The following is a 139,722-nucleotide window of genomic DNA, read 5'->3' on the forward strand; positions in this document are numbered from 1 at the left end:
GCCCCCTTCAGCGTTGGCTCCTCCACGCGCCTCCGAGCTCGGAGTGGGGTCCCTCCCGCGCGGCGGGCGCTTGTTTGCACCGGGGTGATGGGGGCTGTAGGATCCGTGGCCCACACTCCCGAGGAGATGTACGCCCGAAGGGCGACCCGGGGTAGCACCCCGGGCGCACGTGGAGCCGGAGCTGCGCCGGCCGCCCGAGCCCCCAGGGGGCGGGGCTTCCCCGGGCGCGCCCACGGGGCGGGGCCGGCCCGGGGACCAATGGGGCGCGTGCGCTGGGGAGGCAGGCTCCGGGCCTGGCATCCCGGTAGCCGCAGCTGTCTTTCCGGCAGCCGTGCCCCCTCCGGCTCTCGGGGATCACCCCCGAGCGGCTGCGTCCTCCGGGTGAGTAGGGGAGCGCCCCGCCGCCCCCGGGCTGTGGGGGTGTGCCTGGCCGGGGAGAAGCGGATCTCGGCCCCCTCCCACCCGCCCTGGGAGAAAGTGGGCAGCAACCGGGTGGGGGCAGGAGGACCCGGCTTGTGTGGCCGGCCTGTGTTTTTGTTTTGGTAGTCGAGGGGTGTGTTGGGGCTGGTAGAGTCTGAGGGGCGCCTCGTGTGGGTGGAAGGAATCTGGTGAGGCTGAGGAGAGAGGAGGAGCAGATTTGAGATGGGTTGAGGGAGAGGGTTGACGGAGGTGGGGCTTTGGAAGATTTGCAAGTTTCTTGTTGTCCTGGGTGAGGTGATTGCAAGGGGCCGCTTAGGGGGGCGGCTTAGGACTCTGGAGGTGGGGGTGAGGAAGGCTTCCTGCCCATAACTCACTTCCCTTTCAGGAGATTTGCTTCCTCTTGCACTGCCAGTTAAGAAAAGAGAGGATCTTTGCCCCTTCTGAGGACCACTGCCATCCTTAGTCTCAGGGATGTGGGGGAAGGGGTGGCCCCTAGGAGCTGGGAGGGGCCTTGGTACCCAAATGCTGAGGGGCTTCGAGCCTGCTGTTGTCCAGGCAGCGGCCAGGACCAGACTTCCCCCCACTAACTCTGAGTTGCAGGTGTGTGTGTGTGTGTGTGTGTGTGTGTGTGTGTGTGTGTGTTTCCCTGTTGGGGAGGCTTCTGGGTGTTTGGTTAGAGGTGTTTTGGGGGGGCTCTGTGGAGCTGCTTTCCCTTCAGCATCCTGTCTTTTGCAGGCCTCATAACTCACTGGTGGCTTTGTCTGCCTGCTCTCGGCCATGGCCAGTGAGAACTCTCCTCTGCTGGCTTACCGGCTCCTGGGGGAGGAAGGGGTTGCCTTCCCTGCGAATGGGGCTGGGGCTCCTGGAGGAGCATCTGCCCGGAAGCTCTCCACCTTCCTGGGTGTGGTGGTGCCCACGGTCCTGTCCATGTTCAGTATAGTTGTCTTCCTGAGGATTGGTGAGTGGGATGGTGGGGCTTACTTGGGGCCCAGTGGCGAGGAGAAGTGGGACTGGGACAATGTTGGGGAAAGGCCCTGGGAGAGGTGGGTGGATGAAGGGCTTAGGGAGAGGGCTCCTTGTGGCCATGTGTTTAGCTCCAGTGTGAAGGTAACTGACAACCAGTGGGGTGGGGATTGGGGGTTGGGGTGTGTGGGCCACCCTCTGACCTGCTTTGCTACTCTTTCCCAGGGTTCGTGGTGGGCCATGCTGGGCTCCTGCAGGCTTTGGCCATGCTCCTGGTTGCCTACTTCATCCTGGCACTCACCGTCCTCTCTGTCTGTGCCATTGCCACCAATGGAGCTGTCCGGGGGGGTGGAGCCTACTGTATCCTCCAACATTGATGGCCTGGGGCCTGGGCTCTTCTGTCTTGTGGGGAGGGGGAGGGACCCCTTCTTCCATCTCCTGTGGGGCAGGGCAAGAGGGAGGCAAGTTCTAATGAATGTCCGGTGGGTAGGCTGGTATGGGGAAGGTGACCAACATGGCCTTACATGTTACTGCCACTTTCCAGTCCACTGGCTGTCTTCTCAGCTGTCATTTTGGTTCTCTTGTCTTGTCAATTAGGTAGTATTCATTCTACAGATGAGGAAACTGGAGCTCAGGAGCATTAGTGGCTTGGGCAAAACCATGTGGCTTGAGAGTGGCTGCACTGGGACACATTGACACATGGCCAAGGGAACAGTCCCGGTGTGTGCAGGGAGATGAGGCCTGCACAACCAGCTGCAGAGTGCTCTGTGCCAGGGCCCTCCCTCAGCCTCCATTTCAGTTTCTTTTCCCTTAACGCTCGCCCCTGCTTCCACTTTTAGTCATGATCAGCCGGACCCTGGGGCCTGAGGTCGGGGGCAGCATTGGCCTCATGTTCTACCTGGCTAACGTCTGTGGCTGTGCCGTCTCCCTGCTGGGGCTGGTGGAAGCTGTGCTCGATACCTTCGGGGCTGGTCCGTGCTCCCCACCCTGGTCCAGGCAGCTCTTCGGGTTTGCAGGGTCTCGGATTCTGGGATCACGAGGGAGAGAAGCCCTTTCCAGGAGAAGGGCCAAGTGGCCCATTAGCTTGGTGTTCTCAAGCTCCTCCTGTGTGCCTGGCCCTGTTAAGATGTCTGAGAGATTGTCCTGGCCCACAGGGAGCTTACCATCTAGTTGGGGAGGCGAGGCTAATTACCCTTAAAATTGACAGAGCAAGATTCGTGGTGCCCCCCAGGGAGGGCTAGGATGCTGGGGTACAGTTGAGTGGGGGAGTGGGAAAGGCAGCCTCTCTGAGGACAGGTGGGCCAAAGAGGGGCTATTTTCTAGCTTTGAGTCATGGTTGGGGTCCCTCCTGGTGGCCCTGGCCTTCTAACTCTGTTCCTTTCTCTACAGATGCCATGGGGTCCGGGGGGCTCCGGGTCCTGCCCCAGGGCTACGGCTGGAGCCTGCTCTACGGCTCCCTGCTGCTGGGCCTCGTGGGTGGGGTCTGCACACTAGGGGCTGGCCTCTACGCCCGCGCCTCCTTCCTCACATTCCTGCTGGTCTCGGGTTCTCTGGCCTCGGTGCTGGTCAGCTTTGTGGCTGTGGGGCCCAGGAACATCCCCTTGACCCCTCGGCCTGGTCCCAATGGCTCCTCCCTGCCGCCCCAGTTCGGCCACTTCACCGGCTTCAACAGCAGCACTCTCAAGGCCAATCTGGGTGGTGAGCTGGGTACAGGGGTGCTGGGGTTCTCAGGGCGAGGGGTGGGCACTCGTGGGGGCCAGGCCGTTGGAATCCCCGGATGAGAACAGATGTCAGAGAGCATCAGGGGCAGGAGGTCTGGCCCTGGAGCATACAGGGGAATCTGTCAGGCGTGTGTTGGCCACTGTGTGTGTGGCCTGGTGGGCATGAGAGTGACCAGAAGACAATCCCTGCCTTAGAGGAACTTGTTTGGTTGGAGAGATAAGATGTACATTCAGGAAACAATTAAACAGTGCAGTCAGACAGAGTGTGGGTCAAGTAGACAAGAGTCAAGAGAGGAGAGGAGGGAGATCTGAGCACGGCCGGGGAGGGCGGGAGCAGGTGGAGCTGGGCATGGCCCAGATGGGTTGGGGAATTCAGATGGAGCCGGAGGGAAGGCGTCGTGGGGACAGAGCATGGCTGGAGGCCTGGAGAGAGGAAGAGAGCAGTTTAGGGGGAGAAAGAGGTGAGGAGGTCAGCTGAGCCAGGGCCAGAGACAAGTCAGGGCTGGGGTCTTGGTGAGGGTGCTGGGGGAGGCACGGGGGTTGTGGAATGTGAGGAGAAGTTGGCAGGGCCAGGATGCCTGGATTCCTAGGAGGGAGGCTGAGACCCTCTCCTCCCTGGGAACACTCCTTCCTCAGCTGGCTACGCCAAGGACTACACCACGGGGGCCATGATGACCTTCGCCAGCGTCTTTGCCGTCCTTTTTAATGGCTGCACGGGCATCATGGCTGGGGCCAACATGTCAGGTGAAAGGGCTTGCCTGCTGTCTCCTAGGGGTGTGGGGCTGCCACCCTGTGTCCCTACTGGGATGCTGAAGGCTCAGGGGTGTAGGGATGATGGAAGGCTGACCTTGCTCCCTCTGTTCCCCCGTTCCAGGGGAGCTGAAGGACCCCAGCCGGGCGATTCCTCTGGGTACCATCATCGCCGTAGCCTATACCTTCTTCATCTACATCTTGCTTTTCTTCCTCTCCAGCTTCACCTGTGACAGGTGCCTGGGGAGGGGGTGAGCCTGGCCCCCGAGGGGGTGGAGTGGGGTGTCGGGACAAGGTTGGTGCACTTGGATCACCAAGGGAAACACAGGCTGGGGGGCAGGTCCCAAGTTGTCGGGGTGTAGGGAAAATGGGACTGTTTCTCACATTGGGAGAGAGAAGGAGCTGCCGCCGCCGCTGGGAAAGGCTGGTGAAGTGGTGAGAGCCAGTCCACAGCCAGCATTTGTCACGTGCCTAGTACTGCTGTAGGCTCTTATTTGGGGGTGGGGTGAGGAATGGCTTTCTAGTCAATTTGTACTTCCAGAAACAGATGGCTTCTTGTGCATATAATGTAGGGAATGTCCACCACGTGATTAAATGCAAAGCAGCGCAACGATAACCAAAGAATGCCAAGTCTTTCCCCCAGCACACTCGATCTGTTCCTTTGGTCCTCGAGATTGAGGCTGGGGTAGTTGAGAATACCTGGATCTTAACTGCACACAGGGTCGTGAGCACCTTCTCACAAGGACCCTACGATGGGTGCGCATTTATTACCCATGTCCTCTTCCTATCCTTCCCGCTAGGACGCTGTTGCAGGAGGACTATGGGTTCTTTCGCGCCATCAGCCTGTGGCCCCCGCTGGTGCTGATAGGTATCTACGCCACCTCACTCTCAGCCTCCATGAGCTCCCTCATCGGCGCCTCCCGCATCCTCCACGCCCTGGCCCAGGATGACCTCTTCGGTGTGTTGTCCCCTGCCTCTGCCCAGCTCTGAGCCCCACTTCCGCGTCTGTCTCCGTCCCTGCTTGGCTCAGGCTGTTGCATCTGCTGCGTTTCTGTTTGCACAGGAGTCATCTTGGCACCGGCCAAGGTCGTGTCCCGAGGGGGGAATCCTTGGGGAGCCGTGCTGTATTCTTGGGCCCTAGTGCAGGTGAGCCTTCCTCTTTAAGCTGCCCTTCCTCTCACCCTAAGCCCCTTGCTATTACGCTTGCGGGACCAGGAGGGGCTTCGCTCGGGCTGGGAGATGTGAATGAAAAGGCAGGATGCCTTGGAATTTGGTGGGGGTTGCTGCATCAATGCCCAGCCTCTTGGTCCTTGTCCAGCTGGTGCTCCTGGCTGGGAAGCTGAACACACTGGCAGCTGTGGTCACCGTCTTCTACTTGGTGGCCTATGCTGCGGTGGACCTGTCCTGCCTGAGCCTGGAGTGGGCCTCGGCCCCCAACTTCCGGTAAGAGAATAAGATGCCTGTGTCGCCAGAGAAAAAGAGAGAGGAATGGGAAGCACGCGGACCAAGGGGGCGAGGTTGGGGATGGAGTGGAGTGGCACGGTGCCCAGGGCAGGCCCTGAGTTTCCATCTTCCTCTCCATCCACTCCCAGCCCCACCTTCAGCCTGTTCTCCTGGCATACCTGCTTGCTGGGGGTGGCCTCCTGCCTCCTCATGATGTTTCTCATCAGCCCTGGAGCGGCCGGTGGCTCTCTGCTTCTCATGGCCCTGCTTTCTGCCCTGCTCACAGCTCGAGGAGGTCCCAGCAGCTGGGGCTATGTCAGCCAGGCGTTGCTTTTCCACCAGGTCAGGGGTACTTGAAAGAGGCGGGGGAGGGGAGAAGGCAGTCTGGGAACGCCCATGCCCCAAGGAGGCCTTCTCTTCCCTTGGCTGGAGTTGGGGTTCCCTGCTGAGAGGTGTTGAGTGGGGGCTGCCCGCTCCAGCCCTTCCTCCCCACCACCTCACTCTTGTCCCCAGGTGCGTAAATACCTGCTCCGGCTGGACGTCCGGAAGGATCACGTGAAGTTCTGGCGGCCCCAGCTGCTGCTCCTGGTGGGGAACCCCCGGGGTGCCCTGCCTCTACTGCGGTTGGCCAACCAGCTCAAAAAGGGGGGACTCTATGTGCTGGGCCATGTCACCCTGGGAGACCTTGGTGAGCTGCCCTCCACTCCTCTTCTCCCTCTCCCTCTCAGATGCTCCTTGGGTTCTTTGTGTCCCTGAGGCTTGTGCTTCTTCCCTGCGAGCCTCAGCCCTGCCCAGACCTTTTTCTTCTGCCCATTTGGGGTTTGGACTCCAAGAGAAAGTAATGAGTTTGGCTCACATTTGCTGCCTTCCTTCTCTGCAGACTGCCTCCCCTCGGACCCTGTGCAGCCCCAGTACGGGGCGTGGCTGAGCCTGGTGGACCGGGCGCAAGTAAAGGCCTTCGTGGACCTCACCCTCTCGCCCTCCGTACGCCAGGGAGCTCAGCATCTGCTGCGGATCTCGGGCCTTGGTGAGCTGCTCCTCCTGGGCCCCCTTGGGCCTCTGTCTGGCCCCTTTCAATCTCTGCTCCCCTCCCCCAGAGTCTAAACCACAGACTGTAAACTCCAAAAGGAACTCACAGTTGAGTGCAGATAGACACAGCCTCAAAGATAACAGACAGTGTGTGATAAGATCTCAAAGGAGGTGCTTAAGGACTCGAGATGGGATGACACTTGTTTTTTTCTGATCCAAAAATTGGGGCATAGGCTCTGAAGAGAATTTTCTATTTCTGGGGACAATTATTTGAGGCTGGGGGCTGCCCCGTCAAATCCAGGACAGAAGGTTTCTAACCACTCTAGTGCAGAGAAAGAAAAACCACTGTGTGCTGATGTGGTCAGCAAAGGTTTTTTGACGAGATGGTATCTCAGCCCGGCCTTGAAAGGGGCAGAGAAGTAGGGAGTGGTGTAACGTGGTCCCCAGAGGCCGCAAAGGACGTGCAGGCTGCATGGGGCTGATGCTTTTGGATGGAGTGGAAGATTCCCATCTTTGTGACTGCGTCTTAGTACCCAGGAGGCCCCCCACCTTGCCCCCCAGCTTCCTCCAGAGCCAGGCTCAGCCGCCTCCTCCTCTCTCAGTCCCTCTCAGAGTGCATGCTGCCTTCTCCATCTAGAATCTGGCTAAAGTTCAAGTGTTGGACATTGCCCTGTTTCGTGTATAGCAGAATCCTGGAGAACGCTCAGGAGGGGGGATAACTAGCTTAATTTGCAAGATCAGCTGCAGTTCACCCCTGCTGAGGTATTTTGGGGTACTTTCAAGCATTAGTAGGCAGACCCTGGAGCATCCGAGGGCCTAGTCTCTCCTTAGCCCCACCTTTTTTGGGGAAACCCGTGCAAACCTGTGCAAACAGACCACTACTTTCATGAAATGTATCCTGTGGAAAATGATTCCAATAAAACGGAAAAGGTTTTCTCTAAATAGTAAATTCTCCTAGCAAGTAAAATTTGATCTGCTGGTAGATTTTAAGCAATCCGTTTGTTTCACGAGAAGGGGTTTCAGAAGAGTTCTCAGCGTCTTCTTGTAAATGCAGCCCTCTTAAAGGGGGGATTATCTGATTCCATACTGGTTGTCCAAAAATTAAAAGCCAGGAGCTGCTGGCAGGGACTGGGGGCATTGTGGTTGGTACACACACCAACTTAGAGGCTCAGAGAGTGGGCTCTGGTGCTGCGTGCATCGTGTTCACCTGCCGGCCCGTATCTATCAGCCATAAGCCTTTGGGCAAGTGACTTCACCGCTCTGTGCCTTATGTGTAAGAGGGGGTGGAGTAAATAGTCCCTACCTCATAGTGTTGCTTCAAGGATCGGATGAGTTAAAACACGAAGTGCTTTCTTTCAACAGGACGGGGCCCCTGGTTAGTGGGTGGATGTTAGCCATCTCTTCTCTGGGGATTATGCTTTGGACCCACCATCATTAGGGCTTTGCAGTCATGGAAACATCATGCAGCCCCAGTCCGAGTTCTCATCCTCCCCCAGCAGGGTCTGGGTGCTCTCTCCCTGGGGATTCAGACCATGAGCTTGACTAATCCGGGGTCTGGTCTACCCAGTGGAGTCAGACTCGTCTCCCATCATGGAAAAGGTATGCTGGGAGTAGCTTGGAGTGGATGCATCCGACTGCCAGGGACCGGAAGTGCTCTTTAGTTAAAAGAATCCCAAGGCGACCTCTGCCTAAGTGGGAGATATTAGTCATGGATAAATTGAATAAATGCTTGTGAAAGTGTTTGGGAAAACTAAAAGTCATTATGCAAACGTGCATAATGTTGCCTTAAGAGCCCAAGCACAGTGTGAATGTCATACCTGATGGCTGACACACGTCAGCATGTAGGAGTGGGCCCACCCGTATTAGCCTGGGGGTCAACTCAGCCTGTGAGTCTGATTCCTGTCCTTCCTTTTCCCCTCCCCATCTCTGCCCTCAGGTGGCATGAAGCCCAACACGTTGGTCCTGGGTTTCTACGATGATGCTGCACCGCAGGACCACTTCCTGACAGACCCGGCTTTCTCTGAGCCTGCAGATGGCACCCAGGAGGGTGGGACCCCAGCCTTGAGCACCCTGTTCCCTCCACCACGGGCTCCTGGGAGCCCCCGGGCTCTCACTCCCCAGGACTATGTGGCCACCGTGGCGGATGCCCTCAAGATGAACAAGAATGTGGTTCTGGCCCGAGCCTGTGGGGCCCTGCCCCCTGAGCGGCTGAGCCGGGGCTCTGGGGGCACCTCTCAGCCACATCACGTGGACGTGTGGCCCCTCAACCTGCTGCGGCCCCGGGGTGGGCCTGGCTATGTGGACGTCTGCGGCCTCTTCCTGCTGCAGATGGCAACCATCTTGGGCATGGTGCCTGCTTGGCACAGTGCCCGGCTCCGGATCTTCTTGTGCCTGGGGCCTCGGGAGGCCCCCGGGGCGGCTGAGGGGCGGCTCCGGGCACTGCTGAGCCAGCTGAGGATCCGGGCCGAGGTGCAGGAGGTGGTGTGGGGTGAGGGGGCTGGGTCCCAGGAGCCTGAGGAGGAGGAGGAAGGGGACTTTGTGAATGGCAGGCGGGGAGACGCTGAGGCAGAGGCCCTGGCATGCAGCGCCAACGCCCTGATTCGGGCCCAGCAGGGGCGTGGCAGAGGAGGAGGGCCAGGTGGGCCTGAGGGTGGGGATGGCGTGGAGGGGCCTGCCACCGCCCTCACCTTCCTGTACCTGCCTCGGCCACCTGCTGATGCTGCCCGATACCCCCGATACCTGGCCCTCCTGGAGATGCTGAGCCGTGATCTGGGCCCCACGCTGCTCATCCATGGCGTCACCCCTGTCACCTGTACTGATCTCTGATGTCCCATTCCTGAAGTAGAGAGTGCCCAGGCCGGGAGGCCCACCTTGATCAGTGGAGGAGGAGGGGAAGGGCCGCCTCCCGCCTGCTTGCAGATGGTACATGGAGCCCGGTGGAGGTATTAGGGGATCCTGGTCTGGGGCATCTCACCATGCCTGGGAGAGGGGCCCCCCTGGTGCACTCAGCAGGGCAGCTGTCCCGCCAGCCGCCAGCCACGTTGGCCTCCCTCCCTTCACCGGTGCCTTGACGGGGACTGGGTCTCCGCTTGTGACTCTAGGCTACCTCAGTCTCCCCCTCACTCAACAAGACTTGATGACCCCTGAGGTTGTGATGTTTTTGTTCTGTTTTATTTTTCTAACTGCTGAACGTGAATAAAAGACCAAAACACTAAGGGCTGGCGGAGCACTGCTGGGGGGTGGGTAGATGGGACAGGAGCGCGGAGACATCCGTATGGGGGGATGTGGCAAAGAGGAGCGCTGGAGCGCCCCAGCGGCGAGGTGGCCACGTGCGGGACTTGGGGCGCGGGGCCTGGGGGACTCCTGGAAATGGAGGCTGCCCGCAGCCCCCAGACGCCGGCTTGGCGGAAAGCCCTCCCCGCTCGGCAGAAGGGGGCCGACTAGGGAGGGACCGCAGTTTAGGGCCTAGGGGGCCACGTGACCCTCCCCCAGGAATGCGGTGACGTCACCGGGGGCGTGGCTGTCCCCAAAATTGGGGAGGAAGGGGGAAAAAAAAGCCAGAAAAAGTTTCTTTCCTGGAGTCCCGAACGCGGTGTGGGACAGAAGAAGGGGTCCAGGCCAGAGGTCCGGGGCTCCGTGGGACCCTGACTGCGGTCGGGAGGCCCCCGTACCAGGCCATGTCGGGGCCCACCTGGCTCCCCCCGAAGCAGCCGGAGCCCGCCAGAGCCCCCCAGGGGAGAGTGCTCCCCCGGGGCGCCCCAGGGCCGCCGCCAGCCCCCGGAGCAGGTAAGGCAGCCCCATTGGGCCGAGGAGGCCACCTCTGCCCGGCGGCTCCTGCCTCCCGCCCAGCCTGCCCGCCGCCCCTTCCCCGAAGCCCGCTGGGACCAGCCGCCCCTGCCGTCTCGCAGCCCTCCCCGCCTTTCGCCCCATTCTCCCCATTCTCGGAGCCCAGGTGCGGGGGGGAAGGGGAGAAGAGGAACCCAAGAGGGCGGCCTCCACAAGTGTCACCCTCGTCTCCTTCCCCATCCCCCCTCCCTCTCTCTCCCCCCACCCCAGCACTCCAGCCCCACCCCAGGGTCAATTTTTGCCCCCTCCCATCTGAGCAGTGTTACCAGGCCCCGGGGGGACCAGAGGATAGGGGGCTGGCCTGGGTGGGGTGCCATGGAGCACCCCAGCGCTCACAGGTGAGAACCGGGATTGGGGGGTGGGGGTGGGGCAGGAGAAGAGCCCGTGGGATTTGCCTTCTCCCTGCTTCTGCTCCATCCCCAGGGGCTCCCCCCAGACCGAGGGGGCTTACGCCCAGGAAGTCTGGATGCTGAGATCGATTCGCTGACCAGCATGCTGGCTGAGCTGGACGGGGGTCGTGGTCATGCCCCACGGCGGCCTGACCGGCAGGTGACTCCCTTGTCCTGCCCCAGTCCCTCCCCTGCTCCTTGTCCCCTGCCCCCCACCCCCAGCCTAGTCCCTTCTCTGGATTCTCAACCTGGTCCACCCCCCACCTCCACCTCGTGGAAGAAGCTGGGCCACCAAAACTTACTAGGTTGTCAGTTACTCGAGGGCGGGCCCTTGATAAAAACCGGCACTTACCTGGGTCCCACACACATGGGTGGGGGGTTTCCACAGGTGTGTGTCCTGGAATGGGCCCAGCTCACTCCTTCTGGTCTCCATTTCTCCCCAGGCTTATGAGGCCCCTCAGCCCCCTGCCTACCGCACGGGCTCCCTGAAGCCGAATGGAGGGGGTGTTCCTTCCCCACCGCTCCCAGCATCCCCTTATGGGGGCCCCACTCCGGCCTCCTACACAACAGCCAGCACCCCTGCTGGCCCTGCCTTCCCTGTGCAAGTGAAGGTGGCACAACCAGTGAGGGGCTGTGGCCCCCCCAGGCGGGGGGCCTCTCAGGCCTCTGGGCCCCTTCCAGGCCCCAACTTTCCTCTCCCAGGCCGAGGTGAAGTCTGGGGGCCTGGCTATAGGAGCCACCGAGAGCCAGGGCCAGGGGGTAAAGAGGAGGTTGCGGGGGTCTCTGGCCACGCAGGCGGAGGAAGAGGAGGCGGGTATGGGCCCCAGGTGAGCCCCGGTGCTGGGATTTGGGGTCCTCACAGACAACAGGATGCTGATTGGGTGGGGCTTGGGTGGTGTTTAATGTCCTGGTCATCAGAGGCCTTGGGTGTTGGAGCTCTGGATCCCCCAGGGGTGTGGGCAGGTCAGGAAATACAGGAGGGAGGGGACTAGAGCTGTACCCTGGCTCCTCAAGGTGTGGCTCTGGACCCTGGGCTGAAATGTTCTCAGAGGAGCTTTCTGGGTAGAAGTGTTTGGTCACCCTCAGTGATTTTCACAGTGTCGGGAGCTAGAAGGAGGGCCGAACCCCTGATTCTCACCTCCCAGGTCCCCCTGAGCCAGCCTCCTGAGGAGGAACTTGAGAGGCTGACCAAGAAGCTGGTGCACGACATGAACCACCCGCCCAGCGGGGAGTACTTCGGTGAGCTGACCCGGAGGGTGGGGTGGGAAGGGGGAGGTGGGGCTGGAGAGTCAGAGGGACAGCCATCCAGCTCCCCAGCCTATGCAGATTGACGGTGTCCCTCCCTGTCCCCAGGCCGGTGTGGTGGCTGCGGAGAAGATGTGGTCGGGGATGGGGCCGGGGTTGTGGCCCTGGACCGCGTCTTCCACGTTGGCTGCTTTGTGTGCTCTACGTGCCGGGCCCAGCTTCGGGGCCAGCATTTCTATGCTGTGGAGAGGAGGGCGTATTGTGAGAGCTGCTATGTGGTGAGTGGTTGGGGCGGGCAGGAGGCAGGGGGCCTCCATCCAAGGTGGGAACTAGATGTCCAAGCCCCAAAGAGGAACTGAGCTTGAAGCTGGGGAACTAAAACTGATATACAAGAAGGGAGGGATTAAGTAAGTAGCTGAATACTGGCTGCTGGAGGGAAGGATAACAGCCCCTTGCAAATGTGAGGCATTTATTTTAGAGTTCAGGGAATGTGTTAAATTCCCACCACACCCCTGTGAGGCACATATTACCACTGAAGGAAACTGAAGCTCAGAGAGGTTAAATAACTTGTCCAGGAAACCACAGTGCCAAGACTTGCCACCTTTCACTCAATCACGTGCGGCGGATCCATGAACAGATGGGTGGGCTGGCAGGATGCTTGTGGGGCTGCCATGGGTCTCCTAGCCCTCAGCCTTCCTGCCTGCCTTCCCAACAGGCCACTCTGGAGAAGTGCTCCACATGCTCCCAACCCATCCTAGACCGGATCCTGCGGGCTATGGGGAAGGCCTACCATCCTGGCTGTTTCACTTGCGTGGTGTGCCACCGTGGCCTCGACGGCATCCCTTTCACGGTGGATGCCACTAGCCAGATCCATTGCATTGAGGACTTCCACAGGTCAGGCTGGGTCCCCCACCTTTGTCTCAGGATGTCTGGCTTTTCCCATCTTCCTCATCGCTCCTTCATGTCTCAGTACCAGCCTCTCCCGTTTCCTACCCCTGGCTATGCCTCATTTTTGTTAACATCAATCTCTTCCCCAAGATCCAAGACCATACCTCTGGCCTCTCCTGTTCCCTTCTTTATGCCACCTTCTCTGGGCTCCACTGTTAGTCCTCTCCAGCCCAGCTTGACAGCCTCTTGGTTCCCCTCCATCCCAGGAAGTTTGCCCCACGATGCTCAGTGTGTGGTGGGGCCATCATGCCTGAACCAGGTCAGGAGGAGACAGTGCGAATTGTTGCTCTGGATCGCAGTTTTCACATTGGCTGTTACAAGTGCGAGGTCAGGGGGCCTGGGCAATGGGAAACGGGGTTCTTGGGGTCTGGGGTGCTGGGTATGGGAGAGAACAAGGGAGAAGGAATCCAGCGGTTTGGGCCTGATGGAAAGCTGTTGCTTCTTTCCCAACAGGAGTGTGGGCTGCTGCTGTCCTCTGAGGGCGAGTGTCAGGGCTGCTACCCACTGGATGGGCATATCTTGTGCAAGGCCTGCAGTGCCTGGCGCATCCAGGAGCTCTCAGCCACTGTCACCACCGACTGCTGAGTCTTCCCAGAAGCACCCTCCGTGTTCTCCGTTCCCACGACCACCCTCCTTGACATCTGCCTTTACAGCCTTGTCACCAAATGCTATCTCCTCTCCCTCCAATCATGAAATAATAATCGCTCAAGAGTTTACAAAACACTTTCAAGTCTGCTGTCTCATCTGATTTTCAGAGCAGCCCAACACAAGCACGATCGTTGCGACTATCTGCATTTTTAGCTGAGAAGTGACTTCCTCAGATTGCATGGTTCCAAAATGGCAGAACCAAGCTCAGAACCTGGGTTTTCTTAGTCCTGGTCCAGTTTTTTGCAACTCTATCATACACTTTTTTGAATGTAGTTTGGTCTAGACACCAAACACTAGACACTGGTCTCCGTGCCGGGAGCAAAGCTGCAGCAGCATGCTCCGGGGAGGCAGCATTCCCTATTCTTAAGCCTTTCCACTCAATTCACTGAGCAGGACGTGGTATTATCTCTGGGGTGGTGGTGCGTTTCATCTGGGGCAAGCCAAATCCTGCCTGTCTCATCAAAGTACTGGTTGGGAATAAGACTGAGATTTGGCCGTTCTGCTTAAAGATGGGGCGCCTTTGTCGGAGAAGAGCAGGAACAATGGGTTTTCCACGGAGCTCACACCGAGTCACCAATAAAGGCTGGTTCTTTGGTGGGAGCACAAAATGGTGGGAGGGATGCTTTAAAATGGTTGCTTCATCATGCTGAGCGAACGCATTCCCCAAGCCCCGGTGCTGCGCGAGGAGAGGGGCGCAACAACCCAGGAGGAGGTTAGAAGGCGCCCGGAGCAAGCGCGGGCCGGACAACGGCTGGATGGGAACTGGAAAAGACCCAAGACCAAGCCAAGGAAACGTGGCCGTCGCCCTCGGCCCGGAGAAGCGCCCCTTCACGCCCAGAGGGCTCTACCGCCCTCTCGAGGCGGCGCTTGGTCCAGCCGGCTTCCCGTAGGTCTTCTCGCTTGCGCAATTCTCGTCCTGGAAAGCGTGCGAGACTTCCGGGTCCCCGCCCCTTCCCGTCATGCCCCGGTGCTCCCCGTCTTTCCCTCTTTGGTTTAGTTCCAGCTCGGGCCGCGCGGGGGCCGCTCTGCTGTTGGAGGCGGTGTGTCGCCGGTGACGCAGGCGCAGCGCGAGCGGCGCGCGCCGACCGCCCATCGTCGCTGGCCCACCTTCTTCTCGTCGCCTCAGCCCCCTAGCTGAGGGCCCCGCGTCTCCCTCTCACCCTCCTCACCGTCCTCGTCGCGCGCCCGAGGCCGGAGGCGGGCCCAGGTCGCCCGGAAAGCAAGCCCGCCCGAGCGCGAGACTAACGGCCGCGGCCGCTCCCAGGTGGGGGAGGGGAGCGCCCGGAGAGCGGGGCCCGGGGCCCGCGGGGTGGCGGGAGACCGGTGGGGACGAGCGCCGCGTCGGAGCCGCCGACCCGCCGGAGAAGAGGGCTTAGGATGGCGGGGACGGCGGCTGGCTGGCCTGTGTGGAGCGGGGCGGGCGCGCTGCTGCGGAGGGGCGAGCCTTCCCTCCCGTCATTGTTCGGTGCCCTGACCGCCCCTGTCCGGGCTCCAGGCCCCCTGCGACCGCGCCATGGGTGACAGTGATGACGAGTACGATCGCAGGCGCAGGGACAAGTTTAGAAGAGAGCGCAGCGACTATGACCGTTCCAGGGAGAGGGATGAAAGACGGCGAGGGGACGATTGGAATGACCGGTGAGACGCTGCTTTTCCTCAGTTTTGTGCCCCTGTCTCGTTCTGCTGTCTTCCATCCTCATGGCGCTGCCCTTGTAATTTTATCAGGGCGGACCAGGTGAGACCGCTCGTTGTTGGCCGTTTCCTGCGGTTCAGCCTATTTGCTGTTAGCCCAAGAGCTCGCTCTGGCTTGGTTTTGAAATGTCCGGGAGATCAAAGCAATAGAGCTAAGAGAGTTTTGAGTATGAAAAAGCAGTGTTTATACGTGTACTTCAAATGTGCGCATTTTAGTGTTTGTAAATTATATCTCGAGAAGGTGGATTGGAAAAAAGTCATACAGAATTGGCTTGACGGGTGAGGTTGTCAGACCAGTTGCCTGGCAGAATATGGTGAAATTTCTTGTAATTGTCCTGGCTAACATCAGAAGGAGTTCTTTGGAGGGTGATGGTTGGGTTAATTGATTAGGTTTGACTCAGCTAGAGATTAGCTTTCTGGGATGTTCTTGAGTTAATTATAGTTAAGGTGTTTCCATTAAGAAATGTCTAACGTGTTTTTAAATAAAGTAATCAAGATGAGAGGAACTGTGGAAGACTTTTTTAATATAAGGGACATCATAAATATCCAATGAGCTGACGGCACTGGCTCCCTTTGGATTACCAGAAAAAAAGAGTTTGAGGTGACTTACTGTGATAACATTTGTTCATTCAGTATTGTTTTGAAAAAGTGACTAAATCAGTCAGTCTGTCCGTCAGTGAATCTCTTCATCGTGGAGGCTCTATGTGGCTCTTTGTTTTCCTTGGTATTTTCTGAGAAGGAAGGAAATCAGAGATGCTCTTCTGAATTCTGAAGATGGATAAGATGTGGTTATTACCCTTGAGGAGTTTACAGTCTGGGGCTTGAAGTCAGGGACAGAATGGCCTTGGGTATATGCTGCGAGTGAGTGTGTATGAGAGATCGTTATGAAGATGGTAAGCGCTGAGGGAACAGATCTTCTCAGGGAGGGGAGAGCTGCAGGAAAGCGACACTTGGCAAGACTTGGAAAGACGAATGGGAATTCCCCAGACACAGGTGGCGTGAACAGCTTGGAGTTGGGGACATAACGCTGTGTGCAGAAAAGAGCACATATTCTAATGTTTTTAGAGTGGTGGTTCTCAGAGTGTGGCCCACAGACTGTTCAGGATCTGTGAGGTTACATCTGTTTTTATGCTAACATTAAGGGTGGTATTGTCGTTTTCACCGTAGTGACATTTACATTCTTGATGCTATAGCATTGGTGAAAGAAACTGCTGGTGCCTCAGCCAATCCACTTTCACTTAATCATCTTCATGAAGCAGTAGAAATTTTTAATTTTATTAAATTGGATTCTTAACTGCCCACCTTCCTCTACTTTATATGTGGGACGCCTGCCACAGCATGGCGTGCCGAGCGGTGCCATGTCCATACCTGGGATCCAAACTGGCGAACCCTGGGCCACCGAAGCAGAACATGCACACTTAACTGTTGCCCCACCGGACCAGCCCCCCCCCCCCTTTTTTTTTTATTTTAAAGATTGGCACCTGAGCTAACATCTGCTGCCAATTTTCTTTTTTTTTCCTTCTTCTTTCCAAAGCCCCCCGGTACATAGTTGTGCATTTTAGTTGTGGGTCCCTCTAGTTGTGGCACGTGGGATGCCACCTCAACATGGCCCGATGAGTGGTGCCATGTCCGCGCCCAGGATCCGAACCAGTGAAACCCTGGACTGCTGAAGTGGAGTGCGCGAACTTAACCACTCGGCCATGGGGCCGGCCCCTGTACATCGTTTTAACACACGTGATGAATGAAAAGTATGCGTAAAGCACTTCTGCATACAGGAGTACAGTGGCTACCTTGAGGAAGAGTATTTGTGGGATTGAGTTGCGAGCTGAACTATTTTTTTTGTGGGATGTCATTTTTACCTGAATGAAAGACTGTCAAATAGTGGTTATTCATATTTGGGTATTTGACAGACATTTTCTTGAAAACAGACTAAGAGAACCTGTTACTTCAAGGAAATTTGTCAGTTTTGTTGCAAGTGGGAAAGTGAAACATTCCAGTGAAAACTGAAATTATGGAAAACTTGTATCTACCAGTGTGAGCTTGACAGTATCCCATTACTTAAAGGCTCTTCTGAGGAGATACGTAGTGATACTAGTGAGCGTGATGTTTTGATATTGTATAAAAAGATGTGTCAAGATCCATTCAAAGAGCCAGGTAGAACAATAGATTTGAATGTAGCAGAGTACAGAATGTTCATTGATTGGGTTTCAGATTCAACATGGCAACTAGCCTTTAAGAAGCTCTTTCGTCAAGTTTTGGGTGGTATGGAAGAATGTCCCCAGTTATCTGAAAAGGCTCTTCAAGTATTCCTTTTTCCAACTACGTATCTGTGAGGCCAGATTTTCTTCATGTTTTTCAAGCAAACAACATATTATAACAGATTGAATGTAGAAGCAAATGTGAGAATCCAACTGTCTCTTAAGCCAGACTTTGGAAAGATTTGTAAATGTAAAACAATCCACTTTTTTCACTGAAGTTTTTTTGGAAATAGGCATTTTTCATAAAAAGATGCAGTTTATGTTAATATTTAACTTCAAAATTAATAGGCATTATTTTTTTTCTGTTCTGATTTTGAGTATAGTATTCAAATGTGAGTGGAATTATGGCTAGATATAACCCACATAAGCAAAAGCTCTTTATTTATTTATTTATTTTTTGAGGAAGATTAGCCCTGTGCTAACATCTGCTGCCAATCCTCATCTTTTTGCTGAGGAAGACTGGCCCTGAGCTAACATCCGTGCCCATCTTCCTCTACTTTATATGTGGGACGCCTACCACAGCATGGCTTGCCAAGTGGTGCCGTGTCAGCACCCGGCGTCCGAACCAGCGAATTCCGGGCCACCAAGAAGCAGAACCTATGGACTTAACCACCGCTGGGCGGGCCCCGCAAAAGCTCTTTAATCTTCAACAATTTTTAAGAGTGTAAAGGGATCCCAAGACCAAAAAGTTTGAAACCCACTGGGTTAGAGCAAGGATTTCCTTTTTCTATTTCGTTAAGATGGGGATGGAGGTGATTTGTGATGGTTAAGACTGGTGGAGAGGCTGGAATGACACCCAGGAACCAAGGTTTTGAACAGTGTTGTGTATTTAAGCAAGGGCATTTAAGCAAGGGCATGGCATCAGCAGATTTGTGTTTGGGAAAGAGCACTTTGACAGTAGAGAAGGGGGAGAGACCAGGGGCTGGTAACCAAAACCAATGCTGCAGTTACAGGAGGAATGACCAGGATCAGGCACATGGGCTAGGGCACAGTGTCTGGGGATGGCAGGGAAGAGGACAGTTTTAATAGGCTTTGAGGCAGAGGATCAACAAGCTTGTAACAAATAAGGGTGACACTCGGTGACTGGATGCGTGGTGATACGTTGATATAACTGAGAGTGGACAAGGAGGATGGAAGCAAGTTTGGGCCCATAGTGGTAGAAATAATAGGCTCAGTTGTGACATGCGGAACGTTAGGTGACAGTGGCCGTCTAGCGGGGGATTGTTGATGTTGGTCCTGAGCTCAGGAAAAAGGCCAGATTGGAGGGAGAGTTGGAGAGCCATCAGTTTGTGGGTAATGGCTAAGTGATGGAAGTAGGCAAGGGTCTTTTTCTGTTTGGAGAGTAGTTTCATGATTTTAGGCTTTTAGTCTGGTGTCTCAGATAGGACACGAAGTCCCTGTCCAGGAGTGTAAACTCAGGTTATCTAGCGGTGCCTTACTTACTGCTGCTCGTCCTGGTCTCCAGAGAGTGGGACCGTGGCCGGGAGCGCCGCAGTCGGGGTGAATATCGCGACTATGACCGGAATCGGCGAGAGCGCTTCTCTCCTCCCCGCCACGAGCTCAGCCCCCCGCAGAAGCGCATGCGTCGAGACTGGTGAGATGGCAACAGTTTCCCTGTCTCCTCTCCTTGCTCTCAGTTCCACCTGGGCCTCCGCTGTCTTCCCTCACTTCTGCTGAGAACTTTATGTGTCCTTTCCTTTTCTCAAACTTGCTATAAACCCACTTTCTTGTCCCTTTAAACCTTTGGGCGAGAGACCATGTTCCATATGCCCTTCCCTGTGTCGCATCCTCCTTCGTGCTCTGGGAGATGATTCCTTCTCTGTCTGACTTTTGTGTCCCCCCACCCTCAGGGATGAGCACAGCTCTGACCCATACCACAGTGGCTATGAGATGCCCTATGCTGGGGGGGGTGGGGGCCCAACTTATGGCCCCCCTCAGCCCTGGGGCCACCCAGACGTCCACATCATGCAGCATCATGTTCTGCCTATCCAGGCCAGGTAAAGACCTGGGGTTCGGGGGTTCCTTGGGAGAAGGGAGTTGGTAGGCTAGGGGGATGGACTTGGGGTTGCTACAGCCTGTGGCTGGAGCCAGGAAGTGGGTTAGGCACACAGAGCAGAGCCTGGGGGGGTGGTAGCAGTTGGTGCCTGGGGTGATGTCCATGGTGGGCAAAGGAAGGGGGCAGCTGGCTACCTTGGCCCCCCCATCCCCCACCCTCTTCCCCTACAACCAAGACTTCCTGACCGGGCCCCCCCCAGGCTGGGCAGCATTGCAGAGATCGACTTGGGTGTGCCACCACCGGTGATGAAGACCTTCAAGGAGTTTCTCCTGTCATTGGATGACTCTGTGGATGAGACCGAGGCAGTTAAGCGCTATAATGACTACAAGCTGGATTTTCGAAGGCAGCAGATGCAGGATTTCTTCCTGGCTCATAAAGATGAGGAGTGGTGAGTGCCCCTACCCTCCTGCTGTCTTTTCCCTGGCATGTTTCCCCTGGCCCCGCCAGTGGAGCCTGCAGCCCTGTCCTCTTCCCATTTTCCCCAATCCAGAACTTCCTGGGGGTGGGGGATGGGAATACAGCAGCACTGGCTGATGGGTTCTCCTCGTCACTTCAGTGTCTGCCACGGCCCCCCATCTCCCTTCCCCACTGTCCTCAGTGAGTGGGACACCTCCAGGCAGCTGGCCAGAGCCACCTGTTCCCTTGGGGCAGCAGACAGACTGCTTCCCACTTGCTGATATTGGGTCATTGTCATCCCTGATCGCCGGGACCCTGTGTGGCTGTGGCGTCCTCCCAAAAGCAACGAGTGAATCCAGACAAGAAAATCAAAGATCTCAGGGTCGTTTGACAGAAAAAGAATTTTAATTTTTTTCCTTTTGTGGATGTTTTAATTTTAATCAACCATCTTTTCCCCCCTTCCTGCTCCTCCTCCTCCTCATCCTCTTTCTGCTCCTCCTCCTTGAAAAGAGCCAGAACTGGGAACTACACCCGCCCATCGACGGAGCTCGGAGCAAACCCACCTCCACCCCCACCATACCCAGCCCATACATGAGCCCCCTGGGCTGACCGCGCTGCCCCGGCCAGGCAGACAGGCAGGGCACTGCTGTGCACAATGCAGCGGTTTAGCTGAATGTGATTGCTCAGGCAGTTAGTCAGTCAGGGCCCCACCGCGGAGTCCCGCCGGGGTGGGGCATCCGGGCCGGGACGCCCCAGCCAGGAGCCAGCCGGTGCCCACCTGCCAGCATGGGCCCTGGGCGCGGCTAGTTAAATCTTGAGCTCTGTTTGACCAAGCGGCCAAGGTAAAGATCCTGGAGGTGACGCCTGCGGCTTTCCTTTGCTCTTATTCTCAACTCGTGGTTCTGTTCTGTCTTTCACTGTCCCCTCTTTCTTCTCTCTCTGTCCCTTTGTCTCAGTCTTTCATGTACCTTTCATTCTTTCTCTGTCCCTGTTCTTGCTCCCTGCCTAACACTTCCTTCCTGATTTACTCTGTTGTTGTTTCTCAGTCTAATCTTTAGTTTTTCCCTTTGTTTTTGATTTCTGGGACTTTTACACTTTCTCTTTCTCCTTTTTCTCATATTCTTTAATTTCTTCTGTTTTTTCCCCCAAGGTCCTCCTACTTTAAATGTTCTCTTTTCATGCTCCCCCTCCCCCCTCCTCTCGCTCTCCCTGTGGGCAGTACCTAAGGTTATAAGGGCACTTTCGTTTCTCCCTTTGGTCTCTCCCTGTCCCTTTACCATCTGCTTGTCTTCCCAAGGGGGGAGAAAGGTATCCTGCCTTTTTGGCTTTTCCTATCTGGTGCATTTCAGGTTTCCCTCTGTCTTCCACCTAGGGATGGAGGGAGTTGGTGGGAGCAGTCCTTTTAATGACTCTAGTTTGGGGTTGGCGAGGAGAGGGAGGTTCTTTGGAGCCTGTATTTCCTAAGCCTTCCTCTCAGAAGCTTTGGGAAACTACACTTTTTAAAGTTAGTGTTTCCCAGAGACTTAAGGCAATCAGTCTGCCTCTCCAGTCCTGGCCTCGCCCTGTAGTCATTGCTTTTCCCAAATCCAGAGCTCTTAGTTCTTGGCTCTCCCCCAAATCTTCTCCGAGCATAACCTGTGCTTCCTTTTGGGGGTATTGGGTGGTTCTAATGCACCGCTCTCCCCAGTCTCTCTGCTTTTAATCTTTTGTGGGTGTGAGAGGATGGGGGCTATGCCCTAACTTTCTTGGGCCCCTCCCCATGTCCTGGCCCTGGCCTCCAGTGACTATTTTGTCTCTTCCCTCCTCCCTTCCTTCCCAGGTTTCGCTCTAAGTACCACCCAGATGAGGTGGGGAAGCGTAGGCAGGAGGCCCGGGGGGCCCTGCAAAACCGCCTGAGGGTATTCCTGTCCCTCATGGAGAGTGGCTGGTTTGATAATCTTCTCCTGGACATAGACAAAGCTGATGCCATTGTCAAGATGCTGGATGCAGGTGTGTGGATTGGGAGAGGTGGGGGTGTCTGGCGACCAAGGTCTTGGTTGGGAAACAGAAGTAGGTTGACACAAAGCCAAAGGCTGAAGGCCAGGGCCCTTGGATTGTGACCTTTGCTCCCTTTGTTGGTAGCTGTGATTAAGATGGAAGGAGGTACAGAGAATGACCTACGCATCCTGGAGCAAGAGGAGGAGGAGGAACAGGCAGGAAAGCCCGGGGAGCCTAGCAAGAAAGAGGAAGGCCGGGCTGGACCAGGCCTGGGGGATGGAGAGCGCAAGGCCAACGACAAGGATGACAAGAAAGAAGATGGCACACAGGTCCGAGTGCTGGGCCTCTGGGTGCTGCCTCTGAGGGCCTGCGAGGAGGGAGCTGCCTGGGTGGTGGTGGGCTCCAGAGAAGCTGGAACTAGGGGGTTGTGTATTGGGTGGAGGAGAGGTGAATTTCTGGGCTCAGTTGTAGAGGATGGGAGGGGCCCTCTGATAGAGGTTGAAGGGAACGTCGACATCCTCAGTGATTGTCTCCACCTGTAGGCTGAAAATGACAGTTCTAGTGATGACAAAACTAAGAAATCCGAGGGTGATGGGGAAAAGGAAGAGAAGAAAGACGACTCTGAGAAAGAAGCCAAAAAGGTAGGGTAGCTGTTGCATGGGGTCACTGGCAGGGCTGGGGCCTCCTGTCTCCTCACCGCCTCTGGCTGTGGCTCTCACAGAGCAGCAAGAAGCGGAACAGGAAGCACAGTGGTGAGGACAGCTTTGACGAGGGCAGTGTGTCGGAGTCCGAGTCGGAGTCCGAGAGCGGCCAAGCAGAGGAGGAGAAGGAGGATGCAGGTGGGTTTTGCTTTCTGTTTCTAGTCCATTCTTTCCTACTGAACAGGTGGGGGGGTGAGAAATTGTTGGGGGTTGGGGGTTTGACAACCTCTATATCGTCCACTGCAAAATCACTGATAAAAATTCATCAACTCCCACCACTTCTGCTTAGAAGAAGCACTCAAAGAAAAGGAGAAGCCCAAGGAAGAAGAAAGGGAGAAGCCTAAGGACACCCCTGGGCTGGAGTGTAAGCCCCGGCCACTGCATAAGACTTGCTCTCTCTTCATGCGCAACATCGCCCCCAACATCTCCCGGGCTGAGATCATTTCTGTGAGTGGCGAAAATGGTGTTGGGGTGGGGCTGACAGCTAGGGCACGGCTGGGACAGGATGATCTGGCACTGCTTCTGACACATATCCCTACTTCTCTAATAGGGAGGCCCTCTTTCCATGGGCCCATGCCCTTCGAGGGCTGACCCTGATGGCACGATTTGCTTTCGAGTGCTGTTATTCTTAAGCCCTTTATTGGTTTTTTCTTGCCCGAGTAAAGTTGTAAAGGCAGTCCCCCAGGGTTCCGAGAACATGGGGAATGGAGGACGAAGTGAATCCCTGAATCACTAAATGGGGTTTCTGTTCCTCTGCTTTTCCAGCTTTGTAAAAGATATCCAGGCTTTATGCGTGTGGCACTGTCGGAGCCTCAGCCCGAGAGGAGGTGAGGGATGGAAAGAAGTGTGACCCTGGATTAGTTGAAGAAAAGGTGCAGGGAAGGTTAATGGCCAACAACATCTGCACCCCAGGATTATGCTGATTTTTCTTTCTTGTATAGGTTTTTCCGGCGTGGCTGGGTGACCTTTGACCGCAGTGTTAACATCAAGGAGATTTGTTGGAACCTGCAGAATATTCGAGTGAGTGCTGGGAGTGGGACTATTTTGAGGAAGAGAAAGTGGGGCGCTCCATGCCGCACACACCTCTGATTCCCTTGTTCGTTGATTGCTTCATTCATTCTGCCCCCTATTTCATCCATTCAGTCTGCTCACATTAACTATATACTTCCATCTCTGGGCCAGGCTCCAGGCCTGTGACCGGGAACAAGACACGCCTGGTCCTTGTCCTCAGGGTGCTCACGGTCTAATCACTCTGCCCTCAGTAGGGCCAGCCTTTGAGTTGCCATTTCTTGGGCAAGTGTTGGTAAGCTCTCTGTTCCCTCCAGCTCCGAGAGTGTGAGCTGAGCCCTGGCGTGAACAGAGACCTGACCCGTCGCGTCCGCAACATCAACGGCATCACCCAACACAAGCAGATAGTGCGCAATGACATCAAGCTGGCCGCCAAGCTGATCCATACGCTGGACGACAGGACTCAGCTCTGGGCCTCTGAGCCCGGGACACCTCCTCTGCCAACAGTCAGTCACTTCCCATGGGGCTTTTTCAAAAGCAGCTGATACCACCTCATGTGTGGGCACCTCTGGCATTGACCCTTATACCCACACGCTTGTTTGCCTCTGTCGGGGAGCACCTCTTGCTTCCAACAGAACAGACTGGCGTTAGTGATGATTTGTATGTTAGGGTGGACCAAATACAAGAATGAAGACAAATAACGAGGCAACGATTATAGTTAGGCCGAGTGGGCCCTGAGCTCCTGCTGCACCTTGCCTCTCATGTGAGGGGGGCTTCCTAGGCTGCCTACCCTGAGGGCTTTTCTCTGCCTCACTTGCCCCATATCTCCCTTCCTCCCAGAGTCTGCCCTCTCAGAACCCAATCTTGAAGAATATCACCGACTATCTGATCGAGGAAGTGAGTGCCGAGGAGGAGGAGCTGCTGGGGAGCAGTGGGGGGGCCCCCCCTGAGGAGCCCCCTAAGGAAGGGAACCCAGCAGAGATCAACGTGGAACGGGATGAGAAGCTTATCAAGGTGCCAGCGAGAGCAGAGTGTGGGGTGTGCGAGAGCCTGGCTCGGGGCAGCAAAGGGGCCAGAGTGTGGTGAACTCACGGCTTCTTGTTTCTCTTAGGTTTTGGACAAACTCCTTCTCTATTTGCGCATTGTGCATTCCCTGGATTATTATAACACGTGCGAGTACCCCAATGAGGATGAAATGCCCAACCGTTGTGGCATCATCCATGTTCGGGGGCCCATGCCACCCAACCGCATCAGTCATGGAGAAGGTGAGCTCCCAGCTCCCCCCGCTCCTGATTCCCCTTTGGTCTCCCTTTCTCCCCAGCTGCCTCTGGTCTTAGTTCTCCTCTGGAGGCAGTGCTCCGCCACCCTCTTCTCTAATCCCATTTGTATTCCTTGCTTCTGGCTCCCTTCTCCAACCTGCTGTCGGTGTCTGTTCCCAAACCACAGTGCTAGAGTGGCAGAAGACATTTGAGGAGAAGCTGACTCCGCTGCTGAGTGTGCGGGAATCTCTTTCAGAGGAAGAGGCTCAGAAGATGGGTCGCAAAGACCCTGAGCAGGAAGTGGAAAAGTTTGTCACCTCTAACACCCAGGAACTGGGCAAGGATAAGTGGCTGTGCCCTCTCAGTGGCAAGAAATTCAAGGTCTGGAATATTAGAGAGTTGTGTGTTAAAATGGTGGGAGGTGGGGGTTGAGCCATGAAGCCGCCTCAAGGCCTGGGGAGGAAATTGCTTAGTGGGATTGGTGAGAGGGGAGGTTGATTACCCTTCCAGATTGGGTCTGGGGTTACGGAAGCCCCATTGCTGCTCTGTTCTGACCCTCTCCTCTTTTCACCCAGGGCCCTGAGTTTGTACGGAAACATATCTTTAACAAGCATGCAGAGAAAATTGAGGAAGTGAAGAAGGAGGTGGCCTTTTTTAACAACTTTCTCACTGATGCCAAGCGCCCAGCTCTGCCTGAGATCAAGCCAGCTCAGCCACCTGGCCCTGCCCAGAGTAAGATACGATCCGTGAGAGTCTGCCACATTCCTCTCCCTGGACCATTGAGACTCCTGGTTCTCCAAATCTGTCTACCCTACCCTCAGGCCACATTCTTAAAAGCCAGTTGTCATTGTCCTGTTGTCTCCGTGTGTGTGTCTGTCCCCCCCCCCCCGCAGTAATTCATGTCCCTGTCCGTGTTGTACTCCCCCCAGGCCTGACTCCGGGACTCCCCTACCCACACCAGACTCCCCAGGGCCTGATGCCCTATGGTCAGCCTCGGCCCCCCATTTTGGGATATGGAGGTAAGCATAAGGGGGAGCTGAAAGAGTGGCTTGGTGGTTGTGAGGGGCTGGTAGAAAGAAAACTTAGCTGGGATGTAGTTGAGGTCATAGTTTTCCAACTCAACACTGATCTTTCTCATAGCTGGTGCTGTGCGCCCTGCAGTCCCCACAGGAGGGCCTCCATACCCGCATGCCCCCTATGGTGCTGGCCGAGGGAACTATGATGCCTTCCGAGGCCAGGGAGGTTATCCTGGAAAACCTCGAAACAGGTGAGAATGAGCCAGGATGCCCAGGCTTTCTTGCCTCTTCAAACTCTTTCAGGGACCCTCAACTCTCATGCCATCTTACCTCTTTCTTATCTCACAGGATGGTCCGTGGAGACCCACGGGCCATTGTGGAATATCGTGACCTGGATGCTCCAGATGATGTGGATTTCTTTTGAGCCGCCTACTTTTCCTTATTCCTGATATCATCTGTACTTCTGACTGCCTTGTCCCATCCAGCTCTGAGAATTTTTTGTACGTTCAGCCCTACTGCCAATAAAAGCACTTCCACAGACTCCTGACTGACTATATATTATGTATTTCCCCAAATCTCCCCCAAATTGGCTGGGGCCATGGTTAGCTGGGTCTTGCCTCTTTATTGACCCCAAAGGGCGCAGGCTCTGCTTGGACTTCCTGTTCCTGGGGGGCCTGACATCAAGCAGCCTCTGCCTCTGAGAGGCGGGTAGGTGAATGTGTATGGGGCCAGAGACCCAGTCTCAGTTCTGGAACCTTAGCCTCAGTCCAGGGCGTGCTGTTGCTTTTTGGCGTTATGGCTGGTCAGACACAGGTTGTAGAACGAGTTGGGGTCAAAGGCTGTGCTTACCTCTCGCCAGCCCACCCACCCAGCAGTCTGCAGTTCAGTGGAGTTTTTCGGAGCACCCCAGCAGTGAGGGTCCAATACCAGGACGTAAGCTTCAGTGTCTGGCCCCAGACAGACTCCCAGCAAGGCCTTGGACTGGGCATCCGCATCGCCCCCAACCATGACAGGCCCTCCGCCCCCTGCGAAGTGGGAGTAAAGCCTCTCCAGCTCCCTCTCAAGCCCGGCTCCACGGGGCACGTGGCATAGGCGCCCCTGGGGCCCTCCGAAATGGTCGAGGCAGAGGCTGGCCTCCACACAGCCGATCCAGCTCCGGGAGCCCCGGAACCCGGGGGGCTTGTCGCCCATGTCCTCCAGGGCCGCCTGCACGGCAGCAACCCCGGGCACGCCCGCGGCCCGGCCCTCTGGCCACGAGCATAGCGTCTGTAGAGTGCGGTAGCCGCAGCCCCAGCCCCGGTCGTCCAGGCCGTCGCAGCCGTAGTGATAGTAGAGGTAGTGGCCCGAGAGGACGGCCAGGCGAGCGGGGTCGCGGCCGGGTGGGGCTAGGCCCACGTGGACGTCCTTCAGTGGCTCCAGGGTGGCGGGCGGGAACGGCGGGGACTCCGGGGAGAACTGCGGGCTCCGGCGCTTCCTCTCGGCCCCTGGTCTCGGGGTGGCGGCGGGCAGGAGAGACCCAGTCAGCAGCGGGGCGACGGCGAGCCGCAAGGCTCCCACAATGCACCGCCGCCCCCGTGCCGCCGTTCTTACTGCGCAGGCGCGAGCTCCACCTCGTGGGGCGGGGCGGCACGCGGCACGCGGCGGCGGCGGGACACGGGTGCCTGCGCCTCCCTGCGGCGAGCCGCACGTCTGCTGGCTCCGGCGCCCACCCCTCCGGTCGCTCGGCCCCGGTGGTTGAGGCATCCTGCCCTGGCCCCCGCTCCCCAGTCGCGCACACTCCAGTGGCTGTAACGGTTTATTGGCGGCCCAGAGGGGCGAAGGCACCGCGGGGGACGGGGCTCGGCCCAAGACATGCAGAGGACGGGGAGCCCCAGGGAAAAGTCGGGGTGGGCAGAGCCTCGGGCTGCTCTGTGTTCCATCCCAGCCCTTAAATAAATAGTATATACAGCTAGGGGGCCGGGCGGGGCGGGCAGGGCGGGGGACGTGGGGGTCCCGCCTGGGTCACAGGTCGGAGCAGCGATCCTGCTTGCTGTAATGGTCAAACTGGTTCTTCCAGTGCACCATGTAGGAGCTCCAGCGGTGGAACTCGGCCTTCCACTGGCGCTCCGCCTCGTCCAGCGTGTCTGCGGCCAGGGCGCCCGGCAAGTGGGTGCGGGGAGGACGGAGGGAAGGTCGGGGAACGGACATGGGGGCGGGGGGCGTGAGTGCAGGGAGGACACGTGGGAAGGTGGAGAGAGGATCAGGAGGATATGCAGCAGACAGGACCGGCGGGAGGATGAGGGTAGAGGCGGGGCCAGAGAAGGACGGCGGGAAGGAGGAGGGAAGGGGAGAAAATGACCGGAAGACAGGAACAGACGGGATCAGAAGGGGGAGGGTCCATGGGTTGGTGGGGAAAAGAGAAGAGACAGAAATGGTTGACGGTTATAGCCTCACTGGGGGGTGCTAATAGCCCCAGGTCCTCCCTGTCCCCCCAACACCAGGCTCAGGTTCCAAAGAATCATTTTATAAAAAAAGAAAATTGGCTTTTTCATTTCCATTTAAATAACAAAGGCGTGTAGGTCCCTGAGACGGGTCATAGGTCACCCCTCTATCCCTGGCCAGTTTGAGTCTCGGTTTGAGGAGGGAGGGGGCTCTGGGTCGGAGATCCCTGAGGGGGGGTCCCTTCCCCACGGTCCGACCACTCCTTAGAGGAGGGGCCCCCTGAGGCCGGAGAGGGAAGAGGCCGTGGTCACAGCCGCGGGAGCCAGGAGAGGAGGAGGAAGAGGAGGAGAAGGAGGGGTAGGGGGAGGCCGGGCCTGGGCCTCGGGGCAGCCTCCCCGTGGGCGGGGCCTGGGCAGGTGCTGGGAGCCTCCGAGGCTGGGGGAAGAAGAGAGGGGTTACACCCGGCCGGCTCCTCCCCTCTCTCTCTCCGCGCCCCTTTTCTCCCCCGTCCTCCCAGCCCCGGCCCGCTGGTCCTTGCGTACCGGTGGCGCTGAGCAATTTGGGGAGGAAGCGGTTCCAGAAGGCGCAGGCCTGGGCGCGCAGCCCCCGCCGCACCTCCAGCGGCCGCAGGTTCAGGCTCACGTACTGCTGCGCTCCCGCCGTGTACGGTGGCCACTGCGGGGCTTTGAGCTCCCGGGGGTCATTGGGGTCCCTGCGGGAGGAAAGAGAAGGCTCAGCCTCAGGCAAGCCTGCCCCGCCCTGGGGGCTGGAGTATAGGAGGAGGCAGACTGCTTCCTGACCCATGCCCTCCTCGGCTCCATGGTGAGCCCTAGCCCCTCCCTCCCGCCACCTCTTTAACCCTTCTTTCTCTTCTCCAGTATCCCCATCATCTGGACTCTGCCCCTTCCTCCTGCCCTCCCTCTTAGTCTCTCCTCTCCCTTTCCCTCAGTTTTTCTGCTCCTTCTTTGTCTGTGCTTCTCCCATTAAAAAAATTGCTACAATTTATTGAGCCCTTACTATGCAACCGTCCTATCTCTACAAACATCACGGGTCCTTTTGACAACACCCATGCGATGTTGGATTTATTGTCCCCTTCTTCAGACAGGTAAACTGGTGTGTGTGCGTGCAGAAACGCGCACAGCTGATACTGGTCTGGTTGATCAGCTGTACAGGTCCAGCTCCTGACTCTCTCCTCGTCTATCTCTTCTCTCGGCCTCCCTCCGTCCTTGGCTCTTCAGGATCTGCCATCTCACCTGCCTTCCTTTCTGGGTCTCCTTTGTTGTGCTCGCTCCCCCTTTGTCTCCTTTCCTTTGTGAACTTACCCTCTCTCTGGCCCTTTCTGTCTGTCTCTGCTGCTTCCTCTCTCTGTTTGTCCCCTCTATGCCCCCTGGCTCCCGGAGGCCCTCCTCCCCTCAGCACTGCTGACCCTGTGCGGGCGAAGTTGGCCCAGTATCTCATCAGTCGCTGGGCAAATGTTCTCTCCTCGATGGTGTAGTTTAGCGAGGGTTCCAGGGGGAGCCCAAAGATGAACTCGATCTCGTAGCCATGGGGCACCCCCATCCAGAGGGGCCAGGAGAGTGTAGACGCACGGTGTTCAAAGATGTAGGCATAGACCCGAGCACCCTGGGCAGCCAGTCGGCCAGCCAGCTGGGCCACAGGGCACACGACGTTGTGGTCGCCCACCACGTCACTCATGGCCTCCCTCAGGCGCGCCGGGTCCTCAGGGTGCAGCCAGTCTGTATAATGCAGGACCACAGCCTCGGCAGCCAGGTCACTCGCCTGGGGGACCCCGACCCGCACCCCAGCCAGGAACTGGGCCCGGCTGATGAGAGACTCGTTGTCTTTGCTGAAGCCTGGGGCCCCGTAAACCAGAAAATAGGAGCCCTCATCCTTCACCACACCCACCAGCACCTGGGGGGACAGGATGGAGGGACGGGGGTGGGCACGGACAGACAGGCAGACAGAAACAGATGAACAGACAAAGAGCCAGAGAGATGAACAGTTATAGACCCAGAACCGTGGAGGCAGAGAGTATGAGATTGGGGAAGGGATGGAGAGAAAGAGAAAATATACCTACAATTCCTCTCCTCTTTCCCACTGACCACCCGGGGATTCAGCCCTCAGGGAGGAGGGGGTGGCCAGGGTCCCAGAAGCCAGGGGCTTTGGGAGCGGGTCTTGAGGAGCCCTCATGCCTGGGTCCCCAGGGGGAGGGGCTGCTGGGAGAACAGGCCTGGAAGAACCAGCTCCACCCGCTCCGGCCACTAGTCACCTGCAGGCTGTGGAAGTCTCCAGCATTGATGAGGGCCTCGGGCGTGTCACTGAGGAAGTCTCCGTCCACCACAGGCACAAAAGAGAAGCGGAACACGCTTTCCTGAGGCAGCACGTGCCACTCGTGGTCCACCAGGTCCTGAGCTGGCCGGGTCCGCAGGCAGGCAACCAGCTCTGTGTCATTGCCACCAGTGCCACCCAGGGGACAGCCTACGAGGCGGGCCAGCAGGGTGGCCCTGCGGCGGGCCTCGCCCACGCCCACCGTGGCCCAGGGCCCATTGGGCGCACCGCTCTGCAGCACAGCCCTGTGGAACAGGCCCCGGCTGGGTGGGGACAGCAGGTGCATGCCCACCGAGGCCGCACCTGCACTTTCCCCAAACAGAGTCACTGACGTTGGGTCCCCCCCGAAGGCGGCCACATTCTCCTGCACCCACTGCAGAGCCAGCCTCTGATCCAGCAGACCCACGTTGCCTGGGGCCTCCCGGCTCCCCGGCAGGGCCAAGAAGCCAAAGGCTCCCACCCGGTAGTTCATGGACACCAGCACAGTCCCCTCGGCCTGGGTCAGGAATCGGCCATCATACACGTCCAGGGAGGAGGCCCCGCTGTAGAAGCCACCCCCGTAGATCCAGATGAGGACAGGGGTGGGGGATGCAGGTCGGGGGTATGGTGTCCACACGTTGAGGTAGAGGCAGTCCTCGCTCAGCTCACGGTTGGGGTTCCACATCTCGGTGCCCTTGAAGCCAGGGTACAAGGTGTCCACGTATTGGTAGCAGACACTTTGGAAGGCTGTGGCGTCCAGCACCCCCGGCCAGGGCCTCTTAGGCTCTGGTGGCAGAAAGCGACGGGGGCCCACAGGTGGCTCTGCGAAGGGGATGCCCAGAAAAGCAGAGACAGGGCCCCCAGGGGCCATAAGGCGGATGCCCCGCAGCCGGCCCTCACGTACTGTCACCAGCAGCTCTGGATCCTCCGGGCCCTCAGCCTCTGCCCCTCCTCCCAGGAGGAAGAGGAGGAGAAGAAGGAGTGGGGAAGCCAGGGAGGGCGAGTGGAGGGGACACCGCGGGGGCCTCATGGCTGCCAGGGCAGGCAGGCGTCTGCTGAGAGAAAGAAAGGCAGAGGGTGAAGGTCTGAGGCTGCTAGGAGGGAGAAGATTAGGTAACTCTCTTGCCCAGGGGTTATCACTGAGCTGCAGAGGAGGTGGGGCAGGTTGGCAGAGAGGAGGAGAGAAATGGAGGGAGGGAGACAGGCAGAGACAAGGACACAGGCAGACAGGGAGAACCAAGAGGGCATAGAGATCAGGCACACACACACCCAGACAGACAAGAGCAGGGACGGTGCTGAGCCCTGCCAAGCAATACCCTCCCCTGTCCCGCAGAGGGCCCACCGCCCTCACCTCCTTCCCAGGGCTGGGTGGACTGGGTTGGGCCCAGTGTGAGCAGTGCGGGCACCAGCACCAGAGGCCGCAGTCCACACACAGGTCCCCTGACAGGGGCGGGGCCCTCACTGATGGGAGGCGCCCATGGGGGACCTTGCGGTGGCATGAAGGCACAGCCTCTCCTGCGTTGGCCAGGGCTGGGGCCCTGGGGGGTGGGTTGGGCATTCAGGGTGTGGAAGCCGCAGGTCCCAATCCTGCCGACTCCACATCCTGCGCCACCCTGCCAGGCCTCATCCACTGTCTGGCACAGCGTGCTGGTGCCAGCGGGTGGCGGTCAGCTGCGCAGCCCCCTCGCCTAGCCTCAGAGAAGAGGCTCGCCAGCCCTGGCCCCCCAGGACTCGAGCCCCCGTCCGTCCGATGCTGCGAGGCACGCTGCCGCCAGCGGGGGGCAGTAGAGACCGAGAAAAGGACGGCGCTCCCCGCCCCGAGTCCAGGAGCCTGCAACTTGGGGTGGGGGTCTGGGGGCTCGCGGGCATCGCAGGAGGGTCTGAAGGGCGAGCCGGGACGCCTGTGTTCTCGGAGCTCCGGAGATCCCCGGCTGCAGGGGCGGGGGCGCTATTTTTGGGCAGCAGCTGCTGCGGTTCCGGCATCTCCAGCCAAGGGATCAAAATTCCCCGGGTCGGAACTCCCCCCTCTGCCGGTGGTCACCCCTCACCCAGCCCACGCCGCCCTGAGCTGGGGTGGTGGTGCTGGAGATTAACTAGGGAACCCGAGTGGGGCTAATTATAACTCGGGGCTTCCGCTGAGCCTCCCCTTCCCAAAAAATAGAGACGGAGTCCCCGCGTAAGGGGGACGCCTGGGCCTCGGAGGGGGCTTCGGCTGGGCGCTGCGCAGGGGCGCTGGGCGCGCGGGATCCGGGGGGGCCCAGCCCGGCGCCAAGAACCTGCGCAGCTCGGGTGCCGCCCTAAGCAGGGCGAGTCTTCCAGTGGCCCCACACTTGGGTGCGAGCGGGGAAGGGGCGCTCGGGGGTCCCGACAGGAATTCGAGAGGAGAGGCGGCGGCCGGCCCTGCGGGGTGCCGGCTCCCGCGCGGGCGACCGTAAGGATGCGGCGGCGAGGGAAGAGTTAAGGATGAGTGTGGGGCGGCGGGGGGCGTCGCTGGGCAGGCCCGGGGCACGGTGGGCGTCCCGTTTGGGGGCCTGGATCTCTCGGGGAGCGCAGCGTCCCTCGGACGCGGAACGGGCCGCGGGCCGGGGGAGGGCCCCGGGCGGGGCGGGAGACTCACCTGAGGCGGCCGAGCCGGGCCGGGCCGGGCCGCGCCGGGAGCTGGAGGCGGCCGATGTTCCCCGGCGCAGGCTGAGCCGACTCTGACAGCCGCCGCCTCCGGCCCCCCGCACACACCCCCTCCGGGCCGCACCGCGCCCCCGCCCGCCCCCGTCCACTGTCTCCGCCCCCGCCCCTCCCCGCCTCCCGGGCCGCCACCTCCCCTCCCTCTCCCTCCCTCGGAGCCCAGACCCAGAGACCCCGGGGCCCAGAAGGACTCCAGTGACAGACGCCGACAGACGGACAGACCCGCGGTGACAGACGAGACCGAGAGACCCGCAGCGGCGGAGCAGACGCCCACAGTGACAGACGGACAGAAGCCCACGGAGACAGACGCACGCAGACGGCCTCATGCAGTGACAGCCACAGACAAACGCAGTGACCGGCTTTCACAGACGGACGGACACACTCAGACACACTGACAGCCTCTGTCGGGGCTGGGTGGGGGGGGGGCCGAATAAATGAGCATCCCTGGCCACGACACAGCAGGGGTGGCATGGGAGGACCCCCTCAGGGGTCCGGGTGGCACTGGTGGAGAAAAGGTGACGTGGGACACTCCTGGGGCCGAGGGCACACCTGTGGGAATGAAGATATGGACATGAGATCACGAGTGGAAATGAAGGGGGCCCTCGTGGAAGGAGACCCCGGGGAAGGGAGAGGTGACTCTGGGACACCCGAGAAGGCAGGCCACCGTGGTGGCACGCGCACCGCTGCGGGGCGAGGCCGCATTCCGCCGCCCGCCGCAATGGAAACTTCCGGAACCCCCGCGGGTGGGTTTGCGCTGGTTCCCTGATGGGTGACCTCGGACTTTCGTCACCCGGGTCCGGTCAGGGCATGACATCACCAGGCCAGGCTCTCATTGGACGCCGCGACCGGCAGGTGGGAGCGGCCTGGCTCTGGCGCCCCCAGCCTGCTCCGAGGGGCCTGGGTGCACGGACCCCCACCTCCCACCCTCCAGGGGGACACCGATGGGGACGATGCGGCCGCAGCGGCGTCTCCACGCCCGAGGGGATGGTGGCAAGTGTGCAGGGCGTGCCCGCGCGCGGGCGCCGCGCCGAACGACCTCCTGCTCCCGGGGCGGCCGGCTCGCCAGCCCGTGGCCCGCTGCTGGGGAGATCGGCCGGGCGGGCGAGCGTCGGGGCATGCGTGCGCGCGTGCGGCCGTGCGGGGCGCTGCGTGGGGCGGGCGCGCGCACGCTCCCTGGCCGCCGTGAGCCCCGCGGCGCCCCCGACCCGCGTTCCCCGCCGAGAGGGCGCGGAGAGTCCGCGGACTCGAGGTCTCGCGGAGGGTCGCGGGGTCGCCGGAATTTGGAGACGTGCCCGGCCCTGGGCCGCGCGTCCGGCTCTCCAAGCTGGGCGTCCCCCATCCCGCCCCGCAGGAACTGGGCCCCGCAGGCCCGGGGACCCCGGTGGGTCCGCGTGCCTCTCACGGGCGGCGGCCGCCAGGTGGCGCCGTAGGCAGCCTCTCCGGCCTCGTGGACTGGGATGGGGCGGGGACGTTGCGGAGACGAGCCCAGCCGTCTATTCCCACCGTTTCCGCCTGCACTCTCCAGGCACCCCAGATCCCCTGCTTGGACGCGGAGGTTCCCTGCATCCGGCCTTCAGCGTCCTGGCCCGACTGGTTGAGAGCGCGCCGCTGATCTGACTACGTCCCCAGCCCCGCTCCCTGAAGAGCAGGCGAAAGGGCTGTGGGCGGGGGTAGGGGATGGAAAACTGGACAGTCTTGTGTTGCTGCGGGAGAAGAGGATCTGAGGCAGGTTTCTCAGCGTGGTAATTATGAATTGTTAGAAAGCTGAAAACAGACTATCAATGAGTGAACAGAGGCCTACCCCAGTCCCAAGGCTGTAGGGACTTTTGACCCGTAAAGGCCCTGGAAGTGATGGGGGCTTGCCTCCCTGTCTCTCTCCAAAAGGGGCTGTACGATGCAGGCACCTCGCGTGACTCCTCTAATCAGGAGTTCCCAGGCTGTACCATGGAGATAGACCGGGCAGGGACAGCTTCTAGCCCAGGATTATCATGAACTAGTAATAGCTTAGAAGGTGATGGGGGCATCCATGGGAGGTGAGGACAAGGTGGGTTGTGGAGCCTTCTGAAGCCAGTCAGAACTTTGCACATGCTTTTCGGGGGTGGGGGGTATGGCTATGGAAGGTCAGCCAGCAGGAGAGGGAGGGGGAGCTCCCAAGATGCTTGAGTGTCTGGGGCAGGAAGAGGATGCAACCATTTATGTCACTACCCTCCTCCCCATTCTCCAGGCATGAGGAGATGGGAGGAAGGGCAGGCAGGACCGTTAGGGGGGTAGATTGGGATCCGAGGAGGGTGTCCCACTCCGGGAGCCCCAGATGTACTTCCCCAGGCCCTGAGTCAGGGAGGGGTCAGTTGGATGTCCCGTCAGATGAATCTGCAAGTCCGCACGGAGTCCTGGGGCATGCAGGCCTGTGTCTGCGAGGTAGGTGCTGCAGAAGGAGGCCAGGGGCTCTGCAGGTGCACGCAGCTCTGGGAGATGTGCTGAGGCGCCACGGTTGTCCTCAGCCTGCAGTTTGTCCCAGGATTGTGAGGATGGACGAGACCATGCAGATTGTGTCTCCAGCTCAGAGAGTTTTTAAATTAGCAGGGGGACCACTCGAGAGAGCCAGGATAAAGGGTACGGGTGCTGGGAGGTCCACAGGGCGTTGGAGTAAGCTCTGGACTGGAAGGTCCTGAGTCCTGCATTCTTGCCCAGTGCGCTGCTGACTGGCAGTGAGACCTCTTGGGAGTCATGCTCCTTGTCTGGGCCTCAGTTTCCCCACTTGTGAAATGGAGGATTGAACTTGGGCGTATGTCAGAGTCACAGGGGCCACTCAGAGGGGCTGATCCATTTGGGGTTGGGGGGTCCGTAAGTCTGTCCTTTTATTGTCATCAGTGCAGTCGCATGAGGGTGGCCTGAGGACCCCATGAAGAAAAATGGTGGACCAGGTACCCCTGAGGTCAGTCCAAACTGACCTCCTGAGGGCCAGCCGGCTGTGTGGGTCAGCAGGAGGTGCTGTGAGCAGTCAGTGGGTACAAGAACTAACGGGGACACCTCTGGCCACAAAGGGAGATGGACAAAGATTTGAACCTGTTCTTAAAAATGGATAGAATTTCCAAGAACGATTCCTCTTTTTACCTTCAGCCTCGCCCAATCCTTTGTCCACACAAGGACTTTGCCTGTCTAGCCATGACACCTTTCCCTACAGGGTCCAACACAGTAACCTCCCAGATGTCCTCTGTGACCCCATTACAGGGATGTCCCTGAGTCTTGCATTTCTTCTTTTGCCACGTCTGTTTATCCAGGAGTACATCTGCCACCAGTCTGCCAGTTCTGCTTCACTTGCATCTCTGTCTCCCGCCTTTGCCAACACAGGGAATGCCTATTTCTATTACAGTCCTTGCCCCGCCTTTGCCAATAAAAAGGATTCTCGTCTCCTCTGTTTATTGGTTGTGATTCAGTTCAGCTCTGTGAGACAGAAAACCAAACAATAATGGCTTGAATGAAATCTTACACTCAAGAAACCCAGAAGTAGGCCATGCAGGGTTGGCAGGGTGCCCTCGATGTCAGGGACCAGCTTCCTTTAGACAGAATTTTTGTTAGTTAACTGTCTTCAGCACGTAGCTCCCACTGCATGGTGTAACATGGTTGCTGGAGCATCAGCCATCGCATCTGCATTCCAGCCAGCAGGAAGGAGGTAGGATTGAAGAAGGGCATCGCTCCTCCTTTGAGGGACATTTCTTGGAAATCACACACACAGCGCTTCGGCTTAGAGCCCACTGGCCAGAACTTAATCCTCAGGTCATCACTAGCTATGCAGGAGGTTCAGAGATGTAGTCTTTGTTCTGGATAACTGTGTACTTACCTAAAATTTGGCTGTCCTAAGACTGAGGAAGAAGAGGGAGCAGATGCTGGGGGCTAGCCCGTTGTCCATCACACCACGTGATGCCTTCCTTTGCCGCTGTCAGCGCAGGGCTGAAACACATTTCTAAAATGTTGCAACTCAGGGATGACGCCTCCTGCTTCCAATTTCTGTGTCTTGTGACCTGGGCTCCCCCCAGCTGCTTCTGCACGGACACGCATTGGTTCTCGGGTCGTGCTGCGGTGGCCGTCCGCTGGAGGGCGCTGGGCGGGAGCCTCGGCGCTGCTGCGGCCGCTGCTGCTGCGGGTGGTGGCGCTGAGCGTCTTCGTCGCGCGCTCGCGGAGGTGGGGCGGCCCAGGCGGAAGCTCGGGAGCGCGGTGATGCGGAGGGTGGCACCGGGGTCCAGGATGCGGCGGCCCTGCCCTGACCGCGCAGCCTGCCTGACATGGGTGCTCCCACCATCCCGGTGCGCAGAGCAGGGCACGGGCAGTGGTTCAGGTCAAGGGTGACCTCGGGGGCTGCCCCCACCTAAGGCTGGAGGGCGCCTGCTGAGGCCACTGCCCCAAATCCCATAAAGCGGGCTCGTTGACCTGCAGCGTTGGGAGCCTGAGCCATGCCCGGGACTTTCCTCTCCGCTCCTTACCCCTTCCTGTGACCCTTTCTGAAGGTTGGCCTAAAATTCCTACTTAATCCAAGTGACACCATTTCACATGATTCCTCCTCAGACTCATTTGTCCATCCTGTTTGCACCTTTTTCTCTTTTGCTAGTTTTGAGCATTTCACAATTTTTACCCTGTCTCTGGATAGTCTCATTCTACCACCCCCCCGCCCCCAATTCTGCTAAATATTGAACCAGTTTACAGTAATCCCCATGCAATTCATCAAATATCCTTTGCTTATTCTCACCCCCTTTCTAGCTGGGGGTAGGGTGGAGGGGGGGTTTCACATCCTTGCACTCTGTTTGATTAAGTGTAGACAACAGTATCCTTCTCTGTTGATTTCCGCCCCTGGACTGTAATGGTTCTGGAGCGAGTGAAATTCGTAATTTAATTCACAGGGATTTATTTAGGCCTTGTTATCATTCATCTGCCGTGGTGTCAGAACCCTGTAGGAACTCAGCATCCTGGAGTATGACTCAGCACCCACCTGACAGGGTCCCTGGCATGCCGACAGGCTGCCTGCTCAGATCCTGGTTTCACACCAGCTTGGCTCCAGCCAACCCCGGTGCTGGTTTTAGTTTAGATGTTAGCAGTGTATCTTGGATGATCTCTTGGGAACAGCTGGCAAGGTCGCACTAGGTACTGTTTATGTTTGACGCCCAGAGAGCTCCTGAAAACGTTCCCAGCTGCCCCGGGCTGCCCTGCAGGTGTCAGCCAGCCCATGAGAACCATTCCAAAGCAGAGTTCCTCCGTTGAACCTGGCTGTGGTTCCATAGTCACCAAGCACGGGACACAGGAGTGGTGCAGAGGCTGGGAGGGCCTGTCTGGGACCCCGCACCTTGCCTGGGACAGTGCAGGCTGGCTGCCAGGTTGGCTGCGTGGCCAGTGGTCCTGTAGACAGCTGAGCCCTGAGGTGAATGTCCGCAATATCGGGGACATCAGGGTGGAGTTGGTGAGATGCCCAGATGCAGAGTTACTTCCACATTGGCATTTCCTGGGGGCCTGTTTGCCAGCCACTGGCCTGAACGCTCTCTCTACGTCATCTCGTTGAATTCTCACGACACTCCAATGGGGTAACGCCCTATTAGCTTGACAACTTTACAGCCTGGAAGCTGACACACCTTTTGCTTACTTTCATCGCCTGGTAACAGTAGAGGCCCTGGACTTTGGAGGAGAACTCCGGCCTGCGATGGGCTTGATGTGCTTCGCAGCCACTCAGCTCTTCTGTAACTTCCAGAAAATTAACTTCTAGAGTCCAGGAAATGAAAAGAGGTGGGTCTCAAGTCACAGGTCAGTGTTATTTGAACAGTTCACGAATTTGTAAAATTCAAAAGCTATAAAGTGTGAAGCCCCAGGCACCCAGTTCTTATCCCTAGAACAAAGGTTCTGTTGGTCGTGTGGCGTTTATTAGCAACAGATACTCTTCTGCCCCCAACTCGCATTTGTCTGTAAATTGTAGCATCCTATACACACTCTCCTTCTGCACTTTGACTTTTTTTTTTAACCTAACAATTATCTTAGGGATAATTCCAAACTGATATACAGACTTCTTCATTTTTTAAATTTTCTTTCTTTTTAATGAAAAGCTGCATACTTTACATTGCATGGATGTAACACAATTTAATTCATCCTCCACTACGGGACATTTAAATTGCTTTCAGTTCCTTGCCGTTACAAACCTTGTACATGAACCATTTTGCAGTGTTGCAAGTATATCCTGTATATACAAATATATTCTTAGACTTGTGTTTCTGGGTCATTATTTCCAGTAATCTATGAAGTTACTGGTTGCCTAGAGTATTGCCAATACAGCCTGTCACAATTTTATTAAAAAGATCGTAGCTTATTTAAGAGGTGAATGGTGTTTCTGTAAAGCTTAATTTGCATTTCTCTTATTATGAGTGAGTTTGAGCATCTTTTCATGTGTTTAACGGCCCCCATTTTTCTGTTTTCCAATTTCTTAAGTTCTGCTTCTATCTTTATTAACTTCTTCCTTCTGCTTTTCTTAGGTTTATTTTAGTGTTTCAGAACTTCTGGAGTTGTATGTTTAATTTATTTTCATTCTTTCTTATTTATTGATATAATTAATGCTATGAATTTTCCTATGAGCATTGTATTTAGCTGTATTCTTTTTATTATTTCTGTTTTCTAGATGTTCTGTAATTTTGGTTTATACCTCCTCTTTGTCTCAAGACTTTTTAAGAAAGAGTTTTTAATTTCCAAGTGATAGGGTTTATTTTTTAATGGATTCGCTACTAATTTCTAGGTTTATTGAATTCTGATGAGAGAATGTTTTTCGCACTGCCATATTTCATTGAATCTAAGATATTATAGTTGTCAGATGTGTCATTATTTTATTTTTAAATTGAGAAAATTTTTAGCTTTTTCTTTTGAAATAGTTTCAGGTTTACAGAAATGTTGCAAAAATAGCAGAGAGAGTTCCTGTATATCTTCGTCCAGCTTCCCTAAGTGTTAACATCTTACATCAACAGAGTACAATAATCAAAACTAGGAAATGAACACTGATACAATACTGTGGAAAAATCTACAGACCTCATTCAACTTTTGCCAGTTGTTTTATTACTGTCCTATTTTTGCTGCAAGAGCCTGTCCAGGACCACATAGTCTATTGAGTTGTCGTGTCTCCTGAAGCTCCTCCAGTTTAGACGGTTCCTCAGTCTTTCTTGGTCTTTCATGACCTGGACACATTTGAAGAACACTGGCCCGTTACTTTGTAGAATGTCCCTCAGTTTATGTTTGTCTGATATTTCCTCATCAGTAAATTAAGGTTACCTACTTTTGGCCAGAATACTGCAGAAGTGACCTTGTGCCCTTCACGGTACATCATTTCAGGAGGTACAGGATGTTGCTATGACTTATTCACTTGGTTAGGGAGGTGTCTGCCAGATTTCTCAACTGTAAAGTTACAATTTTTCCCTTTGCAATGAATAAGTATCACTATATTATTTAAATGCCACTAAGAAAGAAAAAAGGTGTTGCCAATGACAAATGTAAGACACAGTCAATTGTAAGATGGACACACTTTAGAGACATCAACAGGTGAAAAAAACATATACCTTAGAACTAATGAAATACTGTATAATTCTTCTTTTGGGAATGTGTTTTCTCTTCTGGTCTGATGCATGGTAAAGTTTGTGACTGTCCCATTGGACCTGCAAAAGTGATCTATTCTCTGTTTGCAGGATACAGAATTCGCTATATTGATCAATTAGATTGGCCTCACTGTGTTATTTAGGCTTTTTGTGTTCTATGAAACCCTTTCTATATTCATTTCTTTTTTGGCCATTTGATTTATCATGGGCTGAGAGAGATGAATTAAAGTTTTTTATTACTCATCTGTTTCTATCTATTTCTTCTTATATTTTGTATAGGTTTAGATATAAAAATGTTGATGCTTTGCAAATTGGTGCATAGATAGTCATAACTGTCATGTCTTCATTGTGAATTGTACATCCTGTCATTAAAAAGCGTCTTTTGTGATACCCAAACCACAATCCATAGAAGACAAAAATTGATAAATTTGCCTTTGTCAAAATTAAAAACTTTCGCTCAGTGAGAGACACAGTTAAGAGAATGAAATGACAAACTATAAAATGGGAGAAAATATTTACAAATCACATATCTGACAAGGGACTTGTATTCAGAATATATAAAGAACTCTCAAAATTCAACCATAAGAAAACAAACAACCCAATTAAAAAATGAGTAAAAGGTTTGAACAGACACTTCACCAAAGAGGATACAGATGGTAAATAAGAATGTCAAAAGATGTTTGACATCGTCAGTCATTAAGGAAATGCAAACTAAAGCCCCAATGAAATACCGTTACACACCTATGAGAGTGGCTGAAATGGAAAAAGTCCTGACACTTGGTAAAGTGGTGATGGGGATGCAGAGCAAAGAGAACTCCTGTGCCTTGCTGCTGGGAGTGCAAAATGCCACAGCCACTCTGGAGAACAGCTTGGAAGTTTCTTACCAAGTAAACATACACTCACCTTATTACTCAGCAATCACTCTCCTGGGTATTTACACTTACAGATGTGAAAATTTCAGTTCATACAGAAAGGCCACAAATTGGAAATAATCCAAATGTCCATGCAGTGGTGAATGAATAAACAAACTGTGGTACATCCACCCATGGAATAATAGTCAGCAATGAAGAGGAATGAGCTATGGATACACCAGTAACTAGGACGCATCTCAAAGGCAGTATTCTGAATGAGAGCAGCCAATCTCAAAAGACCCATTTAGATGACATCCTCAAAGAGACAGAAGGACAGGGACAGCGGACAGATCAGTAGTTTTCAGAAGTTGGCGTAGGAGGACGGGGCGACGATAATGAGAGAGCATGAGGGAGGCTTTGGGACCGATAGAACTGTTTTGTGTCCTGATTGTGGTGGTGGCTGCATGAATCTATGCACGTGTTAAAATTCATTGCACTGGACAGCAGAAAATCAATTTTACTGTAAGATAATTTAAACAGTAAAATAGAACAAATTTTAATGAGTCAAAACTTAGTTGACTAGAAACCCTTAGAATTTGCCACCTCTCTTTCTGCTAAATATAACAATTAATTAAAATGTTTGGATTTGATACTTTATGCATTTTGTGGCTTACTCTGTGATCTCATTTTGGGTGGGGAAACTTGGCATATTTTAACTGTATGCTTATTTCGGGTTTCATTTAATCTGAGGTGAGCAACAGATGGAAGCATCTTAAAATATAAAATTGTAGGTGCAGGTTAGCAATTTCTACACTTGCACACAAGTTGCACAGGTTACCAGAGCAATGCTAAACAAATGTTCTTCTGTGGGGTTTCTGTTTAATTTTTTTAAAAAATTATTTTATTGAGGTCGTATTGTCTTATAACATTGTGTAAATTTCCAGAGTTGTTTGATTTTTAATTTAGAAATGATTCTAAGGCATGGCAAATAAGATTAAAAATGAAATTGTACAGTATTATGTTACATCTCAATGTAATTTAAATGGGAGAATTGTAACCAGGATATACTTCAGTCCTTGGATTTTTCTGGCAGTCTTTTGCGTTGCAACTATGTGTGTGAATCAACATACTGGATCTTTGCTATTTTCAAAACACTGTGCTCTAATTGCCAGGCACAGAGTGCTGACAGACAGATGGCTAGCATCATTATCCTTGAATGCCTGGCAGGCAGTCCAAAGAAAAATAATCAAAACTGATAGAAAGGAATTGAGGAATAAAAGAATTTTTTTAAAAGAATAAATAAATATTATGACCCTTGCTCTCTTCTTGTTTGCATCTGCCTAGTAAATTTTGGCTCTCGTTTCATTTGGAACCTTTCTGAATCCCTTTGTCTTTGATGTGACTTTTTGTATACAGCAGAGTTGGGTTTCCCTTTGTGTGTCAATGTTGAAGTCTTAAAAAAGTAGGTGAGCTTAGCTCATTTTCTTTTATTTATAAGACAGCTGTGTTGGGTTTTTTTCTCATATTTTTTCCCTGTGCTTTCTGTTTTATAACTTAAAAACGCCTTCGTTGTGTGGACTCTGCTTTCTTTTGTGTATGTTTCTTCTGATAATTCAGGATGTTTAAATTTTCTTACTAGTGGCTACTGTTATAGAATATATAACTAATACTAGATGTGTAATTCTATTTCTTTAGGAACTGATTCCCTGCTAGGAGCAATAATGAGATCAACATACTTTCTTTCTTCTGTCTTCCTCTCCCCCTCCATGATTTGATTTTAATATCTTTCTTATTGACCTTGGTACTGTTAAATATTTTTATAAGTTTATTACTTGATTGATCAGCTTAAATATCTATAAAGCCCCAGCTGTAAAACGTGAGGATATCAGCATACTTGAACATCCTCCTGTCTTCTTCCCCTGCTCCCCTCTCAATTCACGATACGTATTATTTTTAGGTTGTTAGGTTTTATAATGCACACATTGTCTTTCTCGTGTGTGTGTGAGGAAGACTGGCCCTGAGCTAACATCTGTGCCCATCTTCCTCTATTTTGTATGCAGGACGCCGCCTGATACACTCATCAGCGTAGTCTGATGAGCAGAGCTAGGTCCTCCCCCGGGATCCAAACCTGTGAACCCCGGGCCGAGGAAGCAGAGTGTGTGAACTGAACTTAACCACGACGCCACTGGGCCGACCCCCACGTTGTCTTTTAACCACAGTCCTCATATTGTTTGTAATCTTATGTTATCACTTAGAGAGACTCAATGATCAGAGTCAATAGTTTTTCCATTCATCTCTTGGTTGACTGAACTTTTTCTTTTAGTATTTTTTCCTTTCAAAAAGGGCTCATGAGAGCAATATTTTCTAGGTTTTTTTTTACATTTATTGATTGAGATATAGTATAAAATTCACCCTTTTCAAGTGTACAATTGAGTGGCTTTTAGCATATTTACAAAGTCGTGCAGCCATCACAACTATCTTTCTATCTCTATCGATTTGCCTATTCTGGACTTTCCGTACAAATGGAATCACACAATATATGGCCTTCGTGTTTGCCTTCTTTCACTTAGCATATGTTTCCAAGGTTTATCCATGCTGTAGCGTGTATCAGAACTTCGTTTCTTTTTGGCTGAGTAATATTCCATTGTATGGCTATACCACATTTTATTTATCCATTCATCAAATGCTGGACATTTTGACTGGGTTCCACTTTTTGGCTGTTATAAATAATGCTGCTATGAGCGTTCATGTACAAGTGTTTGTGTGGACACATGTTTTAAATTCTCTTGGATATGTGTTTAGGGGTGGAATTGCTAAGTCATGTGGTAACTGTGTATTTAACTCTTTGAGAAACTGCCAAATTCTTTTCTACATCAACTGAACCATTTTACGTTCATGTCAGCAATGGATGACAATTCTAATTTCTCCCTATCCTCGCCAGCACTGGTTATTGTCCATCTCTTTGATTATAGCCATCCTAGTGGGTGTGAAGTAGTATTATGTGATTTCAATTTGCATTTCCCTAATAACTGATGATGTTGAGCATCTTTTCATGTGCTTATTGGCTATTTGTGTATCTCCTTTGAAGAAAGGTCTATTTAAATCCTTTCCCTATTTTAAAATTCAGTGCTTTTTTTTTTTTAAAGATTTTATTTTTTTTCCTTTTTCTCCCCAAAGCCCCCCAATACCTAGTTGTATATTCTTCATTGTGGGTCCTTCTAGTTGTGGCATGTGGGACGCTGCCTCAGCATGGTTTGATGAGCAGTGCATGTCCGCGCCCAGGATTCGAACCAACGAAATACTGGGCCGCCTGTGGTGGAGCGCACAATCTTAACCACTCGGCCACGGGGCCAGCCCCTGCTTTATTTTTTTTATTGTTGAGTTGTAAGTGTTCTTTGTGTATACCAGATACTAGCACTTATCAGATATCTGATGTGCGAATATTTTCTTCCAATTTGTGGATCATCTTTTCACTTTCTTGATAATGTCCTATCAAGATATTGTTGAAAGAAGTATTCTTTCTCTGTCGACTTTTCTTGGTACCCTTGTTGAAAATCAATTGACCATAAATGTAAGGGTTTATTTCTGGACTCTCAGGTCTTTTTTATTGATCTATATATTTATCCTTATGCCAGTACCACACAGTGTTGACTACTACAGCTTTGTAGTAAAGTTTGAAACTGAGAACTATGAGTCCTCCAACTTTGTTATTATTTTTTTTAAGATTGTTTTTGTTATTCTGGGTCCCTTGAATTTCCATATGAATTTTAGTGTTTGTGCTCTTATGCTTATACAAATACACCTTTATATGTTCTATGCTCATCAACATAGATTTATAATTATTACTTTATGCAGTTGTCATTTAAATCATGTAGAAGAAGAAAAGAGTCACAAACAAAATATAAATTTATACTGTCTTTTATATTGACCTATGTAGGTACCTTAACTGGGGCTTTTTATTTCTTCGTGTAATTTGAGTTACTGTCTAGAGTCCTTTCATTTCAGCCTGAAAGACTGCCTGTATTGTTTTTCTGTAGGACAGACCTACTAGCGACAAATTCTCTCAGTTTCTCTTTATCTGGGAATGTCACAATCTTGGTTATCACCATGCTCCAGCCAGCAGTAAAAGAGAAAGAGGAAGTGAACAGAAACAGCTTCCTTTTTGAGGACGTGACCCAGAGGATGCACACATCACTTTCACTGATGTCTTTTTGGCCTGAGTCCATGGCCGCATCTAACTGCAAGAGAGCCTGGGGAATAATCTCCTGGCTGGGTGATCATGTTTCCTACCAAAATTCAGTGAGGAAGGAAGAAGGGAGAAGTTGATAGTGGGGGACAAATTGGAGTCTTGGCTGTGCACATTTTGGCCATCAGGAAAGGAAAAAAAGAAGTAGAATATGCTTAAATCCAAATATTTTCCTTGATCTTCTTTTCTCTCTTGCACTAAGAACATGGGTGTGGTGTGTGGAGGTGGCAAGGAGGATGATCCATTTGTGATTTCATTGTCCTTGTCAGGCCAGCGTCTGGCTTTTGTGGCCACATTTACCAATGTCCGTGCCAGGCCTCCTCAGAGCCCACCCATCATTAGCTCCACACGATGGGATCCCAGAGCGTCTGTCAGCATTGAGATTTCCTGGCCAGCTAGCTCGTTTGATGAGTAAAGATGGGGAACTCAAGATTCCACCCTGTGCAGGGACAAGAGGTGGAGACCCCTCAAGGGGGTCACAGCCATGAGCCTCACTAAGAGGTGCCTTTATGAATCCTTCCATCTATAGAGAAGCACTTAGAAGCTTGCTGGGTGGGGAAGGGGCAGCTATGGGTCCCCTGTGGGCAGTGTGTGTACCTAATCTGTGCCCCAGAGGAGGGAATAGTCATATTGGCCCCCGGGTGAGCATCACAACTTCAGCATTTCTAAGGAGGCTCGTGTCTGTGTGTCTGTGTGTATGTGGAGTGTCAAAAACAGTCAGCCATCTAGTCACTTCCCGTCTTGTCTACCTGTTCTTGCTAGACAAGTGTTGCGTTAATAATCGTCGTTTAAGGTTTGGTGTCCCAATTCCTATGTTCTTTGGCAAAGTCCCAGTTGCCAGGTTCTGGACAAGCCTCTGGAACCTACCACATAGCTTTGGCAAGAATGTGGAGAAATGGCAATTTGAGGTAAACTTGGGAATATTTCTTAAAACTAAAAAAATATTGTTGGCCCCTTTGCCAAGAGATGTAAATAGGAAAGTGTATTGCCTCATTGTTTGTATTAGTGCAACAGAGGAAATGACCCAAACGTCCACTGAGTCGGCCTGCTTCCAGAAGCTGTGAGGTGTCCACATTAGGAACAGTCTGCCACGGCTACAGTGACATACAGAGGTGCCTGAAACATATTCTAAGTGAAAAAAACCCCAAACCCAAACTGCAGGAGAGACGAGGCTTTAGCGCCTGTCCCTCTCAGTGCTTTGGGTGACTCTTGCTGACCCTGCTTCATGCTGGAAACAAGAGAGATGTTGAAAGCAGGAACTTCAACAGATATTTGCACACCCATGTTCATAGCAGCACTACTCACGACAGCCAGGGGTGGAAACAACCCAAATGTCCATCAGCTTATGAAGGAATAAACAAAACCTGGTTAAAGACACAATGGGATATTATTCAGCCTAAAAGGAAGGAAGTTCTGACACATACTAGAACATGGAAGAAACTTGAGGACATTATACTAAGTACAATAAGCCGGTCACAAAAGGACAATAAGTGTATGATTCCACTATCGTGAGGTGGAATTCACAGAGAAAGAGTTGGCACATTCATAGAGATAGAAAGTAGATTAGAGGTTACCAGGGGCTGGCGGGCGGGGGGTGGGGGCCGCACGGCGGGGGATGGAGAGTCAGTGTTTAATGGGTAGAGTTTCCACTTGGGGTGATGAAAAAGTTCTGGAAATGGATGGTGGTGATGGTTGCACCACATTGTGAATGGACTTAATGCCACTGCGTGGTATGGTTAAAATGCAGGTTATAGTTAAAATGATAAATTTTATGTTATGTATATTTTGCACAATAAAAAAAGAGTAAAAAAATGCCCATGACATATAATTAAGTGAAAATGGCAAAGGAGTAAGTTAGCTGTTATCCCATTTTACAGGAAAAAAATCTATTCGCATAGATAAAAGTATGAAGAGATGAACCAGAATTGCAACAGTGACTCATGCTGAGTGATGTATATGGCTTTATAGGTGATTTACATTTTCTTCTTTATAACTTTTCCTCACATTTTTTTTGGCAATGCGAATGCATTTCTCTTATAGTAAGACAAAACACAACTGTATCTGTCTTTTTTCCCCGAGGGGGCTGGATTTCTCCCATTGCTGACACAATCCAGCGTGCAGCCTTCTGCTCCCACTCCCGACACTCAGAGCTCAAGGCCAGCGCTGGCTGGCCAGGCCTCTGTTCACACGCTGCGGGCAATCCTACGATTGGGGCTGGGAATGACTCTGTGCTTCTTGGCTGGAAAAGGGATTTCCATCAGCCTGCTGGGAGGTGGTATGAGCTCTCGGGTCCACCCGGGCTTCTGGAACCAGCAGGATGAGGTATAGATGAGGGTAATCTGTTGGGTTCTCACTGGAGGAAACTCATAAAGGGCCAGGATTCTCAACCTTTCGCAGGACCCTTCTGCAAATCAGTGTCCCCTAACTGCCCTGACCACAGCCGCTGCTGCCGCTCTTCAGTCTGCCCTGGAAGCCTAGCTGTTCCACAGTGAGTGGCTGAATGGACCCGTTGTCCAGCCAGCTCACTCACTACAAGTGGGAAGCCCTTGGGAGGCCTTTCTTGCCCTTTATAGTCGAAACCTGCGTTTTCTTTCCTAAGGACGGCCCCACATGACAAGCCTGAATCTCTTTAATCTGAGCAGGTCTCTAGGATGGGGGCTGCCACTGTCCCCAGGCTCTCCTTTTTTAGGGAAACCACCATGTGTGGCCTGGCCCTTAAGAACTTTGACCCTCCATGCTCTATCAGACTTGAGGGAGAAACGTGCTTTTATTTCTCCACAGAATTAAGACCCTGAGATTTTTGCCCCGTCCTCTCACCTTCTGGTGCTGTATCAGCCAATGCTCCACTGCTGTTCCTATGGTTTTCACGGCCCATTTTTTCGGAAGTGGGTGGCCAGGTCTTTCTTCCTAGCCTGTCTTAGTCTGGGCTGGATGGTGGGTGACCCTGCTGGTATTTGAAATACCCGGCATCACAGCAACACGCAGCTGTTCCCTGACCAGGAAACAAACTCAGGCCACGGTGGCGGTGAGCGCCGAATCTTAACCACAGGACAGCAGGGCTGTGATCGGGTGTGTGCATCCTCGACTGTGCTAAATGATGCCAGACTGTTTTCCAAAATACTGACGCCAATTTATACCTCGCCAATGGTACAGGAGAATTCCTGTTGCTTCATATTCTTGCCAACACTTGGTGTTTCCAGACTTGAACATTTTTGCCAATCTGGTCAGTGGTAAACTAGTATCTCGCTATAATTTTAATTTTAATTTGTCTCTGATTACTAAGGAATTAAGCAAGTATGCATATGCTTCCTAGCCATTCGGATTTTCCTCTTTTGTGAGGAGCCTACAAAGTCCTTTGTCCACTTTTTTATCGGGTTGTCTTTTTCCTTTCGATGTGTAGGAATTCCATATGTTGTGTTAACTAGTCTTTTTTGTTTATATGTTGAAGGGATTTTCTCTATGTGGCTTTTTTTTGGGTTGTTTGTTCAGGAAAATTTCTTAATTTAAATATGGTCAAGTTTATTAATCTTTATCTTTCTGACTAGTGCTTTTTATGTTTTGTGTAAGAAATTCTTTCTTACCTTGAGGTCATGAAGATATTCTTTTAAAATCTTTATGGTTTTGTCTAACACCATTTCTCCCCTTGCCACCAATATGCTGACAATATTGACGGGCATCATCATCTCCTTGCCCAAGTTCAAGAACAAAGTGGCACCATGAAGACTACACTTATTTTTATGAGTGTCGTTTCTATGCACATACACCCCACCAGGACGCCACCTGTACTCACAATCCTCTCTTCTCCTACAATCGCTGGTTACCAATTAGAGAACATTAACGACTGAAACAAACTCTTTCTTCTCTTCTTATCCTTTGACAACACCTTCCTACTGCCTGTCACCACTAGGACAGTCAAAAGTTCACTGCCAACTACATCTTGTCCCACCATCAGCACTTCATCGACAACATCCACAACTCAGTTCTCAAGCACAGTCATAGCTCTGCTGGCATTGAACGGCTGTCCCCACCTCTGTCAACTTCCACATTTGGAACAACGCACATTAGCACTCACGGCACATCTGAAAAATCTTTCGCCACAGGAAGGTTCTTCCATCAGCCAGAGTTCAGTCAGAGAAATAGAACCACTAGGAATGATACAAAATATGAAATTTATTATAGGGACTTTCACAATTGTAGAAACAAGTTGAACAGTTTCTGTATAGCTGTTGCTTCTGCTTCTGGGCCTGGAGCCAGCAGCGCAGGCATTTGGAAAGGAGAGAGGAACATGAAGTGGGGAGAGCAAACTGGAGCCCACAGTGATGAGCTGGACCACACGTCGGCCTCTGCCAGTCTCTAAGCCTCCAGCTTTGATGATACAAATGATCCGCAGGAGAAGCAGGTCAAGGAGTTAAGCACACAGCTGGCTCAGGGGTCAGAGGTCGGGGGGCAGGGAACGTCAGGAGCTACAGGCCCAGCTGCCGTCCCATGCCGATGAAGGAGGCCTATAGATCAGTGTCTGTGCATGAGCTGCAACAGCGCCTTGGTGCCCGCACAGACCTTTTGAGCGTAAAAAGAATATAGCGACTGCTTCGCTTCCACCTGACAAATCTAGTGCGAGGTGATGTGGCTGTGCAAACCCAGGATTATTCAGGGGAGGGATTCTAGGAAACATACTTCAGCTGAGTGCCAGTGAAAATGCATGACAGTCCTCCCCTTATCAACTGGAAGTCTTATATATACACCTCTTTTAACCATATTTAAATTAAATTCCAACTTGAGACATTAGCAAAATCCTGCTTCTGCCTGTCATCATTAAATTATCTCCTACGCAAGTGAAAACATGCTAACTCTCTCCCCCAAGAGAGAATTCAAAGTCCCCCATCCTCTGTGGGTCATGCTCATTCCTTTTCTAGCTGAGTCCATTCCCTCTTTGGTATCCTGTCACTTACGTATTGAAATATATGGTTAACTACTAAAACCACAGCTTGTTTCAGATGCTAGGGGGAGGAGAGAGTGGAAGAAAAAAATGGTTAATATATAATAAGTATATTCATAACAAAGTAATACTTATAGCTACCACAGTCCTCTTTTCCACAACTGGTCATGTGGTCATAGCTGGTGCTTATAGCTATCTTCTTCCAGGACCTATCCCGTGTTCCATTTTTTCTCAGAAAGTACCTTGGCTGATTGTGGTTTCTTTCTTGATGGAGTAACCCTAATATATATTCCTGGAGGGTCTGGGATGTTAGTTGTTCTGCCTGTATTGGGTTGTTGTAGATTTCCATCAACTTTAACCACAGGTCGTAGGAGTACTAAGAGGCACCCTGGAGGATCCCTGGTATTTCAGAATACTGTTCCTTACCTCCACTGAATAACAGTAACTCAATTTCCCCTTGTTGGTCAAGATCGATCACCCTAGCTAGTACAATAATCTCCTCCTTTGCTTGTTTGTTCACTGGCTTGAACCAGGTGGCAGCCTCAACTTCCAGTTTAATTGAACTGTTCTCCTGGTGGAAGCATCCTTCTTTGGTAACTGGGACCTTTGACCAGAAAGCTCAACGTTGAGGAGTTGAGAAGCTGGTGATCATTAGGGGCAATAGTGAGAGGAGCCACTCCCATTTCATTCCCTTGATTCCCAAACCCACCAGTCCTGGCAACAGGAGGATTGATCACTGATTTAGAATTTATTCTATATCCTGGGAGACATTATTTCATTCTCACAAGGTATTGTTACTCAACTGGACCATAACTGAGTCTTTGAAAGGCCACTGTTCTATCAGGCCAGCTGCTTCAAAGTGATGGGTGACATCACAAGATCAGTTAATTTTATGAGTAATTTTGTGAGTATGAGCCCATTGCTGTACTTGATTTGCTGTAAAATTAATTCCTTGGTCAGAAGCAATGCTATGTGGAGTGCTGTGATGGTGAATACCATAAATTTTGCTTTTGGTTTTGGCAGAAGCCTTGCAGGAAGGGAAGGAAAATCTTTATCTAGAATAAGTGTCTATCCCACTGAGAGCAAAGCTCTGTCCCTTCCATGTTGAAAGTGATCTTATGTGAGATCAACCCACCACCAGATGCTGGTTGATCTCATGGGGATTGATACCTTATCAGGGGCTCAGTGCTGGTCTGTGCTGTTGACAGGTTACTTACGCAGCAGTTGCTTTAGCCAGATTGGCCTTGATGAGTAGAAGTCCATGTTGCTGAGTTCACGCATGAACTCCAATTCCGTCACTTTGGCCACTTAGTTCATGACCAAAGACAGAGGCTGCTAGGGAAAGAGGCTGGTTGAGGTTCACAGAACAGATCATCTTGTCCACAGATTATTCAGACTCTCCTCTGCTGAGGCTATTCTCGAGTGGACATTTACCTGGGACACAAATATCTTTGTACTCTGTGCCTATTCAAAGAGTTCTATACATATACCTCTTCCCAAGACCTCCTGGTCACCAGAGTCACCAAATTTCCTGTCATGTTCTTTCCAAGTCAAGCCAAATCATCAGCCATTAGGTACTACTCACAAATCAGTGTATGTCAGTACCTCTGGCCATCTCTCCTTCCAGGCACATCACTTGGACTGTTACTCACTGGGAGGATTTTCCTTCACCACTCTTCTTTCGGGCCACCCCACAGTGGGACTGTATGGCTTCACTTGTGGGTAATGCCAGCTCATTGTGCAGAACCATCTGTAAGCCAGGTGTGAATTTTTTATTCTTCTGTCCATTGGTCATAAGGAACTTCCAAAAAAGCCATAGGTGTAGATTGAGAGGAAGAATTAAGGGGCCGTGGGTATATTAATATGAGAAAAAGTAGATTTCAGAGCAAAGAATATTACTAAGGATAAAGAAGGTCATTCCATGATGATAAAGGGGTCAATTCGTCAAGAGGAGATAATAATCCTAGATGTTTAATTCCGCTAATAACAGAGTTTCAAAACATACATACCAAAGCTGATAGAACTGCAAGGAGAAATGAACCAATCCGCAATTATAGTCAGAGACTTCAATATGATGCTCTCAATCATGAGACAACAATTGCACAGAAAATCAGCAAGATCAAGTGGAATTGGACAAGACCGACAACCGTCTTAACCTGATTGACATTTACACAAGACTCCGCCTGACAACAGGAGTGTAAACATTCTCCTCGTGCACACGGAACGTTTGCCAGGATAGACCATATTCTGGACCATAAAACAAGTCTTGATAAATTTGAAATGATTCAAATCACACAAAGTCTGTTCTCTGACTACAATAAAACTAAATTAAAAATCAATAACGGAAAGATCTATGGAAAATTCTCAAGTATTTAAAAATAAAACACCCTTCCAAGTAATCCATAGATCAAATAAGACATCAAAATGGAAAGTAAAAAGTATTTTGAACTGAGCGAAAATGGAAACACAACAGATCTGAATTTGTAGGATGTTGCTAAAGAATATCTCAGGGGTGGGGCTGGCCCTGTGGCATAGTGGTTAAGCTCGGCTTGCTCTGCTTCGGTGGCCCAGGATTGTGGGTCAGAGCCGCTTGTGGACCTACACCACTCATCAGCCATGCTGAAGTGGTGACCCACATACAAAGTGGAGGAAGATTGGCACAGATGTTAGCTTAGGGTGAATCTTCCTCAGCAGAAAAAAAAGAAAAAGAATATTTCGGGCAAATTTATATCACTAAATGCCTATATTAGAAAAGAAGAGAGATCTCAAGTCAATGACCTCAGTTTCTATCTTAAGAAACTAGAAAAACAAGAGTAAATTAAATCTAAAGCCAGCCGAATAAAGGTAATAATAGTGATCAAAGTCAATATTGATGAAATAGAAAACAGAAAAAAAAAATCAAGGAAATAAGGGAAACCAAAAGCTTACTTTTTGAGAAGATCAATAATATTGATAAGTCTCTAACCAGACTAATCAGGAAAAAGAAAGAAGACACAAATTATCAATATTAGAAATGAGACCACATATACAGTAGAGGAAGATGGGCACGGATATTAGCTCAGGGCCAGGCTTCCTCAGCAAAAAGAGGAGGACTGGCAGTAGTTAGCTCAGGGCTAATCTTCCTCAAAAAAAAAAAAAAAAAAAAAAAGAAATGAGAGAAGTGACATCACTACAGATTCTGTAGCTTTTAAAAGGACGATAAGAGAATATTATGAACAGCTTTATGCCAGTAAATGTGACAATTTAAATGAACGGGAAAAATTTCTTGAAAGACACAAACTACCAAAGTTTATTCAAGAAGAGATAGATAACCTGAATACCCCTATATCTATTTTAAAAATTAAAATTGTAGTTAAAAAACTTTCCACAAGGAAAACTCCAGGCTCAGATCTCTTCAGTGGTGAATTCTGCCAAACATTAGAGGAAGAAATAATATCAATTGGGCACAAACTCTTCCGGAAAATAGAAGAGAAGAACAAAACTAAAGACCAATATCCCAAATGAACACAGATGCAAAAATTCTAAACAAAATTTTAGCAAATTGAATTCAACACTGTATTCAAAGAATAAAATATCATGACCAAGAGGAGTTTATCTTGGGAATTCAGGGTTGTTTTAACACTTAAAAATCAATCAATGTAATTCACTATCTTAACAAACTAAAAAAAAAGAAAAAGCACAGGGTCATCTTAAAATTTTTTTTTAACATTCAGATATAATCGACATATAACATTGTATTAGTTTCAGATGTGCAATGTAATAATTCAACATTTGTATATATTGCAAAATTATCACCACGATAAGTCTAGTTAACGTTTGTCACCATACATAGCTACACATTTTTTTTCTTGTGATAAGAACTTTTAAGATCGACTCTTTTAGCAACTTTTAAATATGCAAAACAGTACAGTAGTCCCCCCTTGTCTTAGGTTTCGTTTTCTAAGGTTTCAGTTACCCACAGTCAACCGTGGTCTGAAAATATTGAATGGAAAATTCCAGAAACAAACAATAATTAATTTTCAATTGCTTGGTGTTCTGAGTAGCATGATGAAATCTTGTGCCTCTGCTCCATCCCGCCTGGGACTTGCATCATCCCTTTGTCCTCCAAATCCATGCTCTATAACCTATCAGCCTGCTAATCACTTAGTAGCTGGCTGGGTTATCAGATCAACTGTCCTTACCACAGTTTTACTTAATGGCCCCCAAAGTGCAAGAGTAGTGATGCCAGCAATTCGAATATGCCAGAGAGAAGCCGTAAGGCGCTTTTTTTAAGTGAAAAGGTGAAAGTTCTCAGCTTAATAAGGAAAGAAGAAAAATCATATGCTGAGATTGCCAAGATGCACAGTAACTTTTACTACAGTATATTGTTATAATTGTTCTATTATTAGTTATTGTTGCTAATCTCTTCCTGCAGCTGGTTTATAAATTAAACTTTGTCATAGGTATGTATGTATAGGAAAAAACAGTCTATATAGTGTTCTGTACTACCTGTGGTTTCAGGTATCCACTGGGAGTCTTGGAACATATCCCCCACAGATAAGGGGGACGACGGTATTATTATCTATAGTCACCATTCTTTACATCCTCACGACTTATTTGTTTTAAAACTGGACATATGATCATCTTAATAGACCTGGAAGCAGCATTTGGTAATGTCTAACATCCATCCTGGTAAAAACTGAGCATACTAGGATTAGAAAAGAAGTTGCTCTACATCTGAAGGCGTTACGGAAAACCTGCCTACTTAATGATGAAAGATTGAATGCTTTCCCTTTAAGATCAGGAAAAAGACAAGGATGTCCGCTCTCATCACTTCTGTTCAGCATTGTACTGGAGATTCTGGACAGAGCAATCAGCCTAGAAAAAGAAACAAAAGGTATCCAGATAGGAAAGGAAAAAGTAAGACTATTGTCATATGACATGATCATCTATTTGAAAAACCAATGCAATCTACAAAAGTGTTACTAGAACTGATAAGTGAGTTTAGCAAGATTGTAGAATGTAATCCAAAAGCAAAAATCAATTGTATTTTATATACTAGCAATGAACAAAATTAAATTAAAATGAAAAATAATACCATTTACAGCAGCATTAAAAATACGAAATCCTAGGGAAAAATCTGACAAAAGACATGCAAGATCTGTGCACTGTAAACTATAAAACATTGCTGATAGAAATGAAAGATCTAACCAAATGGAGAGCTATCACTTGTCCATCGGTTGGAAGATGACATTGTTAAAATGTCAATTCTTCCTAAACAGACTTATAGGTTCAAGGTAATCCTAATCAAAATCCGAGAAGGCTTTTTTATTTTTAGAAATTGATAAGCTGATTATAAATTTCCTGTAGAAATGAAAAGGATATAGACTACCCAAAACAACGTTGAAAAACAATGACGTTGAAGAGTTAACACTACCTGCTTTCAAGACTTAGGAAGCTACAGTAATCAACAGTGTGGTGTTGATATTAAGTAGTCAAACGAACACTGTCTCACCTACAACTGGCTCCTTAGTTATATGTCACTTAGGATGTTTTGGCTGCAAGTTATGGAAATTATGACTCAAACTGGTTAAACATTAGCATTTGTATTATCTTATAAAAAGTCCGGAGACAGATCAGGCTCTAGGAATGAGAAAGTCAGTAGCTCAGTGACGTCATCAAGAGCCCAGGTTCTTACCAATTCTCTTATCTGCCTAACTCAGGCTGAAAGTAGGGAATGGACCAGAATTGGAAGGTCCAGACCAACAAGAGAGATAATCCTTCCTGTGTCTCTTTCTTAGTTGCTAGGGACTCTTTCCCGGGAGCCCCTAGCAGATTTTCCCTCACCGCCTTGTTGATCAGAATGGTGTCATTCACCCATTGGGCGTTGGCAGGGGGATGGGATCGCGCTGATTGCCTTCGACTACACAGGATCTACCCATAGCGCTGGGATGGGGTCACTCTTCCCTGACTCATACTGACTATGGGAACAAAAAAGGAGTGTGTTAGAAAGGAAAAAGGGCAGAGGATAGATGTTCGATAAGTAACCAACAGCCAGCTACTGGTATTTTATTGTCAACACCACTAATTTTTTCCTAAATACCCTTGTTCTAGGAATACCATACACAAGTGATATGGCCACCACTCCCAATATCTCTAGTGCATGGACAATTTCCACAATGATCATCAACATTGCTTATACTTTCTCAACACTTAAACAATATTTGGTACTATCACCACCTCTACTAAAATTCCTAGGATGATTACTTAACAGACTAGTTTTTCTGATTTTTCTCTAATAGAACAGACCTATCAGGTAATCTGTTGCTTTTGGCTGGCAAGTATAGAAATATCCAATCTCATTTTGGGAAATCTTAAGATGGTGGAATCCCAGCTTCACCTCCCATCATGGAAACTGGATGGAGGCATCGAGTTCCCCTTCTGGTTCTCTGGCAGTTAGAACATGGGCTTGTGACCTAAACTGGACCAATTAGATATTTGAATGTGGAATGAGTGTTGCATAAAGCAGGGAATTATTCAGAAATTCATTCTGACGATGGTGGTAGGAGGTGGCAGTGGCATCTTGTGTCTTGGTGCAGTGCTGACTGTGGCATCAGTGTCCAAGGCTGGCACCTGTGGTGGTGCTGGTTGTGGGTGGAGAAGCAACCAACTACACTTTAACCATTGCGTGATTTGACTATAGTCTTGGCCACCTAAATTCCCTGAGCTACTTAATAACATTCCAATAAACGCAATTTCTGCTTCTGTTCTTTGCAACCAAGAACACTGTTCAGTGTAGAAATTGGGGCCAGTGAGTGAGTTGTAGACAACAATGATGTGGGCTTGGCGAGCTGAGGAGCTGAAAGAAAGATTTCTTGGACTCTTAAGGTCTGGTAGTAGTGCTCTTTTATTCAGAGAATAGCATGGAGACAGGACCCGTGGGCAGTGAAGAGCTGCAGTGGGTTGAGGGCAGGGCTAAATTTATAAGGCATAGGTATATGAGTTACTTCTTTACAAGACAAAGGAAAGATCATGTAAAAAAAGTCGTTAAAACGGTATCAGTGCAGGTGGGGTCTGGTTATGGGGTGGTCGTATAACTTTGGATACGAATCAGGTCAAATCAGGTCAATACGTCCAATAATTCCCGGAAGATGATATAGATTGGTAAGGCCAGGACGCCTTGGGCTTCTCTCCCTGGGGCGGCCTTGATCCTCATCAAACAGTTCCTCAGGAAATGTAAGAATCTGGGATTAGTTGTCTGGCTCAGTGGGGCTGAAGACATTAGAGACCCAGTTAGTAAATAGTAAGGGGTAGAATTAGTATCATGCAGTAATAGAAACAGCTACTTCAATGATCATCTGTGGTCCCTGGGAATAAAGTGCCCACTGAAGGCAAGATTTCTGGGGACAAAGTGGTCATAATAAATGAATGGCAACAAGAACATGAATGAACATGGGGGTTGGGGTGACTGCTTCCAACAGAACAACGCAGCCTACAGGAGAAGGACCAACGCAAATCTTGACTCAAGGCAGGGATTGAAACTCAGAGACCCTGTTAGTTTGTCTCTTGAGCCTCCTTACTGAAGAGCCAAAGTTCAAAAATAGAGTTTACCCTATGTTTACCAAAGCACAGTGTCAGCTGAAGTTAGTCGTTTTGCCGGCTCTCTTATGTGAAAGTTAGGGTGCCGATGGGGAACGAATGGGACTCTGAGAACTGCAATGAGAGAATGTAGAGGATTCAACTGTTTCCCCTCCCCTATTCCCTCTGAGCCCTCCTTTCTAGACACAGCAGCCTCTCCTCCCTTCCCTCATAAGGCCATTTCCCCTTTGCTTGAAGATGTGGTGACTGCCTTGTCCCTCAGGTGCCCTACTGCCACCCTTCATTGTTTCAGACCAACACCTTGACAAAGCGGGTCGGGTACAAAGTCAGGTCTGTCAGAAAAGACTTACACAACCAAAGGAACAGAAGATTGTTAATTTTCTCTGTAGCTGTGAAGAATATGTGTGGGAGATTCTGAAAGTCCCAAACCAGGAAGAGAAGAGCGTAGTTTCAAAGGAGGCTGAATCTATTGATGTGGGTCCACTGGCCAGAACTTGTGGATTCTCTGAGCGAGCTCAAGCAGCTGGGAGTGGTTTCACTGTGTGTTTAGCTAGTCATCTGGAAACAGACGGAATTCGGTGTGGTAGGTGCTCAATGAAAAGGTAGGAGAAGCCAGAAATGAGCTCCCTGGGAGATGAGTTGGGAGGGTCCTGCAATGGGAACAGTTGCCATGTGGGTAGCAGAGACTTCAGAGTGGGCAGACCCAGAGACCTTTGGCAATAGCTAATTGATCACAGGGTGCCTTGGCCAAACAATGGGGCAGCTAAGAAAGATCCTACATCTGCTTTATTCGTATAACTGGGAAAAACAGTCCTTGAGGAGCCGGCCCAGTGGTGTAGTGGTTAAGGTAATGTGCTCTGCTTGAGCGGCCCCAGGTTCGCATGATACGTTGCGTGGTGGCATTCCGCATACAAAACAGAGGAAGCCTGGCACAGATGTTAGCTCAGGGTGAATGTTCCTCACCAAAACAACAACAACAACAACAACAACAACAACAACCCTTGAGGCCACCATCCTAGACAGTCATGGCCACTGGTGAACGTAATTCATAGACCCAGAGCCTCTCAGAATGATTGGCGGTGCTGGTCCTGGGTTCAGTTCAGGAGGAATCCTGCGATAACATCACAAATAGAGACTGCAAATCTCCCTCTGAGTCTTCACCAAATGGCCTGTCGATAATACTTAGGAAATTGTGCACTGGAAAGGTAAATACTCAGACCTTTCTGGGAGTATTGACACTGGTTATAGGCGAAAGCAACTCCCCGACCTAACCTTAGATGGGGCTTTCAGGAGTCATATGACCAATGGAGCTTTCATCCTGGGTTTGCCTCACGCTAGGTCCCTGGGACCACAAACCTTCTATGGTCATCCTTCCAGTAGCTAAGTGTAAAATTGACATGAATATCCTCCCACCTGGCAGAATCCCCACACTGGCTTTCTGATCTGTAGAGGAAGAACTATTCTGTTAGGATTAGACAAAGGGAAGCCCCTGCCAAAATAGTAAACCCAAAGCAATCCTGCCTCGCTGAGTCGAATCACAGAGCTTGGTGCAACCAGAAAAGATTAACAAGATGTAAGAGTGGTGATTTCTGTGACATTCCCATTTAACTCCTCCGTTTGGTCAGTGCAGAAGATGGCGGGGCTTTGGAAGATGACAGTGGATCATTCAGGATGATTCCGTGTATTCAGCGGGGGCCCTTCAGTGCAGCTCGTGTTCCAGAGGTGGTCTCCATACTGGAACAAATCTGTGCACCTCCTAGAACCATATTTTACCTTCTTTTATTTTTTTTAAAGATTTTATTTTTCCTTTTTCTCCCCAAAGCCTCCCGGTACATAGTTGCACATTCTTATTGTGGGTCCTTCTAGTTGCGGCACGTGGGACACCGTCTCAGCATGGCTTGATGAGTGGTGCCATGTCCGTACCCAGGATTCGAACTGGCGAAACCCTGGGCTGCTGCAGCAGAGCGTGCGAACCTAACCCCTCGGCCACGAGGCCGGCCCCTACCTTCTATTAAATTTCACTTGAGATTTCTTCTTTGACTTATGCGTTATTTAGAAGTGTGTTGTTGTTTAGTCTCCACATATTTTGTTATTTGCCCGGTTGTCTTTCTATTATTTATTTCTAATTTAATTCCATTGTGGTCTGAGAGGAGACACTGTATGCCTTCTCTTCTTCTAAGTTTCTTAAGGTGTGTTTTATGGCCCAGAATGTGGTTTATCTTGGTGAATGTTTCATGTGAGCTTGAGAAGTGATTCGTTTTTAACAGTCCAATCGACAATGTTTTATTTTAAACCTGTTAAGCTAAGTTCCCTGTAATATAAATCACAACAATAGTACCAGATCTGGTAATGTTTAAAAAAATATGGCATCCACTCATGTCATAAAAGTAGAAGTACATTGTAAAAGCAATACCCAGGAATGAAAAATGTTACCCAAATGCTGCCTATAACAGTTATTTAGTGATCTGACATTGTGTACTACAAACCAAGTTTTCTAGTTATCTATGTGTATAGTATATATCTGATCTTAAATTCTACTTTTGAATAAAATGCACGCTTCAACAAATTCACTAAGACCAGTCGTGCTATAGATACTTAAGACTGAAGTTAAGGAATAGAACTATTAAAATAAAACTCCTAAGCACATTCATTAAGATCACCAACAGGGGAAAATCAGTTTTGTTTCCTAAAATGTTCCTGAGGTTTGGGGGCAAAAGCCTTCACTAGCGTGGTCACTAGCGTGCTTTGAGTTGGAGGTTGATTTAGATATCAGTGTTGACTCCCCTCACCCGCCCCTCAAAAACTCAGCAAGAACTGAGGTTCTCCAAAGCCAAAAGGTGAACTGTGCACCAATTTCTTACACAACCCAAAAAATTAAAAAACCCAAGAGAAAACTTATACTTATAAATACGTACTTTTACAAAAGTAACTTTTCCAACCAGAGGACAAAAAATCAAATCCAAGGCTTTGGAAGCAGGAAGACTATAATTAACAGGAACTAAAAACTGAGTGGCTGCTTATGGCCTCTGCTATTTGGCAAATGGTGCTTTCAGTTCCATTAGTTTTGGTCCAAAGCTGCCATCACGTTTTCAGTGAGTGTTTACTGTCAATATTCTGTTGGCACTATAAGGAGCAGGCCAATGCTACCCTCAGTATTTATAGGGAAGCCATAGTTGCTCCCGGACAGGCTGTGTGGGGTAGGCCAGTGTTCACAGCACTTCCCGATACACCAGATGCCAGGAAGAAGGTTGGGTAAGAGAGAAGAAATAATGTCAGGAAAAGGTGAGATTCGGTCTCTCTGATTGATATCCCTTTGTTGAGCCTTTAGAAAAATCGTCAAGCTGACTTGGGCTTCCTTGTACGCAATCCTCATAAATCAATTACTGCATGAGAAATGTTTGCACAGGCTTTCTGTGAGTTTTTAAAAAACCCCATAAATCCATAAATGGTGGCATTCATTTCTCTAACTTATTGTGAACATTCCTCCTAACAGGATAAATCCCACAGTTACATTTGTTATGGTGTTTGTCCTCATTAGAATCAGAAAGCATAGCATATTAAGTCATATTGCAAACGGAAACGAACAAGCCCTTTCTCCTCCCTTCCCCTACTTCCTTTTCTCAAGCTAGAGTGTTTCCATTAAACCATGAAACCTATAACGAATTTATAGAAACTGCGTTAAAGCAGTGGTGATAAAACGAAACTGCCAATAAGAAAGTTATAACAAAACCAGCTGCCACTTGAAATGCCCCTTTGTGATCTTCGGTCCTGGAACAGTGTGAGCTAAGCGCTTGATTTTATCCTGGGAGTCACTATGCAGACATGAAACAAACAAGGAAGGAGGGGCGTGGGGAAAGGAAGGGAAGGGAGATGGAGACGGAGAGAGAGATGAAATGGAAAAAAATTTCACATGCAACAAACTTCACGAAACAGAAACAGAAGTTTCAGAAAATAGACTGAAAAACATTTTACCCATATAAAATGGGTAAACATACTACAAACATACAGATAGCCAACAGGTACATGAAAAGGTGCTCAACATCACTAATGCAAATGAAAACCAAAATGAAATCTCACTTCGCACCTGTTGGAACGACTAGTATCAAAAAGACAAGAAATAACGAGTGTTGGTGAGGACGTGGAGGAAAGGGAACCCCTGTGCACTGTTGGTGGGAATGTAAACTGGTGCAGCTGCTATGGAAAACAGTACGGAGGTTCCTCAAAAAATTAAAAATAGAACTACCATATGATCCAGCAATCCTGCTTCTGGAAGTTTACAAAGCAAACAAAAACACTAACTCGAAAAGATGTCTGTACCCCTGTGTTCATTGCAGCACTATTTACAACAGCCAAGGCATGAAAACAACCTGTGTCCATCCATGGATGAATGGATAAAGATGTGGTGTGTGTGTGTATATATATATACACACACACACAATGCACATCATTCAGCCATTAAAATGGAGGATATCCTGCCATTTGTCACACCACGGATGGACTTGAGGGCACGCTCAATGAAATAACTCGGAGGAGAAAGACAAGTACTATATGATCTCACTTATGTGTGGAATCTAAAAAACCCCCAAACTGAACTCATTGATATGGAGAATAGATTCATGGTTGCTAGAGGTGGGGGGTGGAGGGTGGGTGAAATGGGTGAAGGTTGTCAAATGGTACAAACTTCCAGTTATAAAATAAATAAGTAATGGGGATGTAATGTACAACGTGGTGACTTTAGTTAACAATACTGTATTGTATAACTGAAAGTTGCTAAGAGTAAATCTGAGAAGTTCTCATCACAAGAAAAACAATGTGTAGCTATGTCAGATGATGGATGTTAACTAGGTTATTGTGGTGATCATTTCACAGTATATACATATATTGAATCATTATGTTGTATATCTGAGACTAACATAATGTTATGTCAATTATATCTCAATAAAAACAAAAGAAAACAAACATACTACAGGATATTTCAATAACCCACAAGAGCACACTGTCAATCCTCAAAGTATCTTTGGAAACATTAAAAATATAGTGTCCATGAGGATAGGGTTGAACAATTTGTTTTTTAAATATAAATTTGTAAAAGCTCTTTATGTATGACAGATATTAACCCATTATCTGTCATTCACATTGCGAATAATTTTCCCCAATCTATTCTTTGTCTACTTTGTATTGTTTTGGTACCTTTCCCTCACAAAAATGTTACTTTTTTAATATAGGTAGTAGGTTATGTTGAATTCTGTTTTTTATAGCTTTTGGGTTTCTCATTTTGATTAAAATAGTTTCTTCAGCGCGCAAGTTAAACACATAGTCTCCTAAATTTTCCTCTAGAACTTAGTTTTTTTCTTCTGTCTTTGATTTAATTTGCTTTAAAATTTAATGTAAGACAAAGATCTAACTTTATTTCCTGCAATGTGGACAGTCAGTTGTGTTATTAAATAAACCATTCTTTCATCTGAATTAAATTCCACTTCTATTGTATATTAAATGGATTTATTTCTGGCTTTTCCATTTTGTTTCATGGATCTGTTGCTTATTCTTATGGCAACACTATAGTGTTTGGATTGCAGTAGCTTTATAGCATATCTTAGTATATGACAAAGTGAGCCTTCTCACAATTTTCTAGTACATTCTTAAACATTTATTCATCTACAGGAACTTTAAGGTAATTGTATCCAAAAAAAAAATTCAACCCTGTTGGGATCTTAATTAAAATTGTATTAAATGTATACATTAATTTTGGGGGACTTGACTTTTTTTTGTTGCAAAAATCTTTATACTCAAGAACTTGACACATCCTTTCCATTTATTTATATCTTGCTTTATGCCCTTGAATAAAGTCTTATAGATTTCCTCATACAAGATATGTTCTTTTTTATTAAATTTGTTCCTAAATATTTTTCCACTTGAGTTTCCATTGTGAATGGAACACTTCTTCCAATTTCTTTTTCTAGCTGTTTATTTCTAGAATGGAGATAATTATTTGTTTTATATTATATCCAGCCCACCTTATCAAGGCCTCTCATTAGTATAGTAGTTTTCTTTTCCCTACTAGCATCATTGAATTTTCTAATTATACAACAATTTAGTTGGCAAAAATTGGGACATTAAACTTTTTTCTATTGTTTATGCCAAGAATTTCTTTTTATTTTTTGCCTTATTACACTAGCTAAAACTCCCAAAACAATGTTGAAATAATAATGGCAATAGCGAGCATCTCTGTCCTGTTTCTGATTTCAATAAAAATAGCCTGAATATTTTATTATTGAGAATGTGATATGTTACAGTCTATTCTCTTATTTTTTTGGAGAAACATAGTGTGCATACAAAAGTGTGGAAAAGACACACACACACAATTAAAGGACAACAATAAAAGAACATCCATGTATCCGCTACCCAGCTTAGGAAATTGAACGTCACGTACTTTAGAAATGCCTAGATGCCCCTCACCAATTGCACACACTGCTTTCTTTCATAACTGCTATCCTGAATTTTATATCAGTAATCACCTTGATTTTCTTTATGGCATTATGAGACATATATGGAATCTGAACCAAAATATTGTTTAGCCTTTAAAAATTCATACGAATGGAGAAGTGCTGTATGTATTTCTCTGTGAATTGCTTCTTATCCTCCATATTACCCTACTTCCTGATTTTAAGATGTGAAAGTTCATGTTCTACCATCTCCCACCAGTACAAAAATCCCTTCCATTACTGTCTTATCTCTTCCACAAAGTGTCCAGAAATGAGCCCAGGGGTTACCATCCCAGCTTCTCACATCACTCCACCTACTGACGCAGGACGCAGTGTTGAAGGCACGTCCTTCTCATTGATAGTGATCACTGCCAATACCTCCATGAGTATGTTGCCAAATCTCAGTTCTGGGGGACCTCTCCTCCCTTTTCTAACGTAACTGCAGTGTCTAGTGTCTCCAGTATAGGAGTTTCCCCTCCAACAATGGGTAGTTCTCCAGCATGCTTGACTACTGGGGTTGAGCCCGCCAACACCCCAATTGATCCTCCTAATGCCACCATCACAGGGATCCTCCCCACTAGCACAGCTCTGACAAGCACACAAAGACCCGACAGGTGTTCCATCCTGCTTGCCAGTGTCACTGATGGGATATTTTTTCCTCTTCAATTATTTTTTTATCGAGTTCCTAATAGTTTACATCAATGTGAAATTTCAGTTGTATATTATTTCTTGACTTTCACCAATAGGTGCTCCCTTTCACCCCCAGTGCCCCCCAACCCCCGGTAACCATTGAACTGTTATCTTTGTCCAAGTACTTGGTTATATTCCACATATGAGTGAAATCATATGGTGTTTGTCTTTCTCAGTCTGGCTTATTTCGCTTAGCCTAATTCCTTCTAGGTCCTTCCATGTTATTTTGGGATGATTTTGTCTTTTTTGATGGCTGAGTAGTATTCCATTGTATATATACACCACATCTTCTTTATCCAATCATCGGTCAATGAGCACTTGGGTTGCTTCCATGTCTTGGCTATTGTGAATAGTGCTGCAATGAACATAGGGGTGCATATGTTACTTTGGGTTATTGATTTCAAATTGTTTGGGTAGATACCCAGTAGTAGGATAGCTGGGTCATATGGTAGGCCTGTTTTCAGTTTTTTGAGGAATCTCCATACTGTTCTCCATAGTGATGGCACCAGTTTGCATTCCCACGAGCAGTGTGTGAGGGTTCCCTTCTCTCCACACCCTCTCCAACATTTGTTGTTTTTAGTCTTAGTGATTATAGCCATTTTAACAGGCGTAAGGGGGTGTCTTAGTGTAGTTTTGATTTGCATTTCCCTGATGATTAGTGATGTTGAACATCTTTTTATGTGTTTATTGGCCATCTGTATATCTTCTTTGGAAAAATGTCTGTTCATCTCCTCTGCCCACTTTTTGATTGGGTTGTTTGCTTTTTTATTGTTCATTTGTGTGAATTCCTTATATATTATGGAGATTAACCCCTTGTCAGATATATCATTTGCAAATATTTTCTCCCAAGTGGTGGGTTGTCTCTTGGTTTTGATCCTAGGTTCTTTTGCGTTGTAGAAGCTCTTTAGTCTGATGAATTCGTACTTGTTTATTTTTTCTTTTGTTTCCCTTGCTGAGAGGACATGGTGTTTGAAAAGACCCTTTTTAGTTAGATGTCAAAGAGCGTACTGCCAATATTATCTTCCAGGAGTTTTATAGTTTCAGGTCGTATCTTCAAGTCTTTGATTCATTTTGAGTTTATTTTTGTGTATGCCATGAGGTAGTGGTCTACCTTCATTCTTTTGCATGTAGCTGTCCAATTTTCCCAACATGATTTATTGAAGAGACTGTCTTTTCTCCTTTGTATGTTCTTGGCACCCTTGTCGACGATTAACTGTCCATAGAAGCGTGGTTTTATTTCTGGGCTTTCAGTTCTGTTCCATTGATCTGTGTGCCTGTTCTTGTGGCAGTACCACGCCTTTTTGATTACTATGGCTTTGTAGTACATTTTGAAGTCAGGGATTGTGATACCTCCAGCTTTGTCCTTTTTTCTCAGGATTGCCTTAGCAATTTGGGGTCTTTGATTGCCCCATATGAATTTTAGGATTCTTTGCTCTATTTCCGTGAAGAATGTCATTGGGATTAAGATAGGGATTGCCTTGAATCTGTAGATTGCTTTGGGTAGTATGGAAATTTTAACTAGGTTTATTCTTCCAATCCATGAGCAAGGAATCGCTTTCCACTGATGGGATCTTGATGAGCATAAACCATAACCACTGCTGGGATCCCAGCTGTGGTAGGTTGTGGTATTGCTCAACATACATATTTGCTTTCCCTCCCTGTGGCGAATTATAGCTCCCTGCCCCAATGATATCAAGCTTGGTGTCAGACTTGTGGTGCTTCTCCTGATGAAGAATTTTACATCCATGTCTTGTCCAACTCAGGGTCAATCATGTGACTTGCTTTGGCCAACAAAAGGTGGTTGGAAGGGACACATGTCATCTCTGGAAAGAAGCATTAAGAGCCAGCTCATGGTTTTGCCACCTGTCATTTCTCACTGCCATGAGACTGGCAATGTCCCAGATAGGAGGTGCTTCATCAGCCTGGGTCACCCAGTGAAGATGACATAGAGGAGAGCATGGATCTTGATATGGGCAACTGGCATGAATGAGAAATAAACTTCTACTGTTGTAAGCTACTGAGCCTTTAGGATTGTTTGTTACCTCAGTATAACCTGACATCTCCTGACTGACATACTGAATGTCGTTGACTTCCACTTGTCCCAAAGCCAAGTATGAGCCTACTATCTGCCATCATGCACATTGTCGTCCCCTACCCTACTCACCATGACTTCAGAGGCAGCTCTAGTCAACAGCTCAACTCTCACCACCTGACAGCATCAGTGACAACTGAACCACAGTTCAGAACATGATACAGCGGAGAGGATGACGAGCACACTAGCCTAATGTTTGCAGCCTCCCCTGACTCATTCCTATTCCCTGGCCTTGTCTTCAACATGTTGTCCTTAATCCTTGACATTTGGGGGATGGTCCCAGACTGCTTTCCTGGATTCACATCTTCCCCCAGGTACCTGTGACAATGGTGGAACCTTGGAGAGAAGGCAGTGCTCTTCCTTGTCCCCCCACGAAGCCCACTTTAATGTCACCTGGCCTGTGGAGTGAGGTGCTGGGAAAGCACCCACTGGTGGGTATCACTGATGATTGGGCCAACCTCTCCATCCTCAGTCCCCAGTCGTCCCACCTCTGCCCCTTTCTTCCCCCTAGCAGCCCTCTTGCCCATCTCAAATTTGAGCTGGGACCACATTCATTTCTGGAGCCACCTCTTGGTCTTGGCTGTCCGTGGATAGCCTACAGAAAGGCTGTATCTGACACTTACAGCAGTGGTTTCCAGCCCCAGTGTAGCACAGTGGGGTAAGCAGCTGAGGTGCTTGCTGCTGTCTCCTTCCATCCCCTTCAGCTTCGCCACGAAGATGGACCCCCATGTGGGGGTGGGGCATTCTTGGACAGCAGCAAGAGGACTCCAGCAGTCTTAGCTTGACCATCTCCTCCCTGAGCAAGGTGAGGCCTCCCCTGGCTCTGGAGGCAAAGAGGCCACTGCCCTAGTTCGGAATGCAAAGGTATTACCTTCCCCTCCTCATTCTGGGCAGGCATTGAAATGACTGTAATACCTGCCACTAAAACATAATTAAGTGCCGTGGGAGAGGTATTAAGTGCTATTACATTTCAGATGTGGGAGAGGTCACTTCCTGATCGCACAGGGCTTCTTGGTGGAGGGGAGAAAGGAGCAAAGCAGTAAAGGATGGGTAGGATTTTCACAGGCTGAGAGAAAGAGAATGGGAGATGCAGGGGGCCTTCCTGGTATAGCAAACAGCTCAGGTAAAGGCTTGCAGGTAGGAAAGCCTGAGGCGAGGAGGCCTGTTGGCAGGAGCAGAAGGAAGTTTGGGCAGTAGAGGGAGATGACGTTAAAAAAGCAGATGGAGAGGAATCAAAGATCTGAAGTTGCCTTGGGATCCATCTTCCCAGGAGCCAGGTGTCCATTACCACAGGAGTCCATTCACATCTGTGTCCCCAGCACTGTGACTGGCATTTCGTGCTTTGTTGCCAGCATCTTGGTCAGCCCTGGTGCTTGACTACATAGCCCCAGTCCCACAGAGACTCCTCTGAAAAACAACAACAAAGCTCTTTCAAAGCAAATATTTTAATGCTGTGTCAACTGGTCCAATGTGTTAAGCAATCAAAGTGGAGGACCACAAGAATGGCCCAGCCCTCTGTTGGCGCTCTCTCCTGAGCCGCACCTGCTATGTCACTTTCTGGCTCTGGGCTCCACCTCCTCTGGATGCTTTATCTTTTGATTCCTTTGTCCACTTCCCCAGCTTGACCACACACCCTCTGAGGCCAGGGCAGTACGATGTATCCCCCAGATGGCTGAGCATCGTTTCATCTGGTTCTTGGCATTTCCTACATTTTCTTTGGGGAAATGTCTATTCAAGTCTTTTGTCCATTTTTGAACTGGGTTGTCTGCTTATTTGTTGTTGAGTTTTAGGAGTTCTCTATATATTCGGGACATTCATCCCTTTTCAGATATATGCTTTGCAAATATTTTCTCCCATTCTCTGGGTTGCCTTTTTATTCTCCTGTTAGTGTCTTCTGATACACAAATTTTAAAAATTTTCATGAAGTCCAGTTTCTTTAGTTTTTCTTTTGGTACCTATGTCTTTGATGTCATATCCAAGAAATCATTGCCAAATCCAATGTCATGAAGCTTTTGCCCCATGTTTTCTAAAAGAGTTTTGTTGTTTGAGGACCTTGATCCAGTTTGAGTTAATTTTTGTATATGGTGTTAGGCAAGGGTTCAACTTCATTCTTTGCATGTAGATATCCAGTTTTCTCAGTACTACTTGTTGAAAAGACTATTCTTTCCCCAGCGAATGATCTTGCCAGTCTTGTCAAAAATCGTTTGACCATATATATGAGGGTTTATTTCTGGGCTCTCTGTTCCATCGCTCTATGTATCTGTTTATGCCAGGACCACACTGTTTTGATGACTGTGGCTTTGTAGTAAGTTTTGAAATGAGGGAGTGTGAGTCCTCCAGTTTTGATCTTGTTTTTCAGGATTGATTTGGCTATTCAGAATCCCTTCATATTCCATATGAATTTTAGCATGGGTTTTTCTATTTCTGCAAAAAATGTCATTGCATTTTGATGGGGACTGCAGTGAATGTGTAGATCGCTTTGTGTAGTATTGACATTTCAACAATTTTAGGTCTTCCAATCTGTGAACATGGGATATGTTTCCATTTATTATGTGTTTTAAAATTTCTTTCAGTAATGTTTTGTATTTCTTCTTGTACAAGTCTTTCACCTCTTTGGTTAAGTTAATTCCTAAATATTTTATTCTTTTCAATGTTATTGTAAATGAAATTGTTTTTATAATTTCCTTTTCAGTTGGTTCATTATTAGTGTATAGAAATGCAACGATATTTTTTTGTGTTGACTTTGTATCCTGCTACTTTGCTGAATTCATATAGTAGTTTTTTTTTTTTTAAAGATTTTATTTTTTTCCTTTTTCTCCCCAAAGCCCCCCGGTACATAGTTGTATATTCTTCGTTGTGGGTCCTTCTAGTTGTGGCATGTGGGATGCTGCCTCAGCATGGTCTGATGAGCAGTGCCATGTCTGCGCCCAGGATTCAAACCAACGAAACACTGGGCCGCCTGCAGCGGAGCGCGCGAACTTAACCACTCGGCCAAGGGGCCAGCCCCCATATAGTAGTTTTAACAGCTTTTTGTGGAATCTTAGAGTTTTCTACATGTAACATCATATATAATATGTATAATATATGATACATATTAATTATGCTATATTATCTATTACTACAAACAGAGATAATTTTACTTTCTTTCCAATTTGGATGTCTTTGATTTCTTTTTCTTGCCTAATTTCTCTGGCTAGAACTTCCAGTACTCTGTTGACTAGAAGTGGTGAAAGGCATCCTTGTCTTGTTCCTGATCTTAGAGGAAACACTTTCAGTCTTTCACCACTGAGTATGATGTTTGCTGTGGTTTTTCTGTATGGTTTTTATTATGTTGGGGTATTTTCCTTCCATTCCTAATTGTTGATTGTTTTTATCCCGGAAGGGTGTTGAATTTTGTCAAGTGCTTTTTCTCGATTTCATCAATTGAGATGATCAGGTGTTTTTTTTCCCTTCATTCTGTTGCTGTGGTGTATTACATTGGTCAATTTTTGTATGTTGAACCGTTCCTGCACTCCAGGGGTAGTTTTCTTCTCTTGTATTGTCTTTGGTATCAGGGTAATACTGGCCTCACAGAATGAGTTAGTAAGTGCTCTCTCCTATTCAATTTTTTTGGAAAAGTTTAAGAAGGATTGATATTAGTTCTTATTTAAATGTGAAATCATCAGGTATAAGAGTTTTCTTTGTTGGGAGATTTTTGATTACTCATCCAATCTCTTTACTAGTCATAGGTCTCCTCAGATTTTCTTTTTTCTTTTGTTTTTATAAAGATTTTAGTTTTTTCCTTTTTCTCCCCAAAGTCCCCCAGGACATAGTTGTGTATTCTTCGTTGTGGGTCCTTCTAGTTGTGGCATGTGGGATGCTGCCTCAGCATGGTGTGATGAGCAGTGCCATGTCCGCGCCCAGGATTCGAACCAACGAAACACTGGGCCACCTGCAGCGGAGCTAGCGAACGTAACCACATGGCCACAGGGCCAGCCCGAAGATTTTCTATTCACAGTTTCACCTAGGTAGGTTCTGAGTATCTAGAAATTTGTCCATTTCATCTACGTTGTCCAATTTGCTGATATACAGTTGTTCATAAAATTCTTATAAATCCTTTTCATTTCTGTAATATCAGTAGTCATGTCCCCAGTTTCTGATATTAGTAATTTCAGTCTTCTCTCTCTCTTCTTTTTCTGAGGAAGATTTGCCCTGAGTTAGCATCTATTACCAATCTTCCTCTTTTTGTCTGTGAGCTGCCGCCACAGCACCGCCACTGACAGATCAGTGGTGTGGGGTCGCACCTGGGAGTGAACCTGGGCCGCCGAAGTGGAGTGCACCAAACTTGACCACCAGGCCACTGGAGCTGCCCATTGTTTCCATTTGTTTTCAGTCCATTTAGCTAAAGGCTTGTCAATTTTGTTGATTTTTCCAAAGAACCAACTATTGGTTTTGTTGATTTTCTCTATTGTTTTTCTATTTTCTATTTCATTTACTCTGCTCTAATCTTTATTATTTCCTTCCTTCGGCTAGCTTTGGATTTAGCTTGTTCTTTTTATTTTTTTTTCTAGTTCTTTAAGTTGTAAAGTTAGGTTGTTGATTTAAGATATTTCTTATTTTTAATGAGTTCATAGCTATAAATTTGTTCTTTAGCACCACATTTGCTGCATCCCCTAAGTTTTGGTACATTGTCTTTTTGTTTACGTCTATCAGTATTTTCTGAGTTTTCCCTTGTGATTTCTTCTTTGATCCACTGGGTGCTTAAAAGTGTATTGTTTAATCAGGATCAGGTGGGATTCATACCAGGGACACAGGGATGGTTCAACATCCGCAAATCAATCAATGTGATACACCACATCAACAAACTGAGGAATAAAAACCACATGATCATCTCAATAGATGCAGAGAAGGCATTTGACAAGATCCAACAGCCATTTATGATAAAAACTCTGAACAAAATGGGCATAGAAGGGAACTACCTCAACATAATAAAGGCCATATACGACAAACACATAGCCAACATCATACTCAATGGGCAAAAACTGAACGCCATCCCCCTGAAAACAGGAATGAGACAAGGATGCCCTCTATCACCACTCTTATTTAACATGGTACTGGAGGTCCTGGCCAGAGCAATCAGCCAAGAAAAAGGAATAAAAGGAATCCAAATATGGAGGGAAGAAGTGAAACTCTCACTGTTTGCAGACGACATGATCTTATATATAGAAAACCCCAAAGAATCCATTGGAAAACTCTTAGAAGTAATCAACAACTACAGCAAAGTTGCGGGGTATAAAATCAATTTGCATAAATTAGTAGCATTTCTATACTCCAGTAATGAACCAACAGAAAAAGAACTCAAGAATACAATACCATTCACAATCGCAACAAAAAGAATAAAATACCTTGGGGTGAATTTAACTAAGGAAGTGAAGGACCTATATAATGAAAATTACAAGGCCTTTCTGAGAGAATTGGATGACGACATAAGAAGATGGAAAGACATTCCATGTACATGCACTGGAAGAATAAACATAATTAAAATGTCCATTCTACCTAAAGCAATCTACAGATTCAACGCCATCCCAATCAGAATCCCAATGACATTCTTTACAGAATTAGAACAAAGAATCCTAAAATTCATATGGGGCAACAAAAGGCCCCGAATTTCTAAAGCAATCCTGAGAAAAAAGAACAAAACGGGAGGCATCACAATCCCTGACTTCAAAACATACTACAAAGCTACAGTAATCAAAACAGCATGGTACTGGTACAAAAACAGGTGCACAGATCAATGGAACAGAATTGAAAGCCCAGAAATAAAACCACACATCTATGGACAGCTTATCTTTGACAAAGGAGCTGAGGGCATACAATGGAGAAAAGAAAGTCTTTTCAACAAATGGTGCTGGGAAAACTGGACAGCCACATGTAAAAGAATGAAAATTGACCATTCTTTTTCACCATTCACCAAAATAAACTCAAAATGGATTAAAGACCTAAAGGTGAGACCTGAAACCATAAGGCTTCTGGAAGAAAACGTAGGCAGTACACTCTTTGACATCAGTATTAAAAGGATCTTTTTGGACACCATGCCTTCTCAGAGAAGGGAAACAATAGAAAGAATAAACAAATGGGACTTCGTCAGATTAAAGAGCTTCTTCAAGGCAAATGAAAACAGGATTGAAACAAAAAAGCAACCCACTAACTGGGAAAAAATATTTGCAAGTCATATATCTGACAAAGGCTTAATATCCATAATATATAAAGAACTCTCACAACTCAACCACAAAACATCAAACAACCCAATCAAAAAATGGGCTGGAGACATGAACAGACATTTCTCCAAAGAAGATATACTGATGGCCAATAGGCACATGAAAAGATGCTCATCATCGCTGATCATCAGGGAAATGCAAATCAAAACTACACTAAGATATCACCTTACACCCGTTAGAATGACAAAAATATCTAAAACTAATAGCAACAAATGTTGGAGAGGTTGCGGAGAAAAAGGAACCCTCCTACACTGCTGGTGGGAATGCAAACTGGTGCAGCCACTATGGAAAACAGTATGGAGATTCCTCAAAAAACTAAAAATAGAACTACCATACGATCCAGCCATCCCACTACTGGGTATTTATCCAAAGAGCCTGAAGTCAGCAATCCCAAAAGTCCTGTGCACCCCAATGTTTATTGCAGCACTGTTTACAATAGCCAAGACGTGGAAGCAACCTAACTGTCCAGCAACAGACGATTGGATAAAGAAGATGTGGTACATATATGCAATGGAATACTACTCAGCTGCAAAACAGAACAAAATTGTTCCATTTGCAATAACATGGATGGACCTTGAGAGAATTATGTTAAGTGAAATAAGCCAGCGAGAGAAAGATAATCTGTGTATGACTCCACTCATATGAGGAATTTAAAATTATGGACCAAGAACAGTTTAGTGGGTACCAGGGGAAAGGTGGGGTGGGGGGTGGGCACAAAGGGTGAAGTGGTGCACCTACAACATGACTGACAAACATTAATGTACAACTGAAATTTCACAAGATTGTAACCTATCAATAACTCAAAAAAAAATGAAGAAAAAGTGTATTGTTTAATTTCCACAATTTTTTGAATTTTTCTGCTTTTCTTTTTGTCAGTAATTTATAACTTCATCCTGTTGTGGTTAAAGAAGATACTCTGCATGATATCTATCTTTTAAAGATTTTATTTTTTCCTTTTTCTCCCCAAAGCCCCTCCGGTACATAGCTGTATATTCTTCGTTGTGGGTCCTTCAAGTTGTGGCATGTGGGACGCTGCCTCAGCGTGGTTTGATGAGCTGTGCCATGTCCGCGCCCAGGATTCGAACCAATGAAACACATGGCCGCCTGCAGCGGAGTGCGTGAACTTAACCACTCGGCCACGGGGCCAGGCCCAATATCTATCTTTTAAATTTTACTGAGACTTAATTTGTGGCCTAAGAAATGGCCTATCCTGGAAATGTCCCCTGTGCACTTGAGGAGAACGTGTATGCTGTTGTTGGGGAGAGTGTTCTGGACGCGTGTATCAGGTCTAGTCAGTGTATTGTGTTGTTGAAGTCTTACATTTCCTTATTTATCTTCTGTCTGGTTCTATCCATCATCGTAAGTAGGGTATTGAAGTCTCCAACTATTGCTGTAGAACTGTCTATTTGTCTCTTCAATTCTGTCAGTTTTTGCTTCCTATAGTTTTCTGGTCGTTAGGTGCATAAATGTTAATAATTGCTATATCTCCTTGCTGTATTGAACCTTTTATTTTTTATTGAGGTAACATTGGTTTATGACATTATATAAATTTCAGGTGTACATCATATTTTGACTTCTGTGTTGAAACTTTTATTAATATATATAATGCCCTTGTTTGTCTCTTGTAATCTTTTTTGATTTAAATTCTATTTTGTCTAGGATTAGTATAGACACTCCTGCTTTCTTTTGGTTACTATTTGCATGGAATCCTTTTCCATCCTTTCACTTTCAGCCTGTTTGTCTCTTTGAATCTCAAGTGAGTCTCTTGTAGACGGTATATACCTGGATCATGTGTTTTATCCATTCTGCTAATCTCTGTCTCTTGGTTAGAGAGTTTTATCAATTTACATTTAAAGTAATTAATGATAAGGAGGGACTTATTTCTGTCATTGTTGTTTTTGCTCTCTATATGCTGCAGAGCTTACTTGTCCCTAATTTCCTGCATTGCTGAATTTTTTTGTGTGTGTTTAGTTGATATATTTCTTTATTCCTCATCTGCTCAGTGTGGTAATATGACCTTCCCAGACCACCTAGGACTTGTGAGAATGTGGTGTAATGAAACTTAAACACCAATGATTGGAGTGAAAAAAGATTTTTTTGGTAGCAAAATGTTTAAATTGCTTCTTAATTTCCTTTTCTGTATATTTTACAGCTATCTTTTTTCTATTTATTTACCATAAATTTACATCTAACATCCTAAAGTGATAACACTCTCATTTGAATTTATACCAGCCTAACTTCGATCACATTCAAAAACACTGCTCTTTTACAGGTCCCTCCCCACCTCTTTTCCGTTGTTGATATCACAAAATTACATCTTTATACATTGTGTGCCGCAAAACATAAACTAAAATTTCTTTTAAATGCATGTCTCTTAAATTATGTAGAAAAGATTTGGAGTTTCAAACCACAGTTACAGTAATACTAGTTTTTACCTTTAAAGAAAAAACCCCAATTACGAGTGTATCAGTTTCTTAAATCATGTAGAAACCAAAAAGTAGTTACAAACGATTGTCACAATAATGCTAGCTTTTATAATCGCCCAAGTATCTACATTTATTGAGATCTTTATTATTCCATATAGCTTCGAGTTACTCTCTATTGTCCTTTCACTTCACCTTGCAGGAATCCTTTGAGCATTTCCTGCAGGGCAGGTCTAGTGGTCACTAACTTCCTCAGCTTTTGTTTATCTGGGAATGTCTTAGTTTCTCCCTTACATTCAAAGAACAGTTTTGCTAGATGTAGGAATCTTGGTTGATGGTGTTTTCCTTTTAACCCTTTGACTCTGTTAGCCCACTGTCTTCTAGCCTCCAATGTTTCTGATGAGAAATCTGCTGATGATCTTATGGAGGACATCTTATGTGTGACAACTGGCTTCTCTCTCGCTACTTTCAAGATTCTCTCTTTGGATTTGGCTGTTGAAATTTTGATTATGGTGTGTCTCAGTGTGGGTCTCTTTGAGTTTATCTTGTTTGGAGTTTGTTGAGCTTCTTGGATGTTTATATTCCTGTCTTTCATCAAATTTGGGAAGTTTTCACCAGTATTTCTTCAAATATTCTCACTGCCCATTCTCTCTTTCCTCTTCTGGGACTTCCACAATATGTATGCTGGTCTGCTTGATGGTGTCCCACAGGTCCCTTAGGCTCTGCTCACTTTTCTTCAATGTTGTTTTCTTCCTTTTTCTCAGACTCAGTAATTCCCATTGTCCTATCTTCAAGTTTGAAGATCCTTTCTTCTGCCTGCTCAAATCTGCCTTTGAATCCCTCTAGTGAATTTTTTATTTCAGTTATTGGACTGTTCAGCTCCAGAATTTCTTCTTGGTTTCTCTTTAGGTTTTCTGTTTCTTTATTGATATTTCCATTTTGTTCACACACCATTTTCTGGACTCTCCTCACTTCTTCCTGTAGTTCTTTGAGCATCTTTAAGTCAGTTGTTCTAATGTCTTTGTCTAGTATATCTGCCATTAGGTTTTCTTCCGGGACAGTTTCTGTTGATTTATGTTTTTTCCTTGAATGAACAGTACTTTTCTGTTTCTTTGCATGCTTTGTGATTTTTTGTTGAACACTGAACCTTTGAATCTAATAGTGTGGTAATTCTGGAAATCAGATTCTCATCCTTCCCCAGGGTTTGCTGTTTTCTGTTATTGCTTTTGTTTATTTATTTATTTGACTATTGCAGCCCGTCTGTGTGCCAAAGAGCAGCATGACGTGTAAACGAAGGTCTTCTCGGGTCTTTTCTAATCCTCTCCCTGGGCATGCACAGTCACTTCTAATTTTCCCTATATATGTGGTTGTTTTGAATCTTCTAGTCTTTAATGTCTTACTCCCAAAAAGGGAAAATGCAAAAAAATGAAAGGGGCGAAGGGCACTGGCCCTTTAAATGCTCCAGAAGTCCTTTCAGGGGGAGGGGCAGGGTCTTGAAAGAATGTGGGAGAGCTGCAATAACAATGGCTCTGTGCCTCTTCTCCTGCACCTTCCTGAGCAGAAGCGGCACTCACTGATGGGAGCACAGATTCCTGATATTTGAGCACATGGTCCATTGTGCCAGCCTAGCTCCTACAAGCAGTGTGCAAGCTGCTCCAGGAATACACGCAATGCTGCCGGCCATGTGGCTGTGGGTGTTGGACGGTAGCTGCTACTGTGCTACAAGCCGAAGATGACCAAAATTAATTGCAGTTTACCATCCAGGTCTTCCACTGGAAGTTGCAAGCCTTCAACAGACTCTTAGACCCTGAAACTGTTACAGTAGACAGATTCCGCCAGTGCAATTGTTGTCTGGGTGGGAGGATGGACTCCTGGTGTGTCCTACTGGGCCAGATTCCCAGAATCCTCCTCTGAGTTATTTTTTAATTACCTCCAAACGCATAATATATTCTCCAAGTTGTTAAAGATAAACCAAGAAAGACACTTGTTAATGTGGTAAGAACAAATTTTAATCAGTAAGATACTATTACAGTAGGGAAAAGAGTCCAGTGTGAACTGAACGCCACTTGGATTTGCACAGAGGTGACTGGGCATTTTAAATGGAGAGTGAGGGAGGAGGGAGGGGGGCGAGCAGGGGCTCAGGAGAGTCAGGGAGGTGAAAAATTACAAAAAGAGGAGGGGTTTTGGTGTGAAACCCATCTGGGCTTGCTAAGTGGCACTTATCAAAATTAGGTTCCCATCCCTCCACAGAGGCTGGGAGATGGGCCCCATCTTCATGTGTTGCTGGAACAGACAGTGAGTTCTCTTGCACCCTTGAGTTTTCTCAGGCAGGCACTTTAAGGGGGGCTGTGGTCATCCTGGAGGTGCGGTTTTGAGCTGTTAGAAACCTTGTTAGTGTTTCTTCAAGTCTTTATAGACCAAGGTTGAGGCCTGTTTGAGAAGAGGGCTCAGAGGAGCCTGGCTAGAGTTTGGTCAAGGACAGAATCTTCGTCAAAGTAAAAAGTAAAAACTACAGATAGAGCTCAAGTTCCCTGACCATCATTCCTGTGCGTCTCTGAGCTATCCTTACCCCTGTTGTTGGGGTAGGTGAGCCTCTTTCCAAATTTTGAATGCACTTGCATATGTGTGTCTGTGTGTGTCTGTGTGTGTGTATTTACAGGAAATGTATATGTTGTGGGCTTTAACAAAACTGTGTCTACTGATTTCCTTCAATAAGACATTCTGAAAGTCTTTCCACCATGGTACCATTTTGATTTGAGCATGGTAGCCTATAGGGTGATTTTTCCATAGTCGTTCTAGTTTCCTATTAACAGTTATTTGGGTTGTTTCAAACTCTATTGGAATTGCAATAAACTGGACGGCAGTTAACATCCTCATGAATGCCTCCTTGAAGTGCTTCTTGAACACAGAGATGGAACAGTGGAATTACTGCGTCCTTGAGAGTGTATTTAAAATTTTAATAGATGCCACCAAATTGCCTTTTTAAAGCCCAACCCACTTACACTCCCACCAGCTGGATAAGGAGTGTTTATTCTTCACACCTTTCCCAACACTGGAAGGATTCAAATGTCCTAATAGTTGCTAATCTGCTGGGTCAAAGCTAGTCATTCAATTGATTGTTTCCATTGACCATCCATATTTTTCTTTTCTGGGACCTGGCCCAAATCCTCAGATATTAAAATGACTTCTGATTGAATTCTTCCAGAAAGCATTGCTCCCACGGCTTTGATATGGGGTCACAGCCCCAGAGCTGTGCTAAGGGCAGGATGGAGAGAGGGAAGAGCAGAGGCAGTGAAGGAGAGAAAGGTTCCACCTCTCTCCTCTGCGGCTGGGATTGAAATGAAGGAGAGGCTGTGAGAGGTGGCCCCAGACTTCAGAGTCCAAGGTCTTGGCCAAGTGTATCCTCCATCCAGTTTTGCTAGCTCTTGGTTGGGGGCAGAGGAGGGGAAGGGCAGGGTCCTGGAAACTGCTCCGAGTGGGCCAGGCAGGCTGGGGGATGGGCCACCAGCAGCTCTCCCCATCTGACACCCCCTGGGCTTGTCCTACCTTCTCTGTGTCTTCCCTCCCCACACCAATGAAGTCAGACATAGGGAGAAGGGGGGAAGAGGGGTGCGGTGGGGCGGTGCACAGGTGACGCTGTGCGTAACCCCCACACCCAGCAGGGTAGATAACCACGACTTCCAGTTTGGGCTGGGTGCTGCTGCGCACACCGTGGCTGGCTCCCTGCTGCTGTCCCCTGTGCTGACGTCTGCTCGGCTCTCAGCCACCACTGTACCAGGCCCATGCAGCTGCTCGGGCTCCTCGGCCTCCTCTGGATGCTCACAGCCTCTCCTGGGACCAGAGGTGAGGGGGTGAGGTACACGGAGAGCTGGAGAGACCCTCCTGATGTTCCAGGGCAGGAGTGTCGGGGGTGGCTCCGAGGCCTAAGGGGAGACTGAGGAGGGGTCTCTCAGACCTCTGTGTGCACAGAGAAGTGACGTGGGGGAGGAGAGGGAAGCTGGGTCCAGCTGGTCCCGCTCTCCGCCCAGCACCCAGCAGGTTGCAGGCGTTGGCTCTCTCGCATCAGGACAGTGGGTGAACCCTCTTTCTGGAAGAGTGCTCTTCCCACTTTGGTTCAGTTTTCTGAGACTCCCTCCTCTTCTGCTGTCCCACTTCCTCCAGCCTCGGTGCTCCCTCCACCCTGGATTCTGTTTCTCCCTTTATTTCCACCAGTGCTGCCCTCCTGAGAGTCCCAGCCTCTGCCTCTGGGGCGACCTCTTCTCCCTGGGGCCTCTTTGCCTTTGGTCCTGGTGCCCCCTCCTCCAGCTCTGCCCTGTCTCCCAGCCCCCAGCCGGTCACGTTTCTGGGTACAGCTGTCATTGGCAGGGCCGGGGTGGGGAGATCTGGATTAGTCCGAAAGGGTGGATCTGAGACCACCCAGTGGGTGTGGGTTCCCAGGCCTTCTCTCTCCTGCCCCTTGGAAACCCTGCAATTCCTCTTCACTCGCCTTCCCTCTGCCTCCCCGTGTCTGCTCCTGACCCCCAATCCTAGACCTTCCAAACCCAGAGGCCCACGGTCCACACCCTCTCACTTGCCTCCAGGGCCACCTCCTGGCTCCAAGGGCTCTTGCCCAGTCATCTTCATAATCTCCGCCCCTCCACCTCCATAACACCCCCACCCTGGCTGAGAAGTGAAACCCCAGCTCTCAGAGGGAAGAGGTGCTGGGTCCAGGTGAGGAGGAGGCTGACACTGAGTGGGCAGGAGGTGTCGGGGCTCCCTGCTTACAACCGCTGTGGCTCCCGAGTCATCCCGGCCACTCCCTCCCCGCTTTCAGAGATCTCTGACCCTCACTCTTACCATCTGTAATATGTCTACAGAGCAACAGATGTCTATCTGTAAACTAATAACCCTGTGGATGAAACAGAGTAGGTGATAGAAAATATGTCTATTTTTATTATTAATATTGATAAACCTTATGGGATTCATGCCTGCCTTCCGAGGCACCACTTTCTGGAAGTTTCCTTGTCTGTCCTGTCCCTCAGCCTGTCACTGTGGTCCTCTCTCCTTGTTCCCAGTCTCAGTAGAGTCTGGGCTTCAATCTCTGTTTTCCACTTTGCTGTTCTCTATGCCGGCTTCCCCAGTCTGACCCCTGGTCTCCTGGGGTCCATGATGTGTCCCCACCCCAGCCCGGCCTTAGCTGGGTTCTCTCGTCAATGAGGAGCGTCAGCCCAGACAGCAAGGGTCAGAGGGAGAGGGGCAGAGGTGGGCCAAAGGGTGTGGGCAGAGAGCCAGTAGAGCAACGACTTTGGGCAGCTGGTGGAGGAGAGGGCAGGGAGCAGGGGAAGGGAAGAGCACGTGTGCCAGAAGCAAGGGATGGGGTGGCCAGCGGAGGAGGCAGGAGCCTCAGCTGAACCCACATGCTCAGCCCAGGCCATCCTGGGGCTGGAAGGTCGGTCACTCAGACAAGGTGCGCAAGGGACCGAGGCACCCCCACTCCCCTTTGAGAGACAGTGGAGTGCGTCGAGGAGTGGACAGATGTTGGCCTTCAGAATGTGAAAGGCCCCAAAACCAAACTGCCCGTGATGGGGAATAAGTGATGGAACTTCCTGCCTTTTGTGATACGTATCTGGAAAATGGGGTGGGAGTAAGCTTGGTGGTGTTCTACGGGGTGTGAAAAACCTTTGTGCTATTATGGAGACAACGCGACCTAGAAATGAATTCCTGTCTCCTACCACCACTACAGGAACTTTGCCCATGGCCACAGCCAACTCTACTGACCTTTTACCCAAAGGAGGAGTACCCAACACTACCCTGACCAGATCCTCACATTCGAAAGGTACAGGAGCGTGGCCAGTCATCACACACAAAATCACTTTGCCCGCTCCCAGGAGGATGGAAAACAAACCTATGAATCTGACCACATCCCTTTACCTGAAACCCATTTCTGAAACATTGCTGCAATCTCCAAACACCTACGCAACCAGCAAAGTCACATCCACACTTGCTGCCTCCAGCCCCTCGGCGGCCCCCACGCACGCGGTCCCTTCATCCCCCGCCAGCCTACATACAGAAACCACGCCCGGTGGCACCACCACCTCTGCCACGACGCCCCCTCTGCCGCCCACGCTCACCAGCACCCCTCGCCCCCCTTCTCCGTCCCCCTCCACCACTATTCCGGCCACGTCCGCAGGCTCCTCTCCCGGCACCACGCACCCAGAGGGCAGCACCCCGCCTGCAAGCAGCACCCTCACCCGGCGCACAACCGCGGGATCCACCCCGCCACCCACTCCCACCCATGCCTACCCGACCTCCACCCCCGCCACGGGACCACCCTCCTCCACCGCAGCCACCACGCACACAGGCAGCCCGACCGACACCACCTCTCACGCCCCATCCACCTGGAGAACCACACTGCCTCCTACCCCCGCCCTGCCTCCAGAGGCTCTCACGACAGCCCTCACTGCTCCTGCCCCCGTCACGTCCTCCCTCGCTCCCACCAACACCAATGCCGTCTCCTCCCCACCGTCCCCCACCTCGCCTCCTCCGGTGACCTCCAGCACCTTCGCGCCACCCACCGCCCCGCTTGTGTCCTCTCCGCCTCCCCCGGCCACGGGACCCGTCTCCACTTTGGCCACCCTCGCTCCCCCTCCTTCCGCCCGGCTCACCACGCTGCCTGCCACCCACGCCACGTCCACCCCTGCCTCTGCCTCTGCCTCTGCCTCTGCCCCTGGCCCTGGCACTGTCAGCCCGGCCAGCACCTCTGAGAGCACCGCTCCCGCTGACACTTCCAGCCCGGCCCCCTCCGTCACGGCCCCGGCCCCCACGGCCTCCACTCCACACACAGCCACGGCCGCTCCCACGAGCATGGGCACCACGCCCGCCCCTGCAACACCACACAGCCCGCCCGGGGCCTCTTCCTCCACCCTCTACTCCACAGCCAGCGCCACCACATCGGCAGGAAGCCCGCCTCCGCCGACCTCCCACACCGCGCAGGCATCCACAGTCCTCGCCCCGTCCTCAGCGGTCAGTACAGGCCACCCGACCACACCACCGGCCACCATCACCCCCACCTCCGCGCCGACCACCGGTGCCTTGGCCGCCGCCACCCACCTCACCTCCACACTCGCTGCCTCCAGCCCCTCGGCGGCCCCCACGCACGCGGTCCCTTCATCCCCCGCCAGCCTACATACAGAAACCACGCCCGGTGGCACCACCACCTCTGCCACGACGCCCCCTCTGCCGCCCACGCTCACCAGCACCCCTCGCCCCCCTTCTCCGTCCCCCTCCACCACTATTCCGGCCACGTCCGCAGGCTCCTCTCCCGGCACCACGCACCCAGAGGGCAGCACCCCGCCTGCAAGCAGCACCCTCACCCGGCGCACAACCGCGGGATCCACCCCGCCACCCACTCCCACCCATGCCTACCCGACCTCCACCCCCGCCACGGGACCACCCTCCTCCACCGCAGCCACCACGCACACAGGCAGCCCGACCGACACCACCTCTCACGCCCCATCCACCTGGAGAACCACACTGCCTCCTACCCCCGCCCTGCCTCCAGAGGCTCTCACGACAGCCCTCACTGCTCCTGCCCCCGTCACGTCCTCCCTCGCTCCCACCAACACCAATGCCGTCTCCTCCCCACCGTCCCCCACCTCGCCTCCTCCGGTGACCTCCAGCACCTTCGCGCCACCCACCGCCCCGCTTGTGTCCTCTCCGCCTCCCCCGGCCACGGGACCCGTCTCCACTTTGGCCACCCTCGCTCCCCCTCCTTCCGCCCCGCTTACCACGCTGCCTGCCACCCACGCCACGTCCACCCCTGCCTCTGCCTCTGCCTCTGCCTCTGCCCCTGGCCCTGGCACTGTCAGCCCGGCCAGCACCTCTGAGAGCACCGCTCCCGCTGACACTTCCAGCCCGGCCCCCTCCGTCACGGCCCCGGCCCCCACGGCCTCCACTCCACACACAGCCACGGCCGCTCCCACGAGCATGGGCACCACGCCCGCCCCTGCAACACCACACAGCCCGCCCGGGGCCTCTTCCTCCACCCTCTACTCCACAGCCAGCGCCACCACATCGGCAGGAAGCCCGCCTCCGCCGACCTCCCACACCGCGCAGGCATCCACAGTCCTCGCCCCGTCCTCAGCGGTCAGTACAGGCCACCCGACCACACCACCGGCCACCATCACCCCCACCTCCGCGCCGACCACCGGTGCCTTGGCCGCCGCCACCCACCTCACCTCCACACTCGCTGCCTCCAGCCCCTCGGCGGCCCCCACGCACGCGGTCCCTTCATCCCCCGCCAGCCTACATACAGAAACCACGCCCGGTGGCACCACCACCTCTGCCACGACGCCCCCTCTGCCGCCCACGCTCACCAGCACCCCTCGCCCCCCTTCTCCGTCCCCCTCCACCACTATTCCGGCCACGTCCGCAGGCTCCTCTCCCGGCACCACGCACCCAGAGGGCAGCACCCCGCCTGCAAGCAGCACCCTCACCCGGCGCACAACCGCGGGATCCACCCCGCCACCCACTCCCACCCATGCCTACCCGACCTCCACCCCCGCCACGGGACCACCCTCCTCCACCGCAGCCACCACGCACACAGGCAGCCCGACCGACACCACCTCTCACGCCCCATCCACCTGGAGAACCACACTGCCTCCTACCCCCGCCCTGCCTCCAGAGGCTCTCACGACAGCCCTCACTGCTCCTGCCCCCGTCACGTCCTCCCTCGCTCCCACCAACACCAATGCCGTCTCCTCCCCACCGTCCCCCACCTCGCCTCCTCCGGTGACCTCCAGCACCTTCGCGCCACCCACCGCCCCGCTTGTGTCCTCTCCGCCTCCCCCGGCCACGGGACCCGTCTCCACTTTGGCCACCCTCGCTCCCCCTCCTTCCGCCCCGCTTACCACGCTGCCTGCCACCCACGCCACGTCCACCCCTGCCTCTGCCTCTGCCTCTGCCTCTGCCCCTGGCCCTGGCACTGTCAGCCCGGCCAGCACCTCTGAGAGCACCGCTCCCGCTGACACTTCCAGCCCGGCCCCCTCCGTCACGGCCCCGGCCCCCACGGCCTCCACTCCACACACAGCCACGGCCGCTCCCACGAGCATGGGCACCACGCCCGCCCCTGCAACACCACACAGCCCGCCCGGGGCCTCTTCCTCCACCCTCTACTCCACAGCCAGCGCCACCACATCGGCAGGAAGCCCGCCTCCGCCGACCTCCCACACCGCGCAGGCATCCACAGTCCTCGCCCCGTCCTCAGCGGTCAGTACAGGCCACCCGACCACACCACCGGCCACCATCACCCCCACCTCCGCGCCGACCACCGGTGCCTTGGCCGCCGCCACCCACCTCACCTCCACACTCGCTGCCTCCAGCCCCTCGGCGGCCCCCACGCACGCGGTCCCTTCATCCCCCGCCAGCCTACATACAGAAACCACGCCCGGTGGCACCACCACCTCTGCCACGACGCCCCCTCTGCCGCCCACGCTCACCAGCACCCCTCGCCCCCCTTCTCCGTCCCCCTCCACCACTATTCCGGCCACGTCCGCAGGCTCCTCTCCCGGCACCACGCACCCAGAGGGCAGCACCCCGCCTGCAAGCAGCACCCTCACCCGGCGCACAACCGCGGGATCCACCCCGCCACCCACTCCCACCCATGCCTACCCGACCTCCACCCCCGCCACGGGACCACCCTCCTCCACCGCAGCCACCACGCACACAGGCAGCCCGACCGACACCACCTCTCACGCCCCATCCACCTGGAGAACCACACTGCCTCCTACCCCCGCCCTGCCTCCAGAGGCTCTCACGACAGCCCTCACTGCTCCTGCCCCCGTCACGTCCTCCCTCGCTCCCACCAACACCAATGCCGTCTCCTCCCCACCGTCCCCCACCTCGCCTCCTCCGGTGACCTCCAGCACCTTCGCGCCACCCACCGCCCCGCTTGTGTCCTCTCCGCCTCCCCCGGCCACGGGACCCGTCTCCACTTTGGCCACCCTCGCTCCCCCTCCTTCCGCCCCGCTTACCACGCTGCCTGCCACCCACGCCACGTCCACCCCTGCCTCTGCCTCTGCCTCTGCCTCTGCCCCTGGCCCTGGCACTGTCAGCCCGGCCAGCACCTCTGAGAGCACCGCTCCCGCTGACACTTCCAGCCCGGCCCCCTCCGTCACGGCCCCGGCCCCCACGGCCTCCACTCCACACACAGCCACGGCCGCTCCCACGAGCATGGGCACCACGCCCGCCCCTGCAACACCACACAGCCCGCCCGGGGCCTCTTCCTCCACCCTCTACTCCACAGCCAGCGCCACCACATCGGCAGGAAGCCCGCCTCCGCCGACCTCCCACACCGCGCAGGCATCCACAGTCCTCGCCCCGTCCTCAGCGGTCAGTACAGGCCACCCGACCACACCACCGGCCACCATCACCCCCACCTCCGCGCCGACCACCGGTGCCTTGGCCGCCGCCACCCACCTCACCTCCACACTCGCTGCCTCCAGCCCCTCGGCGGCCCCCACGCACGCGGTCCCTTCATCCCCCGCCAGCCTACATACAGAAACCACGCCCGGTGGCACCACCACCTCTGCCACGACGCCCCCTCTGCCGCCCACGCTCACCAGCACCCCTCGCCCCCCTTCTCCGTCCCCCTCCACCACTATTCCGGCCACGTCCGCAGGCTCCTCTCCCGGCACCACGCACCCAGAGGGCAGCACCCCGCCTGCAAGCAGCACCCTCACCCGGCGCACAACCGCGGGATCCACCCCGCCACCCACTCCCACCCATGCCTACCCGACCTCCACCCCCGCCACGGGACCACCCTCCTCCACCGCAGCCACCACGCACACAGGCAGCCCGACCGACACCACCTCTCACGCCCCATCCACCTGGAGAACCACACTGCCTCCTACCCCCGCCCTGCCTCCAGAGGCTCTCACGACAGCCCTCACTGCTCCTGCCCCCGTCACGTCCTCCCTCGCTCCCACCAACACCAATGCCGTCTCCTCCCCACCGTCCCCCACCTCGCCTCCTCCGGTGACCTCCAGCACCTTCGCGCCACCCACCGCCCCGCTTGTGTCCTCTCCGCCTCCCCCGGCCACGGGACCCGTCTCCACTTTGGCCACCCTCGCTCCCCCTCCTTCCGCCCCGCTTACCACGCTGCCTGCCACCCACGCCACGTCCACCCCTGCCTCTGCCTCTGCCTCTGCCTCTGCCCCTGGCCCTGGCACTGTCAGCCCGGCCAGCACCTCTGAGAGCACCGCTCCCGCTGACACTTCCAGCCCGGCCCCCTCCGTCACGGCCCCGGCCCCCACGGCCTCCACTCCACACACAGCCACGGCCGCTCCCACGAGCATGGGCACCACGCCCGCCCCTGCAACACCACACAGCCCGCCCGGGGCCTCTTCCTCCACCCTCTACTCCACAGCCAGCGCCACCACATCGGCAGGAAGCCCGCCTCCGCCGACCTCCCACACCGCGCAGGCATCCACAGTCCTCGCCCCGTCCTCAGCGGTCAGTACAGGCCACCCGACCACACCACCGGCCACCATCACCCCCACCTCCGCGCCGACCACCGGTGCCTTGGCCGCCGCCACCCACCTCACCTCCACACTCGCTGCCTCCAGCCCCTCGGCGGCCCCCACGCACGCGGTCCCTTCATCCCCCGCCAGCCTACATACAGAAACCACGCCCGGTGGCACCACCACCTCTGCCACGACGCCCCCTCTGCCGCCCACGCTCACCAGCACCCCTCGCCCCCCTTCTCCGTCCCCCTCCACCACTATTCCGGCCACGTCCGCAGGCTCCTCTCCCGGCACCACGCACCCAGAGGGCAGCACCCCGCCTGCAAGCAGCACCCTCACCCGGCGCACAACCGCGGGATCCACCCCGCCACCCACTCCCACCCATGCCTACCCGACCTCCACCCCCGCCACGGGACCACCCTCCTCCACCGCAGCCACCACGCACACAGGCAGCCCGACCGACACCACCTCTCACGCCCCATCCACCTGGAGAACCACACTGCCTCCTACCCCCGCCCTGCCTCCAGAGGCTCTCACGACAGCCCTCACTGCTCCTGCCCCCGTCACGTCCTCCCTCGCTCCCACCAACACCAATGCCGTCTCCTCCCCACCGTCCCCCACCTCGCCTCCTCCGGTGACCTCCAGCACCTTCGCGCCACCCACCGCCCCGCTTGTGTCCTCTCCGCCTCCCCCGGCCACGGGACCCGTCTCCACTTTGGCCACCCTCGCTCCCCCTCCTTCCGCCCCGCTTACCACGCTGCCTGCCACCCACGCCACGTCCACCCCTGCCTCTGCCTCTGCCTCTGCCTCTGCCCCTGGCCCTGGCACTGTCAGCCCGGCCAGCACCTCTGAGAGCACCGCTCCCGCTGACACTTCCAGCCCGGCCCCCTCCGTCACGGCCCCGGCCCCCACGGCCTCCACTCCACACACAGCCACGGCCGCTCCCACGAGCATGGGCACCACGCCCGCCCCTGCAACACCACACAGCCCGCCCGGGGCCTCTTCCTCCACCCTCTACTCCACAGCCAGCGCCACCACATCGGCAGGAAGCCCGCCTCCGCCGACCTCCCACACCGCGCAGGCATCCACAGTCCTCGCCCCGTCCTCAGCGGTCAGTACAGGCCACCCGACCACACCACCGGCCACCATCACCCCCACCTCCGCGCCGACCACCGGTGCCTTGGCCGCCGCCACCCACCTCACCTCCACACTCGCTGCCTCCAGCCCCTCGGCGGCCCCCACGCACGCGGTCCCTTCATCCCCCGCCAGCCTACATACAGAAACCACGCCCGGTGGCACCACCACCTCTGCCACGACGCCCCCTCTGCCGCCCACGCTCACCAGCACCCCTCGCCCCCCTTCTCCGTCCCCCTCCACCACTATTCCGGCCACGTCCGCAGGCTCCTCTCCCGGCACCACGCACCCAGAGGGCAGCACCCCGCCTGCAAGCAGCACCCTCACCCGGCGCACAACCGCGGGATCCACCCCGCCACCCACTCCCACCCATGCCTACCCGACCTCCACCCCCGCCACGGGACCACCCTCCTCCACCGCAGCCACCACGCACACAGGCAGCCCGACCGACACCACCTCTCACGCCCCATCCACCTGGAGAACCACACTGCCTCCTACCCCCGCCCTGCCTCCAGAGGCTCTCACGACAGCCCTCACTGCTCCTGCCCCCGTCACGTCCTCCCTCGCTCCCACCAACACCAATGCCGTCTCCTCCCCACCGTCCCCCACCTCGCCTCCTCCGGTGACCTCCAGCACCTTCGCGCCACCCACCGCCCCGCTTGTGTCCTCTCCGCCTCCCCCGGCCACGGGACCCGTCTCCACTTTGGCCACCCTCGCTCCCCCTCCTTCCGCCCCGCTTACCACGCTGCCTGCCACCCACGCCACGTCCACCCCTGCCTCTGCCTCTGCCTCTGCCTCTGCCCCTGGCCCTGGCACTGTCAGCCCGGCCAGCACCTCTGAGAGCACCGCTCCCGCTGACACTTCCAGCCCGGCCCCCTCCGTCACGGCCCCGGCCCCCACGGCCTCCACTCCACACACAGCCACGGCCGCTCCCACGAGCATGGGCACCACGCCCGCCCCTGCAACACCACACAGCCCGCCCGGGGCCTCTTCCTCCACCCTCTACTCCACAGCCAGCGCCACCACATCGGCAGGAAGCCCGCCTCCGCCGACCTCCCACACCGCGCAGGCATCCACAGTCCTCGCCCCGTCCTCAGCGGTCAGTACAGGCCACCCGACCACACCACCGGCCACCATCACCCCCACCTCCGCGCCGACCACCGGTGCCTTGGCCGCCGCCACCCACCTCACCTCCACACTCGCTGCCTCCAGCCCCTCGGCGGCCCCCACGCACGCGGTCCCTTCATCCCCCGCCAGCCTACATACAGAAACCACGCCCGGTGGCACCACCACCTCTGCCACGACGCCCCCTCTGCCGCCCACGCTCACCAGCACCCCTCGCCCCCCTTCTCCGTCCCCCTCCACCACTATTCCGGCCACGTCCGCAGGCTCCTCTCCCGGCACCACGCACCCAGAGGGCAGCACCCCGCCTGCAAGCAGCACCCTCACCCGGCGCACAACCGCGGGATCCACCCCGCCACCCACTCCCACCCATGCCTACCCGACCTCCACCCCCGCCACGGGACCACCCTCCTCCACCGCAGCCACCACGCACACAGGCAGCCCGACCGACACCACCTCTCACGCCCCATCCACCTGGAGAACCACACTGCCTCCTACCCCCGCCCTGCCTCCAGAGGCTCTCACGACAGCCCTCACTGCTCCTGCCCCCGTCACGTCCTCCCTCGCTCCCACCAACACCAATGCCGTCTCCTCCCCACCGTCCCCCACCTCGCCTCCTCCGGTGACCTCCAGCACCTTCGCGCCACCCACCGCCCCGCTTGTGTCCTCTCCGCCTCCCCCGGCCACGGGACCCGTCTCCACTTTGGCCACCCTCGCTCCCCCTCCTTCCGCCCCGCTTACCACGCTGCCTGCCACCCACGCCACGTCCACCCCTGCCTCTGCCTCTGCCTCTGCCTCTGCCCCTGGCCCTGGCACTGTCAGCCCGGCCAGCACCTCTGAGAGCACCGCTCCCGCTGACACTTCCAGCCCGGCCCCCTCCGTCACGGCCCCGGCCCCCACGGCCTCCACTCCACACACAGCCACGGCCGCTCCCACGAGCATGGGCACCACGCCCGCCCCTGCAACACCACACAGCCCGCCCGGGGCCTCTTCCTCCACCCTCTACTCCACAGCCAGCGCCACCACATCGGCAGGAAGCCCGCCTCCGCCGACCTCCCACACCGCGCAGGCATCCACAGTCCTCGCCCCGTCCTCAGCGGTCAGTACAGGCCACCCGACCACACCACCGGCCACCATCACCCCCACCTCCGCGCCGACCACCGGTGCCTTGGCCGCCGCCACCCACCTCACCTCCACACTCGCTGCCTCCAGCCCCTCGGCGGCCCCCACGCACGCGGTCCCTTCATCCCCCGCCAGCCTACATACAGAAACCACGCCCGGTGGCACCACCACCTCTGCCACGACGCCCCCTCTGCCGCCCACGCTCACCAGCACCCCTCGCCCCCCTTCTCCGTCCCCCTCCACCACTATTCCGGCCACGTCCGCAGGCTCCTCTCCCGGCACCACGCACCCAGAGGGCAGCACCCCGCCTGCAAGCAGCACCCTCACCCGGCGCACAACCGCGGGATCCACCCCGCCACCCACTCCCACCCATGCCTACCCGACCTCCACCCCCGCCACGGGACCACCCTCCTCCACCGCAGCCACCACGCACACAGGCAGCCCGACCGACACCACCTCTCACGCCCCATCCACCTGGAGAACCACACTGCCTCCTACCCCCGCCCTGCCTCCAGAGGCTCTCACGACAGCCCTCACTGCTCCTGCCCCCGTCACGTCCTCCCTCGCTCCCACCAACACCAATGCCGTCTCCTCCCCACCGTCCCCCACCTCGCCTCCTCCGGTGACCTCCAGCACCTTCGCGCCACCCACCGCCCCGCTTGTGTCCTCTCCGCCTCCCCCGGCCACGGGACCCGTCTCCACTTTGGCCACCCTCGCTCCCCCTCCTTCCGCCCCGCTTACCACGCTGCCTGCCACCCACGCCACGTCCACCCCTGCCTCTGCCTCTGCCTCTGCCTCTGCCCCTGGCCCTGGCACTGTCAGCCCGGCCAGCACCTCTGAGAGCACCGCTCCCGCTGACACTTCCAGCCCGGCCCCCTCCGTCACGGCCCCGGCCCCCACGGCCTCCACTCCACACACAGCCACGGCCGCTCCCACGAGCATGGGCACCACGCCCGCCCCTGCAACACCACACAGCCCGCCCGGGGCCTCTTCCTCCACCCTCTACTCCACAGCCAGCGCCACCACATCGGCAGGAAGCCCGCCTCCGCCGACCTCCCACACCGCGCAGGCATCCACAGTCCTCGCCCCGTCCTCAGCGGTCAGTACAGGCCACCCGACCACACCACCGGCCACCATCACCCCCACCTCCGCGCCGACCACCGGTGCCTTGGCCGCCGCCACCCACCTCACCTCCACACTCGCTGCCTCCAGCCCCTCGGCGGCCCCCACGCACGCGGTCCCTTCATCCCCCGCCAGCCTACATACAGAAACCACGCCCGGTGGCACCACCACCTCTGCCACGACGCCCCCTCTGCCGCCCACGCTCACCAGCACCCCTCGCCCCCCTTCTCCGTCCCCCTCCACCACTATTCCGGCCACGTCCGCAGGCTCCTCTCCCGGCACCACGCACCCAGAGGGCAGCACCCCGCCTGCAAGCAGCACCCTCACCCGGCGCACAACCGCGGGATCCACCCCGCCACCCACTCCCACCCATGCCTACCCGACCTCCACCCCCGCCACGGGACCACCCTCCTCCACCGCAGCCACCACGCACACAGGCAGCCCGACCGACACCACCTCTCACGCCCCATCCACCTGGAGAACCACACTGCCTCCTACCCCCGCCCTGCCTCCAGAGGCTCTCACGACAGCCCTCACTGCTCCTGCCCCCGTCACGTCCTCCCTCGCTCCCACCAGCACCAATGCCGTCTCCTCCCCACCGTCCCCCACCTCGCCTCCTCCGGTGACCTCCAGCACCTTCGCGCCACCCACCGCCCCGCTTGTGTCCTCTCCGCCTCCCCCGGCCACGGGACCCGTCTCCACTTTGGCCACCCTCGCTCCCCCTCCTTCCGCCCCGCTTACCACGCTGCCTGCCACCCACGCCACGTCCACCCCTGCCTCTGCCTCTGCCTCTGCCTCTGCCCCTGGCCCTGGCACTGTCAGCCCGGCCAGCACCTCTGAGAGCACCGCTCCCGCTGACACTTCCAGCCCGGCCCCCTCCGTCACGGCCCCGGCCCCCACGGCCTCCACTCCACACACAGCCACGGCCGCTCCCACGAGCATGGGCACCACGCCCGCCCCTGCAACACCACACAGCCCGCCCGGGGCCTCTTCCTCCACCCTCTACTCCACAGCCAGCGCCACCACATCGGCAGGAAGCCCGCCTCCGCCGACCTCCCACACCGCGCAGGCATCCACAGTCCTCGCCCCGTCCTCAGCGGTCAGTACAGGCCACCCGACCACACCACCGGCCACCATCACCCCCACCTCCGCGCCGACCACCGGTGCCTTGGCCGCCGCCACCCACCTCACCTCCACACTCGCTGCCTCCAGCCCCTCGGCGGCCCCCACGCACGCGGTCCCTTCATCCCCCGCCAGCCTACATACAGAAACCACGCCCGGTGGCACCACCACCTCTGCCACGACGCCCCCTCTGCCGCCCACGCTCACCAGCACCCCTCGCCCCCCTTCTCCGTCCCCCTCCACCACTATTCCGGCCACGTCCGCAGGCTCCTCTCCCGGCACCACGCACCCAGAGGGCAGCACCCCGCCTGCAAGCAGCACCCTCACCCGGCGCACAACCGCGGGATCCACCCCGCCACCCACTCCCACCCATGCCTACCCGACCTCCACCCCCGCCACGGGACCACCCTCCTCCACCGCAGCCACCACGCACACAGGCAGCCCGACCGACACCACCTCTCACGCCCCATCCACCTGGAGAACCACACTGCCTCCTACCCCCGCCCTGCCTCCAGAGGCTCTCACGACAGCCCTCACTGCTCCTGCCCCCGTCACGTCCTCCCTCGCTCCCACCAGCACCAATGCCGTCTCCTCCCCACCGTCCCCCACCTCGCCTCCTCCGGTGACCTCCAGCACCTTCGCGCCACCCACCGCCCCGCTTGTGTCCTCTCCGCCTCCCCCGGCCACGGGACCCGTCTCCACTTTGGCCACCCTCGCTCCCCCTCCTTCCGCCCCGCTTACCACGCTGCCTGCCACCCACGCCACGTCCACCCCTGCCTCTGCCTCTGCCCCTGGCCCTGGCACTGTCAGCCCGGCCAGCACCTCTGAGAGCACCGCTCCCGCTGACACTTCCAGCCCGGCCCCCTCCGTCACGGCCCCGGCCCCCACGGCCTCCACTCCACACACAGCCACGGCCGCTCCCACGAGCATGGGCACCACGCCCGCCCCTGCAACACCACACAGCCCGCCCGGGGCCTCTTCCTCCACCCTCTACTCCACAGCCAGCGCCACCACATCGGCAGGAAGCCCGCCTCCGCCGACCTCCCACACCGCGCAGGCATCCACAGTCCTCGCCCCGTCCTCAGCGGTCAGTACAGGCCACCCGACCACACCACCGGCCACCATCACCCCCACCTCCGCGCCGACCACCGGTGCCTTGGCCGCCGCCACCCACCTCACCTCCACACTCGCTGCCTCCAGCCCCTCGGCGGCCCCCACGCACGCGGTCCCTTCATCCCCCGCCAGCCTACATACAGAAACCACGCCCGGTGGCACCACCACCTCTGCCACGACGCCCCCTCTGCCGCCCACGCTCACCAGCACCCCTCGCCCCCCTTCTCCGTCCCCCTCCACCACTATTCCGGCCACGTCCGCAGGCTCCTCTCCCGGCACCACGCACCCAGAGGGCAGCACCCCGCCTGCAAGCAGCACCCTCACCCGGCGCACAACCGCGGGATCCACCCCGCCACCCACTCCCACCCATGCCTACCCGACCTCCACCCCCGCCACGGGACCACCCTCCTCCACCGCAGCCACCACGCACACAGGCAGCCTGACCGACACCACCTCTCACGCCCCATCCACCTGGAGAACCACACTGCCTCCTACCCCCGCCCTGCCTCCAGAGGCTCTCACGACAGCCCTCACTGCTCCTGCCCCCGTCACGTCCTCCCTCGCTCCCACCAACACCAATGCCGTCTCCTCCCCACCGTCCCCCACCTCGCCTCCTCCGGTGACCTCCAGCACCTTCGCGCCACCCACCGCCCCGCTTGTGTCCTCTCCGCCTCCCCCGGCCACGGGACCCGTCTCCACTTTGGCCACCCTCGCTCCCCCTCCTTCCGCCCCGCTTACCACGCTGCCTGCCACCCACGCCACGTCCACCCCTGCCTCTGCCTCTGCCTCTGCCTCTGCCCCTGGCCCTGGCACTGTCAGCCCGGCCAGCACCTCTGAGAGCACCGCTCCCGCTGACACTTCCAGCCCGGCCCCCTCCGTCACGGCCCCGGCCCACACGGCCTCCACTCCACACACAGCCACGGCCGCTCCCACGAGCATGGGCACCACGCCCGCCCCTGCAACACCACACAGCCCGCCCGGGGCCTCTTCCTCCACCCTCTACTCCACAGCCAGCGCCACCACATCGGCAGGAAGCCCGCCTCCGCCGACCTCCCACACCGCGCAGGCATCCACAGTCCTCGCCCCGTCCTCAGCGGTCAGTACAGGCCACCCGACCACACCACCGGCCACCATCACCCCCACCTCTGCGCCGACCACCGGTGCCTTGGCCGCCGCCACCCACCTCACCTCCACACTCGCTGCCTCCAGCCCCTCGGCGGCCCCCACGCACGCGGTCCCTTCATCCCCCGCCAGCCTACATACAGAAACCACGCCCGGTGGCACCACCACCTCTGCCACGACGCCCCCTCTGCCGCCCACGCTCACCAGCACCCCTCGCCCCCCTTCTCCGTCCCCCTCCACCACTATTCCGGCCACGTCCGCAGGCTCCTCTCCCGGCACCACGCACCCAGAGGGCAGCACCCCGCCTGCAAGCAGCACCCTCACCCGGCGCACAACCGCGGGATCCACCCCGCCACCCACTCCCACCCATGCCTACCCGACCTCCATCCCCGCCACGGGACCACCCTCCTCCACCGCAGCCACCACGCACACAGGCAGCCCGACCGACACCACCTCTCACGCCCCATCCACCTGGAGAACCACACTGCCTCCTACCCCCGCCCTGCCTCCAGAGGCTCTCACGACAGCCCTCACTGCTCCTGCCCCCGTCACGTCCTCCCTCGCTCCCACCAACACCAATGCCGTCTCCTCCCCACCGTCCCCCACCTCGCCTCCTCCGGTGACCTCCAGCACCTTCGCGCCACCCACCGCCCCGCTTGTGTCCTCTCCGCCTCCCCCGGCCACGGGACCCGTCTCCACTTTGGCCACCCTCGCTCCCCCTCCTTCCGCCCCGCTTACCACGCTGCCTGCCACCCACGCCACGTCCACCCCTGCCTCTGCCTCTGCCTCTGCCTCTGCCCCTGGCCCTGGCACTGTCAGCCCGGCCAGCACCTCTGAGAGCACCGCTCCCGCTGACACTTCCAGCCCGGCCCCCTCCGTCACGGCCCCGGCCCCCACGGCCTCCACTCCACACACAGCCACGGCCGCTCCCACGAGCATGGGCACCACGCCCGCCCCTGCAACACCACACAGCCCGCCCGGGGCCTCTTCCTCCACCCTCTACTCCACAGCCAGCGCCACCACATCGGCAGGAAGCCCGCCTCCGCCGACCTCCCACACCGCGCAGGCATCCACAGTCCTCGCCCCGTCCTCAGCGGTCAGTACAGGCCACCCGACCACACCACCGGCCACCATCACCCCCACCTCCGCGCCGACCACCGGTGCCTTGGCCGCCGCCACCCACCTCACCTCCACACTCGCTGCCTCCAGCCCCTCGGCGGCCCCCACGCACGCGGTCCCTTCATCCCCCGCCAGCCTACATACAGAAACCACGCCCGGTGGCACCACCACCTCTGCCACGACGCCCCCTCTGCCGCCCACGCTCACCAGCACCCCTCGCCCCCCTTCTCCGTCCCCCTCCACCACTATTCCGGCCACGTCCGCAGGCTCCTCTCCCGGCACCACGCACCCAGAGGGCAGCACCCCGCCTGCAAGCAGCACCCTCACCCGGCGCACAACCGCGGGATCCACCCCGCCACCCACTCCCACCCATGCCTACCCGACCTCCACCCCCGCCACGGGACCACCCTCCTCCACCGCAGCCACCACGCACACAGGCAGCCCGACCGACACCACCTCTCACGCCCCATCCACCTGGAGAACCACACTGCCTCCTACCCCCGCCCTGCCTCCAGAGGCTCTCACGACAGCCCTCACTGCTCCTGCCCCCGTCACGTCCTCCCTCGCTCCCACCAGCACCAATGCCGTCTCCTCCCCACCGTCCCCCACCTCGCCTCCTCCGGTGACCTCCAGCACCTTCGCGCCACCCACCGCCCCGCTTGTGTCCTCTCCGCCTCCCCCGGCCACGGGACCCGTCTCCACTTTGGCCACCCTCGCTCCCCCTCCTTCCGCCCCGCTTACCACGCTGCCTGCCACCCACGCCACGTCCACCCCTGCCTCTGCCTCTGCCTCTGCCTCTGCCCCTGGCCCTGGCACTGTCAGCCCGGCCAGCACCTCTGAGAGCACCGCTCCCGCTGACACTTCCAGCCCGGCCCCCTCCGTCACGGCCCCGGCCCCCACGGCCTCCACTCCACACACAGCCACGGCCGCTCCCACGAGCATGGGCACCACGCCCGCCCCTGCAACACCACACAGCCCGCCCGGGGCCTCTTCCTCCACCCTCTACTCCACAGCCAGCGCCACCACATCGGCAGGAAGCCCGCCTCCGCCGACCTCCCACACCGCGCAGGCATCCACAGTCCTCGCCCCGTCCTCAGCGGTCAGTACAGGCCACCCGACCACACCACCGGCCACCATCACCCCCACCTCCGCGCCGACCACCGGTGCCTTGGCCGCCGCCACCCACCTCACCTCCACACTCGCTGCCTCCAGCCCCTCGGCGGCCCCCACGCACGCGGTCCCTTCATCCCCCGCCAGCCTACATACAGAAACCACGCCCGGTGGCACCACCACCTCTGCCACGACGCCCCCTCTGCCGCCCACGCTCACCAGCACCCCTCGCCCCCCTTCTCCGTCCCCCTCCACCACTATTCCGGCCACGTCCGCAGGCTCCTCTCCCGGCACCACGCACCCAGAGGGCAGCACCCCGCCTGCAAGCAGCACCCTCACCCGGCGCACAACCGCGGGATCCACCCCGCCACCCACTCCCACCCATGCCTACCCGACCTCCACCCCCGCCACGGGACCACCCTCCTCCACCGCAGCCACCACGCACACAGGCAGCCCGACCGACACCACCTCTCACGCCCCATCCACCTGGAGAACCACACTGCCTCCTACCCCCGCCCTGCCTCCAGAGGCTCTCACGACAGCCCTCACTGCTCCTGCCCCCGTCACGTCCTCCCTCGCTCCCACCAACACCAATGCCGTCTCCTCCCCACCGTCCCCCACCTCGCCTCCTCCGGTGACCTCCAGCACCTTCGCGCCACCCACCGCCCCGCTTGTGTCCTCTCCGCCTCCCCCGGCCACGGGACCCGTCTCCACTTTGGCCACCCTCGCTCCCCCTCCTTCCGCCCCGCTTACCACGCTGCCTGCCACCCACGCCACGTCCACCCCTGCCTCTGCCTCTGCCTCTGCCTCTGCCCCTGGCCCTGGCACTGTCAGCCCGGCCAGCACCTCTGAGAGCACCGCTCCCGCTGACACTTCCAGCCCGGCCCCCTCCGTCACGGCCCCGGCCCCCACGGCCTCCACTCCACACACAGCCACGGCCGCTCCCACGAGCATGGGCACCACGCCCGCCCCTGCAACACCACACAGCCCGCCCGGGGCCTCTTCCTCCACCCTCTACTCCACAGCCAGCGCCACCACATCGGCAGGAAGCCCGCCTCCGCCGACCTCCCACACCGCGCAGGCATCCACAGTCCTCGCCCCGTCCTCAGCGGTCAGTACAGGCCACCCGACCACACCACCGGCCACCATCACCCCCACCTCCGCGCCGACCACCGGTGCCTTGGCCGCCGCCACCCACCTCACCTCCACACTCGCTGCCTCCAGCCCCTCGGCGGCCCCCACGCACGCGGTCCCTTCATCCCCCGCCAGCCTACATACAGAAACCACGCCCGGTGGCACCACCACCTCTGCCACGACGCCCCCTCTGCCGCCCACGCTCACCAGCACCCCTCGCCCCCCTTCTCCGTCCCCCTCCACCACTATTCCGGCCACGTCCGCAGGCTCCTCTCCCGGCACCACGCACCCAGAGGGCAGCACCCCGCCTGCAAGCAGCACCCTCACCCGGCGCACAACCGCGGGATCCACCCCGCCACCCACTCCCACCCATGCCTACCCGACCTCCACCCCCGCCACGGGACCACCCTCCTCCACCGCAGCCACCACGCACACAGGCAGCCCGACCGACACCACCTCTCACGCCCCATCCACCTGGAGAACCACACTGCCTCCTACCCCCGCCCTGCCTCCAGAGGCTCTCACGACAGCCCTCACTGCTCCTGCCCCCGTCACGTCCTCCCTCGCTCCCACCAGCACCAATGCCGTCTCCTCCCCACCGTCCCCCACCTCGCCTCCTCCGGTGACCTCCAGCACCTTCGCGCCACCCACCGCCCCGCTTGTGTCCTCTCCGCCTCCCCCGGCCACGGGACCCGTCTCCACTTTGGCCACCCTCGCTCCCCCTCCTTCCGCCCCGCTTACCACGCTGCCTGCCACCCACGCCACGTCCACCCCTGCCTCTGCCTCTGCCTCTGCCTCTGCCCCTGGCCCTGGCACTGTCAGCCCGGCCAGCACCTCTGAGAGCACCGCTCCCGCTGACACTTCCAGCCCGGCCCCCTCCGTCACGGCCCCGGCCCCCACGGCCTCCACTCCACACACAGCCACGGCCGCTCCCACGAGCATGGGCACCACGCCCGCCCCTGCAACACCACACAGCCCGCCCGGGGCCTCTTCCTCCACCCTCTACTCCACAGCCAGCGCCACCACATCGGCAGGAAGCCCGCCTCCGCCGACCTCCCACACCGCGCAGGCATCCACAGTCCTCGCCCCGTCCTCAGCGGTCAGTACAGGCCACCCGACCACACCACCGGCCACCATCACCCCCACCTCCGCGCCGACCACCGGTGCCTTGGCCGCCGCCACCCACCTCACCTCCACACTCGCTGCCTCCAGCCCCTCGGCGGCCCCCACGCACGCGGTCCCTTCATCCCCCGCCAGCCTACATACAGAAACCACGCCCGGTGGCACCACCACCTCTGCCACGACGCCCCCTCTGCCGCCCACGCTCACCAGCACCCCTCGCCCCCCTTCTCCGTCCCCCTCCACCACTATTCCGGCCACGTCCGCAGGCTCCTCTCCCGGCACCACGCACCCAGAGGGCAGCACCCCGCCTGCAAGCAGCACCCTCACCCGGCGCACAACCGCGGGATCCACCCCGCCACCCACTCCCACCCATGCCTACCCGACCTCCACCCCCGCCACGGGACCACCCTCCTCCACCGCAGCCACCACGCACACAGGCAGCCCGACCGACACCACCTCTCACGCCCCATCCACCTGGAGAACCACACTGCCTCCTACCCCCGCCCTGCCTCCAGAGGCTCTCACGACAGCCCTCACTGCTCCTGCCCCCGTCACGTCCTCCCTCGCTCCCACCAACACCAATGCCGTCTCCTCCCCACCGTCCCCCACCTCGCCTCCTCCGGTGACCTCCAGCACCTTCGCGCCACCCACCGCCCCGCTTGTGTCCTCTCCGCCTCCCCCGGCCACGGGACCCGTCTCCACTTTGGCCACCCTCGCTCCCCCTCCTTCCGCCCCGCTTACCACGCTGCCTGCCACCCACGCCACGTCCACCCCTGCCTCTGCCTCTGCCTCTGCCTCTGCCCCTGGCCCTGGCACTGTCAGCCCGGCCAGCACCTCTGAGAGCACCGCTCCCGCTGACACTTCCAGCCCGGCCCCCTCCGTCACGGCCCCGGCCCCCACGGCCTCCACTCCACACACAGCCACGGCCGCTCCCACGAGCATGGGCACCACGCCCGCCCCTGCAACACCACACAGCCCGCCCGGGGCCTCTTCCTCCACCCTCTACTCCACAGCCAGCGCCACCACATCGGCAGGAAGCCCGCCTCCGCCGACCTCCCACACCGCGCAGGCATCCACAGTCCTCGCCCCGTCCTCAGCGGTCAGTACAGGCCACCCGACCACACCACCGGCCACCATCACCCCCACCTCCGCGCCGACCACCGGTGCCTTGGCCGCCGCCACCCACCTCACCTCCACACTCGCTGCCTCCAGCCCCTCGGCGGCCCCCACGCACGCGGTCCCTTCATCCCCCGCCAGCCTACATACAGAAACCACGCCCGGTGGCACCACCACCTCTGCCACGACGCCCCCTCTGCCGCCCACGCTCACCAGCACCCCTCGCCCCCCTTCTCCGTCCCCCTCCACCACTATTCCGGCCACGTCCGCAGGCTCCTCTCCCGGCACCACGCACCCAGAGGGCAGCACCCCGCCTGCAAGCAGCACCCTCACCCGGCGCACAACCGCGGGATCCACCCCGCCACCCACTCCCACCCATGCCTACCCGACCTCCACCCCCGCCACGGGACCACCCTCCTCCACCGCAGCCACCACGCACACAGGCAGCCCGACCGACACCACCTCTCACGCCCCATCCACCTGGAGAACCACACTGCCTCCTACCCCCGCCCTGCCTCCAGAGGCTCTCACGACAGCCCTCACTGCTCCTGCCCCCGTCACGTCCTCCCTCGCTCCCACCAGCACCAATGCCGTCTCCTCCCCACCGTCCCCCACCTCGCCTCCTCCGGTGACCTCCAGCACCTTCGCGCCACCCACCGCCCCGCTTGTGTCCTCTCCGCCTCCCCCGGCCACGGGACCCGTCTCCACTTTGGCCACCCTCGCTCCCCCTCCTTCCGCCCCGCTTACCACGCTGCCTGCCACCCACGCCACGTCCACCCCTGCCTCTGCCTCTGCCTCTGCCTCTGCCCCTGGCCCTGGCACTGTCAGCCCGGCCAGCACCTCTGAGAGCACCGCTCCCGCTGACACTTCCAGCCCGGCCCCCTCCGTCACGGCCCCGGCCCCCACGGCCTCCACTCCACACACAGCCACGGCCGCTCCCACGAGCATGGGCACCACGCCCGCCCCTGCAACACCACACAGCCCGCCCGGGGCCTCTTCCTCCACCCTCTACTCCACAGCCAGCGCCACCACATCGGCAGGAAGCCCGCCTCCGCCGACCTCCCACACCGCGCAGGCATCCACAGTCCTCGCCCCGTCCTCAGCGGTCAGTACAGGCCACCCGACCACACCACCGGCCACCATCACCCCCACCTCCGCGCCGACCACCGGTGCCTTGGCCGCCGCCACCCACCTCACCTCCACACTCGCTGCCTCCAGCCCCTCGGCGGCCCCCACGCACGCGGTCCCTTCATCCCCCGCCAGCCTACATACAGAAACCACGCCCGGTGGCACCACCACCTCTGCCACGACGCCCCCTCTGCCGCCCACGCTCACCAGCACCCCTCGCCCCCCTTCTCCGTCCCCCTCCACCACTATTCCGGCCACGTCCGCAGGCTCCTCTCCCGGCACCACGCACCCAGAGGGCAGCACCCCGCCTGCAAGCAGCACCCTCACCCGGCGCACAACCGCGGGATCCACCCCGCCACCCACTCCCACCCATGCCTACCCGACCTCCACCCCCGCCACGGGACCACCCTCCTCCACCGCAGCCACCACGCACACAGGCAGCCCGACCGACACCACCTCTCACGCCCCATCCACCTGGAGAACCACACTGCCTCCTACCCCCGCCCTGCCTCCAGAGGCTCTCACGACAGCCCTCACTGCTCCTGCCCCCGTCACGTCCTCCCTCGCTCCCACCAACACCAATGCCGTCTCCTCCCCACCGTCCCCCACCTCGCCTCCTCCGGTGACCTCCAGCACCTTCGCGCCACCCACCGCCCCGCTTGTGTCCTCTCCGCCTCCCCCGGCCACGGGACCCGTCTCCACTTTGGCCACCCTCGCTCCCCCTCCTTCCGCCCCGCTTACCACGCTGCCTGCCACCCACGCCACGTCCACCCCTGCCTCTGCCTCTGCCTCTGCCTCTGCCCCTGGCCCTGGCACTGTCAGCCCGGCCAGCACCTCTGAGAGCACCGCTCCCGCTGACACTTCCAGCCCGGCCCCCTCCGTCACGGCCCCGGCCCCCACGGCCTCCACTCCACACACAGCCACGGCCGCTCCCACGAGCATGGGCACCACGCCCGCCCCTGCAACACCACACAGCCCGCCCGGGGCCTCTTCCTCCACCCTCTACTCCACAGCCAGCGCCACCACATCGGCAGGAAGCCCGCCTCCGCCGACCTCCCACACCGCGCAGGCATCCACAGTCCTCGCCCCGTCCTCAGCGGTCAGTACAGGCCACCCGACCACACCACCGGCCACCATCACCCCCACCTCCACGCCGACGACCGGTGCCTTGGCCGCCGCCACCCACCTCACCTCCACACTCGCTGCCTCCAGCCCCTCGGCGGCCCCCACGCACGCGGTCCCTTCATCCCCCGCCAGCCTACATACAGAAACCACGCCCGGTGGCACCACCACCTCTGCCACGACGCCCCCTCTGCCGCCCACGCTCACCAGCACCCCTCGCCCCCCTTCTCCGTCCCCCTCCACCACTATTCCGGCCACGTCCGCAGGCTCCTCTCCCGGCACCACGCACCCAGAGGGCAGCACCCCGCCTGCAAGCAGCACCCTCACCCGGCGCACAACCGCGGGATCCACCCCGCCACCCACTCCCACCCATGCCTACCCGACCTCCACCCCCGCCACGGGACCACCCTCCTCCACCGCAGCCACCACGCACACAGGCAGCCCGACCGACACCACCTCTCACGCCCCATCCACCTGGAGAACCACACTGCCTCCTACCCCCGCCCTGCCTCCAGAGGCTCTCACGACAGCCCTCACTGCTCCTGCCCCCGTCACGTCCTCCCTCGCTCCCACCAACACCAATGCCGTCTCCTCCCCACCGTCCCCCACCTCGCCTCCTCCGGTGACCTCCAGCACCTTCGCGCCACCCACCGCCCCGCTTGTGTCCTCTCCGCCTCCCCCGGCCACGGGACCCGTCTCCACTTTGGCCACCCTCGCTCCCCCTCCTTCCGCCCCGCTTACCACGCTGCCTGCCACCCACGCCACGTCCACCCCTGCCTCTGCCTCTGCCTCTGCCTCTGCCCCTGGCCCTGGCACTGTCAGCCCGGCCAGCACCTCTGAGAGCACCGCTCCCGCTGACACTTCCAGCCCGGCCCCCTCCGTCACGGCCCCGGCCCCCACGGCCTCCACTCCACACACAGCCACGGCCGCTCCCACGAGCATGGGCACCACGCCCGCCCCTGCAACACCACACAGCCCGCCCGGGGCCTCTTCCTCCACCCTCTACTCCACAGCCAGCGCCACCACATCGGCAGGAAGCCCGCCTCCGCCGACCTCCCACACCGCGCAGGCATCCACAGTCCTCGCCCCGTCCTCAGCGGTCAGTACAGGCCACCCGACCACACCACCGGCCACCATCACCCCCACCTCCGCGCCGACCACCGGTGCCTTGGCCGCCGCCACCCACCTCACCTCCACACTCGCTGCCTCCAGCCCCTCGGCGGCCCCCACGCACGCGGTCCCTTCATCCCCCGCCAGCCTACATACAGAAACCACGCCCGGTGGCACCACCACCTCTGCCACGACGCCCCCTCTGCCGCCCACGCTCACCAGCACCCCTCGCCCCCCTTCTCCGTCCCCCTCCACCACTATTCCGGCCACGTCCGCAGGCTCCTCTCCCGGCACCACGCACCCAGAGGGCAGCACCCCGCCTGCAAGCAGCACCCTCACCCGGCGCACAACCGCGGGATCCACCCCGCCACCCACTCCCACCCATGCCTACCCGACCTCCACCCCCGCCACGGGACCACCCTCCTCCACCGCAGCCACCACGCACACAGGCAGCCCGACCGACACCACCTCTCACGCCCCATCCACCTGGAGAACCACACTGCCTCCTACCCCCGCCCTGCCTCCAGAGGCTCTCACGACAGCCCTCACTGCTCCTGCCCCCGTCACGTCCTCCCTCGCTCCCACCAACACCAATGCCGTCTCCTCCCCACCGTCCCCCACCTCGCCTCCTCCGGTGACCTCCAGCACCTTCGCGCCACCCACCGCCCCGCTTGTGTCCTCTCCGCCTCCCCCGGCCACGGGACCCGTCTCCACTTTGGCCACCCTCGCTCCCCCTCCTTCCGCCCCGCTTACCACGCTGCCTGCCACCCACGCCACGTCCACCCCTGCCTCTGCCTCTGCCTCTGCCTCTGCCCCTGGCCCTGGCACTGTCAGCCCGGCCAGCACCTCTGAGAGCACCGCTCCCGCTGACACTTCCAGCCCGGCCCCCTCCGTCACGGCCCCGGCCCCCACGGCCTCCACTCCACACACAGCCACGGCCGCTCCCACGAGCATGGGCACCACGCCCGCCCCTGCAACACCACACAGCCCGCCCGGGGCCTCTTCCTCCACCCTCTACTCCACAGCCAGCGCCACCACATCGGCAGGAAGCCCGCCTCCGCCGACCTCCCACACCGCGCAGGCATCCACAGTCCTCGCCCCGTCCTCAGCGGTCAGTACAGGCCACCCGACCACACCACCGGCCACCATCACCCCCACCTCCGCGCCGACCACCGGTGCCTTGGCCGCCGCCACCCACCTCACCTCCACACTCGCTGCCTCCAGCCCCTCGGCGGCCCCCACGCACGCGGTCCCTTCATCCCCCGCCAGCCTACATACAGAAACCACGCCCGGTGGCACCACCACCTCTGCCACGACGCCCCCTCTGCCGCCCACGCTCACCAGCACCCCTCGCCCCCCTTCTCCGTCCCCCTCCACCACTATTCCGGCCACGTCCGCAGGCTCCTCTCCCGGCACCACGCACCCAGAGGGCAGCACCCCGCCTGCAAGCAGCACCCTCACCCGGCGCACAACCGCGGGATCCACCCCGCCACCCACTCCCACCCATGCCTACCCGACCTCCACCCCCGCCACGGGACCACCCTCCTCCACCGCAGCCACCACGCACACAGGCAGCCCGACCGACACCACCTCTCACGCCCCATCCACCTGGAGAACCACACTGCCTCCTACCCCCGCCCTGCCTCCAGAGGCTCTCACGACAGCCCTCACTGCTCCTGCCCCCGTCACGTCCTCCCTCGCTCCCACCAGCACCAATGCCGTCTCCTCCCCACCGTCCCCCACCTCGCCTCCTCCGGTGACCTCCAGCACCTTCGCGCCACCCACCGCCCCGCTTGTGTCCTCTCCGCCTCCCCCGGCCACGGGACCCGTCTCCACTTTGGCCACCCTCGCTCCCCCTCCTTCCGCCCCGCTTACCACGCTGCCTGCCACCCACGCCACGTCCACCCCTGCCTCTGCCTCTGCCTCTGCCTCTGCCCCTGGCCCTGGCACTGTCAGCCCGGCCAGCACCTCTGAGAGCACCGCTCCCGCTGACACTTCCAGCCCGGCCCCCTCCGTCACGGCCCCGGCCCCCACGGCCTCCACTCCACACACAGCCACGGCCGCTCCCACGAGCATGGGCACCACGCCCGCCCCTGCAACACCACACAGCCCGCCCGGGGCCTCTTCCTCCACCCTCTACTCCACAGCCAGCGCCACCACATCGGCAGGAAGCCCGCCTCCGCCGACCTCCCACACCGCGCAGGCATCCACAGTCCTCGCCCCGTCCTCAGCGGTCAGTACAGGCCACCCGACCACACCACCGGCCACCATCACCCCCACCTCCGCGCCGACCACCGGTGCCTTGGCCGCCGCCACCCACCTCACCTCCACACTCGCTGCCTCCAGCCCCTCGGCGGCCCCCACGCACGCGGTCCCTTCATCCCCCGCCAGCCTACATACAGAAACCACGCCCGGTGGCACCACCACCTCTGCCACGACGCCCCCTCTGCCGCCCACGCTCACCAGCACCCCTCGCCCCCCTTCTCCGTCCCCCTCCACCACTATTCCGGCCACGTCCGCAGGCTCCTCTCCCGGCACCACGCACCCAGAGGGCAGCACCCCGCCTGCAAGCAGCACCCTCACCCGGCGCACAACCGCGGGATCCACCCCGCCACCCACTCCCACCCATGCCTACCCGACCTCCACCCCCGCCACGGGACCACCCTCCTCCACCGCAGCCACCACGCACACAGGCAGCCCGACCGACACCACCTCTCACGCCCCATCCACCTGGAGAACCACACTGCCTCCTACCCCCGCCCTGCCTCCAGAGGCTCTCACGACAGCCCTCACTGCTCCTGCCCCCGTCACGTCCTCCCTCGCTCCCACCAGCACCAATGCCGTCTCCTCCCCACCGTCCCCCACCTCGCCTCCTCCGGTGACCTCCAGCACCTTCGCGCCACCCACCGCCCCGCTTGTGTCCTCTCCGCCTCCCCCGGCCACGGGACCCGTCTCCACTTTGGCCACCCTCGCTCCCCCTCCTTCCGCCCCGCTTACCACGCTGCCTGCCACCCACGCCACGTCCACCCCTGCCTCTGCCTCTGCCTCTGCCTCTGCCCCTGGCCCTGGCACTGTCAGCCCGGCCAGCACCTCTGAGAGCACCGCTCCCGCTGACACTTCCAGCCCGGCCCCCTCCGTCACGGCCCCGGCCCCCACGGCCTCCACTCCACACACAGCCACGGCCGCTCCCACGAGCATGGGCACCACGCCCGCCCCTGCAACACCACACAGCCCGCCCGGGGCCTCTTCCTCCACCCTCTACTCCACAGCCAGCGCCACCACATCGGCAGGAAGCCCGCCTCCGCCGACCTCCCACACCGCGCAGGCATCCACAGTCCTCGCCCCGTCCTCAGCGGTCAGTACAGGCCACCCGACCACACCACCGGCCACCATCACCCCCACCTCCGCGCCGACCACCGGTGCCTTGGCCGCCGCCACCCACCTCACCTCCACACTCGCTGCCTCCAGCCCCTCGGCGGCCCCCACGCACGCGGTCCCTTCATCCCCCGCCAGCCTACATACAGAAACCACGCCCGGTGGCACCACCACCTCTGCCACGACGCCCCCTCTGCCGCCCACGCTCACCAGCACCCCTCGCCCCCCTTCTCCGTCCCCCTCCACCACTATTCCGGCCACGTCCGCAGGCTCCTCTCCCGGCACCACGCACCCAGAGGGCAGCACCCCGCCTGCAAGCAGCACCCTCACCCGGCGCACAACCGCGGGATCCACCCCGCCACCCACTCCCACCCATGCCTACCCGACCTCCACCCCCGCCACGGGACCACCCTCCTCCACCGCAGCCACCACGCACACAGGCAGCCCGACCGACACCACCTCTCACGCCCCATCCACCTGGAGAACCACACTGCCTCCTACCCCCGCCCTGCCTCCAGAGGCTCTCACGACAGCCCTCACTGCTCCTGCCCCCGTCACGTCCTCCCTCGCTCCCACCAGCACCAATGCCGTCTCCTCCCCACCGTCCCCCACCTCGCCTCCTCCGGTGACCTCCAGCACCTTCGCGCCACCCACCGCCCCGCTTGTGTCCTCTCCGCCTCCCCCGGCCACGGGACCCGTCTCCACTTTGGCCACCCTCGCTCCCCCTCCTTCCGCCCCGCTTACCACGCTGCCTGCCACCCACGCCACGTCCACCCCTGCCTCTGCCTCTGCCTCTGCCTCTGCCCCTGGCCCTGGCACTGTCAGCCCGGCCAGCACCTCTGAGAGCACCGCTCCCGCTGACACTTCCAGCCCGGCCCCCTCCGTCACGGCCCCGGCCCCCACGGCCTCCACTCCACACACAGCCACGGCCGCTCCCACGAGCATGGGCACCACGCCCGCCCCTGCAACACCACACAGCCCGCCCGGGGCCTCTTCCTCCACCCTCTACTCCACAGCCAGCGCCACCACATCGGCAGGAAGCCCGCCTCCGCCGACCTCCCACACCGCGCAGGCATCCACAGTCCTCGCCCCGTCCTCAGCGGTCAGTACAGGCCACCCGACCACACCACCGGCCACCATCACCCCCACCTCCGCGCCGACCACCGGTGCCTTGGCCGCCGCCACCCACCTCACCTCCACACTCGCTGCCTCCAGCCCCTCGGCGGCCCCCACGCACGCGGTCCCTTCATCCCCCGCCAGCCTACATACAGAAACCACGCCCGGTGGCACCACCACCTCTGCCACGACGCCCCCTCTGCCGCCCACGCTCACCAGCACCCCTCGCCCCCCTTCTCCGTCCCCCTCCACCACTATTCCGGCCACGTCCGCAGGCTCCTCTCCCGGCACCACGCACCCAGAGGGCAGCACCCCGCCTGCAAGCAGCACCCTCACCCGGCGCACAACCGCGGGATCCACCCCGCCACCCACTCCCACCCATGCCTACCCGACCTCCACCCCCGCCACGGGACCACCCTCCTCCACCGCAGCCACCACGCACACAGGCAGCCCGACCGACACCACCTCTCACGCCCCATCCACCTGGAGAACCACACTGCCTCCTACCCCCGCCCTGCCTCCAGAGGCTCTCACGACAGCCCTCACTGCTCCTGCCCCCGTCACGTCCTCCCTCGCTCCCACCAACACCAATGCCGTCTCCTCCCCACCGTCCCCCACCTCGCCTCCTCCGGTGACCTCCAGCACCTTCGCGCCACCCACCGCCCCGCTTGTGTCCTCTCCGCCTCCCCCGGCCACGGGACCCGTCTCCACTTTGGCCACCCTCGCTCCCCCTCCTTCCGCCCCGCTTACCACGCTGCCTGCCACCCACGCCACGTCCACCCCTGCCTCTGCCTCTGCCTCTGCCTCTGCCCCTGGCCCTGGCACTGTCAGCCCGGCCAGCACCTCTGAGAGCACCGCTCCCGCTGACACTTCCAGCCCGGCCCCCTCCGTCACGGCCCCGGCCCCCACGGCCTCCACTCCACACACAGCCACGGCCGCTCCCACGAGCATGGGCACCACGCCCGCCCCTGCAACACCACACAGCCCGCCCGGGGCCTCTTCCTCCACCCTCTACTCCACAGCCAGCGCCACCACATCGGCAGGAAGCCCGCCTCCGCCGACCTCCCACACCGCGCAGGCATCCACAGTCCTCGCCCCGTCCTCAGCGGTCAGTACAGGCCACCCGACCACACCACCGGCCACCATCACCCCCACCTCCGCGCCGACCACCGGTGCCTTGGCCGCCGCCACCCACCTCACCTCCACACTCGCTGCCTCCAGCCCCTCGGCGGCCCCCACGCACGCGGTCCCTTCATCCCCCGCCAGCCTACATACAGAAACCACGCCCGGTGGCACCACCACCTCTGCCACGACGCCCCCTCTGCCGCCCACGCTCACCAGCACCCCTCGCCCCCCTTCTCCGTCCCCCTCCACCACTATTCCGGCCACGTCCGCAGGCTCCTCTCCCGGCACCACGCACCCAGAGGGCAGCACCCCGCCTGCAAGCAGCACCCTCACCCGGCGCACAACCGCGGGATCCACCCCGCCACCCACTCCCACCCATGCCTACCCGACCTCCACCCCCGCCACGGGACCACCCTCCTCCACCGCAGCCACCACGCACACAGGCAGCCCGACCGACACCACCTCTCACGCCCCATCCACCTGGAGAACCACACTGCCTCCTACCCCCGCCCTGCCTCCAGAGGCTCTCACGACAGCCCTCACTGCTCCTGCCCCCGTCACGTCCTCCCTCGCTCCCACCAGCACCAATGCCGTCTCCTCCCCACCGTCCCCCACCTCGCCTCCTCCGGTGACCTCCAGCACCTTCGCGCCACCCACCGCCCCGCTTGTGTCCTCTCCGCCTCCCCCGGCCACGGGACCCGTCTCCACTTTGGCCACCCTCGCTCCCCCTCCTTCCGCCCCGCTTACCACGCTGCCTGCCACCCACGCCACGTCCACCCCTGCCTCTGCCTCTGCCTCTGCCTCTGCCCCTGGCCCTGGCACTGTCAGCCCGGCCAGCACCTCTGAGAGCACCGCTCCCGCTGACACTTCCAGCCCGGCCCCCTCCGTCACGGCCCCGGCCCCCACGGCCTCCACTCCACACACAGCCACGGCCGCTCCCACGAGCATGGGCACCACGCCCGCCCCTGCAACACCACACAGCCCGCCCGGGGCCTCTTCCTCCACCCTCTACTCCACAGCCAGCGCCACCACATCGGCAGGAAGCCCGCCTCCGCCGACCTCCCACACCGCGCAGGCATCCACAGTCCTCGCCCCGTCCTCAGCGGTCAGTACAGGCCACCCGACCACACCACCGGCCACCATCACCCCCACCTCCGCGCCGACCACCGGTGCCTTGGCCGCCGCCACCCACCTCACCTCCACACTCGCTGCCTCCAGCCCCTCGGCGGCCCCCACGCACGCGGTCCCTTCATCCCCCGCCAGCCTACATACAGAAACCACGCCCGGTGGCACCACCACCTCTGCCACGACGCCCCCTCTGCCGCCCACGCTCACCAGCACCCCTCGCCCCCCTTCTCCGTCCCCCTCCACCACTATTCCGGCCACGTCCGCAGGCTCCTCTCCCGGCACCACGCACCCAGAGGGCAGCACCCCGCCTGCAAGCAGCACCCTCACCCGGCGCACAACCGCGGGATCCACCCCGCCACCCACTCCCACCCATGCCTACCCGACCTCCACCCCCGCCACGGGACCACCCTCCTCCACCGCAGCCACCACGCACACAGGCAGCCCGACCGACACCACCTCTCACGCCCCATCCACCTGGAGAACCACACTGCCTCCTACCCCCGCCCTGCCTCCAGAGGCTCTCACGACAGCCCTCACTGCTCCTGCCCCCGTCACGTCCTCCCTCGCTCCCACCAGCACCAATGCCGTCTCCTCCCCACCGTCCCCCACCTCGCCTCCTCCGGTGACCTCCAGCACCTTCGCGCCACCCACCGCCCCGCTTGTGTCCTCTCCGCCTCCCCCGGCCACGGGACCCGTCTCCACTTTGGCCACCCTCGCTCCCCCTCCTTCCGCCCCGCTTACCACGCTGCCTGCCACCCACGCCACGTCCACCCCTGCCTCTGCCTCTGCCTCTGCCTCTGCCCCTGGCCCTGGCACTGTCAGCCCGGCCAGCACCTCTGAGAGCACCGCTCCCGCTGACACTTCCAGCCCGGCCCCCTCCGTCACGGCCCCGGCCCCCACGGCCTCCACTCCACACACAGCCACGGCCGCTCCCACGAGCATGGGCACCACGCCCGCCCCTGCAACACCACACAGCCCGCCCGGGGCCTCTTCCTCCACCCTCTACTCCACAGCCAGCGCCACCACATCGGCAGGAAGCCCGCCTCCGCCGACCTCCCACACCGCGCAGGCATCCACAGTCCTCGCCCCGTCCTCAGCGGTCAGTACAGGCCACCCGACCACACCACCGGCCACCATCACCCCCACCTCCGCGCCGACCACCGGTGCCTTGGCCGCCGCCACCCACCTCACCTCCACACTCGCTGCCTCCAGCCCCTCGGCGGCCCCCACGCACGCGGTCCCTTCATCCCCCGCCAGCCTACATACAGAAACCACGCCCGGTGGCACCACCACCTCTGCCACGACGCCCCCTCTGCCGCCCACGCTCACCAGCACCCCTCGCCCCCCTTCTCCGTCCCCCTCCACCACTATTCCGGCCACGTCCGCAGGCTCCTCTCCCGGCACCACGCACCCAGAGGGCAGCACCCCGCCTGCAAGCAGCACCCTCACCCGGCGCACAACCGCGGGATCCACCCCGCCACCCACTCCCACCCATGCCTACCCGACCTCCACCCCCGCCACGGGACCACCCTCCTCCACCGCAGCCACCACGCACACAGGCAGCCCGACCGACACCACCTCTCACGCCCCATCCACCTGGAGAACCACACTGCCTCCTACCCCCGCCCTGCCTCCAGAGGCTCTCACGACAGCCCTCACTGCTCCTGCCCCCGTCACGTCCTCCCTCGCTCCCACCAGCACCAATGCCGTCTCCTCCCCACCGTCCCCCACCTCGCCTCCTCCGGTGACCTCCAGCACCTTCGCGCCACCCACCGCCCCGCTTGTGTCCTCTCCGCCTCCCCCGGCCACGGGACCCGTCTCCACTTTGGCCACCCTCGCTCCCCCTCCTTCCGCCCCGCTTACCACGCTGCCTGCCACCCACGCCACGTCCACCCCTGCCTCTGCCTCTGCCTCTGCCTCTGCCCCTGGCCCTGGCACTGTCAGCCCGGCCAGCACCTCTGAGAGCACCGCTCCCGCTGACACTTCCAGCCCGGCCCCCTCCGTCACGGCCCCGGCCCCCACGGCCTCCACTCCACACACAGCCACGGCCGCTCCCACGAGCATGGGCACCACGCCCGCCCCTGCAACACCACACAGCCCGCCCGGGGCCTCTTCCTCCACCCTCTACTCCACAGCCAGCGCCACCACATCGGCAGGAAGCCCGCCTCCGCCGACCTCCCACACCGCGCAGGCATCCACAGTCCTCGCCCCGTCCTCAGCGGTCAGTACAGGCCACCCGACCACACCACCGGCCACCATCACCCCCACCTCCGCGCCGACCACCGGTGCCTTGGTCGCCGCCACCCACCTCACCTCCACACTCGCTGCCTCCAGCCCCTCGGCGGCCCCCACGCACGCGGTCCCTTCATCCCCCGCCAGCCTACATACAGAAACCACGCCCGGTGGCACCACCACCTCTGCCACGACGCCCCCTCTGCCGCCCACGCTCACCAGCACCCCTCGCCCCCCTTCTCCGTCCCCCTCCACCACTATTCCGGCCACGTCCGCAGGCTCCTCTCCCGGCACCACGCACCCAGAGGGCAGCACCCCGCCTGCAAGCAGCACCCTCACCCGGCGCACAACCGCGGGATCCACCCCGCCACCCACTCCCACCCATGCCTACCCGACCTCCACCCCCGCCACGGGACCACCCTCCTCCACCGCAGCCACCACGCACACAGGCAGCCCGACCGACACCACCTCTCACGCCCCATCCACCTGGAGAACCACACTGCCTCCTACCCCCGCCCTGCCTCCAGAGGCTCTCACGACAGCCCTCACTGCTCCTGCCCCCGTCACGTCCTCCCTCGCTCCCACCAACACCAATGCCGTCTCCTCCCCACCGTCCCCCACCTCGCCTCCTCCGGTGACCTCCAGCACCTTCGCGCCACCCACCGCCCCACTTGTGTCCTCTCCGGCTCCCCCAGCTATGGGATCCGTCTCCACCTTGACCACCTTCGTCGTGTCTTCCAACGATATGAGACTGCCTGCCCCCTCTCCTTCTCTTGTTGACACATCTGGCACCTCTTACAGATACTTGTTGAAAACACCCGTGTCGTCAACATCACTGATATCTTCTTGCATATCCCCCACAGAATCTTCCTCTAGTTTTAGTATGCACAGAAATGCCATAACCACATCTCCTAGTACAGTTATGCTTTCTTCAGCATCTACAATATTTCCACCTCCTACTGTATCTTCTAGCAGAGTAACTGCAGTCCTCACCAGTGGCCGTCTTCCTCCATCCGCACATTTCTCCCGTTCAGAAATTCCAAGGTCTTCTTTTCTCTCTGCTTTTTCGAATCCGTCTGTGTCTGCTACTACAAGCTTTTCTACATCCACGTCTCCTTTCACCCCTAGTCTTAGTGAAACTGCCATTAGTCCTACCATTTTTACTTCTTCCACCACCACATATCCACAGCACATATCACTTACAACAGTGCCTGCTTCTTCCACTTCTCCACGTGTGGAGAGTGACCCGAGTAGTGAAGTTACCTTTACGCCCACCGTCTCATTATCAGTCCTTCCCTCTCCCACTGAGAAGTTCACCCTTCCTGAATCCAGCAGTATGATTAGTGTCTTTCCTACACATATGGACACTTCTACGTCAGTTCTTGAGCCTGGCCCCACCAATGTCATAAGTGATGCTCCTAGTTCTATCAGCACTGGGATTGTCCCTGTCAACACAGTTTCAACAAGCATACAAAGACCCCCTAGGGGGACTTCGATGAGCACCAACTCTGTAACCACGCCACGTACGCCTGGCTTCACTAGCCTCCTACTGACCACCAAACCAAGCAGCAGCTTTCGAATTGCTGTGATGCCTTCAAGCAAGTTGACCAGCCGCGCCTCACTCACCACCCAGCCTCCAAGAACATTGGCAACTACCCCTCAGACTCCTACCACCCTTACGTCGCCACAGACAACTTGGACTACTACTCAGCTGACCACCCCCCCAGGTTGGACCTCCTGTCTACCTGTTCCCTCTCTTCCCTCCCCTGCCCAATTCCTGTGTCACCAAGGTCAGGCCCTGTCCTGAACTTCCCTTTCTTCCTGTTCTGCCCAGGCACCTGTGAGAATGGTGGCACCTGGATTCAGGGGCTCTGCCTCTGTCCCCCGGGGTTCTCTGGGGACCACTGTCAGCGCCAGGACAGCATGTGCCAGAACAAGGGTCAATGGGATGGCCTCAGGTGTATCTGTCCCAGCACCTTCCATGGCACCCACTGTGAGTTTGTCGTGGAACAGATGGATTTAGGTGAGTTATCAGGTCCTGCCCTCTGCACTGTGTTCTGCGTGTCACCGAGTCTCCCTGGGCCCAGCCCTGTGGTCTGTGTGGAGGCACCCACGCCATTATGCCCAAGTCCTCCATTCCTGCCTTCGCTCCCATGCACTCTTCCACCCCATGTCTCCTCTCGACCCTCACATTCATGCGTGGCTGGGACCACATTCCTGGTCGGTGTTGCTTGGAGCTGTAATTTTTTTTAATTGCAGCTGTCACAAATTATCACAAACTTCGCAACTCTAACAACACAAATGTCTCATCTTACAGTTCTCCAGATTAGAATCTGACATGGTCTTGCTGGGCTAAATCAAGGTGTCGGCAGGGCTGTGCTCCTTTCTGGAGTCTCTGGGAAAGAATCCACTTCTGTGCCCTTTCCAGGCTCTGGTGCCTCCCACATTCCTTGTCTCAAGCTCCCCTCTCTCCTTCTTCAAAGCCAGCAGCATTGCATCTCTGTGCCTTTCTCTTCTAGTCATGTCTTCACCTGACTCATTCTGACTCTTTTTGCCTCTGTCTTCCACTGTTAAGGACCCTCGTGATTACATTGGGTCCACCTGGGTGGACATTCATTTGCCCATAGTCCACATTAATTTTCCCAAATTAACGTCAGCCGATCAGCAATCTTCATTCCACCTGAACCTTGATTCCTCCCGCATCTAGCAGAACATATTCACAGGTTCTGGGGAGAGGGACCTAGGTATCGGTGGGGGCCATTATTCGCCTCCCACTGCGGCAGACAACGAGAGCACCCTGACTTCCATTCTTTCCCTCTTCTTGGGACAAGTCATCCCAGAATTCCCAACTTCTCCATCCTCCCCTTCAGTCAGTCCTCGGGAACACGGAGAGGGTGCATGGGAGGAGCCTCCAGGTCGGGCTGGTGGGGGTGACGTCAGACAGGAAGAATGGTGAAGTGACCAGAGCAGGGCATGCTGTGTGCAGAAACTGTGAACGCTGAAGTGGGCATGGAGGTGGCTGTCGACCAGGAGTTCTCCCCGGATCTCCATGACAACACTTCCAAGGCCTACAAGGATTTCAGCAACACTTTCCGCAGTCAGGTGAGGGCGAAGGGGTAGGGAACTCAAAGGTCCTCCCCTGGTTGCCCTCAGCTCTGGAGGTTCAGACGTGAGCCAGCAATTTTTCACATTTCAGATGCAGAAGATTTACCAAAAGGTGCAGGGGTTCAAGGACGTGGGGATCCTGTCTCTGAGGTAGGAGACCCTTCTGAGGCTGTGGAGGCAGAGTGAGGTGGGGGAAGGGGGCGTAAAGAAAGGCTGGAGAAGCCATCCCTTGCTTTTGGAATCATCAGACTTCATAAAGGGAGGGGTGGAGGGAGTGTGGGGACTTTAGTGATCACTTTCTGGAGCCATTTCTCTGAAGGAGGGCACCACCCCTCCTCTCTAAGCAAGTCGGAAGGAGAGAGATTGCATGGAACATGTAGGGAAGTGGTACCTGAGGGCTGGAGAGAAGTCTGGTGTCTGGACTGTAGCTGGTCTCATTCTGGCTGGCACCTGGTCTGCTGAGTGGGTCAGCATGAGCGAGGCAGAGAACCCAGGAGGGCCTGGTTTGGTAATGGCTTGAGGCAATGCAAAGGAATGCCAATCATTCCTAGTCCTGCCTTCCCAGGCTGACGACGTCAGGGATGCTGGCAGCCCCTTCTGAAAATAACGTGCCAGGGATCCCAACTCGTTGCCTTTGCCCCCTTCCCCTCTACACATTAGCACCTATGGTTGGCCCCGGATGTGCCCTTCTAGAACCTCTGTGCCCCAGGCCTGGGAGGCCTGTAAGGCCCCTAACTTCTTGACCCCTTCAGGAATGGCAGCATCGTGGTGGACTATGTGGTCCTGCTGGAGTTGCCCTTCAGCTCCCAGCTGGAGACAAACTATGAGACGTTGAAGATGGCCCTGAAAGGCGAGCTTCAGAATGTCAGCCAGGATGTGGACAGCTGCCAGAAAAACCAGAGTGAGCCAAGGCTGGGGACCTTGGGCTGGAGGGAGGGGTCATGGTCACAGCCAACATCCCAGCTTACTCCAGCACAGACAGGGGCCTCCTGGGCTCAGGTAGCAGCCTTGTGGTACCTCTGGCAGGTTGGGAGAAGAGGCACAGGTTCACAGCCAACTGGGTCAAGGATGGGGCTAAGGAGGGGTTTGCCAGAACTTGGGTGCTGGGGAAGAACCCCCCTGACATTCTGCTCAAGGTCTCCAGGATGGCTGAGGACCCCCGATTATTTGGGGAAGATGAGCCCTGTCTGCCCCTCCCCATGCCTGCCCTGCTTCCCTGGCCTGGACCCCTTGACCCACCCCAATTCCACCTGTGTCTCTGTCCCTCCAGCCTTGTGTTTTAAGCCTGACTCCATCACAGTGAACAACGACACCAGGACGGAGATGACCCCACAAGGTGAGGAGAGGGACACAGGACTGAGTGGCCCCAGGGGGTCATGACTCCTCTCCCCAGGGACATCGGCCCGCTGAAATTCTCTGGGGAGAAGGGGAGACCTTTTGGGGAGGCAAGTGATGTCTTGCTGGCCCTGTTAACAGCTTCCACCTGAGCACTGGCAGGCAGGGTGAGGAGAGGGTGAGAGTCCTGGGGGTCTTCCTTGGCCACTTCGGATCCCACGGTCTACCCCACGACACCCCACCCTCGGAAATGGAGTCCTCCCCATCCATTTTCAGAGTCCCCGTAACCAGGCTCCTGAGTAGTCTCTCTGCAACCCCCTCTTCTCCCCACAGCCATCTGCCGTCGGGCCGCTCCCGAGGGCTATGAGGATTACTACTTCCCCTTGGAGGAGGAGAATCGGCTCCGCTGTGTCACCAACTGCACGTCAGACGTGGAAGGCGCCATAGACTGTAACCAGGGCCAGTGCTTTGTGCAGAAGACTGGTCCTGAGTGCCGGTGAGGCCCCGCCCACACGTGCGCGCCCCGCCCACTCGCCCTGTGCGGAGCCCCGCCCCGCTGCCAGCCCTGGCTGGGTCCAGTTGAGCCAGCTGACAGGGCTGGGGAGGTGGCGGGGTCTGTGACCTGTGACCCACTCTCCAGCTGCTTCTCCACGGACACGCACTGGTTCTTGGGCCCACGCTGCGAGGTGGCCGTCCAGTGGAGGGCGCTGGTCGGGGGCCTGGCCGGGGCCGGAGCGCTGCTGCTGGTGCTGCTGCTGCTGGCGCTGAGCCTTTTCTGCAGGCGCTGGAGGAGGAGGGGCGGCCGAGGAGGAGCCCGGTGAGCATCCTGGGGGTGGGGGTGAGGGCGGCAGAGGGGTCACAGACGCGAAGGCCCTGCCTTGACGCCGCGGTGTCCCCACCCAGGTCCTGGGACGATGACAAGAAATGCTTCGAGATGTGGGATGAGGACACCGCAGGGACTTTTTCCAACTTGGGCTTCCAGGATGACCGACATTGTGAGTGTTGCCTCCTGGGGAAGTGGGGCAGGGGCTTCCCTGGGTACCACAGCAGCCTGGGCAGGACCGGATGACCTTCCCTGGCCAGGACAGACACATACCTCCTGCCAGGCCGCTGGTGTCGCCTCTTCCCCGTGCCCCTCCTGAGGAGGCCAGGTCCTGCACAGGCTGTCCTGGCAGGGCACGTAGGGGCACAGAAGCCCCCTGAAGCCCTGCCTGCCTCATGTTTCTTCCCTCTCCCTCTTCTCTCCCCTCCTCTTTTCTCACTCTCTAGTCAAGGATGAAAACTTCCAGGTGGCCTTGGAGAAGGTGGACACCAATGTGAGGGTGAGAGGGCAAAGGGGGGATGGTAAGTTCTCCCAGGTCCAGCTCCAGATGCCCCACCCGCCCACCAGAGCCGGCGGCTGGGCTGGGGCCAGGAGGCAGTGACCTGCCAGCCAGCCTGAGCAGGGTGGCTCTGTTCTGACTCCTTCTCATGTGCTCTGTGGCAGGTGCACACCCAGACACCTGAGATGGACTTGTCCTCGATGTGAACCCTGCCCTACCCTATCCACCTGCCCTGGACAGCGGGAAGGAAGCATCTGCTCTGCATCCATTTCAAGAGATGGCCAAGGACGCGTGCAGCTCAGCCTCCTGGAATCCTGGGCAAAATTAGACCATCCCCAGACCGGCACCCTCTCAACTTGGATGAAACCCACCTGCAGACCCAGGTCAAATCCAGGATCTTCCACTGTGGGACCTTGGGCAACTCAGTAGCTTTTCTGAACTTGTAAAATGTGTATAGCATACTTGTCCTGATACCTTGAACAGTCATTGTGCAAACCAGATGTGGTCGCTCAGATCTCTGTCCCAATGCACCTTCCTGTGTCAGCCCTCATCTATGTGGCCTCTCTCAGATTCCCAGTCCCCACATCCTTTGCCCATCTCAGGCCTCAGTCTCTTGTTCCCTGTGCGCATCCCTACCACCTGCCCCCCAACACCTGTCACCAGCCATCAGCCCATCCCTGCCTCCTACCCTCTGCTAAGGTAACTCCCTGGGGGACCCTTCCCGCATTCCTTATATCTTCTCCCCCTCTAAACCCACTTCTTAATCACGCCTCTCCCCTATCCAGCTCCCAGCCCTACATCTCTCCCCATTTATGTTTTCTCCCCTTACCCATCCTTGTTCCTTCCACCCTAAATCCTTAACCCCCATCCCAGCATCCCAGTCCTAAGTCCTTCCCTGCCCCACCCCTGTCCCTATGCCCACTGCCACTTAGGACCCCTAGCTGGCACTCCCCAGGCCCTAGTTCCCCCTTCTCAGTCTCCATCCCTTCCTCTCCCACAAGGGCCCTGGATGCCCGTGGGTGGGGGTGGGAGATGTGGGTTTCTCCAGGTCCTCCAGGTTGAGGGGAAGTGGGACCCTGAGGTGAGGAAACTGCCTCAGCCCCATCCTCCTCCTTTCCTAACTCCCTCTCCTCCCTTACTGCCTAACCCCCCCCCCCTTCCCACCTCCTTCCGCGCTCCTCCTCTCCCTTCCTGTCCCAGGTCTCACCCCATCCCTGCAGTAACCTCTCAGCCCAGAAGCCCTCAGCCTCCTTCACAGGAACGTCTCATTTGGGGACAGGAAGTCTGCGAGTCTCCAATTCTCCCATGTGAACACAATATAGCATTTATTGTAAATGATGCTGCTCTGTGTCTTTCTCTGTCTCACTTGCTGGTGTCTCCGCTTGGTTGAGAACAGGGACATCCAGAGGAGCTGTTGCGGGGGGCCCGGGAGCCCCAGTTTCTCACAGCGAGGAAGGGAGGGGTCTGTGGGCAGCTCTCAGGGACCATTGCTGTCTTCATAGGGAGCATAGAGATTGGGGGGCCCAGATTCTTAGGGAGTGGGTGGGGTCAGGAGAGCCTCTTGATCGGCAGAAGGTGGAGCCCTCTTGGGTTTGTCATCCGTGCCCTTCCCCCTTGACGTCAGGAGCTCAGGGCTGGGTCAGGGAGTTGGGTGGCCCAGGCTGGGTCAGCTGCCATTTGCACTGATGGGTAAGCTGGGCCTCCCCAAAGACCTTCACCTCCCCAGGCCCGGAGGTCAGACACACGCTTGCAGCAGGGCCTGCATGCCCAGGCTTTGGGCTCTCCTGGTCCCGCTGTTGTGGGCAGCCAGGCCTGCCAGGCTCGAGCTGAAGGAGGTTGGGGCCGATGGAGTGAGGTTCTTTGGGTGGGAATTTGGGAAAGGCCCCTGGGACCTTTGCCCAGGACAAGAAAAGAACTGGCAGTGGCCAGGGAGGAGACCAGGATCATAAAGCCTCTGGTGTGGGCCCCACCCAGGAGAAGGGCTGGTGGTCTGAGGCCCAGGGCAAGGCACTGGAAATTTGGCATGTGGCAGCTTGAGCCGGATGATGGGGAAGGAAGTCTGGAAGAAAGTGGGCCTCCGGGGGTTGTGGGTTGGGGCGGAGGGTCCTTCCCTCAGCCTGGCCTGTTGCTGGCTGCTCCTTCCAGGGCTCTTTCACCCCTCCCTCCATCGTCACCCTCTCCCTGTTATTTCTTGGCCCTGGCTTCTTGGAAGCCAGCTTTCACACACTTACAACTCCAGCCGCTTGTCCCTCCCTCTTGCCCTGCCCCACCCATGGCTCAGGCTTCCGCTGGAGAGACTCTGGCTGAATGGCGGTCAGCTCTCCTGGAGTTAGAGGGGAGGAGAGTTGACAGGCTGCCCTTTGACTAATTCCCATTGGTCATCATGTGCCACCACCAAGCCCTATTGCTGTACTCCCACCCTGGGGCAGGCACTGTACTTCCCAAGGCAAAAGTCTCCAGGGTCCTGTTTATAGCTGATCCCTCCCTGGCAGATGCTCATTTCTTTGTCCCTCTTGATGAGGGAAGACCCTGTAACCAGGCCCCACTCCCTGATAGATGCTGGTGATCCGGATCGGGCCACTGGCTCTCTGTCTCAGGGTCCGTGCCACAGCGACAACTCCGACGACAGTTGAGTGAGACCTGGCCCTGCCATCCCTGTGTGTGCTGGCCTCAGGCAGGGCTGCAGGTGGCTGGCCTCTGCCCTTATCTCCCTCCCTTTGCAGAGAACGGGGCTTCCAAAGGGCTGGACACCCAGGCCGTGACCCCTGCCTGCCTTTGGGGCGCTAAAGTGGTCACCCTGGACCTGCAGGTGCAGAGGAAGGGGGATGGCTTGTGGTTGTGTACTTGGTGGCCTATACCAAGCCCCTGGCTGAGGGCCGAATGGGGCTGGAATTTACACCCCGGCTCTCCAGAGGGAAGCTGGGCTTTTTCTACACCTAGATGGCGCTCTCTGCCTGCCCTCACCCTGCAGGTTGCTCTTCCTAGAGGGCTGGGCCTGTCCACACCTCACAGAAGTACTATCCAGGCTGCAGCCCTGACTGGGGAGGGAAGGAGTCGGGGGCGTCCGGTATCTTCCCCACGTCTTGGGGGAGAGCCTCCCTAGTTAGAAATGGCTGAGGACTGAGGGGGAGACACAGGCTCGGGGGTCCTTCTGGAACCTTGCCACGGTCGTTTCTATGGGAAGGGACTGGTTACAGTGCAGAACAGACTTTTGGGTCCTCTCCCCAAGGACAGGGAAGAGCCCAGGGATGCAGAGGGCAGGGTGGTTGTGGGGGCGAGGGATCTGGGGCAGCGAGCCCCAGGTCCCAGGTAAAGAAGGAGCTTAGTTGAAGGACCTGCAGGTATGTGGGGAGGCGTGGTAAGTGTGCAGGGGCTTGAGGGTGGGGGTCTCTGGCATTCTGCAGGTTGGGCCATGATGTAACTCGTCAGGGAATGTAGGCCCTTAGAGGCCCCCTCAGCCCACCATGCCCCGTCGTGCTTCCTTTCCCCATCCAGGCATTTTGGGGGTGCAGCAGCGCAGGCTGGAGTCACTGAGGGAAGAGGATCAGGGCTGGGGGTGTGACTTGTGTGGTTTTAGGGACATTATGAAAGTATGTTAATTACACATATATTAGCTTTAGGGTGATATACAGAGACTAGGAAGCTATGGGCAAGGGTCAACCTTTCGAAGGGTGTTCCCTGTCCCTGGTCCCGGGCAGACTCCTGGCCTCTCCCTGACCAGGTTATCTGAGGAGAGAGTTGGTGGTGGTTATGATGATGGTGGTGAAGGACGTAACAGTCAGCAAGACTCTGTGTGCCCACCACATGTAACTGGCAGCTACCTACGCAAGCAAAGGTGCCTGTTCCTAAAACGGTTATGAATGCCTAGAAAAGATAATGTTGACATAGGTGAACCCATTAGCCTGCAGGAGTCCAAAAGCAACTCTATGATAAGTGCAGAGAGCTGTCAGGAGGGGGCGATGCCAGGGCCCTTCCAGGGGACTCCAGAAGGTCTCTTGACAGCCAGAGGCCCCTGCCCCCACTTGCAGATAGGGCTCTGCTACGTACAAAGGCATTGCACAACAGGCAGCCCATAGGACCCTCCCAAGGAAGATTGTGTAAGGAAGTGAAAGTGGTCAGGAAATTGAAACTCAAGAGGGTGAGTGACCTACTGGGGCCACACAGCAAACAATAAACATGACCTCACCCATTTGGCACTGGGTTTGTGCTGCTCTGTCCCTGCACGAGAGGACCTCAGCCCTCTGTGACGCCACCACTCCCTGCAGGTGTTCTGAGTCCCCAGGGAGGGGTTCAGATGTGGGTTCAGAGACCACCAGGGCATCTGTGGTTTTCCTTGTTGCAGATCTGCAGCCTCCTCTGGGTGGGTATTCCGTTTCACTGGGAGGAGTGATGGGGCTTTGGACAACAAACCGTAGGGAGAAGGAATACCAGCCTGGGAAGGTAGACAAACATGCACAGGGCCACGCAGGGGACCCAAGGAGGAGAAATGCCCTGAAGGTGAGGGGGTGGATGCCTGGTGGGTGTGAGGTTTGGTGGGGAAAGCGTGGTGGTGAGGGAGCATCTTTATATATCACTTAGGATGTTTTGGCTGCAAGTTATGGAAATTGTGACTCAAACTGGTTAAACGTTAAGGATTTGTATTACCTTATAAAAAGTCCGGAGACAGATCAGCCTCTAGGAATGAGAAAGTCAGTAGCTCAGTGACGTCATCAAGAGCCCAGGTTCTTACCAATTCTCTTATCTGCCTAACTCAGGCTGAAAGTAGGGAATGGACCAGAATTGGAAGGTCCAGAGCAACAAGAGAGATAATCCTTCCTGTGTCTCTTTCTTAGTTGCTAGGGACTCTTTCCCGGGAGCCCCTAGCAGATTTTCCCTCACTGTCTTGTTGATCAGAATGGTGTCGTTCACCCATTGGGCGTTGGCAGGGGGATGGGATCGCGCTGATTGCCTTCGACTACGCAGGATCTACCCATAGCACTGGGATGGGGTCACTCTTCCCTGACTCATACTGACTATGGGAACAAAAAAGGAGTGTGTTAGAAAGGAAAAAGGGCAGAGGATAGATGTTCAATAAGCAACCAACAACCCGCTACTGGGATTTATTTTGTCAACACCAAATTTTCCCCAGTACCCTCATTCTAGGAATTCCATACACAAGTGATATGGCCACCACTCCCAATATCTCTAGTGCATGGACAATTTCCACAGCGATCATCAATATTGCTTATACTTTCTCAACACTTAAACAATATTTGGTACTATCACCACCTCTACTAAAATTCCTAGGATGATTACTTAACAGACTAGTTTTTCTGATTTTTCTCTAATAAAACATACCTATCAGGTAATCTGTTGCTTTTGGCTGCCAAGTATACAAATATCCGATCTCATTTGGGGAAATCTTAAGATAGGTGGAATCCCAGCTTCACCTCCCATCATGGAAGCTGGATGGAGGCATCGAGTTCCCCTTCGGGTTCTCTGGCAGTTAGAACATGGGCTTGTGACCTAAGCTTGACCAGTGAGATATTTGAATGTGGAATGAGTGTTGCATAAAGCATGGAATTATTTAGAAATTCATTCTGACGATGGTGGTAAGAGGTGGCAGTGGCGTCTTGTGTCTTGGTGCAGTGCTGACTGTGGCATCAGTGTCCAAGGCTGGCACTGGTGGTGGCGCTGGTGGTGGGTGAAGCAACCAACTAGACTTTAACCATTGCGTGATTTAACTGTAGTCCTGGCCACGTAAATTCCCTGGGCTACTTATTAACATCCCAATAAACGTATTTCCTGCTTCTGTTCTTTGCAACCAAGAACACTGTCTTGTGTAGAAACTGGGCCAGTGAGTGAGTTGTAGACAACAGTCCCTCAAGAAATGGAAGAATCTGGGATTAGTTGTCTGGCTTAGTGTGGCTGAAGACATTAGAGACCCAGTTAGTAAATAGAAGGCGTAGAATTAGTATCATGCAGTAATAGAAACAGCTACTTCAATGATCATCTGTGGTCCCTGGGAATAAAGTGCCCACTGAAGGCAAGATTTCTGGGGACAAAGTGGTCATAATAAAGGAATGGCAACAAGAACATGAATGAACATGGGGGTTGGGGTGACTGCTTCCAACAGAACAACGCAGCCTACAGGAGAAGGAAAAACTCAAATCTTGACTCAAGGCATGGATTGAAACTCAGAGACCCTGTTAGTTTGTCTCTTGAGCCTCCTTACTGAGAGCCAAAGTTCAAAAACAGAGTTTATCCCGTGTTTACCAAAGCACAGCGTCAGCTGAAGTTTGTTGTTTTGCCGGCTGTCTTATGTGAAAGTTAGGGTGCCGATGGGGAACGAATGGGACTCTGAGAACTGCAATGAGAGAATGTAGAGGATTCAACTGTTTCCCCTCCCCTGTTCCCTCTGAGCCCTCCTTTCTAGACACAGCAGCCTCTCCTCCCTTCCCTCATAAGGCCATTTCCCCTTTGCTTGAAGATGTGGTGACTGCCTTGTTCCTCAGGTGCCCTACTGCCACCCTTCATTGTTTCAGACCAACACTTAGAGTCAGACCCACCTTGACAAAGCGGGTCGGGTACAAAGTCAGGTCTGTCAGAGAAGACTTACACAGCCAAAGGAACCGAAGATTGTTAATTTTCTCTGTAGCTGTGAAGAATATGTGTGGGAGATTCTGAAAGTCCCAAACCAAGAAGAGAAGAGCATAGTTTCAAATGAGGCTGAATCTATTGATGTGGGTCCACTGGCCAGAACTTGTAGATTCTCTGAGCGAGCTCAAGCAGCTGGGAGTGGTTTCACTGTGTGTTTAGCTAGTCATCTGGAAACAGACGGAATTCGGTGTGGTAGGTGCTGAATGAAAAGGTAGGAGAAGCCAGAAATGAGCTCCCTGGGAGATGAGTTGGGAGGGTCCTGCAATGGGAACAGTTGCCATGTGGGTAGCAGAGACTTCAGAGTGGGCAGACCCAGAGACCTTTGACAATGGCTAATTGATCACAGGGTGCCTTGGCCCAAACAATGGGGGCAGCTAAGGAAGATCCTACATCTGCTTTATTTGTATAACTGGGAAAAACAATCCTTGAGGAGCAGGCCCAGTGGTGTAGTGGTTAAGGTAATGTGCTCTGCTTGAGCGGCCCCAGGTTCGCATGATACATTGCTTATCAAGCCGTGCTGTGGTGGCATCCCACATACAAAATAGAGGAAGCCTGGCACAGATATTAGCTCAGGGTGAATCTTCCTCACCAAAACAACAACAACAACAACAACAACAACAACAACAAACACCCTTGAGGCCACCATCCTAGACAGTCATGGCCACTGGTGAACGTAATTCATAGACCCAGAGCCTCTCAGAATGATTGGCGGTGCTGGTGCTGGGTTCAGTTCAGGAGGAATCCTGCGACAACATCACAAATAGAGACTCACAAATCTCCCTCTGAGCCTTCATTGAAGGGCCTGTCGATAATACTTAGGAAATTGTGCGCTGGAAAGGTAAATACTCAGACCTTTCTGGGAATATTGACACTGGTCATAGGCGAAAGCAACTCCCCGACCTAACCTTAGATGAGGCTTTCAGGAGTCATATGACCATGGAGCTTTCATCCTGGGTTTGCCTCATGCTAGGTCCCTGGGACCACAAACCTTCTATGGTCATCCTTCCAGTAGCTAAGTGTAAAATTGACATGAATATCCTCCCACCTGGCGGAATCCCCACACTGGCTTTCTGGTCTGTAGAGGAAATACTATTATGTTAGGATTAGACCAAAGGAAACACCTTCCCCCTGCCAAAATAGTAAACCCAAAGCAATTCTGCCTGGCTGAGTCGAATCACAGAGGTTGGTGCAACCAGAAAAGATTAACAAGATGTAAGAGTGGTGATTTCTGTGACATTCCCATGTAACTCCTCCGTTTGGTCAGTGCAGAAGATGGCTGGGCTTTGGAAGATGACAGTGGATCATTCAGGATGATTCCGTGTATTCAGGAGGTGCCCTTAAATGCTGCTCATGTTCCAGAGTTGGTCTCCATACTGGAACAAATCCATGTACGTCCCTCCCCTTCTAGTCTCTTCATTCAACCTTTTTTCCTCAACTCCAGTAGTTGATGTTCATGACTAGATAATGTATCTTTGTGGACTTCTCTCCAAACTTTTCCAATGTACATCGAAATCTAACACATTCTTCTTCTTCTTCTTCTTTTTGCTGAGGAAGATGTGTCCTGAGCTAACATCCGTTGTCGATCTTCCTCTTTTTGTTTGAGGAAGATTTGCCTTGAGCTAACATCTGTGCCAATCTTCCTCTATTTTGTATGTGGGTCTCTGCCACAGCATGACCACCAAGGAATGGTGTAGGTCCTCGCCTGGGAACTGAACCCAGGCCACCGAAGCAGAGCATGCCGAACTTAACCACTAGGGCACAGGGCTGGCCCCTGACACATTCTTCTTAGTAGCTGCATAATATTTTGTTGTGTGATCCTTCCACGATTTATTCAACCATTCTCTTTTTGATTTGACTTCATTTTTTGATTCTTTAATCACTACAAACAAGGATATAATAAATAGGTTTGTACAGAAGTCCCCTTTTGTCTTTCTACAGAAGTACATTGTTGCTTTTATTTCTACAGAATAGAGTCCCAGAGGCGTGAGAAGAGTGGTGAAGGGTATGGCTGATTTTTGTTTTATTTTATTTTTGTTCTAATTGCCAGATGTATTTTAGCAAAAGCTGAAAAATTCGTTTTTCTCTGCCAGCCATATATGGCAGTAACTTTTCCTCCAAATTCTCTCCAATAGGCGTTGTTATGCTCTTCTGCAGTTTGCCAGTCTGATGGTATAAAGTGATTTTTTTACTGTTGCTTTAGCTGGCATTTCTCTTCTACCAGGAAGCTGAGCCATCACCTATGTTTATGACAACTCAAATTCCCCCTGTCAATTACTTATTCATACCTTCTACCCATTTTCCTAATGGGTTATCCTCCCTCTTTCCGCCCTCCCCTCCACTGTGAGTGCAGGAACACTATATTTATTAATGAGTAATTAATTTTTAGCAATATATGTTCAGAATATATCACAATGCTGGTTACAAACATACACAGTATGGTTTAATGGGCAATAGAAGTTTGTGAGAAATCCTGTATCAAGTGTTATTCCTGATGTAACAAAGAACTATCCTCAAAAATCTATGAATGATCTTGGCTTTACAGATTGATATTTTTCCACTTGAGTTTGTACTGTGAATGGGACACTTCTTCCAACTTCTTTTTCTAGCTTGTTATTTCTAGAATGTAGAAAATTATTTGTTTTATATTACATCCAGCCCCTTTATCAAGGCCTCTCATTAATATAGTAGTTCTCTTTTCCCCACTAGCATCATTGAATTTTCTAATTATACAACAATTTCATTGGCAAAAATTGGGACATTAAACTTTTTTCTACTGTTTATGCTAAGAATTTCTTTTTAGTTTTTGCCTTATTACTTTAGCTAAAATTCCCAAAACAATGTTGAAATAATAATGGCAATAGTGAGCATCTCTGTCTTGTTTTTGATTTCAATAAAAATAGCTTGAGTATTTGATTATTTAGAATGTGTTATGTTACAGCCTATTCTCTTAAATTATTTTCTTGAGGAACATATTATACATACAAAAGTGTGAAAAACACACACACACTTAAAGGATAACAATAAATGAACATCCATGTACCCACTACCCAGCTTAGGAAATTGAACCTCATGTACTTTAGAAATGCCTAGATGCCCCCCACCAATTGCATACACTGCTTTCTTTCATAACTGCTATCCTGAATTTTATATCAGTAAGTACCTTGATTTTCTTTATGGCATTATGAGACATATATGGAATCTGAACCAAAATATTGTTTAGCCTTTAAAAATTCATATAAATGGAGAAGTGCTGTATGTATTCCTCTGTGAATTGCTCCATATTACCCTATTTCTTGATTTTACGATGTGAAAGATCATGCTCTACCATCTCGCACCAGTACAAAAATCCCTTCCATTACTGTCTTATTTCTTCCACAAAGCGTCCAGAAATGAGCCCAGTTGTTACCATCCTGGCTTCTCACATCACTCCACCTACCGACGCAGGATGCAGTGTTGAAGGCACGTCCTTCCCATTGATAGTGATCACTGCCAATACCTCCGTGGTATGTTGCCAAATCTCAGTTCTGGGGGACCTCTCCTCCCTTTTCTAACCTAACTGCAGTGTCTAGTGTCTCCAGAATAGGAGTTTCCCCTCCAACAATGGGTAGTTCTCCAGCATGCTTGATTACTGGGGTTGAACCCGCCAACACCCCAATTGATCCTCCTAATGCCACCATCACGGGGATCCTCCCCACTAGCACAGCTCTGACAAGCACACAAAGACCTGGCATGTGTTCCATCCTGCCTGCCACTGTCACTGAATTGGATCTTGACGAGCATAACTCATAACGACTACTGGGATCCCAGCTGTGGTAGGTTGTGTTATTGCTCAACATACACATTTGCTTTCCCTCCCTGCAGCAAATTATACCTCCCCAACCCACTGATGTCCAGCTTGGTGTCAGACACGTGGTGCCTCTCCCTGATGAAGAATTTTACATCCCTGTCTTGTCCAACTCAAGGTCAACCATGTGACTTGCTCTAGCCAACAAAAGGTGTTTGGAAGGGACACATGTCATCTCAGGAAAGAAGCATTAAGAGCCAGCTCATGGTTTTGCCATCTGTCATTTCTCACTGCCATGAGACTGGCAATGTCCCAGATAGGAGGTGCTTCATCAGCCTGCGTCACCCAGTGAAGATGACATAGAGGAGAGCATGGACGCTGAGATGGGTAACTGGCATGAACGAGAAATAAACCTCTACTGTTGTAAGCTACTGAGCCTTTAGGATTGTTTGTTACCTCAGCATAACCTGACATCTCCTGACTGACATACTGAACGTCATTGACTTCCACTTGTCCCAAAGCCAAATATCAGCCTTTTGTCTGCCATCATGCACATTGACGTCTCCTACCCCACTCACCATGACGTCAGAGACAGCTCTAGCCAGCACCTCGACTCTCACCACCTGACACCATGAGTGACAACTGAACCACAGTTCAGATCATGATACAGCGGAGAGGGTGGTGAGCACACTGGCCTAATGTTCTCAGCCTCCCCTGAGTCATTTCTATTCCCTTACCTTGTCTTCAACACGTTGTCCTTAATTCTTGACCTTTGGGGGATGGTCCCAGACTGTGCTTTCCTGGATTCACATCTTCCCCAAGTACCTGTGACAATGGTGGGACCTTGGAGAGAAGCCGGGGCTCTTCACTGTACCCCCATGAAGCCCACTTTAATGTCACCTGGCCTGTGGAGTGAGGTGCTTGGAAGAGGCCGAGTGGTGGGTGTCACTGATCATTGGGCCAACCTCTCCATCCTCAGGCCCGAGTCCTACCACCTCTGCCCCTTTCTTCCCCCTAGCAGCCCTCTTGCCCATCTCAAAGTCAGGCTGTGACCGCATTCATTTCTGGAGCCACCTCTTGGTCTCAGCTGTACGTGGATAGCCTACAGAAAGGCTGTATCTGACGCTTACAGCAGTGCTTCCCAGCCCCAATGTAGCACAGTGGGGTAAGCAGCTGAGGTGCTTGCTGCTGTCTCCTTCCATCCCATCCAGCTTCCCCACGAAGGTGGACCCCAACATGGCGGTGGGGCATACTTGGACAGCAGCAAGAGGACTCCAGCAATCTTAGCTTGACCATCTCCTCCCTGAGCAGGGTGAGGCCTCGCCTTGCTCTGGAGGCAAAGCGGCCACTGCCCTAGTTCAGAGTGCAAAGGTATTACCTTCCCCTCCCCGTTCTGGGCAGGCATCGAAATGACTGTAACACCTGCCAGTAAATCATAAATAAGCGCTGTGGGAGAGGTGTTGGTCTTAAACTCTATTAAATTTCAGAAGTGGGAGAGGTCACTTCCTGATCACAGAGGGCTTCTTGGTGGAGGAAAGGAGCAAAGCAGTAAAGGATGGGTATGATTTTTACAGGCTGAGAGAAAGAGAAAGGGAGATGTAGAGGGCCTTCCCAGTGTAGCAAACAGCTCAGGCAAAGGCCCGGAGGTAGGAAAGCCTGAGGCGAGGAAGCCTGTTGGCAGGAGCAGCAGGAAGTTTGGGCAGTAGAGGGAGATGATGTTGAAAAAGCAGATGGAGAGGAATCAGGGATCTGAAGTTGCCTTGGGATCCATCTTCCCAGGACCCAGGTGTCCAATGCCACAGGAGTCCTTTCACATCTGTGTCCCCAGCACTGTGACTGGCATTTCATGCTTTGTTTCCAGCATCTTGGTCAGTCCTGGTGCTTGACCACATAGCCCCAGTCCCACAGAGACTCCTCTGAAAAACAACAAAGCTCTTTGAAAGCGAATGATTTAATGCTGTGTCAACTGGTCCAATGTGTTAAGAAATCAAAGTGGAGGACCCCAAGAATGGCCCAGGCCTCTGTTGGCTCCCTCTTGAGCCAAACCTGCTGTGTCGCTTTCTGGCTCTGGGCTCCACCTCCTCTGGACGCTTTGTCTTTTGATTCCTTTGTCCACTTCCCCAACTTGACCACAAACCCTCTGAGGCCAGGGCAGTACGATGTATCCCCCAGATGGCTGAGCATCTTTTCATCTGCTTCTTGGCATTTCCTACATTTTCTTTGGGGAAATGTCTATTCAAGTCCTCTGTCCATTTTTGAACTGAGTTGTCTGCTTATTTGTTGTTGAGTTTTAGGAGTTCTCTATATATTTGGGACATTCATCCGTTTTCAGGTATATGCTTTGCAAATATTTTCTCCCATTCTCTGGGTTGCCTTTTTACTCTGCTGATAGTGTCTTCTGATACACAAATTTAAAAAATTTTCATGAAGTCCTGCTTCTTTAGTTTTTCTTTTGTTACCTATGTCTTTGATGTCATATCCAAGAAATCATTGCCAAATCCAATGTCGTGAAGCTTTTGCTCCATGTTTTCTATAAGAGTTTTGTTGTTTGAGGTCCTTGATCCAGTTTGAGTTAATTTTTGTATATGGTGTTAGTCAAGGGTTCAACTTCATTCTTTGCGTGTAGATATCCAGTTTTCTCAGTACTACTTGTTGAAAAGACTATTCTTTCCCCAGCGAATGATCTTGCCAGTCTTGTCAAAAATCGTTTGACCATATATATGAGGGTTTATTTCTGGGCTCTCTGTTCTATCGCTCTATGTATCTGTTTATGCCAGGACCACACTGTTTTGATGACTGTGGCTTTGTAGTAAGTTTTGAAATGAGGGAGTGTGAGTCCTCCAGTTTTGATCTTGTTTTTCAGGATTGATTTGGCTATTCAGAATCCCTTCATATTCCATTTGAATTTTAGCATGGGTTTTTCTGCTTCTGTAAAAAATGTCATTGCATTTTGAGAGGGACTGCAGGGAATGTGTAGATCGCTTTGTGTAGTATTGACATTTCAACAATATTAGGTCTTCCAATCTGTGAACATGGGATATGTTTCCATTTATTATATGTTTTAAAATTTCTTTCAGTAGTGTTTTGTATTTTTTCTTGTACAAGTCTTTCACCTCTTTGGTTAAGTTAATTCCTACATATCTTATTCTTTTCAATGCTATTGTCAATGAAATTGTTTTTATAATTTCCTTTTCAGTTGGTTCATTATTAGTGTATAGAAATGCGACTGATATGTTTTTGTGTTGACTTTGTATCCTGCTACTTTGTTGAATTCATGTAGTACTTTTAACAGCTTTTTGTGGAATCTTTAGAGTTTTCTACATGTAACATCATATATAATGTGTATAATATATGATATATATTAATTATGCTATATTATCTATTATTATATATTACTACAAACAGAGATAATTTTACTTCTTTCTTTTCAATTTGGATGACTTTGATTTCTTTTTCTTGCCTAATTTCTCTGGCTAGAACTTCCAGTACTCTGTTGACTAGAAGTGGTGAAAGGCATCCTTGTCTTGTTCCTGATCTTAGAGGAAACACTTTAAGTCTTTCACCACTGAGTATGATGTTTGCTGTGGTTTTTCTGTATGGTTTTTATTACTTTGGGGTATTTTCCTTCCATTCCTAATTGTTGATTGTTTTTATCCTGGAAGGTTGTTGAATTTTGTCCAGTGCTTTTTCTCGATTTCATCAGTTGAGATGATCAGGTGTTGTTTTCCCCTTCATTCTGTTGCTGTGGCGTATTACATTGGTCAATTTTCATATGTTGAACCGTTCCTGTGTTCCAGGGATAAATCCCACTTGGCCATGGTGTATTATCCTTTTAATACGCTGCTGAATTCTGTTTGCTAGTACTTTCTGAGGATTTTTGCATCAGTGTTCCTGAGGGATATTGGTCTGTAGTTTTCTTCTCCTGTATTGTCTTTGGTATCAGGGTGATACTGGCCTCACAGAATGAGTTAGTAAGTGTTCTCTCCTATTCAATTTTTTTGGAAGAGTTTAAGAAGGATTGATATTAGTGTTTATTTAAATGTGAAAGCATCAGGTGTACGAGTTTTCTCTGTTGGGAGATTTTTGATTACTCATTCAATCTTTTTACTGGTTTTAGGTCTATTCAGTCTTAGTATTCACGATTTGACCCAGGTAGGTTCTAAGTATCTAAAGATTTGTCCATTTCATCTAGGTTACCCAATTTGCTGATATACAGTTATTCATAGTATTCTCATAAATCCTTTTTGTTCGTGTAAAATCAGTTCTCTTGTTTCCACTTTCTGATTTTAGTAATTTGAGTCTTTTCTCTTTTTTTTTTCTGAGGAGGATTTGCCCTGAGTTAACATCTATTACCAATCTTCCTCTTTTTGTATGTGAGCTACCACCACAGCATGGCCACTGACAGATCAGTGGTGTGGGGTCGCACCTGGGAAGTGAACCTTGGCTGCCGAAGTGAAGTGCACCGACCTTAACCACCAGGCCACTGGAGCTGCCCATTCTCTCCATTTGTTTTCAGTCCATTTAGCTAAAGGCTTGTCAATTTTCTTGATCTTTCCAAAGAACCAACTATTGGTTTTGTTGATTTTCTCTGTTGTTTTTCTATTTTCTATTTCATTTACTCTGCTGTAATCTTTATTATTTCCTTTCTTTGGCTAGCTTTGGATTTAGCTTGTTCTTTTTTTTTCTAGTTCCTTGAGTCGTAAAGTTATGTTATTGATTTAAGATATTTCTTATTTTCAATGAGTTCATAGCTATGAATTTGTTCTTTAGCACCACATTTGATGCATTCCATAAGTTTTGGTATGTTGTGTTTTTGTTTTCATTTGTCTATCAGTATTTTCTGATTTCCCTGGTGATTTGTTCTTTGATGCATTGGTTGCTTAAAAGTGTATTGCTTAATTTCCACAATTTTTTGAATTTTCCTGGTTTTCCTTCTGTCATTAATTTGTAACTCCATCCTGTCATGGTTAGAGAAGATACTCTGTATGATATCTGTCTTTTAAATTTTACTGAGACTTAATTTGTGGCCTAAGAAATGGCCTATCCTGGAAATGTCCCCTGTGCACTTGAGGAGAACGTGTGTGCTGTTGCTGGGGAGAGTGTTCTGGACGCGTGTATCAGGTCTAGTCAGTGTACTGTGTTGTTGAAGTCTTCCGTTTCCTTATTTATCTTCTGTCTGGTTCTATCCATTATCGTGAGTAGGGTATTGAAGTCTCCAACTATTGCTGTAGAACTGTGTATTTGTCTCTTCAATTCTGTCAGTTTTTGCTTCCTATAGTTTTCTGGCCTGTCATTAGGTGCATAAATGTTAATAACTGCTATATCTCCTTGCTGTATTGAACCTTTTATTTTTTATTGAGGTAACATTGGTTTATGACATTATGTAAATTTCAGGTGTACATCCTTATGTTTCAATTTCTGTTGATACTTTATTACTATATAACGTCCTTCTTTGTCTCTTGTAATCATTTTTGATTAAATTCTATTTTGTCTAGGATTAGTATAGACACTCCTGCTTTCCTTTGGTTACTATTTGCATGGAATCCTTTTCCATCCTTTCACTTTCAGCCTGTTTGTGTCTTTGTATTTCACGTGAGTCTCTTGTAGGTGATATATACTGGGAGCATGAGTTTTATCCATTCCGCTAATCTGTCTTTTGATTAGAGAGTTTTATCCATTTACATTTAAAGTAATTAATGATAAGGAGGGACTTAATTCTGTCATTGTGCTTTTTGTCTTCTATATGCTGTATAGCTTACTTGTCCTTCATTTCCTGCATTACTGAATTTTTTGTGTGTTTTGTTGCGATATTTATTTATTCCTCATCTGGTTAGTGTGGTAATATGACTTTCCCAGACCACCCAGGACTTGTGAGAATGTGGTGTAACAGAATTTTAACCACCAAGTATGGGAGTGAAAAAAGATTTTTTGTGGTGAAATGCTTAAATTCCTTCTTAATTTCCTTTGTTTATATTTTACAGTTATTTTTTCTGTTTATTTACCATAAATTTACATTTAACATCCTAAAGTTATAACACTCTAATCTGAATTTATACTGGCTTAACTTTGATAACATACAAAAACGCTGTGGTTTTACAAGTCTGTCCCAACACCTTTTCCATTGTTGATATCACAAAATTACATCTTTAAACATTGTGTGCCCCAAAACGTAAACTAAAATTTCTTTGAAATGTATTAGTTTCTTAAATTATGTAGAAAAGATTTGGAGTTTCAAAGCAAAGTTACAGTAATACTACATTTTATATTTAAAGAAAAATATCCAATTACGAGTGTATCAGTCTCTTGAATCATGTAGAAACCAAAAAGTAGTTACAAACCATTGTCACAATAATGCTAGCTTTTATAATTGCCCGTGTATTTACATTTATTGAGATCTTTATTATTCCACATGGCTTTGAGTTACTCTCTATTGTCCTTTCACTTCACCTTGCAGGAATCCTTTGAGCATTTCCTGCAGGGCAGGTCTAGTGGTCACTAACTTCCTCAGCTTTTGTTTATCTTGGAATGTCTTAGTTTCTCCCTTACATTCAAAGAACAGTTTTGCTAGATGTAGGAATCTTGGTTGATGGTGTTTTCCTTTTAACCCTTTGACTCTATTAGCCCACTGTCTTCTAGCCTCCAATGTTTCTGATGAGAAATCTGCTGATGATCTTATTGAGGACATCTTATGTGTGACAATTGGCTTCTCTCTTGCTACTTTCAAGATTCTCTCTTTGGATTTGGCTTTTGAAATTTTGGTTATGGTGTGTCTCAGTGTGGGTCTCTTTGACTTTATCTTATTTGGAATTTGTTGAGCTTCTTGGATGTTTATATTCCTGTCTTTCATCAAATTTGGGAAGTTTTCACCAGTATCTTTTCAAATATTCTCGCTGCCCATTCTCTCTTTCCTCTTCTGGGACTTCCACAATATGTGTGCTGGTCTGCTTGATGGTGTCCCACAGGTCCCTTAGGCTCTGCTCTCTTTTCTTCAATGTTTTTTTCTTCCTTTTTCTCAGACTCAGTAATTCCCATTGTCCTATCTTCAAGTTTGAAGATCCTTTCTTCTGCCTGCTGCAATCTGCCTTTGAATCCCTCTAGTGAATTTCTAATTTCAGTTATTGGACTGTTCAGCTCCAGAATTTCTTCTTGGTTTCTCTTTAGGTTTTCTCTTTTTTGAGGAAGATTACCCCTGAGCTAACTACTGCCTGTTCTCCTCTTTTTGCTGAGGAAGCCTGGCCCTGAGCTAACACTGTGCCCATCTTCCTCTACTTTATATGTGGGACTCCTACCACAGCATGGCTTCTGCCAAATGGTGCCATATGCACACCTGGATTCCAAACTGGCGAACCCCAGGCTGCCAAGAAGTGGAACGTGTGAACTTAGCCACTGCACCACTGAGCTGGGCCCTCTCTCTAGGTTTTCTGTCTCTCTGTTGATATTTCCATTTTGTTCACACACCATTTTCTGGACTCTCCTCACTTCTTCCTGTAGTTCTTTGAGCATCTTTAAGTCAGTTGTTCTAACGTCTTTGTCTAGTATATCTACCACTGGGTTTTCTTCAGGGACAATTTCTGTTGATTTATGTTTTTTCCTTGTATTAACAATACTTTCCTGTTTCATTGCATGCTTTGTGAGTTTTTATTGAACACTGAACCTTTGAATCCAATAGTGTTGTAATTCTGGAAATCAGATTCTCGCCCTTCTCCAGGGTTTGCTGTGAATGCTTTTGTTTATTTATTTATTTATTTGACTTTTGCAGCCTGTCTGTGTGCCAAAGAGCAGCATGATGTGTAAACGAAGGTCTTCTCAGGTCTTTTCTAATCCTCTCCCTGGGCATGCACAGTCACTTCTAATTTTCCCTATATATGTGGTTGTTTTGAATCTCCTAGTCTTTAATGTCTTACTCCCAAAAAGGTGAAAAAGAAAAAAATGAAAGTGGGGGAAGGTCACTGGTCCTTTAAATGCTGGGGAAGTAATTTCAGGGGGAGGGTCTTGAAAGAATGTGGGAGAGCTGCAATAACAATGGCTCTGTGCCTCTTCTCCTGCACCTTCCTGAGCAGAAGCGGCACTCACTGATCAGAGCACAGATTCCTGATATTTGAGCACATGGTCCATTGTGCCAGCCTAGCTCCTACAAGCAGTGTGCAAGCTGCTCCAGGAATACACGCAATGCTGCCGGCCATGTGGCTGTGGGTGTTGGACGGGTAGCTGCTACTGTGCTACAAGCCGAAGATGACCAAAATTAATTGCAGTTTACCATCCAGGTCTTCCACTGGAAATTGCAAGCCTTCAACAGACTCTTAGACCCTGAAACTGTTACAGTAGACAGATTCCGCCAGTGCAATTGTTGTCTGGGTGGGAGGATGGACTCCTGGTGTGTCCTACTGGTCCAGATTCCCAGAATCCTCCTCTGAGTTATTCTTTAATTACCTTCAAACACATAGTTAGTGACCAAGTTGTCAAAGATAAACCAAGAAAGACACTCGTTAATGTGGTAACAACAGATTTTAATCAGTAAGATACTATTACAGTAGGGAAAAGAGTCCAGTGTGAACTGAAGGCCACTTTGATTTGCACAGAGGAGACTGGGCATTTTAAATGGAGAGTGAGGGAGGAGGGAGGGGGCGAGCAGGGGCTCAGTAGAGTCAGGGAGGTGAAAAATTACAAAAGAGGAGGGGTTTTGGTGTGAAACCCATCTGGGCTTGCTAAGTGGCACTTATCAAAATTAGGTTCCCATCCCTCCAGAGAGGCTAGGAGATGGGCCCCATCTTCATGTGTTGCTGGACCAGACAGTGAGTTCTCTTGGCAGCCTTGAGTTTTCTCAGGCAGGCACTTTAAGGGGGCTGTGGTCATCCTGGAGGTGCAGTCTTGAGCTATTAGAAACCTTGTTAGTGTTTGTTCAAGTCTTTATACACCAAGGTTGAGGCCTAGTTGAGAAGTAAAAACTACAGATAGAGCTCAAGTTCCCTGACCATCATTCCCGTGCGTCTCTGAGCTATCCTCACCCCTGTTGTTGGGGTAGGTGAGCCTCTTTCCAAATTTTGAATGCTCTCACATATGCGTGCGTGTGTGTGTGTCTAGGTGTGTGTCTGTGTATTCACGGGAAATGTATATGTTGTGTGCTTTAACAAAACTGTGTCTACTGGTTTCATTCAATAAGACATTCTGAAAATCTTTTCATGATGGTAGCATTCTTTTTGATTCAAGCATGGTAGTCCACAATGTGAATTTTCCATAGACATTCTAGTTTCCGATTAAGGGTTATTTGGGTTGTTTCCAATCTCCATTGCGATTGCAACAAAGTGGATGGCAATTAACATCTTCATGAATGCCTCCTGGAAGTGCTTCTTGAACACAGAGATGGAATAGTAGAATTATCGGTCCCTGAGTGTGAATTAAAAATTTTTATAGATGCCACCAAATTGCCTTTTTAAAGCACAAACCACTTAGACTTCCACCAGATGGATAAGGAGTCTTTATTTTTGCCATCTTTCCCAGCACTGGATGGATTCAAATGTCCTAATAGTTGCTAATCTGCTGGGTCAAAGCTAGTCATTCAATTGATTGTTTCCATTGACCATCTGTATTTTTCTTTTCTGGGACCTGGCCCAAATCCTCAGATATTAAAATGACTTCTGATTGAATTCTCCCAGAAAGCATTGCTCCCTTGGCATTGATATGGGGTCACAGCTCCAGAGCTGTGCTAAGGGCAGGATGGAGAGAGGGAAGAGCAGAGGCAGTGAAGGAGAGAAAGGTTCCACCTCCCTCCCCTGCAGCTGGGATTGAAATGAAGGAGAGGCTGTGAGAGGTGGCCCCAGACTCCAGAGTCCAAGGTCTTGGCCAAGTGTATCCTCCATCCAGTTTTGGTAGCTCTTGGTTGGGGGCAGAGGAGGGGAAGGGCAGGG

General features: G+C 54.2%; 6 protein-coding genes across 35 annotated transcripts; 4 read left to right on the forward strand and 2 right to left on the reverse strand.

Moving 5' to 3' along the window:
* The first annotated feature begins 250 nt into the window (after nt 1-250).
* Nucleotides 251-9,541, forward strand: SLC12A9 (solute carrier family 12 member 9). 3 transcript variants are annotated; one of them, XM_070566305.1, is made up of 15 exons: nt 254-381; nt 806-1,020; nt 1,156-1,378; nt 1,609-1,743; nt 2,223-2,354; nt 2,773-3,081; nt 3,741-3,848; nt 3,979-4,090; nt 4,655-4,812; nt 4,918-5,000; nt 5,173-5,297; nt 5,447-5,639; nt 5,811-5,985; nt 6,178-6,324; nt 8,263-9,541. In XM_070566305.1, exons 3-15 carry the CDS (start codon nt 1,198-1,200, stop codon nt 9,150-9,152), a joined length of 2,748 nt encoding a protein of 915 aa, XP_070422406.1. In that variant the 5' UTR covers nt 254-381; nt 806-1,020; nt 1,156-1,197; the 3' UTR covers nt 9,153-9,541. The 3 variants fall into 3 exon arrangements, with proteins under 3 accessions (XP_070422409.1, XP_070422406.1, XP_070422407.1); XM_070566308.1 differs by lacking the exon at nt 806-1,020 and having other exon boundaries at nt 251-381; XM_070566306.1 differs by having other exon boundaries at nt 258-381; nt 806-1,378.
* On the forward strand, nt 9,151-13,477 carry TRIP6 (thyroid hormone receptor interactor 6). Its single transcript, XM_070566338.1, has 9 exons — nt 9,151-10,112; nt 10,383-10,510; nt 10,596-10,721; nt 11,005-11,388; nt 11,707-11,800; nt 11,915-12,084; nt 12,522-12,700; nt 12,961-13,081; nt 13,208-13,477. Exons 1-9 carry the CDS (start codon nt 10,004-10,006, stop codon nt 13,337-13,339), a joined length of 1,443 nt encoding a protein of 480 aa, XP_070422439.1. The 5' UTR covers nt 9,151-10,003; the 3' UTR covers nt 13,340-13,477.
* An 881-nt stretch (nt 13,478-14,358) lies between these two features.
* On the forward strand, nt 14,359-26,302 carry SRRT (serrate, RNA effector molecule). Of its 8 annotated transcripts, none has more exons than XM_070566313.1 (20): nt 14,359-14,666; nt 14,898-15,037; nt 18,815-18,943; nt 19,200-19,346; nt 19,605-19,793; nt 21,621-21,790; nt 21,923-22,107; nt 22,321-22,419; nt 22,500-22,617; nt 22,769-22,926; nt 23,245-23,306; nt 23,421-23,499; nt 23,805-23,993; nt 24,328-24,501; nt 24,599-24,752; nt 24,934-25,127; nt 25,322-25,478; nt 25,664-25,765; nt 25,887-26,013; nt 26,111-26,302. In XM_070566313.1, the coding sequence occupies exons 2-20, from the start codon at nt 14,916-14,918 to the stop codon at nt 26,184-26,186; spliced, it is 2,631 nt and encodes an 876-aa protein (XP_070422414.1). In that variant the 5' UTR covers nt 14,359-14,666; nt 14,898-14,915; the 3' UTR covers nt 26,187-26,302. The 8 variants fall into 8 exon arrangements, with proteins under 8 accessions (XP_070422414.1, XP_070422416.1, XP_070422415.1 ...); XM_070566315.1 differs by having other exon boundaries at nt 25,676-25,765; XM_070566314.1 differs by having other exon boundaries at nt 22,772-22,926.
* A 4-nt stretch (nt 26,303-26,306) lies between these two features.
* Nucleotides 26,307-27,681, reverse strand: UFSP1 (UFM1 specific peptidase 1). The gene is made up of 2 exons (XM_008527357.2): nt 27,353-27,681; nt 26,307-27,251 (listed from the first exon to the last, which is right to left on the reverse strand). The coding sequence occupies exons 1-2, from the start codon at nt 27,679-27,681 to the stop codon at nt 26,525-26,527; spliced, it is 1,056 nt and encodes a 351-aa protein (XP_008525579.2). The 3' UTR covers nt 26,307-26,524.
* ACHE (acetylcholinesterase (Yt blood group)) lies at nt 27,545-34,293 on the reverse strand. 21 transcript variants are annotated; one of them, XM_070566336.1, is made up of 7 exons: nt 33,108-33,217; nt 31,842-32,028; nt 31,395-31,542; nt 30,453-31,184; nt 29,610-30,094; nt 28,726-28,895; nt 27,545-27,885 (listed from the first exon to the last, which is right to left on the reverse strand). In XM_070566336.1, the coding sequence occupies exons 3-7, from the start codon at nt 31,518-31,520 to the stop codon at nt 27,764-27,766; spliced, it is 1,635 nt and encodes a 544-aa protein (XP_070422437.1). In that variant the 5' UTR covers nt 31,521-31,542; nt 31,842-32,028; nt 33,108-33,217; the 3' UTR covers nt 27,545-27,763. The 21 variants fall into 21 exon arrangements, with proteins under 21 accessions (XP_070422437.1, XP_070422433.1, XP_070422438.1 ...); XM_070566332.1 differs by having other exon boundaries at nt 27,545-28,618; XM_070566337.1 differs by having other exon boundaries at nt 31,395-31,545.
* A 1,781-nt stretch (nt 34,294-36,074) lies between these two features.
* On the forward strand, nt 36,075-120,732 carry LOC103543630 (mucin-3B-like). Its single transcript, XM_070568929.1, has 14 exons — nt 36,075-36,096; nt 37,210-37,354; nt 82,331-91,374; nt 91,483-115,359; nt 115,467-115,655; nt 116,619-116,734; nt 116,829-116,887; nt 117,490-117,638; nt 118,008-118,073; nt 118,406-118,568; nt 118,713-118,889; nt 118,976-119,067; nt 119,342-119,394; nt 119,559-120,732. Exons 1-14 carry the CDS (start codon nt 36,075-36,077, stop codon nt 119,598-119,600), a joined length of 34,194 nt encoding a protein of 11,397 aa, XP_070425030.1. The 3' UTR covers nt 119,601-120,732.
* Nucleotides 120,733-139,722: the final 18,990 nt, after the last annotated feature.

The sequence above is a fragment of the Equus przewalskii genome, chromosome 12 (genome assembly GCF_037783145.1).
Source record: "Equus przewalskii isolate Varuska chromosome 12, EquPr2, whole genome shotgun sequence".
In the NCBI taxonomy this organism is placed as follows: domain Eukaryota; kingdom Metazoa; phylum Chordata; class Mammalia; order Perissodactyla; family Equidae; genus Equus; species Equus przewalskii.

Bases quoted from the DNA above. Each gene is read 5' to 3' on its own strand.
- SRRT (XM_070566309.1), top strand. From the start codon at position 14,916: ATGGGTGACAGTGATGACGAGTACGATCGCAGGCGCAGGGACAAGTTT. The intron at 15,038-18,814 runs GTGAGACGCTGC...CCTGGTCTCCAG, and splicing joins GGGGACGATTGGAATGACCG to AGAGTGGGACCGTGGCCGGG. The intron at 23,307-23,420 runs GTGAGGGATGGA...TTTCTTGTATAG, and splicing joins GAGCCTCAGCCCGAGAGGAG to GTTTTTCCGGCGTGGCTGGG.
- ACHE (XM_070566317.1), bottom strand. From the start codon at position 33,498: ATGAGGCCGTCTGCGTGCGTCTGTCTCCGTGGGCTTCTGTCCGTCTGT. The intron at 31,543-33,394 runs GTCTGTCCGTCT...TTCTCTCAGCAG, and splicing joins GGTCTCGTCTGTCACCGCGG to ACGCCTGCCTGCCCTGGCAG. The intron at 30,095-30,452 runs GTGACTAGTGGC...CTGTCCCCCCAG, and splicing joins GAGACTTCCACAGCCTGCAG to GTGCTGGTGGGTGTGGTGAA.
- LOC103543630 (XM_070568929.1), top strand. From the start codon at position 36,075: ATGAAGAAAAATGGTGGACCAG. The intron at 116,735-116,828 runs GTGAGGGCGAAG...TTCACATTTCAG, and splicing joins GCAACACTTTCCGCAGTCAG to ATGCAGAAGATTTACCAAAA. The intron at 119,068-119,341 runs GTGAGTGTTGCC...CTCACTCTCTAG, and splicing joins CTTCCAGGATGACCGACATT to TCAAGGATGAAAACTTCCAG.
- SLC12A9 (XM_070566308.1), top strand. From the start codon at position 1,198: ATGGCCAGTGAGAACTCTCCTCTGCTGGCTTACCGGCTCCTGGGGGAG. The intron at 4,813-4,917 runs GTGTGTTGTCCC...CTGTTTGCACAG, and splicing joins GGCCCAGGATGACCTCTTCG to GAGTCATCTTGGCACCGGCC. The intron at 6,325-8,262 runs GTGAGCTGCTCC...CTCTGCCCTCAG, and splicing joins GCTGCGGATCTCGGGCCTTG to GTGGCATGAAGCCCAACACG.
- TRIP6 (XM_070566338.1), top strand. From the start codon at position 10,004: ATGTCGGGGCCCACCTGGCTCCCCCCGAAGCAGCCGGAGCCCGCCAGA. The intron at 11,389-11,706 runs GTGAGCCCCGGT...CTCACCTCCCAG, and splicing joins GAGGCGGGTATGGGCCCCAG to GTCCCCCTGAGCCAGCCTCC. The intron at 11,801-11,914 runs GTGAGCTGACCC...CCCTGTCCCCAG, and splicing joins GCCCAGCGGGGAGTACTTCG to GCCGGTGTGGTGGCTGCGGA.
- UFSP1 (XM_008527357.2), bottom strand. From the start codon at position 27,681: ATGGAACACAGAGCAGCCCGAGGCTCTGCCCACCCCGACTTTTCCCTG. The intron at 27,252-27,352 runs GTAAGAACGGCG...CGCCACCCCGAG, and splicing joins GTGGAGCTCGCGCCTGCGCA to ACCAGGGGCCGAGAGGAAGC.